Here is a 130,881-nt window from a genome sequence, read left to right on the forward strand (position 1 = left end):
TTAATCAAAGTATGGCAGAATAAAGAAGTAATGGTATAAAGGTGCAGCTTATAGGCTAGTAAGTTAAAGGTACTTGAAGTTAATCTTGTACTTGATTATATTAGGGACATCACAAGGGACTGATTCATAGAAAGTATTGTCTTATTGAGGGCTTTCATATTAAAAATTATGACATGCGCAACAGTGGAACCAAATTTGAGCAAAGCTCAAATAATTGGAGTTGTAAAGGTAGTTGCCAGGTAAAGAGGCAGTAGGATTAATTATGTTGGAAAGCAAATATGTTTGGTTGTTAATTAAGTTAGGAATTGTAGTAATAGTTGAGAGGGTCACTGAATTGGTATCTTTGAAACATGGATGTTACACGAAATGTTAAGTGAGAATAAGATTTTATGCAATTAACAGGTAGCAGTATTATTCAATAAATTCAATTGATTGTTCGATGCTACAAAGTATAGTCAAAAGGTTGCTGCAGTTTTCGACAAGGATAGGGAAAGTAATCAAAGTATTATAATCACAGAGCATGGTCTAAAACTGTAGGTCAACAGGTAGAGGGAGGACTTGCTATTTGGTAAATGTGGTTGGTATTTTAATAGGTAATAAAAAAATAGTAAAAATAATCCTATATTTGGAACAGAGGCCATTACATATCAACAATTTGTTGAGTACTGTAAAGTATACATGTAAAATTGTAGATGGACATTTTATTATTGCAGAACTTTAGATACCTAAGAGAGTGAGATACAAAGATGGAGCTTTATTCTGTTTATTTAGCAGTGTATATAGAATCGCAAATGTATCAGCAGTATGGGTAGCAGGAATGGACGAATATAAGGACAGATATAATTTTAGAAGGCTATTGTGGTAGAATGTATTAAACAATAGGTCTTATCTAAGGGAACAGTGTAGTAGGTGATGGTAGGGTTCTGCTAATATGCAGGGATATAATGATATTTGCATAGGTCACAGTATATGGAAGACAGCTATGTGCATTTGTGTATATCCCACGATAGATAAATTTTTTGGTATAGCAAGCTATTGTATGGTTGACAGCAGATAGAGACTATGCAGCAGTGTTATTAAAGAAAAGGTTCGCAAATATGCTGATAAGGTAAGTGTATAAATGTTTGGAACAAAACATAGGAGCTATATGGGTAAGAGTACAGACCTCACTATCAATCATTACGAAATCAACACGGTACACTTTGAATGGGGCAGTTTGTTCTTGGCAGTCCCATAAGCGCGCAATTCTGACTTGTACACTCCACCTGTGATGACGCTGGGTCACGTCCTTGAGAAGAGTAGGTGGCATCTGCATTGTAGTAAAAGAAAATGGTAACATGATTGAAACAGTATAATGTATGTAAGATGGAAGTGATATACATGTATAGAGAAGAGTAAGAGCTCAGCAGATATCAGGGAGAGAAGAAATACGCAGGCAGTGAATAGTGGGGTAGCACATGTAGGTATTAGTATAAAGGAAGGTGTTCATAAGGTAAAAGAATATGCAGAAATATATATATTGAGAACAGGGAGGCAAAACAGGACATGACATAGTTACAACTCCAAAAGTGAAAAATTATTTCAGCATTGAATGTGATGTAGTTGTATAATCTAGAGGCGTTTGAGATTGGAACAATACAATGTATGTAAGATGGAAGCGATATATATGTATAGAGAAGAGTAACAGTTGAGCAGATATTAGGGAGAGAACAAATACCCAGGCAGTGGACAGTGGGTTAGCACATGTAGGTGTTACTATAAAGTAAGGTGTTCATAAGGTAAAAGAATATGCAGAAATATATATATTGAGAACAGGGAGGCAAAACAGGACATGACATAGTTACAACTCCAAAAGTGAAAAACTATTTCAGCATTGAATGTGACCTAGTTGTATAGTCTAGAGGCGTTCGAGGACTTCTCTGTAAACAATATTTCGTGTTTCTTGCGCAGTCCCTACAACATCGTCATCAATAAGGATCTTGAGACCTTCTCTTGAGGTAACCCTTGATATGGCTACATAAAGTTGGCCATGTGAGAAAACAGGACATCGGAGGTAGATACCGACCTTAGAGAGGGTCTGGCCTTGGCTTTTGTTGATGGTCATAGCATATGATAGACGTACAGGATACTGGCGGCGCTGCAGTGTAAAAGGCCAGCTGGGGCTAACTGAATTCAGAACAACTCTAGGTATGCAAACTGTTTGCCCAATATTTGTACCTGTCAGTATGCGCGCTTCTAGTAGACGATCACCAAGTCTGGTTACTATGAGTCTGGTCCCATTGCAGAGGCCAATAGACTGATTAATGTTGCGAAGAAGAAGGATTGGTACATCTTTTTTTAAGCGAAGTTGATGATGCGGGAAATTGTTAATTGTTATAGAGTTCAGAAATTCTGGTGGGTAAAGGACATCAGCATGTGCGATGGGATCCCCTGTTTTAGAAATGGTGTCATAGCTGAGGTAGTCTCTGGTTTCACCTGGGACTTGATCAAAGATAGTATCATTGATTTCATCAACTATACTATTTGTGGGGCATATAATTGCACGAGCAGTAAGGTAAGATGCATCTGAATACATGGTGCAAAAGGAAGAATAAGTAGAGTCTATAATTGTCTGTATATTATTATCCGAAGGTGTTAGCAACAAATCAGAAGGTATCTGCAGCCAGCTGGGGTGTGCTTCACAATTTTTTTTTTGCCATGGAAACATCACCGTTACCAACATCAAGGACCCACTGAGCAAAAACAGTGAGCGTATCTCTTTGGGAATCATCTAAATAAGGATTTGTGAGTCTCATATTCGTGCACAGCTTGAGGACCATGACATGCTGCCAAATTGGTGACATAACAAGGGCTGCACTAACAATATCAGATCTGGTACCTCCTGTAATAACGGGAAGGACCTGCCTGAAATCACCACCTAGGACAATCAATTTTCCACCGAAAGGAACATCAGCAAGTGAAGGGTTATCAGCTGATAGGATGTCACGCATTGTGCGATCCAGTGCTTCAAAACAGCGTCTATGAGTCATAGGTGCCTCGTCCCATAATACCAATGATGCTTTACTGATGAGTCCCGCAAGCATAGTCCCACGCCTAATGCTGCACATACTACGCTCGTTTATGTCAAGAGGTATTCGGAACCTTGAATGTGCAGTTCTACCACTGGGTAATAAAAGAGAGGCAACCCCAGAAGAAGCAACAGCTAGTACTATCTCACCTTCAGCTCTAAGTTTTACTATAATGGCATTCCAGAGATAAGTCTTTCCTGTGCCACCATGGCCAGAAATAAAGAAGACGGCAGGTTCTTTTGAAATAACATAAGCAATAACTTTATCGTACACAAGCCGTTGTTCTTGATTTAGTGTAGATGCAAGGGCAATGGATTGTGCTTCTAGAAGTGGCTTGTCATATGCTAACTCCTCAGAAATAAGCCTATTGCCATATGCAAAGGATTGAGGAATTGGTGGAGAAGGGATGTTGTATGAAGATAGATTTGCACCAGCTTTGGAAAATAAAATAGTTAAGTCAGAGAGGAGCTGTGCCTGCAGGTGGCAGTCTGGAACACAATATCTAGGATTGCGTAAGCACAGACGGATTTGATAAGCGATATCATCAGCAAGATGTTTCCAGTATTTTTCAAACAACATCCTAGCATTAAGAACATCACAGAAAACCAATACAATGAGGAACAGGTGTCTTAGTTGGTGAGGAGATGCCCATATAATAGCTTCATCAAATAGCATATACCATTCGCTGTCATCACCGACTAATCCTCTAGCCTGGCATGCCTCTTTGAAGGTATCATATACAATTCCATTGTATGTTCTAAGGTTGGCAAAGTTGGTGGCACCGGTGACAACCATGAGAAGCATTCTCAGATAAAACAGTTCACCTGTGCTTGGGTGCACATTATAGATGCGACCTATCTTTGGGGATCTTTTTCTTGTAAACCAAGCCTTTTGATCAGGATCCCATCTATAATAGGTAGGGAAGTCACAGTATGTGAAAGGTCTTGCATGTGGATACATTTGGTTGGCTATAAACCATTCGGTTAATGTGGTTTTATGTCTGCTAGGATCTTCAATAACATCTGCAAGATCAGCCTCCTCATGGAATATAATATTGTTCATACCAGGCATATGAACAGCAAGGCGCTCAACTGCAGGCATACGACCATGTATTTCAAAACCTAGTAATCGCCACATGGCTTCACAGGAGGATAAGTATCTGCATCTGATATGTTCAGAAATTTCATCTCTTCCTTCAGAGTCAGTTGTAGGATCTGCAGGAGTATCAACAAAAGCAAACGTAGCTTTGTCATGTCCTTTGGTCACATATTTGAAGAGGTACTTGACCAAATTAGTTTTGTTGCACCATTCAACATTGATATGGGCCTGGTATTTCTTCAAGATGGCCATATTGTACGGTACAACCCATCTGTTATCAAGATCATACCGTCCTTTATTAACAGTTAATCCATTTTCTCTGCGGCGGTATTGAGGAAAGCCCGCTTCATCAATAGAAGTTTCAGCATTGAAAGATTTGGGGAACCTCTTAGAACAGACACCCTCTTTCATACATGAGCAATGAAGGTTCATAGGACCACATGGGCCATGCACCATGAATTCCTTAACCAGCCCATAGCCAAGGGGATCAGAGCGCGGATCTGGAAGTTCAGCAGATATTAGAGTATCAATGAAAGCCGGGGATGGATCTGAAGAATGGCCAGTTAGCCACACAAGTATGTGAACATGCGGCAACCCTCTTTTCTGGAATTCAATAGTGTACATATCTGTACATGAAGAAAGCAAGGTGAAGAATTCTGGAATAAGCAGGGAGAATGCAAATGATAAGGAGCATGTACAAAGAGAGGATAGAACATTACATGCTCGAATAGGTCCAAAGGCTGTACCATCTCGTATATCAGAAATATACTCATCTAGCTTCATATGGAATACGCGTGAAATCAAATCTGAACGATCTGTGTGTTGCTGACCTGGTTCATATTTGAGAGCCTGAGCAATCTCCGGCCATTTGGGATTGCATGTGAAAGTGGTAAAAATATCAGGAGATCCATACTGTCGGCAAATAGCCATTGCATCTTGATAGTTCATAGCTAGGTATCGTGGACTACCCACATGGCTGGACGGAAGCATCCACTTGAGGCCTATATTCTTCCCATTTGAACAGCCCTGGCCTAAAGCATCGGTAATTCCTTGATATGTTTCAGATCGCAAAAGGTCCTGATTGAAGTAAAAGAATTGCAACCTGCTAGCTTCGATACATGAATAACAATTGACAATTGCTTGGTCAGAGAGGCGCCCACAACATGTGTATGGATTAGGTTCTCCTTGACGGTAATGGACCTGATAACAGTAGAATTCCTTCATTGTAACATTTTCACGGCCACCAGGAGTTGTTCCGTCAAGATGACAATACTTGATACCTAGATGGAAGCTCCTTTCACCAAACGGGAACAAAAGCGGATATTGCAAGGACATGAGTGCTGGATTCAAAAGGTTAACTTGCTGGAGGGCGCCCGGGTGTGTGTGCACAACAACATCAAAGTCACATGCTTCTATAGTTAGATCAGCAACAATGAGAGCAGCTAGTTCCGGAACAGTTGGTATGGAATGACGATTACCATGGTCATTAGAAGTGCCAAGGAGACGGATATGTACATCTGGAGACTCCGGAGAAAATATACGATCACGTGCCATCCTGAATTTCTTGACCAAAGGATTATACTGATCAAGCATATGGATAAGGTTTTGGACAATGGATGGATCAGGTTGGTCACGAGCAGGCCCACCATATTCAGAAATATTTAAACGATTCTGTAGCTCATTAGGAGTATCATATATGTAGAGCTGAGCAAATTGAGGGCGCTGGCCTGCAGGGGGCACCAGTGAACCAATTTTATGGTGAACAACTCCATTAATTCTGAAGACATACGGGCCGTCACCAGTATTGATGGATCTGTCAATATTTACGCCAAGGGAAGTGAAAGCAAAGAGAGCATTGTATTGTCTGATCAGGCGCATGAATTTATTGGACTGTGGACCGCGATTGAATCCTATGAGTTCAGCAAGCGGCATAGGCCAACCAGTATGGCGAGGCAAGGAAATCCTACCACTGCGGCAACAAACATTGTAGATTATCCTCCGCTGCCTTAATGAACTAACACTATGGCATCTCTCTTGATACCAGAAAATAGCTCCGCATGCAGAGCACTCATAATCTGGGCCACCATAGTAAGAACGGCCTGGATATGTTTCTGCAGAAAACGATTACAATGGATGAAATCGAAAGGTGTTAAAGAAGGTAGATGCAAAGGGTATCATACATATGGAGGAAAAGGAGCCAAGGATAGACCTCTCAGCATAGCTACATATTCGGATGGTATAGTAACCATGGACAAGGCAAGTGCAGGGGAAGCAAGGGAGGCTGAGAAGGAATAGAACCAAGAGGAAGAGTCAATACGGCAGTATAGTAATAGGAAGCTATAAGAGAACATAGCATGGAAAATAAAGATTGCCAATAAGGATATTATAACTTCCTGAGGCAAACAGAATAACCTCTCTTAGCGGCAGCTTGCCGTTCCCTAGATAGCTTACGCTTGCGCCTATTCTGTGTAGTCTGATAAGAGGACAGTAGAGGACAAAACTGGTTTCCTAGTGAATAAAGAATGAATTAAGTGAACCAAAAAAAAAAGACCATACAAGTGCAAAAAAGAATAAACATATGGAACCAAATTAGGTACCAGATACACGGACATAAGGTGGTGGAGGCAGTTGAAAAGAGGCAGGATTGGTGCCTAAGAACAATAAACATATAAGAGGTGTGCTAAAAAAAAGGGAAATGGGGAGTTCATCAAGGAAGGAATGACATCAATATGTGAGAAGAAAAGAGCATTACCGGGGCCAGGAGGGAAAGAAGCAACAGAATGTGGAAGGTTAGAGACAGCTGTTTGAACAACAGTTGACGAAGTATGGGCTGATGCATATAGTACCGAGATGGAGGCATCGATAGCTGAGCATAGGTATGAAGGAATAAACACAGCTGGAAAGCGCATAAGGTACAAATGGAATCACACAACAAAAGCAGAAGTGCACATGGCCGTGACGAAATTACAGACTCATCTTCTGCAAAGGAAGCTGCAGAAACTGCAGCCATAGCAGAAGTATCACCAGCAGGGCGTTTACCATCGCGTATCTCCTGACGCCTCAGTCTGGCCTGGCGAGGGTCACTCATAGGAGGCGCGTTGCTAAATCGAAACACTGCAGAAACAGTAATAACAAGCAAGGTAAAATACAGCGACCATGATTTAATGAAGAAGCATAGGCAGATTATAAGAATAGGAACAAAATCAGTCAAGAGGAGATACACAAAGGATGGATAGGAGCACCAAAATAATCAAGAAATATAAGGAACAAACAGAGTCAGGTTCAATGACGCACAACACAGTAACCATCATTTAATGAAGAAGCATAAGCAGGTTATAACAATAGGAACAAAATGAGCCGAGAAGAAATACACAAAGCATGGATAGGAGCAAAAAAATAATCACGAAAAATCGGAGAGAATAGAGAGGCAATAAACTAAGGGTATAGGGTGGAACATCCAGAAGGGTACATATGCAGAGTTACACAGCCGAGGAACTAAGAAGCATAATTGCAAATGCAACGGTACTGTAGGTAACAGCAATTGCCGACTATAAAGAGCGCAAACGCAACGGTATTGTAGGTAACACCAATTGGGCAATATAAGGAGCAAATGTAACGGAACTGTAGGTAACAGCAATTGACGAATATAAGGAGCACCTATATTACCAATGATAATTGATGAGCAAATAATTGGAAAAATCTATGAAGTCAAAGTCACTGAAACAAAATAGGCATCAATATTTGGGAAGAGGCAGCAGAAGGCACACGAACTGTACCGTGGAGGTGAAGAACAGGTGCCGAAGTGCAGAAGAAGATAATGGCACACTGGACACGGTGGGGAGCTGTAGGCGTGGGGTCGACCAATGGAGGAATATTTGAGACGAGGTGATGCACTCTGACTGCAGTAGCAACCACAAAGGAAAGGTAAGCAGGTGCGTGAAGAGAAAAGAGAAAAGAGAGAAGCAAATGACAGAACATAGGGAAGCTAACCGTACCACTGTTTTGAAGGGGTTTGTGCTGAGGAGCAGCTCCTGGACAAGAGGGGCCTTGGATCTACCGTACAATTGAATGGAGTGTTAAATCCGGCGAAGAGACAGCGAGGTCTCACCGGAGAGAACAAATGCGACCTTGTGGCTCACCGTCAATGGGTCTGGGCTCCTGAGGAAGAGGAGAAAGAGGGGTCTTGGACCTGCCGAAGAAACCAAGTGTTAAATCCGGTCGGGAGACAGGGAGATCTCACCGGAGGAAAGGAATGCGATGTTGTGGCTCACCGTGTACGGCTGCGGGTCGGCAGATCTGGGGCCGGACTCGAAAAACAGCAGTGGATTTCGCCGTCGACGCCAATGCTCCGGTCTCACTGCAGCGCCAAACGAAAGGAAGAGATAACTACGGATGTGAGCAGGAAAGAGAGGAAGAGAGCAGAGGACACACGGCAACGCATCCATAGCACGCGCAGGCGGCGAGCAGGAAACCGGCACCAGGCAGCGAGGAGCAACGGGGCCGTAGAGAGACGACGTGGGCAAACACCCGGTCATCGCAAGCGACGGGATTTATCGGACGCTGAACGGAACGCAGTAAGGCCGGAACGGGGACACGCGCCGGCGGCACGAGCGCTCCCAGCGCGCGGGAGTGCCCCGGGAGGCCTCGCTTTCCTGGGGGGTTTAGATATTGAGATAGCTACTTGGAATCTTGATCTCAAGAGGTTCCATCACATAATATGAACATAATACTGATGTGAACTTAGAGCATACATCACAAGGAGGCTAGGTGTGCGGGAACCGAATGGGCAACCTAACACACCCTGCAGTCAGAGCGTCAATTGTGCGGATGTTCAAACGAGATCTGAACTCAGTGAAGATATAAGTAGGCAGCCATTTAGTAAAGATGTTGGCGTACTGCGATGAAGTTGAAACATGAAGTACATGGACATTGCCGAGGGTGATGCGCTCGTGAACAAAATGTAGATCGATCTTGACGTGTTTTGTGTGTTGGTGTTGCATCGAGTTGGTCGAGAGATAAACAACATTGAAGGGTGTAAAAGCAACAACAGAGAAGGGCTCGACGGCGGTTACAGTGCGCTCGATGGCAAGAGGGAGAAAGCTGGAATGGCACGCGGTGGCCGGAGCAGAAGAAGCTAGGTCGAGGAGAAAAAGAAAAAAAATGCATGTGTGCATGCAAATAAATAGATGACGACACTGAAGAGTGTAGAAGCAGCAGCAGAGAAAGGCTCGATTACGGTCGCAGTGCGCTCGACGACAGGAGGGAGAAAGCCGGAACAGCATATTATGGCTGGAGCAGACGACGGACAGCGACACTGCACAAAGAGAGGTGGCACAACGATAGCCGGAGGGTTCAATATAAACCGATATATGATCGGATAACTGAAAAGAAAAATACCGGACAAGTGATCGGCAAGAGAAAACCGATCATATAGATCGAAAAAAAACTCTACTATGCGCCGATACGAAGGATCAACGACACAACCCCTATACAAAGGGATGTGCAGCTCCTGGCGGAGATCACGGGGATTGATCTCCCCCGGGGGGTGAGGTGTGGAGCGATGGAGAGCACAACAGATGCTGCCTCGACAGAGGAGCATCAGACGATGAGGAACGCTGACACGGGGCTGTGGCAGTGGCGACGCGTGGGGGCGCGAGGTGTGTAGTGGAGAGCATAACGTACGCCACCCTGGCGAAGGAGCACCGGACGACGAGGAACTCTAGGGCGGGGTTGCGGCAAGCTGTGGCGCGTGATGGAGAGCACGGTGGATGCCACCCCAATAGAGAAGCACTGGATGACAAGAAATGCCAGTGCGGCTACACTAGGAGTTACGCAGCCCCAACGGAGATCATGAGGACTGATCTCGCCAGGGGCGGAGCGGTGGAAGTGATTTAGTGACTAGGTTGAGGAGCGAAACCCTCTAATACCATGCTAGAGAATATAATCACACATACTGCATTGATTATAAGTCACAAAATGGCTAATGCGAACACAAGACTAATATAAACATAATACTAATGTGAACTCAAAAGCTTGAGTACACATCACAAGGTGCCTAAGCGTGCAGGAACTCCCAATCTTTCCAGGGGCAAGATTTGTTGCATATCCACCCTAAATAGCAGTGAGTTGACTATCAGTGAACAGAAAAAAATGCTCAAGAAATAAAAAAATAACTGCAATAAACACAATACCTGCTGATGGGTGCGTGTCCGCTCCTCCAGGGAAGAAAACAAGTGCTTGCATGATTCTAGTTCAGGCGCGCGGCCAGAGGCCTTCAGCACCTTCAGAGATGCTTGACAGTAGCTTAACAAGGCAATTCACCGCCAACTGGCCGTTCCGACGTAAGCCATGTGAAATTTCTTCCCTGCCCTAGTTGTGAGCAGACGGGGAGGAAGACGACGGCTCTGGCATTGTATGGATACGAATGCTATCTTCTCTTTTCCCGTCGTTGGATCTGAAAGTGAACTGAGTTTTCGACATTTCGTGCCATCTACTTCTCAATGTACATACTTTGTTTAATTGAAACAAATGCTATCCTGAGTTCTCGACATATATGACTGAGTTTGTTTTGTCTCTGGTTGACAGATATAGTGATGTATTTTCTCAAGGTGGCGAGTTTAACACATGCATAGTAGTACCAAGGGGCATTACAATATATTCTAAAAAATAACAATATATGGATGATCAACTATTTACATTCCAATAATACTAGTTACATGTACATATATACGGTAAGGCTATTCTACGTCTATGCATAGCTACCATTCGCACTACGCATATCCCGCAACCGTCAGTTACAATCCGAAGAATTGCAAGTTACAACTTGTTACATAGACCAGTTACAACTCTGAGTTATAACTCGGCCTCCAACATGCACCAAACAACATGAGTCAGCCAACCAGCTTGTGCCACGTCACCCATCATCCACCCACCAAAGCGTTACATGCGGAGAATCTTTTGTTGATTTGAATAGTTAAAATGCAATATCTCTAGAACCACGTATCCGATTCTTGATATGTTTGATGTATATTGTTGAAAAAAATATGCTTAACAAAATAAGATCCATCAAGACTATATTTTGACGAAGTTTTAAAATCATAAAAGAGTTACATCCATATAGTTACAACATAGTCAACATCGCAGTTAAAATATAGTGAACATTGCAGTTACAATATGGTGAACTGCAGTGTTCTCTGGTGGTGGTAGGCACTTTAGTTACAACATGGTGAACTCTTTAGTTACAACATGTTGAACACTACAATTACAATATGGTCAAGCAGTACAATTGCAACATTAAAAAATAAAATCAAATTAATTGCATCATGCAACTAAAAACAGTTACAATATGGTGAACATTACACTTACAACATGGTAGACATATATATAGTTGTAACCGCTCTGTCTGTGGTTGCAACTAATAGTTGTAACTGCTCTATCTGTAGTTACAATCATTCTATACTACATATTGTAACTCATCTATACACCTAGTTGTAACTAGCTGCAAATCGGTGCTCACGAGGTGGGAACATGCTAGGTCATCCAGTGGGCCCGCGGGGTAGGTGGAGGGGAGTGCGCTGGGTCAGTGGGCAGTTACAATACAGTATACAGCGAGTTGCAACTCGTGAGTTACTATTCTGTGCATGTGCGCATGCTGCACATAGGCACAAAATAGCAACACAATATATATATATATATATATATATATATTAGTTTTTCTCTCCAAATATTAACAATTGTCACTAAAACAGTTTATAGACATAAATATATTTACTCCAAACAACCATAGCATTACAGACATTGCACACTTCATTCGGCTCAAAAGCCAATCAACCAAGCTATCAAAAAGAAAGGTTACCAAATGGACATAACTTTTACACAAGCAGCTTCTCCAGGGTCAATAGCCAAAAGTACCTTTTAGATCCCACTTTGCAATAGTCTTTGGTGTTTTTTCCATCTATTAATTGCATCGACATCCTAACTAAAATTAGCAAAAAATAACATGTATACAATAACTAATTCGCACCAAACACATGAGCCATTCATCTAATTGTTGCATTCCATCGATCCATCATATAACAACAGCTAATTCTACCATTTTTTTTTATCACCTAACGAGGGAGGGGGAGAGGGATGAAGAAGTACCTTTGCTGGCGGGATCCTTTGTCACTGGAGACAAGGTGACATCCTTCGGTCATTCGCGGCGCAATCGGTGGTGGTGAGGGAGCCACATAGGGTGGCGCAGTTGGTGGTGGCGAGGGAGCCACGTAGGGTCGGAGTAAGGCAACAGAGGGGAGGGTGGTGGTGCCGAGCATCGAGCCACCCCTACCCCTCGATATCGCCTTCCGACTCAAATTCGCCGCTGCCAAGCCATGGAAAGCACCACCTCAACCACTGCAACCCTCTCCCACCCCTCCCTAGCCCCCTCGCCCCCTACCGAGCTCCCTGTGAGCTCAGCAGACCGCGACCATGGCGGCTCGTAGCCACCCTACCTCCACCTCCTCCCCCGCTCAGAATCCTCGCAAATGGATTCCCCAGGTCCCCCTCTCTCTCCCCGTGCCCTTGCCGTCGAGAATGATGGCCGGAAGGCCCTTTTCGTCGAGCCTCCAGTGAGCCCGCCATTTTGCGAGGTGTTGATGTTGTCCCCCCCCCCCTATCATCTCTCTCTCTCTCTCTCTCTTAACCCAACGGGTGGGCCCAGCTGCTGACGCCTTCAAGTGCCGTCACCCCCCTAGGTCAATGCTGGGCTACCACGACCCAATAGCCAGCCTAGTCGCGGCCCGTCAACCCGAGGCCAGCCCGTTTGCACAGTACACTACCCATTTTTCCTAAAACCAGCCCAAATGAATAGTGCCAGCCCATAAACCCAGTACCATTTTCCCTTTTTCCTAGATTTAATTTTTAGAAGCCTGTTTCTCCTTTGTCCCGTTTTCCCTTTTGCGAATTGTGTGTAAAATGTGTGCTTTGTTAATATGTGGGTTATCGGGATGGCAAGATTTATCGGATAACTAGTAACATAAGAGAACCTGTTAAAGCTGGGGCAAATCAGGGTTCCGGCCAGGAATGCCTTGGAAGTTTAAGCATTGCTTGTGTGGCAGGCTTAACATGAAGATGTTTGCCTTCGCTCGATTAAGGATCGAGTTGATGTGACATCTTACCTAGTCTTCTTAGTACAACCACTCGACCCTATATGAGTTAGAGCTTAGTCTAAACTCCACTAGTTAGTCTACTAGTCGTCCGAAGGTAGGAGTGCAACGGGAGATCACAGAGTAGGTGCATGCTTATCGACCCGGTTGGAGGCCTAGTTTGTAGGTTAGGAACCCTTGATTAGCTCCCGTATGTGACTAGTGGGATGATGCTCAGGTGGGTAATGCCTTCGTTAAGTCGCGCTGCTACGATGGTGGTAGGTTACCAAACTTAGCTTGTGAGTAAAGTGTACCACTCTGTAAAGGTAAAACTATTCGAATAACCGTATCCACGATCACAGATGAACTATGATTCGATCACAATAACTAGCACAGGTTGTGTGCATTACTTGATGTGTGAGTGGGCAAGGTATGCCTATTTTTTAGAAATAGGTCCGACAGTATTTTATAGGTTACCGTGGACGAAATATTCGGCAACATTAAAACTTGAATCGGAATATTGTTGATGTATCCTATCCAAAGAGTCAGAGGTAGCGTATAAAGACCAAAAGGATTTCACAAAAAATCGACATCTCAAATTTGGATCGGACTATTGTACGGGTCAGGTGTGCATTTCGCAAATCACAAACAAACGAATACTGCATTTGGAGCACTAACGCCTGGCACTACCGAATCAAATCTGATCAAAGGTTATCAAGCTTGAGTCTCATAAACATCATCTACTCAGGATTCAGCAAATCATCTCAAGTAATTCTCGCGTCTGTGCAGCCTACCAGAGTAAAACGACAGGAAAATTTCCCAGAGAAGACATGCAACCATGTGTCAGCAAGGACAGATGGGCTTTTTTATGTTACACTAGCTTTATATTGTTCAATGCACGGAGAAGTATTTGACACAACCTGATGTACCATCCTGCATTCTCATGTACGCATTACAACAGCAATTTGTTAGCCTATACACATAGCAAGTAGCTACGTATAACCACATGTGTATATACACACAGCAAAAACTACATGCCAATGTATATTATCCATTCATCCTTGCTAGGGAAAAAGGCATCGGCGAAAACATAACATAATGCATCACCAGACTCATACTTGGTGGCAGGCTCACATATCACATATAAGTTAAAATGGGGAAAAGGGAGAAAGAATCACGAGCACATAAACTAGCTGGCCATCTACATGATGAGCGAAACTAGCCTAAGGTTAGGGCATTACTAAGAGCTATGTACACATGCAACACTACAACATGTGGCTAGCACCCAGCACACTGCCATGCTCCAGAGTGACTTCAACACCTTGGGTGCTCGCAGGAGGGAGCTTCTCTCATTTGCTTGTTATCCTGGATTAGGATCCATAAGCTTAGTGAAAGAAGCACATATTGTGAATCAGGAATGAAATTCAGAAAGAGAATGGGTAGAATTACATGAATGGAACATGAAGAGGGTGAGAAGAGCCCAAATCTTGATCTATTCTTGAATCATGTGAAGAGAGCAACCTCCTCTGCAACAGACAGGGACCTGATCAGTCAGAATCCAAGGAACATAATGCACTTTTGGGGAAGGTTTTACGGGAGTGTTAGCATATGCACTTCTTTAAATAATAGGTTATGTTATTACAGCTTCCAGCTAGGAGGCATTTTATACTTCTAGGGAAGGTTTTACAGAGTGCTAACAAACGAAAACGAAAACCAAATCCAAAGCAAACACACAGAACTGTACAGTGTGTGCAACTGTTTGAATACGCCAACACAGAACTGTACAATGTGCTCAACTGTTTGAACTGACCAGATAGGAAGGTGACACACTGTTTGAATACGCCAACACATCAAACAGATGTTCAAGTATTGCGCAGGATGGAGTGGAACATCAGAATTTACTAATGTAGTTCAGAACAGTGAGTAGTTAGAAAGCAAATGACTAAATTCCAAAATTCCACCAGACTCACTGAATTGACTATAATTATGGGAGTACTTACTGGATAGTGGGTTTAGAAATAAATTCTACAGTAGCACCAGATACTTCCTTCGTAATTTGTGTAGACAATTACGAGCCTGTTTAGCAGAGCTCCAGCTCCAATAATTATTAGAGTTGGGTAATCCTAGCTCTAGGAATTTATGGAGCTGGAGATGTGGGTACACCGAAGGTGTTTGAGTGAGCCATATTGTTTTCATTTTAGACTAAAAATAGAGACTTAAACCACTTTATTTTAGGCTACAAACTCAAGATCTGACATGGAGCTGAGAGCTGGAGCCCTGCCAAACAGGGCCTATAAACACTCTAAAAGTAAGGTTAAAAGGAAAATGAGATGAAAGGAACAGGTAGGTACTTACATGTTCCTCAAAGTTTGGGCTAGTTAGGTTGATAGACAGATTTTTCATCAGCAGAAGTACCTGGAGATCAAAATCGTCAAACACAACAAATTCCATCATAGGTGAAATGACACGATTAATAAATGCTGATGGTATGTGTCAATAGAAGAAACTAATTTACTAGGTGAAAAATGCAATACACAAAGAGAGAACAAAAATAACATGTTTAGGACAAGTCTGTGCAAGCCTGAGAAGTTATTCAGATAGCATGCCTATCAATTGAAATGCCTTACTTTCCTATAAAAAAAGGGGCAATGAGAATGAGAAATAGAATTTTTGGTCTCAGCAGGAATATACAAGAGACTGAAGCAATACAAGTGCTGGTGATGTCCAAATGATCTGCTGAACATCCTTTGTTTGCTGTATTTGGCATTGATTCTATCGAAGTCACACAGGTATACTAGTATGCATTAATTACAATGGACAAGCTGGAATAGACTAACATTACACTTGGCTGCATACCAATGTGTTAGATATACCATATGTACTACACAGTCCAATTATTTGATGACTTTGCCAAGCGAAAAGAATCATAACCTACATGCCAGAGGACAATATACTCTGTTGTATTTTCTTTTAAAAATCCACTGTTAAGTTCAAACTGCCATAATGATGGTTCTACTAGCAACTTATAAACTATATGCACTAGAATTTGTAGCCAAATCTTCATTCAACATGTAAAACTCCATGTAAAAAACTAGATATATACAGATAGCACTATTGTAACATGAGCTTCATGCCTGCAGACAACAATAAGCAAAAGGAAAGATGAATCGATTAAAAAATGGAAGCTGAGAGAAGAAAATACCGTTTCAGCATCAATAGGATCCATTTCCTTCAATTTTTGCAAATGCCCATTTGTCTCTGGATCAAATATGCTTCCCAGGAAGTTGTACACACGAGTAAAGTCTGGCATGGCTGCAAGTTTCACCAGAATGTAGAGAGAGAAAAGAAGAGAATCAGAATATGTCTGAAGAAGAAGGGGCGCAAATGACACAACTACAGTTAATAATATCAATGCCATTAAAGGGAGATATGAAAGTTAGCAGGGTAAGGGTCACGTTTGCACTGTTGTAATAAGGTCATAAGAGCCCTTACCAACCAAACATCAAAGCGTTAAGGTTACACGTAGAATTTGAAGGACCCAATTAAGGATTTGCAGACAGGAAAAAAATAACTGGAAAAGGATTTGCACTGATAACATAACTATATTGCAGTGTGTCGAAGATAACCAGAATAATCTTAGGAAGTTAGGATCAGCAAGACACTTGCTGGCATAGGATGGTAAAGTACATGCAGTTGAAAGAGAAGCTAACCACGCAGTGCTGGAAGCATGATGTCTTGCTCAGTAGCTTCAGAAGTTGGCCAGGTTCCAGATTGGCTACCTACGCTACTAGAGTAATTATTTGGTGCACCTGAACCTGTAGCATCTGCGATAAGTTAGTATCTCCTTGAAAGAAATTGATCAGAAATTGAGTTCACAACAAAAGAACATTATACACCTTCTGTATGCCTTGGACTCAAAAGTTGAACAGGACCATTCTCCCAAGAAGGAAAAGCGTCATTTGCACTTGAGTCCATAGCAACAGGAGATGTATCCATAGATGTAACACAGCCTTGTTCCATTATATGAGAAGCTTGTTGAGGTAAGACAACTTGAGGGACTGCAGCCCCGAAGTTTCTAATTAGATTTATTTGCCAGACTAAAAATTTCATGCCAATCAGGTACAAGATTAAAGAAAAAGACTTACCCTTTTTAGAGGCTTTATGTGGATATGGATGGGCAGCCTTACGCTTTGGCCTAGGTGGGGGCAAATGTTCACCTGTTCCGTTCTTTTGAACCTTCAAAAAGTACTTCTGTGCGTGGCTCCTGATCTGTTAAAAGAACTGTTTTTTTAGATAATGCACAGTTCGTCAGATACAACATAACAAAAAAGGCAGCAACCCATTTACTTATTGGAGTAGCAAGTTACGAGTGGGTGAGTTATCATATAATCTTGTTAAAAGAACAAATAGGTGAAGATTGTGCAGCAAAATGTCTAAACAAACTCCTTGGAGAAAAATATGAGGCAATGAAATGATCAATTTTCTTAGTCTCCCAATAACACAGAATTTCAGTATGACCAAGAAGTTCAGCTGCTAAAGTATATAATTTTTGCAGCCATATAAAAGTAGCACTGTGGGATAGTATAGAAAAAAACATGAAGTTTAATATTGCCTGCATGACCCTTATCCTAAGTTGGTGCTTAAAAAATGTAACTTCCCTAAAACGTTGTGTGCCAAAGCTAACCAACAATAAAGGAAAACAGTAGCACAATGTTGAGACTCCAAGAGCAGATTTTAACTATACCTGTATTACTGTCTTCGAACCAACATGTGCTTCAATCTTTTTCCAATCACGATCAAACCTGTTACACATAAAAGAAAGAAGCAAATATAACAGATGAAACAAAGCCGTTCCAGTCGTCACATGAGCCACTCTAGAAGTATGAAATGTCCTTAAAACTACTAAAGCATCTGTTTAGTCGATAAGCCATTGTCCACACAATTCAGTCATCAGAAAAATCTGATCTAATACTTATAACGCAAGTCAGATCCGCCTATGACCGTGAAACCCCGCAAAGACGCAGCTTTATCAAATTTGAGCAGTTCCCCATCCCCGAACTCGATCCCAGCCAAAAGAACAGAGCAGACGAAGCAGCACTAGAGGTAGCAGAGTGTAGAGACGAAGGACTGATAGAGCTAGAACTGCGAAGAGAGGCAGTAGCGGGCGACTCACAGCTGCAGCGCCTCGAGGAACTTGTCGTGCTCGGGCTCGGTCCAGCTCTCGCGCGACTTGGTGATGGTGTAGGGCTTCCTGACCCTCCTCTCCCCGTCCTCCTCCTCCTTCCCCTCCCCGCCGCCGCCTCCGACGCCCTGGACCGAGGAATCCAGCGGGAGCGGCGTCGTGCTCATCGACACCATCACCTACTCGACAGGCGCCTACTCCTAGGGGTTGGCTTGCTCCGTTGCTTGGGAGTTTGAGGAGATGCGCAATGAACAGTAGTGGGGAGGTGAGGTCTGCGTGCGTGGGGAAGACAAGAGGAAGAGGAAGAGGGCTCGCGGACGCGGGTTCTTCTCCTGTCCACCAGTTTCCACTCACACTGACGAGCGGGACCCACCGCTGCCCATCAGTTGTCCGACGGGAAGCCCGGGTTCTCTTTTTTCTTTCCCTTTTCTTCCATTTTTCTTCTAATATTGTGATCAATTCATTATGTATGTTTTTTTTTTTCGAATGCAATTCATTATGTATGCGGTTTTGTGCCTTTCAAAATTTTGAAATACTTGGCTCAATATTTTTTTAAATCTAACTCAACATTTTATGTGCAAAATTTTGAAATAGTACATTCAAAATGTTGGAACAGCTCAACATTTTTAAAAACTTGGCTCAACAATATTTGAAACCTAATTTAACAATTTATAAAGACTATTTCAACGTTTTATATGCGAATTGTTGAAATTGGTGAATTCGGGATGTTGAATTTTAAAAATAAAAAAAGAAAAATATTCATATTGGATATCATTTTGTCCCATCAATCCTAAATAACATCATGATTCAAACAGATTCAAAAACAGAATTATAGTTTAAGAGAAAAATACATTTAAAGTTGTAGATCCAAACTAATTAGTCACCCACATATCCCTCCAACTCTCACCTAAATCTCAGCCATCTATCTTTTGTAGCACTAATCTCAAACATTGACCTACGTGGAAGCTACATGTAGGGCGACCTATGGATAGGCCGGCCCAGATAGCCCAGAAAGGCCCATCAATATGGGTTACAGTCCATGAGAGGGGTAAGTTTTTTTTTTCTTTTCTTTTCCTGTTTTTATTTTTCTAATATGTATTACTAATTTATTGGTTTATGATTATGTGCTTTTTATATGCATCCAACGTTTCGAGAAGTTTGATTCAACATCTTGCAAAACCTAGTTCAACAATTTTGGAGCATTGGTTCAATATTTTTCAAACTTACAGCTTAGTCTTGCTTTTTTTTTTGCCTTCATATGCATTCAACATTTAAAAAAATGATTCAATAATTTTTTAACATTATATCAACATATATGTGACAAATGTTGAACTAGTACATTCAAAATGTTATTTTTTTAAAAAAATAAAAAGATATTCATATTAGATTTTATTTTGTTCCATTAATCCTAAATAAAATATTTTCTGAGTTTTTTCAAACTACACAGCTCGCTCCTCCAATTCAATATCCGCAAATATCTAGGTTGGCCACAGATGAAGCAACAAAACAACTTGTGCATGCATCATGATTTGCTTGTGCTGGCTTGGTACAACTCTTAGGGTTGGACAAGTGTCTACATTTAACCAAACACATCTAAGTTTAGGCTGAGGACGCACGTGTTTAACAAGATTCTACATTTGTCTCGTTATTCTTCACATCATCTTTCTTGCTACTTGGCATCCCACTTTTATTGTTAACCGATATCGACCCTTGTATTGGGAGATATTGGAACCATAATTTCATTGGATTGGTTTGCTTAAGCAACACATGGGAGAACCATAGTGAATTGGATGGTTTGAATCAAAGAGAACAAGATAGTTTTTTTTTAGGCTATCTCCATGAGAGTTCCTTTCCGGATGAGAATTGCCTCCTTCAGCGTTTCAATGATTTTTTTTTACAATTCTCGTTACGAAATAATTTCTAAGGCTATTTTTTTAACGAAATTCTCTCTTCTTTTACTTTACAAATAAAAAAACTATTAAAAATAAGAGAAAGAGAATAAAAACAGTGAGGAGAATCAGACGGAACACTGAGCCACCGATGCAACATTTGCAGCAAGTATTGTTCTGCCTCGGATCCAAGGGTAGATTTGGAAAAATCTTCTAAATTTCGGTTTCCTCTCCTCTCCTCTCTTTCTCACCATTTCCTTCCGTCACCACAATTTCCTCATCATCGGCGAACCTCACCGCCGGCAATCCAAGCCAACCTAGCCCTCCTCCTGTCGTCGCCATCCTCCTCTCCCCCGCCCTCCACTGGTTCTGGACTGGCGGGGAGTGTAGATCCACCCGGACTCAGGATCGATTTCTTCTTCTGCTGGTAAGAAACCCTAACCTGAACTTGCTTGGACGGATCTTTCTCTCTCTCCGTTCAGGTAGTCGCGGATTTGTTTACTGCGTGGCACCCTGATTATCTACTCGATTCATCCATGGCTCGATTAGGTTCTTCTTCCTCGTCTTCAGCGCGCAAGATTAACCCACGCGAGGTGCAGATGCGGTTTAGTTTCCAGAATTTCGGTTGAACCCCACATGCCGCTCGCTGACTGCCGCCCTTGGTTCCTCGTGTTTTGAGGGAAGCGCCCTAGCTGTCAGATTTAGCTCAGGCGCGGGCAGCTGAGGTCCTTGGCGCGGTGTCCAGATGAGCTCCGAGCCCCCAGAGCCCAAGTCAGTATGCCTTGTTCATTCCACTGTTGCTACCTGCGACTTGAAGGTCCTGTGGATCGTGATGTGTTGTACATGTGTCTGCTTATCTGTGACAGGAGGAAGATGAGGATAGTGTACTCCAGGGACTTTCTGCTGTCGTTTGGCGAGTTGGAGCATTGCAAGAAGCTTCCCCCTGGATTTGATACGGCGCTCCTTAGGTCATTTTGCCTTGTTGTATATTGGTTAGGCTTTTTGCCCAGGCGCCAGTGGGCTTTGCCTGATGATCTTTGTTTTTGCTTGTCGAACAGTGAGCTGCAGGAGCTGTCAGCTGGTGTGCTTGAGAGAAACAAGGGCTATTACAATACACCCCTGGGAAGGTCAGATGGGCCAGGGGGCTATTCTTACTCTTCTCGTGGCGGGAACTCAGGAGGGAGGTGGGACACTCGCTCGTCTGGGTCAAGCGACCGGGATGGGGAGTTACCGGATCGCGAGCCTCTAACACAGGGTAATCTTGTTTTTCTTTTCGGGCAGTGTTTTATGCAAGTCATTGCATCCTTTTTTTGTTAATGTCCGTGATGGATTAGTAAAGAATTGTTCGCCATGCCCTTTTTTTGGGTATGAACACTTTCTGCTGGTGAAATGGTATCCATTGTCTCGTTGACTTGCCATTCAGATGCTTTCTAGTCTATAATCATATATGTGTGCATTTATTAACCAATAGTAGTAACCGGTGGAAGGTGAAGATCAATTGATTGCATGATCGTATTGTTTATTAGTTAGACATATTTTACTTCCCGTTGTCTTATTTATGGGCATATTAGGAATGTCACGTTACTCAGTTCCTTCTTCTGAGGAGTTAATAGTGTTACCTTGCAGGGCGCAATGTCATCCAGTACAGACGCAATTGGCAGAACACGGAGCATGACGGCCTACTGGGAAGTGGTGGTTTCCCTAGACCATCAGGATATGCCAGTGCCGGGCAGTTGGCATCGAAGGATCATGGTACTGCGTATCAACTAAACAGGACATCTCAACGCTACCAGCCACCACGCCCTTACAAGGTTTGAGCTTGCTCACGTGTGCCTTTCCTTCCTTCCATCCTCTTATAGATTGACAGACTTTCCAACTTTAGTGAGTACGTTACACACTAATGACAGGCCTGCTCCTTTTCCGCAGAAAGATGTTGACTCAATGAATGATGAGACATTTGGATCTTCTGAATGCTCAAATGAGGATAGAGCAGAAGAAGAAAGGAAGCGGAGGGGTCAGTATCTCTTACGGCAACATGAACATCCATTTTTTTCCCACTGCAATCATGTCTCACACTGCCCTTATATGCAGCATCATTTGAAATGATGAGGAAAGAGCAACATAAAGCCATGCAAGGAAAGAACGGTCCTGATATTCTGAAAGAAAATCCTAGTGATGATATCATGTCACAGTTACAGACGTCTACCGAAAAGGCAAATGCCAATACTAAAAATGAGAAGCTAGATGGATCTGCAGTGTCCTCAATTTATCAAGAAAATACCACTAAAACATCTTCAGTTCTACCAGCTCCTGCAGCTAGGCCACTTGTGCCGCCTGGTTTTGCAAATGCATTTGTGGAGAAAAAACTTCAGTCACAGTCGTCCAAGATCTCACTTGAACCAAAGGTGCATATTCACACATTGTTTCAATAGTTAACAAATTAGTTGAATGCCAGCAATTACACACAATTAGCTCCTACCCTGCAGTTGCTGCCATCCTTTTCAGAAATTTTGTGTTAAATGAAGACTGAGCCTTCAGTTCTTCATCTTCTCTCTGATAGAATCATTTCCTTACCAAAAGAGGGGTAGCAAATCTACTATCCACCAATGTCATATCACTCCTTAATATGTTTGTACTTTGTAGGGTCACAATGCCACTACTGAGGCTAACATGGCGACTATTGCACGATTTGGTGATCAGCTAGAGGGAAACCAGTCAGCAACAGAGATTACTGCATGTGAAAGCAAAGAGAAGGGCATTTTCGATAACATTGCTAGTATGGGTCAAAACCACACTGTTCCATCTGGTGGTGTTACCACTTCAACTGAATTTGCTTCTAGCATTCTGAAAGGGAGTGAAGATTGGGAAGCTAATGTAACGGATAAGTGTTCTTTTGAAAAAGGAGACAAATCAAAAAATATTGATCCAGTTAGGAAGGACAGTTCAGTCTCAATCTTGGAACAGTTTTTTGGCAATGCATTATTGAACAGTGGCAGCAATTTACCGACTTATGTCGAGGTATGACAGCAAATCCTTCTTTGGTCCTGCTTGCTCTTAGTTTGCTATCTGTGTAGAAGCCTCTTATGAATCGTTATGATTCTGGGTATACATATTTATATAAGCTATGACCTGTAACATGAGTACATGACCAACCAAATCTTGTGAATGTAAATGTGATGTAAACTTGCACCTTTGCAATTTTATATCTGATTTTATTACACAATTCATGTTTTCTAAAATACAGTTAGATCTTAAATATAGTTCATTTTATGGTTCCAATTCGATGATTTTTGTTTATAAGAAAGGATGGCAGCTGATAATCTTATGTAAAACTTCTGTGTGTTGGTGTGCATTTATGTGACAGATTTCTACTTTCTTGGTTTACTTGCTCAGATGGCCTTGTATTCACATCTTAACCAGTTAGGCTTAAATATAGCATTTGGTGGGTTACAGTTTAGAAATGAAAACTTGTTTCTGGTCCTTGTTGTGTAGTGGCAAGGGGCTCGAGAAAGAAGAGAGCTCCAATAATGTTGGCCTGTTGGGCATTCAAATATCTGTTATTTGGGATATATGTTTATTTTGCCTTTTACGCCTTTTGCAGAGTCAGCCAGTGAAATCTGATGATGAGAATATCGCTTCTGTAACAGAATCATCCAAGTTTGCTTGCTGGTTTCTTGATGAAGGTAATCCTGTTTCATCAATTTGCTAGCTGGTTTCATTATATCAGGCATTTGGTCAAAGAGTGGTATTAGCATCTTGGTAAATCATCATGCCACGAAAAACTTTCCAAACAAAAGTAAAAGCTGAGGACATATTCCTCTTTACTCCACAGCATCCATTTACTCTGTATTTCCTGCAGACTCGAAACCTGCAGAAGACTTATCTTCAAAGAGCCTGCTTTCCATGATTGTCAAAAATGAAAATCCAGGGCCAGAAAATATAACTCATGCTCCTTTACCTGATGGCGCTGTTCAGAATTTATCACCAAGATCACCTATTGGTAAACTTGATTCTGCATCCAAGCTCCTCTCATTTACATCTCCTACACCTGCTGATGGAATCCTGGAACAATTTGACCATTCTAATATTCCAGAGACGGTTCCAGTAATGATGACATGTGAGGATCTTGAGCAGACAATGCTGGCACAGGTTAAGAGTAAAAGCAGCTTGACTCAGAAGAATGCTATACTGGAACATCAGATTGTTGTGGATGAGCCAGTTGCCATGCAGAAAGTAGCTGTAGATGATCATGCATCACATCATCTTCTTTCATTGTTACAGAAGGGAACAGATAGCAAGGGATCATCTTCTTTGGGTTTTCAGATAGGATCTGCTGATGAACTGCTGAGTGTTGACACAAATTTAATGGACAATGGTGCAATATCCGGAAGTGATCCAGTTAATAAGGCTGAAAATGTTCCTACTTCAGGGAAGAACCTGACATTGGAAGCATTATTTGGGGCTGCATTTATGAATGAGCTCCATTCCAAAGATGCACCAGTTTCGATTCGAGGATCCACAACTGGTGGTCCTAATGAGTTTGTAGAGACAGGCAAAACTCTGTTGTCATCTGGCCATGAAGTATACTACGCTGTTGAGCCGACCCTACCCTTCAATAACATTAATGCTGCTGTCCCTAAAGAAACAGGAATTGAGTACATGAATTCAGCATTACCCGGTCCAAATCAGGGAAATGCTAGCTTTGACAAGAAAGGCTTTGAAATTCAACTGCCTGAAGAAGATAATTTGTTTACAATGAACGACTCTCTGCCTGGTCAAAATTCTGATTTTTTGCCATCAGTGAAATCCAGTAGGATTGAAGGGCTATTGCCTCAGAAGGCAGTTGATGATATCAGTTATAGGCTTCAAAGTCTTGTGCCTGGTGATGCAGAACACATCCAAGTACTTGGTCCCGATGCTCTGGGATCTCATTCTCGCGAACAGCGTTATCAGGTTGAGTCTCAGAATCTTTATCATCTTCTACAGGGTAGGCCACCTATGATGGCACCTCGCCCAATGATGGATCACATTGTTAATAGGAACCAGCAAGCCCCATTCGACATGCCACAACCGATACGCCATGATATCCACCGTTCTTTCCCAACTAATGTGAATCCTATGCAACATGCTCTTCATGCTCCAGGGGTTCCTCACTTGGATCCAGCTGCCCATCATCTTATGCTACAACACATCTCCATGCCTGGAAGTTTTCCACCAGAAGGCTTGCCAAGAGGTGTTCTGCCATCCCAGCCTGTACATCACATGCCTGGTTATAGACCTGAGATGAGCAATGTAAATAATTTCCATATGCACCCTCGCCAGCCCAGCTATGGAGAATTTGGATTGATGCCAGGTTAGCCTCTACATGCTGATTTTGTATGTTGTGTTTTCTTGTAGATTTCACTTGTCACTGTTTCCTAGTTTAGATGACATAGTGGTGGGCTTGCTATAAATGTGGAGGCGCCAATTTTGAGCAAAATTGCTTACTTACCTGAATCTGATATCCCAGATCACATGACACAAAATTCTGTAGTTGAATTTAGATGGAACATAGGTTGGTTTTATGAGCAGAATACTATTCTGCTTCTTTTGGGGGTTAAGATTATCGTTTGTCTTGTTTTTGTTTGCCGTTTTCATTTGGTTTCTCTCTCTTTATTGTATGTAAAGGTTCTATTAATTTGTGCAAGCTTTGAAGGTATTACATACATGTTAGCCATATATGCCGATATTTTGTGCTCATATTTGGCTTGCATTGTTTAGGCCCATCAGGCCCAGAGGTTAGAGGCGATCATCCAGAGGCCTTTGAAAGATTTATCCAGATGGAGATGTCAGCCAGATCAAAGCAGCAGGTGCACCCAGCAATGGCCGGCCCTGTACCTGGTGGGTTGTACGGGCATGAGCTTGACATGAACTTGAGGTACAGATAGATGATCAATGCGTGGTTGCTTATGCAATCCATAGGATCCCCCCCCCCCCCCCAGAAGCGTGGTTTGTTGTATGTGTGTCAAATACTCTTCACCGAAACCGCTATGTGTCCATTAACCTGGTTTAGCGTCTGGCAGCCATTAACTTGGTTTAGCGTCTGGCATCGACAAGAGTTATTTGGTTTCTTCAAGATGGCTGATTTGGGGTATGTATGTACTTATGAAAGGGTGAATGATGGGTTTATGGTCTATTGGGAAAAGTGGTAAAAGGATATTATGGGTTGACATGCTGTCGTCGTAGCAGCCACCTCTGTAATGTGTTCGTGTGTCCTGTGTCAGACTACCGTTTTCAATTTTGTATAAACGCTAGCTGTTCCACACAAAGAGGGGGAAGAAACTAACATATTTCATATTTGGGTTTGGTTTGCCCCCGAGCTGAGTTGCAAGACAACTCAAATTGCCCATTTGAGCGCTGGCTTCTCCAGGCCATGCGAACGTGTATACTTGTGCCTCCATATCATCTATTTCTATGTCATGTGTGGTGGTTCCCAAGAGCTCTGTCCAGAAGACTCCGACACCTCCTTGCTCGACGGGAGATCGTCCAGACAAAGGAACGACCGTGAATTGAAGGCTCTCCTAGTTATCACAAACTTCTAAAAAAAGCTACAAATTTTAATTAAAAGCTTGGCAAATGTCAGACTTTTGGGGGGGGGGGGGGGGGGAGGGGAGAGTATTAATCCTCAGCACTTTAACTATGCAAAAATAAGAATGGTGATCACAATCATTCAGGGAAGACCCTATGCTTTTCCAAGGCCATATGTACACAATATTAAAATTTGATCAAGAAAGACCTACAACAACACAAAGGAGTGTAGTTATAACATGGAACATCGATATCTTGATGTAAGTCAACGCCCAGGAGGCTACTTTAGGTAAGTAATAACTTGAAACTTCAAGGATTAGAAAATCCAGTAGGTTTAATTAAAAAATGAGTCAATAATTAGGTTCAAAACACGACATTTCATACCAATGGTGAAAACTGGGGATGACATGCAAGGCTTGGTTGATAGCTGCTACTGCTCATCAATTTCTGCAGAGTAGAAATCACTTCTTTTATTTGAGCTCGTTCTTTCAAATGCTCTAGCTCCCGAATACATGAAGCAGTTCATCAGAGAAGGAAAAAAAAGACTTGTCCTTTCTTTAGATTGCCGTGCTAATTGTACTATACTGTGAGGGTGTGTGTTGCAACTGAACCTTTATTTTTTCTAAATACAATAATACATAGCTCTCCCGTATGTTTGAGGGAAAAAATAAGAAAAAAATAGCTTGTGCACAAGCTTTGAAATAAAAAAAAAATTAATATGTAACTTCGGGAGAGGATAGTGAAATATAGGGTCATTATATCAATTCGAGTTGGGATCACACGTTGCCTGATTTTATAATATCTAGAGAACATTGATCTGAATATGGCTGATAATAATTGTAATCTGTTACGTAAAGCTGTTATGAGCTCATCTCATAATGTCTAGAGAACATATACAACCAAAAAGATTCTTATGAAATATGGACCATGGGAATTGGTAAGCGACACAGGAGTAAATGACATGCTTGTTTTCAGGATGATTCTTGCTTGAATGTTCAAATATCCCTGTTATTGTGGATAAATCCTCTTGCGTGCAAACGTCGAAACCCATCACATAGAATCCTGTTTTCATGGATGTTTACTGCTCGAAAGCTGCCACGTCCAGTGATATACTGCAAACAGTTTTTTGTTATCATGACGCAAAAGCACAATCAAAATTTGCAAGCATACAAATGCAGAGGGATCACACCTCCATTTTTTGTTGGACGGTGCTATGCTGCTGATTTTAGTAGTGGTTCCATCTAAAATATTAGTCATGCTGATTTTAGTGCTATGATTTGTTTGATTATATGTCCCAAAATTGATTATATGTCTTACAATTAATCAAACTTTGATAATATATTCAAAATTAATCAACCTTTGATCATATATACCACATAGACTAGTTCAATACAAAGTTTGTCCTTTAGCTCTCATACCTAATACGAAATTTTATTACAAACTAGTCTATGTAGGATATATGGTCAAATGATGATCAATTTTAAACATATTATCAAAGTTTAATCAATTTTGGGACATATAATCAATTTTTCGTTCATATTGGAGTTGAAAAACTGAAATTGAGATTTAAAGCTTTGAAGTAATATCCAAAGGTAAAGCTAAATTGATTCTTGAGTGAAAATTTCAATTCAATTGTTACATTTTTGGGTTCATAAATAGCTAGATTTTAAATACAAAATATTAACACTTTACAATTTTTCCTGTTCCGGAACAATTATTTTTCCTGTCCCAAAAAGAAACAGACCACCCTCCTCGCACAATCACTCTACTCTACTGTAGCATCAGCCATGGTCGCCTGGGAGTGACCTCCTAAAACCCTAGCCAATCCTTGCTCGCCTCCGTCCAATGGCGTTCGCGCCGCCGCGTCTCCTCCCCCTCCACCCTCCGCCACAGGCCCCCGCCCGCCTCGCCGTCTCCGCGCGACACCACGGGGGCCGCACCGCGCCGGAGCTGTCGGGCCCCACCCCGCGCGTGGTGGTGGTGACCTCGGGCAAGGGCGGCGTGGGCAAGACCACCACCACCGCCAACCTCGCCGCCTCCCTCGCGCGCCTCTCGCTCCCCACCGTCGCCGTCGACGCCGACGTGGGGCTGCGTAACCTCGACCTGCTGCTAGGGCTCGAGAACCGCGTCCACCTCACCGCCGCCGACGTGCTCGCGGGGGACTGCCGCCTCGACCAGGCGCTCGTCCGCCACCGCGCGCTCCAAGACCTCCAGATGCTCTGCCTCTCCAAGCCCCGCTCCAAGCTGCCGCTCGCGTTCGGATCCAAGACCCTCACTTGGGTCGCAGACGCGCTCCGACGCGCCGCCAACCCGCCTGCATTCATCCTCATCGACTGCCCCGCAGGTCAGCTCCTAACCGCAATATTCTGCTTATAGTTGCGTCGGCGCCATCTAATCCAGAGCGTAACTAATTTGTTATCTCGATCTACTAGTGAATTAAGGATCCATTTTGACGAGTTTAACTGACTTTTTTCGCCTAAATTTAGATGATTGGTAACAAAGAATGCATGCACTCTAGACTCCCATTAGTTACTCGTATGAAATGAACAGAATTGGGATGTTCCAGTAGCCTTTCTAGACTCCTTTGATAATTTTGATTAATCCCATCCGAGCGTATTGGTGGGAGCTTTGATCGAGGAGCCCTAGGAGCAACTGGGATGATGATTTCAACCTCAGTTTTCACACATTCATCTGCATCGGCTATCCAAGATTAAGGATTTCAGAGCCAGGATACTCCTCATTCTTTTCATAACGCTAGTTCATTCTTATGATGCGATGTTCAGGAATTCAGATTTGTGAAATTTAACCCATTTATGTGCCAGCCCATTTATCAAGAGGTTAGTCTTAGATTGTGGTATCTTAGTCACATTTCATAGCTTCTGTTTACAGGCACTATTAGAGTCAGGTATCACTATCAGGCAGCTAATTTGTTTGTGACTTTTTTGTTCACCAATTGGCTCCATAATGGCCCGATGCAGAAGTGTAACTGCGGTCATAGTGGTGCGACCTTCAAGCCTTTCATGTTTATTCCAGTCCTATGTACTGTGCATTGTCAATTTACGAAATTATCATTTAGATAATACGATTAGCACCATGTTCATCCCCTTTGATCGAGATTGATTGCCACAGCAGGTGCTTTGATCCTGTTCCACGCAGCTGTGGCATGACGTTAGTTTTTCTTTCCAAAACGAGTATGTTAGAATTTATAACCAGAAATCTGCATCTACTCCTGTAATGTAAGGTTGCTTGACTGAGGTTTGCCTTGCAGGTGTTGATGCTGGGTTTGTCACTGCCATTGCCCCTGCAGAAGAGGCCGTGCTTGTTACCACCCCTGACATTACGGCTCTCCGTGATGCTGACCGTGTTGCAGGGCTGTTGGAGTGCGACGGCATCAAAGACATCAAGATTATTGTTAACCGGGTGCGACCTGACCTGGTGAAGGGGGAGGACATGATGTCAGCGCTTGACGTGCAAGAAATGCTCGGGTTGCCTTTGCTAGGCGTGGTGCCAGAGGATGCGGAGGTGATCCGGAGTACAAATAGGGGTGTGCCATTGGTGCTCAACGACCTACCCACACCGGCTGGCCTTGCTCTCGAGCAGGCTACTTGGCGATTGGTGGAAAGAGATGCAATGACAGCAGTCATGGTCGAGGAGCAGGAGAGGCCCAAGAAGAAAGGCGGCTTCTTTTCATTCTTTAGTAGGTGAGTCTGAGTTCAGTTGTGGAGGTTAGAGTGTAGATGGTGTATAGGCTTGCAACCTGGAGTTTCCGATTGTTTTCTGCTTTGCTTTGTTCTAGGTTAGAACGATTCATTCGTTGTGCTTGAGTAGAAGAAATATGTGATTTTGGCTTGATGCTTATATCGCTGGAGGATTTGGTTCTACTTATGTCGAGAACGAAACCGTACTTTTCTTTTCTTCTCATGGAACTGCACAATCATACGCACTTGATTGTTGCCGTGCGAGTCAATAAAATAAGCATCCAAGTTTATGTTCTTTCGAGAATTATAAGAAAATCACAGGTACGTGGATCTATAGAAATGCCCTTGACTTCACCTTCAAAATGGAATCACTGTTGCGCATTAACCACATCAGACGTCTCGTACTCTCGTCACCTCAGCTGACAATACCCCATAAGCAGACATAGCCAGCAGTTTTTTTAGCAAGGACGACCAGGGTGAATGTGGCTCGAAAAACCATATGGCTAACATCTTTGAGAATGCATTCAAACAGGATATATTTTCAGTTATACAGAGCACATTCAACTTTCTTTCAGAAAGAGGGCAAAGTATCATCGAAATAAATCAGAAGTTACAGTTATGTCATACAGATTGGTCTTCACTCATACAGAAACATCACAATCTCAGACCAGGAGGCCATGGCATTCGCAGCCAGACCACATAAAGCTTGTACACAGCAGCAGCATCACTTCATGTACCTATGCAGAAACTTGCGGTGGAAATCACTTCTGATGGTGTCATTGATGAACCGTTTGGCTGTCTTGGTCTCTCCACGTGCCTGGTTCTTGAATACGACATCATCATCCCACCTGCAGAACATGTAAAAAAAACAAGATTAGGCTCACCATTAGCCACTTGATTCTATTAGATGGTAAGATGAAAGCAAGCATCAACATCGCACCTTCTCTTAATACTGAAGGAGCCGGGATTGTTAATATTGATCAATGGGTTTCCTCTCATCAGTTCAGCCTCCTTCATCTTGGCCTCCTCTTCTGCTTGTTGACGCTCCTACAATGAAACAACTTCCATTATGTTTCCAAAATCTATATAAACATCACCTTGAAATCATGATAGAGATACAAAAATTACAAACCTTTCTAAGCTTGTCCTCAGCTCTTTCTTTCTTAATCCTCTCAAGCTCAGCCATTAGAGCTTCAGTGTCATCGTCGTCATCTTCATCGCTGAATAGAATTTGTAATTGAATGTGTAAGAGCAATAATACGTTGTGAAAGTGAACTATGTTACAAGAACATGAACCGCCATAAACAATTAGCCCTAAAAGAAAGTTGCTGAGATATTTTATCTGCCATTTGGTATGAAGACAGCCTGACCACAACCAACTAGACATGCCAGACAATGTACAACAATGAGTATAGACCACTAGCGATTAGCCTTCTGGCTAATACTAAATTTTGTTGTAGATGACACAGAAAAATTAATCTAATTATATCCTACAAAACAGTTAACATAGTTATAGGTACAGTTCATCCTACTGATGCAGTAACAATAAGAACGTCAGCAGCATTTCACAAGAGCAAGGTTTATAAATCACCGAGAAGGAGACAGATCTGACCTTTCATCATCACTTCTAGGTTCCACGTCGGAATCATCTGCATCAATTTCTCGTGGAACTATCTTATCCTCAGCCTCTCTCTTTGAACCTATGATTTACAACAAGAAAGAATAAATCATCACTAAGCCACAACATAAACAGATATTCATGCAGCATTAGTGCCACCAACCTTCTAAGAGCAGCTGACTTGAATTTTTCCGCCGGTCTCTCTCTTCTGCAAGCAAGAACATGCACTATTAGATATTGTACATACCGATTGCATGACCATCTAAAAGGGAAAAAAGAGAGGGAGAAAGTGGGTATACCAGCATAGGACTTGTCCTTGGAAGAGTAATGCTTGTGTTCACGTTCCTCAAGCTCATCCCTAAGGTTCCTCTTCTGTAGCTCATCTTGGGTCTGCTGGCCCTCTTTTCTGTACATATGGGAGCAAATAGTCAATATGCGCCATGGAGGAAGAGACCTCGGTCTGACAAATTGGCAATGAAACTACGCAGCTAATCCTATTTTGGGTTTTGATGGAGACAATCGATGAGACCATAACAAAAAAAAAAAGAGAGAATAGATCTTAGCCATATCTGAATAGGTTGATTCTGATTCCCAGATACTAACAAGGAACATATACATCTTTGTTAATTGCATGCAAATTTTCTTTGTATTGATGCAGCAAAGGCAGCAATTTAAATTTGTAAATGCATAATTTATGATATAGTTATCCCATCTCCATCAGAAAAGAAAGCATAGACAATGGACTGGCAATATAACAAAAGGCTATTTTTTTAGCCTTATTTTCCTACGACAACATAGAATCTCAAGTAACTAGCTCGACATTCAGAAAATTCAACCTTCTAAAATATACTTCGTCCCAAAGACACGAGCCGCCCCGATCTGGGAAATAATCCCAAATCAAAACTCCTCTAGTCACAAACCCTAGCCGTTTCCCCGATCCTTCGTCGAGCTACGCAAAGGGCAAAAAATTAAAAAAAATCGCTAACCAAGCAAGCGATCCCAAGCGAAGACGATCTGAATCCACGGATGCATGGATGGGCGCGGGGGTATGACGGATACCTGGGCTTGAGGGTGGTGTGGGCGGCGAGGTCGCGGGAGGAGTACTTCTGGGAGGGCCCGAAGATGCGGGTGCCCCCCTGCTCGTTCCCGCCCTTGGCCGGCGCCCACGTCGGCCGCGCCGCCGTCGTCATCTTTTCCTACTTGTCTTGTCCCTCCTCTCCTCTGCGCGAAATCGAAACCCTAGCCAAGAGCAGGAAGAAGAAGAAATTGCGGAGATGCCCCTGGCGAAGCCAGGCGGTAAAGGAAAGGAAGAAATAAATACTATTCGCGGTCAGGGGAAGAAACAAAAATATCAGAAGCAAGCGGAGAAAAAAAAATCCTAAAAATATCACCATTTTTCTTTTCTCAGAACAACTAATAAATTGGTCCACGTTAATAGCGTGGCTAACCCTGCTGTAATATTTTATCATGATATTTTTATTAAAAAATAGTCTTTTAATTTTTTTATGAGGTTAGTGTCATTTAATTACAAATTAGGAGAAGAAATAAAAATTATATTAGTGAAAAAGGAAATTATTTATCTCCAAACTTGTACCAAATCGTATACACGTATTGGTTTAATTTATATATATTTTAATCAACTGTCAAAATCGTGTATCAGGTGTAAACATTTCAATCAAAATCAAAGTATGTTTGCTTTGCGTGCATTCAATGACTTTCCTGCTGCCTGCTTGATGTGACGACCGTTAGCTACACTGTGCTTCTTAATCTATTATCTTATTAAAAATTTAAAAAAAATTATTATTGTCATTATGAATTTTAGTTATTGATTAATTGTGTTTTACATGGACTCTTTATTTAGGTATTTAATTTTTTTTATAAGACTAGATTTGATATGGATCCTTATTTTTTCTATTCCAATACCAATTTTGATTATTATTTATTTTTATTTTATTTAGCTTTTTATTTAGAATATTTTGCTTTCCAAATAATATGGAAATTGAACTGTTTAGAATATTTTGCTTTCCAAATAATTCCGAATTTAGGTATTTGTTAAACGTATTTGATATGGGTTCTTTAGTTTAATTTAGACCATTAGATGCTCATAACAATGAGTGGTCTAGATCATTTTCTTTTTTTCAATTAACGTGGTAATTTTGTGACATTAAGAGCGAACGTGGTGACTTTTTTTTCTCCTCGAATAATAATATAATAGATAGATATCTCCATTTTTCTTTCCTCTCAAAAGTAAAAGGAATAACAAAAATAAAATCACCACTGGAATTCGAATGTGTTAATAATATAAGTTTTCTATTCTATTATATTCTACTGGATGCAAATGAGCCTGGCAATGTCTTGGTCTCACTTATTAGGGGAAATTCCTTATTTGCTATAATTTTTTTTAACTCTTTCTTCTTGCCACTCCAGAAAACGAATGTAACATTCTGAGTTTTAGCATTTTAAAAAATAGTAAAATTCACTTCAAATTAAAAAAAATTCTAATTGTTAAACTAATATAAAATCAAGGAAAATATATATTTGATGTATATATACTCATATGTATATATTCAAATGTATTATTTTGGTTAGGTATTCCAAATATCACTAGGTTAATTTCTAAATTAATCGTTGCAACAAATAGAGCATATGCATTTTGGATTATTGCTTTTATGGTTTTGGTATGGCGATTAAAATTTGACTATCTCTCAAATTCAAATCTGTTTTAATTCCTTTCGGTAATTTCCCAATCTAAATCAATCCGTGAAAATAGATCTTCCAGTCCAACTCAAATATTCTTTTTGAATCAATCTCAAATCCAAATCTTAAATTCAAATACTTCTATTTGAATTTAATCCCAAATATCTCAAATCCAGTCTCAATCAAATCAACGTCAAATTCGTATCCAAATGCAATTCAAATCATTCGAGTTATATTCGAATACTTCCAATTTAATCGTTTCGAAATTTCAATTCAATTCGATTCAATTCGAATTCTCGTTCCAAAGTCATTCAATCTCTAATTCAAATCCTTGTTCTAAATCAATCCAAATCCTATATAAATCACCTTGTTTAAAACTATTTCAAAAATTTTGTTACCAGACTACCTTGTTTTAAACTATTTCAAAAATTTTGTTACCAGACTACCTTGTTTTAAACTGTTTCAAAAATTTTGTTACCAGGTTACCTTTGTTTTAAAAGGTTAACAATAGAGAATATAACTAGATACATATATAAGAACCTACTTTATGCTTAAAACTATACCGTAAAGTCTTATCATTGAAGTTTTCATTATGTATCTATTAACCCCTTTGAAATAGTACATGACTTATTGAGTATCTTCTATGCTCAATCTTGTTGTTTTCAGATTATTGAAATGGAGATCAAACTCATCCTTGATGAAGTTAAGGAGAAGAAGTCTAATGTTGCATTCGCACCCGAGTTACCTATGGCATTGGGTTGTATCATTATTCGCTCTGTTCCGCTGTAGGTTCTTCTGTCTGACTGGTCTCCTATAGATCCTTGTCCATAAGATCATCTTTTACTCTTTTTAGATAATTATTTTAATTTATTTTATTCGAAGTACGTATTTGATATCATTTATTGAATTCTGTGCGTATCAGCTATTTGATACAGGAACTGATACAAGAGGCACAGAGGAACCCGAGATCGAGGTCCTGACAACGAACTTTTTTATCTGCCATTGGTTTCAATTTTTCGTTCCTTACATACCACTCTGTTACGGTCCGGTCAGTTCTACCGTCCAAATGCACTTGTTCACCCGGTACTATTTGTAGGTGCAGCGGTCTTCTGTTTCTTAAAAAATCTTAGAATTTTTGTACGTATTTTATAATACATGTGCAACCTATTTTAATTCGATTCACCAAAAAATCTTGTATAGAATCTAAATTAAAATCCTATGTAAAATCAAATTTTCTACTAGACCGATTTTCTACTTTTGGAGGAATAGGAGACCGCTATGCCAGTAAACAGTACTGATGAACAGTGCATCTAGACGTCAGTACTGATCGAACTGTAACAGAGTGACGTGGAAGGAATGAAATATTGAAACCGATAAGAAAGTTCGTTTTCTAAGTCGCAAGAGGAAATAGTGAAAAAATTTAATGGCAAATAAGGAATTGCCCCCGCTTATTATTGGTCTGTATGAATGATTGTGCACTATCAACAGTAACAAAAAAGCTGACGACAGATTAGACATGGCCACTTCGGATGTCTGAACATTTCCGTCAGGTGTCTGTGGGTTGCTGGCGGCGGCTCGTTTTCCAGTCAAAATTTTCAGTTTCCTCTGAGATCCCTGCTCATTTGGCAACGCGCATGTACATGAATGAGTTGGGTAAAAAGGTAGGTGTTACAGTCTGACGATGAATCGAATAGGGGAGGTGCAGATATTAAGAGCAGGCAATCACTGGCAGCTGTCCGAGAGAATATCATGTTCTTCAGTTCATGGCAATCGATTCAGTTCACAGGGGAGCAACAGCATGGTAATCGATCTCTTCAAACAGTTTTGGTAATTATCTTATATACGAGAAAACTGAACAACAGCTCAGTGACAATGAGCAAGTTGCAGACAGATTGACATGTGAAAACTAAAGCATCAGATGTAGCCACCCTTGTCATCTTCATCTTCACCAAATGGATGGGATGGTTATTGGTTTCAGATTACTTGGAGGAGCATGTGTAAGCAAAGCTCTACTACTACTTAGGCTAGTGGTCTAGTCTTGTTTCTTGTATCAGCAAGGCAAAGCAAGCATGGAGCTCGAAACTTCAGTTGCTGCCGCCGGTGTTGCCGGGGACGTCGTAGGCGCACTGCTGCACGGTGACCTTGTCGATGGGCAGCGTGTCGGTCGGGAAGGGGCAGGCGCCGTTGTGCGTGCCCCGCAGCGGCTCGCACGGCGCCGGGCTCACGTTGGCCGACACGCCCTCCACGTCGGTGCACGTCCACGGGTACTTCCTGGACTTGGCCAGCGCCGCCGTCACGTTGGCGATGCAGATGCCCTTGAAAGGCGCGCCCTGGATGCCCTCCAGCCGCGCCGCAATGTTCACGCCGGTGGCCACCACGTCCTGGTAGCTGATGTTTTCCACCACGGGGATGGCGTTGGGGTCGTACTTGCCGTCGGGGTGGTCCTTGTAGTTGCCCGTCATCCGGAACATCCACTTCATGGTGTTCAGGCTCATCCCGCGCACGAACACGTCCCGCACGTACGCGCCGCGCCCCACGGCGGTCTTGATGCGCACGCCGGACTCGGAGTTGATGGCCGTGATGTCCTCCGCGCGCACGTCCTGGATGCCGCCGGACATCTCGCTGCCCAGCGCGATCACCGCGCTCGTCGGGGACACGCACGTCAGGCGCCGGATCACGATGTGCTGGCTCGGCATGCCGTACGCGATGCCGTACTCGTCCCACCCGCTCTTGATCGCCACACAGTCGTCGCCCGACACGATGTAGCAGTCCTCGATGCGAACTTGAGAGCACGAGTCTGCAATACAGAGCCAGCCATGAACCGAATCAGCATCCAGCTCTTGGAGTCTTGGTCCAGCAATCCTAATCCTTCCAGCAAGTATGTCCAGGACTCCAGGCCCTGAATGAATGGATGGACATATACATATATATACCAGGGTTGATGCCGTCGGTGTTGGGAGAATGCGTCGGCGCGAGGATGGTGATGCCTTGCACCACGATGTTGCTGCAATTTCGCAATGTTTAGCCGTCACCGTCAGATAATTAAACACAGTACAGACTTACTATTCAGAATGCAAATTTCAGGTGGTCATACATACAGAGCTAGTTACTGAACGAAGGAAAGAAAAAAAGAACAAGTTTTGATCACCCCACCTGCTATAGACCGGGTGAATGTTCCACGCCGGCGAGTTGAGCAGCGTGATGTTGGAGATGAAGATGGTGTCGGAGTGCATGAGCTCGATGAGGTACCCGCGCGTGTACTTGAGCTGGTTCTTGTGAAATTTCGACCACCATATCGCACCCTGCCCATCTATTGTCCCGTTGCTGCCTGGATGAGAGTGAAGTGTTGGTTTGCAAGATCGGAAGAAGCAATTCATTCCATGTACTCCACTGGTTGGTTAGATTAGATTATTCAGTGCTCTGTTCAGGTTCTGAACATTTCATTTCTTCAGAACAGCTGAAATTATGAACATTTATCTATCTGAAGGTTGAAGAGGGCTCAAGACTGACCAGTAATGACTACGTCGGTGAGGTTTGATCCACCGATGAGGCTAGCGTACCGTCCACCAATTTTGTCCCTCCCTCTTCCATAAGAAGGCAAAGGATCGATGATTGGCCATTCGGTTATGTTCTGCACCACCACACATACAGAGCTAGTTAGTTTCTAGTTGTTGCAGCATCTGAAACTGAAGAATCTCGATGATATGTTTATCTTAAATTCACAGCATCGCTCTGTTGTTTGATTAGAGGTCGTTTCACACATGCGGAGCAGCTCAAGAAACCACCAGCAATGAGGATGACCGGTGAAGTGACGACGAGGAGGCGTACGGACCTGTGAGCCGAGGATGACGGCGTCGCTGTGGAGGAAGAGGGTGAAGTGGCTGGTCAGGTTGAATGGCCCCGTCAGCCACTTCCCCGCCGGCACGTACAGCATGCCGCCGCCGCCGCTCTTGCCAGAGTACTGCGACAGGTGGTCCACCGCCGACCGGAACGCCGCCGTGTTGGACGTCGTGCCGTCGCCCACGCCGCCGAAGTCCGCCAGCGATGCCGTGTGCGCCCGGCAGCTCGGCGCCAGGTACATGCTATGCCCGGGCCTGGACGCCGGTGGGCTGTGGCGGCGCGCGGCGACCGTCGCCGATGCGGCGAGGAGGAGGCATAGGGAGCGCAGAAGCTGTACCGAGAAACGGGAGATTGTCCAAAATTATGCATCTTATTTTAGAAAGAATAATTCTTTACAGGAACTGATTTGATCTAGTGGATGCAGTTCAATTTCGTCAAAAATCTCTTCTTTACGGAGGAAAATTTTGCTCTTTATGCAGAAAAATGCAGAAGAAACAAGATGACATTTTTTAGTGCGATAAAATTGCATCCAGAAGGTGCGCATATGCAGTGAATCTAGGGGAAGACATTACGAAAGAGAAGAGAAACGCAGTGCAAAAATGTGCCGTGAGGAACAGATGTTAAAAATATGAAGACTAGAAGAATGGAAACGAATGAGTAGTAGCGGAGGCAGTGAGATCATTCATTCATACATGGAGAGTTGACGCGTTGAGCATTCGCGACGCCATTGCTGCTGCTCTTGCTCTGCCTCTGCCTCTGCCTCTGCAGTAGCCTAGTGTGAGTGACACACGGGAGACGAAGGAGAGATGGAGCGGAGTAGAGTGACAAGAGAGAGGCAGACCCATCCCCCATTTATAGGAGTCCTTTCTGCACTGTTGAGCACTAGCTGATGAGTAATTTATGCGATCCACAGCTAACTTTTCCGGCATCCTCTTTTTTCTCCGCACGAGTGACTCTTTTCCACTAAAAATTTACAACTTGCATTGTTGCTACGTGGAGTAGCAAAAAAATTTGCATACTTTTCAGTTGCCTGAATTCGGGTAGCTAGCTTAATTTTTTGCCGGCCTGTTCCTAATTTCTTATCCTAGTTTATCAGCTTTTTTTGGGAATACGTACAGTGAGCGTTACTTGTTTCTTGAGCATTGCCTGTGATATGCAGTGCAGTATCCTTTTAACTGACACTATGCTAGTCACGGGGGCATAGATAAGACAGCATGGATACGAATCATACGATACACCAGGAACTGTGAGCGGACATTCCTTCACGCAAAAGCAGAGAGAGAGAGAGAGAGAGAGAGAGAGAGAGAGAGAGAGAGAGAGAGAGAGAGAGAGAGAGAGAGAGATTGTTACCTTGGTTGGGTTTGTCGTTGGATGGATCAGTGCTTACATGACATTATTGTGGGCCCCAACCCCACTGATCGATGCATTACATGGTGCTTTCGGCCTTCACGTTACGCGAGCCGGATCACGAGCAACATCTAAGAGCTGCTGCATGTGTTAAGAGTTTGGCTTATCATCAGATCTCTAATTCTAAAAATTTCAAAAACAATTTTTCTCTCTATTTGTGTCCGCTATAAGTGACAATTAATGATGTTAATCGCTGTTTATTTCAGCGGTTACTACTACTAGTGTTGTTTACGCAGCGATTATTAGTGATGTTTATAGTTGTTTATTGAGGATAATTGCAAATATTACTAAGTAACTTACTGTTGTGTTATATAAGCCCTGGAGATGTCCAGGCATGAGAGTTTTTGCGTGCCGTCAAGTCTACGAACAAATCAACCCCATTCATCTTTTCTCTCCACGAAATTACTGTGTTTTTTTGGTGCTGAGCTACTGAATCTCGTCGACTCCTAATTCGAATGGATAACACAGTTGCTTTGAATCTTGCCAGGGAGATGCATCGTCTGCTATTTTTTTAGTAAAAACTCCAGTGGCTAACATATCTGGTCTGAATTGGCGCCTCCCTACCTAGTGGATACCAGTAAGATAGGACGAACTAGAGGATCGACATGAAGGAACTGGACAAACGACGATAGTCTCTGTCCCTGTATGCATACCATGCCACTAATCCATGACTATGCATATACAAAGAAAAAGAAAATTAAAAGTGGAAGAGAAACAGTAAGATATATAAAATATATAGAGAGATGTGCTGCCTGCAATGCAACAGGGATCGGAGGGAGGGGCAATTGCAACCTGCGCATGCATTGCAGTCTTGAGTGGGTCGGTGGTGGCAGCCGCAACTGTCCATATGGTAGCACAATTGATATTCTTACTAGGAATCATGTCCATGCATGCATGCATGCTTCTCTTTTAGCTAGGAATTCTGCAAGCATGCATGCTCGGCTGCCGCTTTTTGAGCCGAAAGAAAGAGAGCAGAGCTACATCGGCAGCGTATGGTATGGTAGTGCTGGCTCGATCGTTTCTTTGCCGGCCGGGCCGACCGCATGCAAAAAAAGCAATCAACAATGGAGGGGAGGGAGGTGGCGAGAAGCCAAACCAATTAGCCGGAGTAGCTTTCTATTCCATCCACGATCGAATCGGTCATATCCAACTGCGACCTCCACTCATCACAGACTCGACATGCCACGGCACAGCCAGAGTTCATTACTAGAGCTATTGTACCTGCACTGTACATCTCGTCTATGGATGGCAGCCGATGCACTTCAGAGTTGAGAGACATACAGGTGCCGGCCGGTGTTTGCAGCTTATTTGCTGAAACTGAAAAGAGCAACCAACAATGGATCGGAGGTGGCGACAAGCCAAACCAACTAATTGAACTTTCTATTCTATCCACACGAATGAATACACGATCGATCGTTGACCACAAACTGTGAGCTTCATCGCAGACTCGACATGCGATAGCAGAGCCAGAGATTTGTTTGTTTGGTTCATTACTAAAGCTGTTACTGTACCAGCTGCACTTTACTTCAGAGCTCAGAGACATACCTTCAGAGCTCAGAGACATACCTTCAGAAACGGAAACGAAAACGTAAAAGCGCCATCATAAGTGCAGACTAGCTGACATGTCACATCCAGTTTCAAAAGAACATATTCCAATTTCCACACATATATGCTATACTAAGATTAAATTTTTATACATGTGGTAACGTCATAAGTGAAATTATTACAATGTCATTACATAATGATAAGATTCAATACAAAAAGACTTATAGGTCTAAAAAAAACACTAAGATAAGCCAACGGTAGCGGCTCTTACATCAATCCACAGACGTTGTCCGGAGAAGCGCCAGCCTAGACCGTTGTCTCCAGGTTGAAGTCTTTCTCCTCTTAAAACTCGACTCCATCATCCGGGAGATCCTCAAAGTCTTCACCTCTAAGTAGCAACAAGTGATTGGGAGGAAGCAAGCATAAGTACATAGAGTACTCCGCAAGTGTGAGAAGATATGACATGAGCGTTTAAGACAAGAAAGGCTTAACTCAGGTTTACTGCATCTATGTCATTCTATCCTAGGACTCAAAAAGACTTAGCAGTCATACTTTACAAAATACAGCTCATCGGATTCTATCTAACTACCAAACTTAACAGATATTCCATATCCGGCTACCAACCCATCAGGTTACCACCACCCGACTACCAGAACCAACCATCCAAAATCTCCCACTAATCATGAAGAAGTCCAAGCCTACTCTTGACTATGAGCACGGTTGATATATTAGTTTTACACTCTGCAGAGATTGCACACTATACACATGAGTCGTGATTCTCATGTTGCTTCACACTTCTGAGGTGTAGAGCCGGGGTCTCCTTACAAGGCTTTTACAAAGCGCCTCCAAATCTATGTACACCCACTAAAGTTTCACCGTTAACAGGGATTCTATCCACTACAGAGACCTCCTCTTGTGCCACTCAACCGCCAACTAGTGCGTACAGAATAAGGAGGACATCTAATTAATTGGTCAGGCCGCACCCATATAAGCCTCGTGGTCGCGCTGTTGTGCCGGGTTACATGTCCACGAACCGATCCTTAGGATCTAAAGCAGGTACTCACACATTACTCAATGCGCACACAACAGCCATACCAATCAAACCAACCTGCCTAGATCCCTACAATCCATATTGCTACAAAAAATTACCCAAATCATTTCATGTTTCATAGACCATTTAACATATTAACATCTAAACCACCCGACTTGACAACATAACTAAGCATTTCTACCCTTGACACCCAAACTACAATATAAGTGACAAGGATTGTCATATAAGTATCTAATAAACCCTAGCAATGGGATTCATATTGACAAGCATGCAACTAAAGTAAAAGACACACTTTCCTATAATAGGGTCAATGTGATCAAGGACACTTGTCTTCAGCAGCGGGTTGCTCAAACTCTTAAAAAGAATCTGGTCCTGCAAGTTCACGAACTGCTCGTCTCCTATTGCATTCACGAACACCGAAAATAAGAATGTATAAACATCTAAGAATAGTACACCAAACAGTAACAAAGCACTATAAAAAGCCTACTGATGGAAAGTACTCGTTACTACGATCACATGAGCGCAAGAAACGCCTAAAATGAAGTTCGTATGAAAAAGCTATAAAGGTTTGAAGTTACAAGAGTCTTTCTGTAAAAGAGTAGGGACTATTTGTTAAAGCAGAAAAGTTCCAGAGACCTATTTGTAAAATTTTAGGGATCCATATGTAAATCTATAAAACTTTGGGGGCAAAATGTAAAATAACAGTACTGATATAGTCATTTTTGTGAAAACAGAAAAGCCTATGGGTTAAATTGTAATAAGATCTAATTTAAAAGAATAAAAGGATTTGTTTTTATACTAAAAATCTAAATTAATGACTTCACGAAGATGTCAGCATGCTGACTAGGCTACACAGGCTGATGTGGTCGTGCCACGTGGGATGAAGGTGCACGCGTGGTAAGCACACGTGGCGGCGCTGACTAGGATATATCTATTTAAATCTACACCATCGATCTTAAATCCGACGGTCACCATCTAATCGGGTGAAGGGGTATGTGGCTTCTAATCTTGGCTGTTCATCTACGATTGGACAACCGAGGGCGATTGGGAGGGTTTGGTGATCGGCGGCGACAGGAAAATAGCGGCGTCGCTGCGGGCATGGTTGGAGCATCGCCGGCGACATGATTTAGCTCTATGGGCTACCAAACACGACGAGAAACGATGCAATTGAAAGAGATGACGGCGGGGATTCTCATCGAGGGCTTCATGGCGGCCGGAGATGGCTCGGTGGTGGTGGTCGGTGATGGAGAAAAGCGGCAGCGGAGGTTAGAGCTCGATGGGAACTCAGCTACGACGACGGGAAGAGGAATCCGAGGGGCAGGGAGGTTTGCTGGGGGTCCTGTACTGCCGGAGAGCCGGTCAGTGGGCATCGGGGCGCAATGGGGAAGTCCGGCGACAGCGAGATGACGGTAATGCTTACCGGAGCTCGGCGGGAGACGGCTTGCGGTGATGAAACGACATCGAAGAGTAGCAGAGAAGGCTTCCCGTGCTCCTGCGATGCTAACGGCGTCCTCAAACGCGACGGGGAAGGCTTGGGTGCGGCGGACGGTGGTGCTCTGCGCGTCGGCAATGGCACTCGACGTGTTTGGGCGATGGGGTGAGGGAGAATGGGAGGGCAGCAGAGTGCTACGGAGGCCATTTTATAGCGCGGAGAGGGAGCAGGGGCCGTTGCGGAGTCGTGGGGCACGTGGCGGAGATTTCAACTGGTGGTTGTGAGTGAGGTTGTAGCACGACGACAGGAGGGGGTTGACACGCGGGGCCCACACGTCAGCAAGAGGGAGGGAGGGGGAGTGAGCTAGGCTTCAGTGCGCGAGGAGATGGGCCGGGCCGGCAAGAAAACGGGCGTCACATGATAGGTGGGGCCTGTCGTAGCCGATGAGCGACAGACATGTGGGGTTGGTGAAGGCTAGTTCTGGTGAGAGAGAGGACGCGTGCAGGCCTTGCTGTGATCTCCGTCGGCGAGGTGTCGTGGATGAGCCAGGAGGTGGTGGCGCAGACGTCGCCAACACCAACTCCGATACCACCGTGCTCCACATCAACCGCTAAAATAACACTCACTTTTAACTTTACAATACCACTCAAATAACATCTTAACCGGTTTTGAAGTATGATTTTACCTATGTAATAAGTATGTACGAATCTTTTTGCCAAATAGCATGCTGACCTAACTGATTTGATCCGATTAACCGTCTATCTCACAAATACATGGTAGCATAGATCCTAACGGCAGCTCATATTAGTTCAGCTAGACGCCATAGGCATCGACGGCATCTTCCACACCGCCATCCAGTTCGTCATTTCTCCCAATCCTCATTATCAGTCGCCTCAAGGTTGGATCTCGAGCGACTGCAAACGTCTTTCAGAGGGGGGGGGGGGGGGGGGGAAACGGTTCTTTTACATGATAATGCCGCCGCGGGGTTCCTAGGCTCTGCTTCCCTCCAGGCACGGCCGCCACGTGCTCGCCAGGGAACGACGGCACGCCGCCGCTCATGGCCACCCCGCACGACGCGCGAAACGGCAGCGCCTCGCCGCCTCCTCCTCCTGCCCGCGGTCACCGCGGGGCTCTACTACCCCTGCAACCCGTCCGTCGGGCAGACGATGGCGCTCCCCGACGGCCGCGCGGCGCTGCACCGGCTGCTCAGGGGCCTTATGCCCGTGTGTATGACGCGACGAGATCAAAAAATTGCTGGACAAGTAGGAATCAGAGGCACGACATCCCAATAAATCTCACACTGTAATGCTCAATGGGAACTTGGAGATTTCCTACTCAGCTAGTAGTGTTGAATGCAGCCCTGTGATAAAAGAGATATCAGAGTCAGGTTAACGATGATGCAAACCATTCTCCTCCTCCTGGTTTTGTAAAAAAGAAAGAAAAAAAGACTTACCTCCTGGTCCTCTAGAAAGGGAACATTGATAGTAGGCTGCCTTACTGCTCTTTTAGTGAACTTTTTTTGCTGATTCATCATTCCTAGCTACCGAGTGTTGATTAGTACATGCTTATTGTTGACACTCTTCACTTGTTCAGTCAGATGAGTCCATACTCCTAGCTAGTTATTGATTAACTCCTGAGTGTCTCAACTAGCAGGTCTACGGAGATGAAGAATGGTCATTTGGTGGGTTTTTAGCTGCCCCCATGCAAAAATCCCATGTACACTTTTCACGAGTCCATTCACGGTAAATCAGATACTGCGGGAACTGAGCTTTGAGTGGCCTGGAGACTCATATGAACTCCTGTCGAGAAACTGCAATCCCTTTTGTAATACCTTTTGCGAGAAGCTTGATGTCCGACAACTTCCAGGTACTTCCAATTGCTTACTGATTCGTTCCTAAATACATTACTTGCTTGTTCCTTTTGATAATGGTTGCTGAAAGCCAAATATCATTTATTTTGAACTGAAGTTGAATCATGAATCAGTTTCAAAGTAAACTCTCTAGATAAAGACAGTTTGTTCGAGAATCCAAATGAGACTGTTTTACAACTCCAGACTGATTCCAAGTTCTTAAGTTCATGTACAGCTGAATTATGTGCAGGTTGGGTGAATCGCTTTGCAAATGCTGGTGATGCTTCTCTAGAGGTTGCTGAAACTACAGCAGTAAAGGTATACATTCTGGGATTTTCTGCTAGTTTTATGTTTTATCTGGAAAATTTTCTCATCACTTGTAGTAGCATTGTAATTTGATATATTTCCCCTCAAATCCTGTGTACCTTCTAGATTTTTCAGCACCTCAGTGTTGACAACCTCAATAGCAAGTAAACTGTGTCAAATTAAACTGAACAAATAACTGAAGATGTTTTTTGGAACCAAAAGGATGTAAAACCATGAACAAAGACTCAGCAAAGAAAATTGTTGTGTACACTATCACATGGTGTTGTACGTTCCCAAAAAAAAACACATGGCGTTAGAAATATGTTTCTTAAGAATCTGTATGCAAAGAACTGTATGTCGGTATGAGCGACAATAGCAATAGTCTTATCCATCGACTGTACTATCCTGAATGAAATTAGTTGTGTTATTTTCTGGTGTATTGAGCTACAACAATCTTTTACTTTCCATTCAGTTGAAACAAGTTAAAAAGGAAATCATGACTGCATGCAAAGCGGCCTCAACATTTTTGACCCATCAAATGCGGAGGATACAGGTGGCTCAACAAACAATTCTCTTTTTGAGTGTACATGGATTAAAAGTATCATCGGTATCAGTATGAAGCCATCAAAGAGCCTTGTCTGCTTAGATGGTTCAGATGATGAAAAATCTAGTGATGAGAGTGAATCAGAATCAGATGACAATCATCCCAATAGTGATCACAATGCTGCCCAGCAAGATGCAACACAGGAGCAAGACATGAAAAGTGAGAATGGACCACGCCATCCTTCATGAAGCTCACACCATTATGTGCAGAGAGAGGAACAACCTCTACATACTGCCATTTTTCTGACAAACAGATTACACAGAGAACACTCTACCACGGAAACTAACTTTACAATTTGTTACATTCATTTCTGATGAAGAACTGGAAGCTGCGAGAAAGCCCTGAGAAGTGCTGAAGTGATGGAGTGCACCACGATGTGTGCTATCTTGGACTTAATTTGTCCACGTCGTGGCGGTGGGCGAACTCTCCTTCGCCTTTCAGCCCTGTAAACTGTGATGAGACGAGTGGCACTTGCTTTCTCAGCCATTTTGATGTAGTAGATATTTTTGCTGTAGATACAGATATTGAATGAAGGAGATATTAGAGAGCTTTCTTGCACTATGCTTAATCTCTGTTGCTGTGATCTATTTATAGACCTTGGGGAGTTTATCTGGAGGCAAGACATGACAACTAAATTCTTGTTTCTTTGTAGCATCAACTGAATGATGTTGAGTCCTTATTATAATCTTGCAGTGTCTGTTGGTACGAGGAACCTCTGCTGGTATGTATGTATGTATGTTTTGAGTCATGATTGACCTTTTTTCTGTGCGTATGAATCTGCAAATCTTTGACTTGTGTTGGCCCTTGTTTTCTCTCGAACAGACACGTATGCTTCTGCTGAAGAACAAATGATTGTCAGTTGTAACATTTGCCACCTGTGATGTCATATGTGTATGTATCCGAAATGCAAAGAATTGTTGCCAACCTGGTATGTCCCCAAACCTGAGTATTTGCTGTTGCTGCTGAACACGCATTTGTGAGTTGCAGCTGATTGAGACAAGGGCATTTGCCACCTGTGATGTCAGGTGTATGCATCTGAAGAGCAGAAAATGGTTGCCCACCTGTCATGTCCCCAGATTTGAGTATTTGCTGCTGATCCAGCATCTGCGATTATGCTTGTTAATTGCAGCGGTTACAAGGCTCATACGTAGCAATGTCTCAATCTTAGTGCTAATCATTTGCATTTGTTTCGCCACTGTCCCTGTGACAGACTGGTTGTTATTGGCCTTGACTGGTTGAATGTCCAGCATTCTGATGGAGAGGAAGTTTCCTGGACTTCGAGATTTCATTTCATTTCATTCTAGGGAGTAGTATCACAACGTTTCCTGATATTCGTGGACGCCATTATCCTTCGTGACCCTCTTCTCGTTGGCATCAAAGAGACCGGCAGAACCTAAGACTTCACAAGGTAACAAAACGGTCAATGCCAATGTTCTTGTGCCTCGGAATTCATCTCTGAATTTCTGATGCAGATGGCAACAAGGACGGCGAGTCTGAGGAAGGCGGTCGCCTGTCCGTGATGCACGGTGGCACGGCCATCGCGCTGCCCTTTGTCATCTGCAAGGCCGGGTCCGGCCATCGCCAATCGGCTGGGGCCTCCGGGGGGCACGCTGCCGTGCGTCACGGCGCTGGTGGTGTTCCTGGCGACGGCGTTCCCAGGGCTACTCGGCAAGCTCGCACCGGCCGGCGAGACCATGGCCCTGATCCTCAGGCAGGTGTTGTTCACGGTGGTCGGGGCAAACGGCAACGTCGTGGACGCCCTCACCAAGGCGCCGAGCGTGGCCTTCGCGCTGGTGCAGGTGACCGTCCACCTCGCCCTGGTGCTCGTGGTCGGCAAGCTCATGGGGCTGGAGAGGAAGCCCCTGCTCATCGCCTCCAACGCACCCACGGCGGCTGCCATGTCGACGGCCAAAGGGTGGAGCTCCCTGATCGTGCCGGGCATCCTCGGGATCTCCATTGCCACGTTTCTTGGTATCGGCTTTGGCATGTTCGTGCTGAGAAGAACGTGCAGCTAGCCATTGCTTGTACTAGCTGTCGTTTATGTGCCCGTGATGTCATGAGATTTCATAAACAGGATACGAGCCAAGAACAGCTTGACCTGGAATTTGAGGCAATCAAATGCATAACCAAATTCTGATGATAAAGCTCCTGGATATTCATCTTCGTTTCAACCACGAATGCTTGCAGTCAACTATCTTTAGGGGAAGAGAAACATGGTTCAGACTCTCAAACAGCAAGAATATGTAGGATACGAGCATCCTCCATTACACATCCTAACCCAGTACAAAAATCAGTCCCAGAAAATTGCAATCCAAAGGATGATAGAAACACAGCAGGCAGAAACGGCACTTCTGGACAGTCTCCGGGCATTTTCGCTACCGGCTAAGCGGGGAATGAAGCTTACTGCTCCTGGTTGATAGCACCCTTGTCGCTCACGTAGATGCCATCCAAAAACTTTCTGATATCCTTGTTCTTCACATGGCATTTCTGCAGAGAATGAAATTTTGGCTTCAGTAATATGAATCTCAGCACAATAGAAAACAAAACCAGCCAAGTCATTATGGGCATCCTGTCCTGGTTCTTCAGTGCACATACTTCAAATGTCACGAAACAGAATCTATATGAAAAATAGAATCACAGGCAGGGGACAAGTAATTACACTTGTTACTAAAACATTCATTTTGCATTGCACTATCACGAAACAAGCAACCAATCTCCCATGCCACAACAACAATATTTGCTGCCTTACTGAATTCATCACATAGATCATCTTCAGCAAATCCATTTTCACCCCAAGTTTGCACTAGGAGCAGCCATGGAAATGAGGGCATTATGTGTGCACTGCTATAAAACACTACAATTATTCAGAACAGTGCTTTGTACATACACTTGTTCAACACATGGATGATGGATATGCATACATCTCGATGTGGGACTGCAGATCCCCTAGTTTCTACTTCACAGCACTAGTGTCACATGAACTTAAAATGTGAGTTGCCTACACGTTTCACACCAGAACAACCTCAAGTAGAACGCTGAAAATGGTGAGATTGGCAAAGCCAATGTGATGAAACTCATTGTGAATCCTTTAGGACCATTCAACTGTAAATGTGCATCAACAAACATATGCATCACTATGGACATATATAGAAATAAGCAACATTTGATTCCTAAAACTTTGGCCATTACATCTACCATACTAGTTTCAGCACAAAGCATTAGCAGGCATGAACAGAAATATCATGGTATATTCCATCACATCACATCTAGCTAACCAAGTAAGCACATGGTGCGTAAGATAGAGAGAAAGGACAGGATCCATCATTCACCTGGTTGATGAGCGCGGCGGAGCGAGAGACGAGCTCGATGTCGTTGCCGTCGAGGATGAGCTCATCCTTCACCTTCTCCGACCGCAGGATGGTCACACCGTCGAGCATGTCCACCTTCCTCACCTGACACACAAGGGATCACAGCGCCAAGACGTTAGAGACGACAACACAACGCCCCATCACACCAAGATCTGCTCCCTACCGCGCAAATGGTAAAACCAACACAGGGACCGGAACAGGTGTCCCTACCTTCTTCTCGCCGAGGAAGTTCCTGATCTCGATGGCGGTGTTGCCGCTGGTGATGGATGCGTTGATGGGAAAGTGGGCGTAGACGAAGCGCATCTTGTAGCGGTACCCCTTGGTAACGCCGGTGATGAGGTTCTGAACGTGGGAGATGGCGGTGCGGATGGCGGCCATGGTGCGGCGGGTGCCGAACCAGGCGTCCACCTTGAGCTTCCGGCCGTTCTCCTGCAGCTGGAAGTCGAGGTTGAGGTGCTTGAAGTTGCGGGTGAGCTTCCCGCGGGGGCCCTCCACCGTCACCACCTTCGCGTCCACCTTCACCGTCACCTCTTCCGGGATGTCCATCGACTCCGACGCCAGGATGGTCTTCATCGTGGCCGGCCGGCTTCTCTTGTCCTTCTTCCTCGGCGGCGGCGGAGGTAGGGTTTGTGTGAGTGCGTTTGCGTCAAGGAGCGGCGGCGGCGCGGAGAGGGCTAGCCTTTTATATAGGGCGACGGTGAAGGGGTAGGGTTTTGAGAGTTTGATCGCAGCCGTTGGATCCTGGGGTTAGGGTTTGCCTGAATACTCGGCTGGGCCGCTGGGTTGAGGCCTCAGGACAAGTCTTTCTTCTTCTTTCACTTCTCTTCTTGATAATTTTTTCAGGGAAATCTTTATGAAGGAAATCTTCCACATCCCTTTCCTTTGTTTTGATTTTGAGAGCAACATACATAATAAATCAAGTTAACATTGTGAACGTTTTTGGTGTAATTCGAGTACGGAAAGTTTATAACGCGATGGGTCGCTCGGGATAGCGAGCACACAACCACGCAGGATTATAGCATCCTACACACCATAAATGTTTTTCATAAATTTTCACGACTATTTTGAAAGTGTTTTGAATTTGAGAGCATTGGAACACAATATTTTTTTATTTTTAAATCTGTCGCTTGTTTGATGGGTTGCTCATCCAACGGACAACACGCGTATAAATCTACAAATTTTCAAAATGGGCGCACATATTGTTTTCGGAATAAAAAAATATATAAATAAAAAAGTTTGAAAAGCTAGTTGGACTGTTCTACTATTCCGTTTGAGAACTTAAAAATGATGATAATCTTATCATCTTGAAAGTGCATCTAGGCATTCTATGTGGGTTTTGGATAATTGATGATAAGAGATTAAGAAACTAATAAAGTTTAATGAGTTTATGAACATGTATTAGTCCTATGGAGAACTTAAGGCATGTTTGGAACCATTGTTGCAGCTTGCTTTGCCAGGCTGGACAAGTTTTGGTGCATTTGGATCACCTTGGCGATGTCTCATTGCCTACGCTCGCCTTGCCAACGTGGGAGAGCAAAATCGCTCTCCGGCGCTGGCAAGGATCGCCTTGCCGAGAGAGCTGAGATGAGGCGAGTGGGCAAAGGATCCAAACGGCCCCTTAGTGGACGCTAGGCACCATCAAAAAGGAAAAGAGAAGTGACATGTGGCTACTCAATATATTTAAATTTCTTTGATTTTGAATTTGAGTATAGGTATACCATACTATCAAGAGGGATGCATATATATAGTCTTGAGGATGTCTCAATGCTCAAAGTACTCATTTGACCTAAAAATGAGAGACACAAAACACCCCACAAACACTGGGAAGTTACATGTTGTTTTCTGTATCTGGATGTTCTAAGCTGACTCGGAAGTTTCGGGCTCACCCAAAATTTTTGGGCTTCCGGATGGGAGTCCGGGCAGGGGTGCTCGGTTATGGGTTGAAGCCTCAACCCGGAAGTTTTAGATGGGTTCGGAACTTTCAGATTCTGTGATCTTTTAGTCGGACCTTCCAGATGAAGTTCTGAGTTGGGGTCCTCAGTTATCTTAGTCTTGGAGCTTAGAGTTTCTAGACAGCTAGGCATCGCTTGTGAACACCCAAGGTTGTGGTGTGTCGTAAGAACGTTTGTGAAGATTCATCCCCACCTCTGCAAGGGAAGAGGACGTTGAGTAAGCCCAAGCTTGATTTTCGTAGTCGCTTGGTGAGGAAAAGGATTGAAAGAGAATCGACTCTATGTGAGCATCTCAACGAAGACGTAGGATCCTTGGATCTGAACTTCGAGAAACAAATCACTTATCTCATTTATTTACATGTGTTCATTTTTATTCTAGTTGACTTGTGGGCGATTTGTCCTGATCTACGTGATTGTAAGTTTGTGGTTGCAAGTGAACGGTTAAAAGGTCTCTAGACATCATTTGAAACCTACGGTAACATTTAGAATCACTAGATTTGCTTATGCCTACTTGTATTTCAATTTCATTATCTGTATCTGGAAAGTCCGGGTTGAACTCGGAACTTCCGGTACCTAGAAGTTCCGGATTCTGTTAATCCGCTGCAAAGTTTTAATTTTTAGGAACACATATTCACCTCCCCTCTAGACGACATCTCAAACATTCATATTTGATGTCTGTTTGCGATTCTGTTTTCACCATTATGCTCTTTAGGACAAGCCTAACAAGATGATATCTGTATTACATATGTTTTGAAGACATATTATGTTCACTAGCAAGGTACATGCAACGTAAGTAGCGACTTACGTATATATAAAATTAGTAATGATTTCTTCATATATGTTGTTACAAATATATTTTAATCAAAGTCGCTATACAATTTTCACATAAATTGCTACAAAATATTCCTTAAGTTGTTACCTTACCGGAAGTAGCTACTCAGCCAACACATAAGTCGCTACCTTATGTTCACTGAAATGCAATCTTATCCGAAGGTTTTTTAGTGAACCTCTCACCTGAAGTTGCGGCCAAATATTCATTGAAATTCTTACCAAATAAGCACTAAAATTGTGACTTAATCTCAACATAAGTTTCTACCAAAATCTTAATTGATGTTGCTGCCAAACATGTATTGAAGTTGCCAGCGACACTCACTAAAATAGCCTTGAGGACGTTAGCGATATGTTATAGGGACGTCTCACGATCTTGCTAATTGCTATACAATATCGACAAAGTTACTAGTAACTATTAATTGGATCGGAGCTGCCACTAAATATTTACTAAAGTGTCTACATAGTCTCATTTCACCCAAATATTAATTCAAAAGTTGCTACCTCATCTTAAAGTTGATACACTGAGGTTGATGCACATGTCCAATAAAGTTATTTTCTCATCCGAAGTTGCTACACAATTTTTATACATGACTATTTAATATCAATTTTTTAGATAATGGAATAGATTATTCCGGCCTCTGCAAAGAGTTTTGCACACAACCGTTCATTATTACAATCTTCACCAAGGCAATCCGTGATGGAACTTAAAAAACTTCTCACACTGAAACATAGGAAAACAGAGACTAAACACAAAGTCTATTATTAAACTGCCATCCATGTCGGGCGTAGATCTCCATCACTGTGGTCTCCAAACGTCGACATGCATCTGTGAAACGAGGTCTCTCCTCCACCTTCTGTAGCATGGACCAGAAACGTATCCAGTACGTACCTCTGAAAAGAACCTGCATAGAAGATTGGGCTTTTACCTTATTAAAGACCATATCATTACGATTTAACCATAAAGTCCAGCAAAAAGCACTAGCCCCAACCAAAGAGTGGTATTTAAGTTGTTGATTTAACCCTTAAAACCATGTCCCAAACATGTTGGAGACACTAGTTGGTGGATTAATACCAAAAGTAACAAGAACCACCCGTCATATCAATTTAGCAACATAACAGTCGAAAAATAGATATTGTATTATTTCTTCCTTGCTATAATAGTAACATTTAGTACTACCATTCCACCTCCTCTTTGCCAAATTATCTTTGGTTAGAATTTTTTTCATTAAAAAGCAACCACAAAAACACTTTGATCTTTAAGGGTAACTTCAACTTTCAAATTGGAGTGTTAGAAGGGATAACATGTTCACTAATCAACGCTCTATACATAGACTGGACTGAGAAACGTCCATGCTGATATAGAGATCATTAAAAAAGATCACAATTATCACTGAAACGAATGAAAGTTAGCTTAAAAATTAACTCATTCCATGCTATGAGATTATCTCCTACTAGTGCTCTTCGAAAAGAGATATTTAGGGGTCGTGTTCTAAAACCTTGCTCTACTGTAACATTCCTTCTAGTTGCAATGCAAAATAACGAAGGATATTGCTGCTTTAGACTATCTTGACCTAACCATACATTTTCCCAAAATCTTATCTGAGACCCATCTTGTAAAATAAAAGAGCCCAGCTTTAAGAAGTCTTATTTAACTGTCATTAGGCCAGTCCAAAACTGCGAATCCCCCGGCATATGTTATACCTCTGCGATAGTTTTATTTCTCAGATATTTCTTTCTTAAGAGATTTTGCCAAACCCTGTCTTCGTTTATCAATTTAAACAACCACTTGCTAAGCAAACACTTATTTTGCAACTCTAAGTTGAGGATACTCATACCTCTTTGGTCCTTAGTTGTGCAGAGAATGCTCCATTTCGCAAGTCTATATTCTTGTGCCCATCACATTGCTAAAAGAAACGAGACCGATAATAATCTAATTTCTTTAGGGTTCCTTTAGGCACTTGAAAGAAGGAAAGCATGAACATGGCGAGACTGCTTAACACCGAATTTATAAGAACTAACCGACCCCCTTAAGAAAGGTGCTTCCCTTTTCAACAGCTCAATTTTCTCTGAAATCTCTCCTCAATTTCCTTCCAATCTCTATTCAATTTTTTTTTTGTGGTGCATAGGAATACCTAAGTATCTTAACGGAAAAGATCCGGACTCGCAGCCAAAGATTTGTGAATAAATGGCCGAACAATCTTTAGCTTTACCATAACAAAACATCTCGCTCTTATGGAAATTAATTTTCAATCCTGATAACTGCTCAAAAGTACAAAGCAACAGTTTCATGTTCTTTGCTTGCTCTAGATTATGATCCATAAAGATAATTGTATCATCGGTGTATTGCAAGATAGATAACCCATTTTCAACAAGGTTCAGAATAACTCCCGTGACTTGCTCGTCCTCTTTAGCTCGTTCAATGATAATGGCCAACATGTCCACAACCACATTAAATAAGATTGGAGAAAGGGGATCCCCTTGTCGAAGACCTTTGTGAGTTTGGAAGTAGTGTCCTATGTCATCGTTAACTTTGATACCTACACTACCACCGCGTACAACTTTATCTATCCACTCTCTCCATTTTGGAGAGAATCCTTTCATACGTAGAGTTTGTTGCAGAAAAGACCATTTTACCTTGTCATAAGCTTTCTCAAAATCCAATTTGAGAATAACTCCATCTAATTTCTTCCTATGCATCTCGTGAATGGTTTCATGTAAAACAACAACACCTTCTATAATATATCATCCTTGTAAAAAGGCCGTCTAGGATGGTCTAATTATTTTCTGTGCCACCAGAGAAATTCTATCTGTCAAGACTTTGGTGAAAATCTTAAAACTAACATTCAAAAGATAAATGGGTCTGTACTGCTGAATTTGAATGGACTCCTTTCGTTTGGGAAGAAGAGTAATAATTCCAAAGTTTAAGCTAAAAAGAGGCAAATCACCCGAATGAAACTCACTGAATAAAGCCATCAAGTCTCCCTTAAGGATTTCCCAGAAAGTTTGATAAAACTCTACAAGGAATCCGTCTGGGCCCGGTGATTTGTTATGCTCCATCCGAAAGATTGCTTCTTTAACTTCCTTTTCGGAGAAAGGTGCAGATAACATATTGTTTTTCACATCAGAAACCAGAGGTATATCATCTCGGCGTGTTTCATCCATGGAGAAATGATTCTCCTCAGATGGACCAAACAAACCTTGATAATATTTAGTAATGTATTTCTTCAAGTTTTTTTGCCCTCTATAATCCCCTTCTCTTGTTCTAATTTAAAAATTTTAGTTTTCCTATGTCGTCCATTCGCTACCAAATGGAAAAACTTAGTATTATCGTTCCCTTCTAGCAACTTATCAAATTTAGAACGTTGAAGCCATTTAGTATTAATATCAATTATAGTTGCTATCTCATCTAAAGTTGCTACCAAACGTGCACTAAAATTTTCACATAGTCTCCACATAAATTTGCATCCTTCTGTTTCACACTCTTCTCGCTCCAGTTTAGTAGTAACTTGCTCATTCAGGTGTAGCAACTCCGTTAAAAAAAATTAGTGTCAAGTTTTAGGACTATTATTCATAAGTTGCTAGTACAACTATATTTCTTCGAAACATATGTAATATGAGTCTCATTTTGTAGATCTCATCGTAAGGGACACAGTGCTACAAACGAAATTGAAAACATAAACTCGAGGAAAGAATTATGAACATTTATAGTAGATACGATGAACTAGTATAGCAATGTGATAAAATCCTGAAAACGGCTTCTCTCTTTTTTTTTCTGTCTTGTTGTGATTAAGGAAAAGCACTTATCTTGCATCTAGCATTGCCGGAGTGCACTGGTCGAGAGACGATGGGCCGTTAGCAAAGACGCTTTGCTAACGGGGTCCATTCGAGTAGTAGAAAGCAACAGGGGAGAGGGAGACTATAGACGACTTTTTTTCTTACTGGACAGAGGACTATGTGTGTATATGATGACTTTATATATACTTATATAGCAAAACAAAGCATGGGGAAGAAAAAAGAAGAAGAGGAGACAGAAAAAAGAGGTGGCCCTGGACATGGATCGATTGGAGTAGGCAAAGCAATGCTTCTCTTCTCCTATATGTTTGAGAGCGATGCTGTGTGCCTTGTCTTATCAGTATCAGATGATGGAACGATGAGATGATGGTGGGGGCAAAGCAAAGCAAAGAAAATTCAGAGCAACGGATCTAGCTGGGCAACAACAGTAGGTACCTCATCTGAAGCAAGGCAAATTCAGAGCAAAAGATCATGGATTGCCTAACTGAAGCACTAATGTTGATCATGCTCGAAATGATTCATCTGGACTCTCGTGGATCTCATCTCACTGATGCAGATGCATCATTTGTGCATGACTTTAATATGAACAAGTACGAGCCTGTTAATATGTTTCATGTCTGAATTTGTCAGGCTGGCTGTTGTTTCAGACCTTCATTTTGGTATAGCACACGAATGCATTCCGGTTGTTCATAAGCTTGATAGTGCACTGACATAAGTATAGACCAAAGACGTCGTTTCGGTGAGAGCGTACTTGAAGTCTGACTCCTCTTTCTTTTCTTTTTCTCGCAGTTGCAGCCAAAGAGTAGCATCAGATCCATGCTGTCTATGTCTGTCGTACTCTTTTTTCATGGCAAAACAACAGGTGCATTACATGTGCATAGGCTTATTGCTTCTCTCTAGTTGTTGCCACTGGGAGGAAAGAAGCGACTGATTCTTTCATGCACTAGCAGAGCAGACTAGCTAGGGAAGAAAGTGCAATGCCCCATGCCCTGAGGGTTTTCATTTCAAGTCATCTCAGACACAAAGTGATACGCTTTTCCTCCTGCCCTACCATTCCTTTCTCACCTCTGATCTGAATCCACAGTAGTCGAGGAGGAAAATTCCCCCTTCCCTTGCAAAATTTTTTAATCTAACATTTTATCGACATCGTGACGCTGGAAGGGATCGAATAAAGCTTAGATTTTTCTGGTAAATGCTACTAGTTTTAAAAAAATCCCCGATTATTCCTGCTCCTGAGTGCAAGAGAAGAAAAATGCTACTCCTATATTCCCTCTGACTTTAACTGCTACATATATGCCTACTGCCTCAAGTACAGATGCTTCTGCATTTCTGCACTGAGGAGGATTGGAGGAATAACATGGATATATATATATATATACCGAAGTCCAGAGTCCAAACTGTCTGTTATACATCATTGCATGGCCATCTCACACAGTTAAAAAGGACTTCTTTTCGCCTTTGAGAAAGATATATAGGTGGCCACACTTCTCGCTGTCCCGAATGGAATGGCGACTGCATCATTGTCCACACAAAAGAAAGAAAAGGGATCACAAACGTGCTACAGTTCTTGTGCACTAGCTAAGTTTCTGTAGAGGACTTTTACAGTACACCTAAATGAGTGCATGCCGTCTATTTTCTTCATCCGGTGGTTTAGATTAGTCCAATAATACTCTATCGTCCATCAGTATCATGGGTATCATTAAAGAGTATCATGGGTATCATAAGGGTAGGATTGGAAAAAAAACTATGATAAACTTGTAAATTATATGTTTAATTAGGGAAGATCAAAATAGTAGTTTATTCTTCGGATAAACTTTCACTTATTCTGTTCATTTCATTTATTAGGGTTTCCAGCTTCCGTCGGTCGGTCGATGATGGGTGGCGAAGGTCCGAAGTCCGGTCAGTCAATGACGTAATTACCCCTAAGGGTATCAAGATAATTACAATAATACCTACTAAAATGGACGGTTGGATCACAACAATGATACTCTTTATCATCTAGTATCATGGTGTACTGTAAAAGTTCTCTTTCTGTAACTATATTGAGCCATCTTTTTCGTCAGAATTGAAAAAAGGAGTACCTGAAACGATTCTTTCCTCGGTTAGGATTCTATTTCACGTCCTCATCGCCATATCTTAAGCACATTCTTCTTCGCCTAGAGTCCCGTATCGTCTGGTCGGATTCGTTCGTACGCTCCTCAGAGAGAGAGAGAGAGAGAGAGAGAGCACTGGCTATAAATTCCGCGATCTGCAACTGCAATTGTTGTCAGAATTAAGAGGACGCAGCGAGTTGTGTGGAGCATGGGGTCGTGGCTTGGTGATGGCTTGCCGGTGGCTGTGATGCTTTGCCTCAACGTGGTGGCGGCCGTCATGGTGTCGCTGGTGAAGGTGGCCATGGACGGCGGCATGAACCCGCTTGTGCTTGTCACCCTGCAGCAGCTCACGGCGTCCGTCTTCCTCACCCCCATAGCCTACTTCAAAGAGAGGTGACTGACTTGACCACGGCAAGAACGAAAATTGAAAAACGAGGAAGAAGAAGAAGAAGAGAGGATTATACATTGCAAAGGCTTTGGTTCCTTTTGTTTTCAGTTCAAGTTCAGCATGTCTTTTGCTGCAAATTTCAGGAAGTCGAGACCAAAGCTGACACTGGAGATCTTCGGCTACCTCTTCGTCAGTGCCGCACTCGGGTACTAGTCAACACAATTGCACAGCTGTTTCGGCCATGAACAGCGAGCATGAACTTGCACTTGTGCTTGCAGGGCAGCTCTGAGGCAGTACATGATCTTCGTCGGCCTGCGGTACACCACGGCAACCTTCGTCACCGCCTTCTCCAACATCGCCCCAGTCCTCACCTTCCTCCTCGCCGTCGCAACACGGTAACAAAATACCTCCAAGATTCTTGCATGCACAGAAGAGAAGGAGAAGGAGAAGAAATCTTTAATTTGTTTTGTTAATTGTTCTCCATCAAACAAACGTGCTACAGTTCAGAATCACTGAACCTGAAGCGCAAGACGGGCATGGCGAAGCTCCTGGGCACGCTGGTCTCCCTGGGCGGCGCCATGGTGCTCACCCTCTACAAGGGCGCCGCCCTCACCCACGCCGCGCCGCCCCAGCACCTCCATTCCCTGCAGCATGGGGGAGGTGCGGACTCGGTGAGCCACGGGAAGTGGACGCTGGGCACGGTGGCGATCCTGGGGAACTGCGTGTGCCTCTCCTGCTGGTTCCTGCTCCACGGCCGGCTCGCCAAGAAGTACCCGCATGTGTACTCGTGCAACGCGTTCATGTCCATGTTCAGCTTCCTCCAGGTCGCCGTCGTCGGCCTCTGCACCCAGAGGAGCATCTCCCCGTGGATCGTCAAGACCAAGTTCCAGATCCTCACCGTCCTATACGCCGTAACTACACAACCTGGAGTTTCAGTCTGGTTGTGTCTTTTCTGATTACTCTCAACTTGATCATGTACGTGCTTGTGATCTCCTCAGGGCATCGTCGGATGCGGCGTGTCGTTCGTGCTGCTGACATGGTGCATCGAGAAGAGGGGGCCCGTCTTCGTGGCCGCCTTCATACCGATCGTGCAGATCATTGTCTCGGTCATCGACTTCTCCATCCTGCACGAACAGCTCTACCTTGGAAGGTGCAACTACTGAATTACAGTAGCATGTATTGCCACCATGCTCAGAATTTAGGTCCTGTAGTTTCCAAAAAAAATAAAAATAGGAGCTGAAATCATCTCGACCTTGTGCCGTGCAGCGTGCTGGGATCTGTTCTTGTGATCGGCGGACTGTATCTTCTACTGTGGGGCAAGAGGCAGGAGGCCTTGCACTGCACTCCAAAATCTACTCAAGATGACGATAAAGAGCAGCAGGAGCAGCAAGTGCAGAACTGAAGAGTGAAGACGGCGCATCTTCAGACAGTTGAGTTGTAACAGTTGCAGAAATAAGTCCTCCCGCTTTTTTTGGGTCTGCTGCCAAGAAAGTGTTTAGATTCTAATCCAAACAGTAGACTAATCTAAAATCAGCTTTCTGCAATCCTTTGGAGAAATAATTAGTACGCGCAATATTGAAGAGCAGATTTTCTGCACATATGGGAAGATGCTCACCTTTAAGTGTACTACATTAGCACATTTACTACACAAAATGAAACCAATAAATGTGGAAAAAAAGTCTTATGGATATGCTATTGTAAGTTTATTGAGTAAAGTTTCGTTCTTGAAAAGAGAGTTTATTGCGTAACTACCAAATTTCAATCTAAAAATTATCCCGGATTTTACATAAACCAAAATGAAAACAAATACAGGAGTTCAGAAGTGTACTGTATTGTAAAATTTTCTTGGCGAATTTGTACTGTATGGTATTCCTCTTGAATAAAAATTGAGTATACATAACAGAAGAGTATATATGGAACTCAAAATAAACAACCATAGTGAAACAGCGAACATACTCACTATCTACATTATATACGTACAGCTTGATCACATGCACAGGTGTGCACAGCAAAGAAAAGAAGAGATGTAAAATGCAAGAGTTAATAGACTTCCACATTCCATTGCTCTCCCTTCTTCAGTTGCTTCTTGTAATCCAACCAGTCAATGCCTAACATTGTAAACCATGCAAAATTCAGCACAAAAATTGCGTCACAAAACCTGCTCAAACAACAAAAGATTCAGAAGATTATATACCGTCTTTTGCAGCCAATGACACCATAATGTCATCAATACCCTTCTCCATGCCTTTGAGCCCACACATGTAGACGTAGGTGTTATCCTTCTTCAGAAGCTCCCACAGCTCTTCCTTGTACTCGGCCATCCGAGTCTGGATGTACATCTTCTCTCCCTGGGCGTTGGTCTGCTCTCTGCTGACAGCGTAGTCCACCCGGAAGTTCTCCGGCGCTTTCGCCTTCATCTTCTCAAACTCCTGAATAAATATAAATGCAGTACAACTAGGGAGGATAAGTATCACATGAAAATAAGTACTACTCATGGAAACAACAGACATGTACTGACATCCTTGTAGAGCAATGAACTACTCGTTGGAACACCCAAGAAGAGCCATGCTAGACCATTGAACTGCACAAGAGTTTATACATTGTTGGTTCAGTTTTTTCAGTAAAGTTTACTTGGAGACATGAAATGTGAAACTACAGGATAACAAAACAGTTGTACCTCGTAATCGTCATACTTCTCGAAGAACATTTTCCACAAGAATGAGCGGAATGGAGCAATACCGGTACCCGTCGCAAGCTGCAAGTAACCGACAAGACAGTAAACATTTCTGGTTCTCATCGGTACGTAGTTGACGAATTTTACTTTGGTACTTAAGCTTACCATTATAATTGTAGCATTGGGGTCTTTGGGCATGAGCATTTCTTTACCAACTGGTCCAGTTATCTGGACGTCAGCACCTGGCTTCAGGTCGCCTGCATTAGCACAGGGAAACAAACTGTATCAGATATTCAGATATCAACCTGTAAAGTGAGAACTTGGATGGCACAATGTGCTGATAGTAATACTTCTTAAGGCTTTCAATTGCTACACTGTCAGGCCAATCCAGTCAGGATTAGTGAACTAAAGTATACAGTGATGTCTGAAGGATATCATTAGTACAGGCTACAGCTAGTTAATGGAACGTTATACACAACATGGAAGTAAAGTACTATGGCGGCAGCCGAGCCGAGTGGCTCCTGGAGGCTGCCGTCGGGGGAGTGACCCGGGTTCAAGCCCTGACGCTGCCCCCCCGGGGCGCTCGTACAGTCCCTGTGCGACTGTGTGAGTGTGGGTCCTGATTCTGAAAAAAAAAAGGAAGTAAAGTACTAAATTGTGATCCACATTCTACAAAGACTGTGTCTTCAGACGTCCAAATTTGAATTGTCACAAGTCTTAACTAGTGATAATAGCAAAATGCGGTGCTCGTGTTGAGAGAAGAGAAAAAAGGAGATAAATGCGTGCATGAGCTGACATAAGAAGTTTGAGCAGACTCCTTTGACAATCTCTCCCTGATCGTTGGTGTAAACAAGCCTCTTGACGCAGAGTGAAACCTACAGATGAAGCATAAAAGCACAAGTCAAACTCCATCCATTTGACCATTTCTGTCTCTCCGTGGTCAGTGACCCTCTCTAGTGTGCGTACCTACGAATTTCTAAATACATACTCCCTCCGATCATAAATACTTACGCCTTGATCAAGATCCGGCCAAATATTTAAAACTTTGGTCACCAAATAATTTCTAAAATATTTAGTTTGAAAATATAAAATACATTCGTGGAGATTTATCATGAAAAATATTTTTATAATATTATACATACGTGAGAAAGAGAGAGAGAGCTCACTGTCTTGGAGTCGCCAAAGTCTCCGAGAGCACTGCTGGCGATGGAGTAGAGCCTGAGTTTGTGCGGTTTGCCGTTCTTGTCGACGCCGTCGGCGATGACACCGATGGACTGGCCCTCTCTGTACGGGATCTCGCCTGCAAGAAGAGTTCACAGAAAATGTGCTGCAGTTCAGTCCTCTGTGCTGAAGCATGGGATGCAGTACCAACCAGTAGAGGAGGGGAATCAAACCAACCTTCGGTGCTGAAGACCATGTGCCATGTCTCCCCTGGCGCGTCGTCTCCGGTGATCTTGGTGTTGAGGAGGCACTTGCCGACGTATGGCTCCTTGGGCCTGTACTTGTTGGTGACGACGCCCTCGTCCTGCTTCTTGGAGATCTTCTTCGCCTTGGCGGGCGCCGCGACGTCGGTGGCGGACGCCTGCGCCCGGATGACGACCCGCGCGGTCCTCGGGCGGTAGGAGGAGAGGAAGTGGACGGTACAAGGGGACGGCGAGGCCTTGGCAGAGGGTGAACAGGACGGGAGGGAGACGGCCGCGGCCGTGACAGCGGCCATGGCGCCTTGTGCGACCGCAGCTAGCTAGCTACTGAGGTGCAGCGAGACAGTTTGCGCGAGTTGAGTGGGCAGGACGAGCAAGGAAGACAGTCCAAAGTGAAGGAGGGATAGATACATGATGATGAGTGGAAGGTGGAGGAGATGACGAGCAAGTGGTTCTGGACGTTCTGATGCTTTTGGTTTAGTTTTGGGCTTCATGTTTTTAATTAAGTTGAACTTGTGATGGAAACCAGTTAAATTCAAAATTTCTTAAAATTATCTCAAGTTTAATACTTTTAGTTAAATGTGAGTCAAACCTTCTCAAACTTTCGTTAAATTCAAGATTTTATAAAGGAGAAGTTGTATTGACTTGAGTATTTGCATTTTTCGGCTTTACTTTCAATTTAGTGGATTTTTAATGAAGTTTGAATTTGAACTCAGTTCATAATTCAAACATACAAATACTTTAGAAAAAAGAAAATGAATTACGGTTCACTTATCCCCTCATGTCAAAACTTACGTTAAGATTCGTGTTGGAGAGGTAGATGAAAAAAAATTATAAAATAAGTAAGAAAATCAACGAATAGATAAGTATCTTGTAAGATATGTACGACCGAGATATGTCGTACATGCATAAGAAAATGCAAAGTTGTATTGTCCTTAGATGACTTAGACTGGATACAACTATCCAACTACTATATACGATTTTCCATTGGCAGATCAGCCTCACTTTTTTTTTTGCTTAAGACACATCGTGCATGCTCTTTTGTGGTAGAAATATTGAATATTCTATGAGATCTGATCTTATAGGAAGACTCTCTATTATATATATTATATGTCTCTCTTATTTCTTTTAATTAAACATTCATCCTCATTAAACGTACTAACCGTTAAATAAGAAATAATGGTATATATTAAAATCTTGTAAGGATCTCGTAGAATTATTTTAAAGCCCATGCAAAGGAGGGTCGGTCGAGAGAGAGGGAGAGGAGAGAATGGTGGAAGAATGTCCCTCCCGCATCCAACGCCCGGCCTCCCATTTGATTTGTTTCCCCTCCCGACGGACGCGACGCCTCGTTCCGCCTGCGCACGCGCTAGGGTTCGGCTCCGCCTCAGGCTCCACCCGCCTCCGCCCTCCTCCGGCCGCGCCTCTTGCCGCCGGAATCCCACCGCCCCGACGCCCCCAAGCCGCCGTAACTTCTCTTCCTCTTATCTTGTACCTGCCTCACATCAGATTTGCACGGTTTTGGACAAGACAAGTGATGGACCGGGGTTGTTTCCAGTTAGAGGGTATTGAGAGGAGAAGCTCCCTTTCTTTGCGATGATTGCCTTAAGTCATCATTGCTGCGATTTCAGTGCTAATTGCAATAAACCGTCCCTAATCTCTTGTGCAATGGTTGGTTTTAGTGATAATACTGCAGTGAATTGTTTATTGCCCTGCTGTTTTGAAGCAAAAAATTAATGACATATTCCTTCTACAGATCTCCTTCAGTGGGGGTGTATTGCCAAATCAATGATGGAATCAGCCAAGGCTTGGGCGATTAAATGTGGATGGGGGCCGTTTACGGCGCCCTCGTTGGAGGACCTGCTGCCGGAGCTGTCCTGTGAGGAGCAGGTACGATTGCAGAGCCGCTTGCGCATCCGCAAGCGATGGAAGCATCCTCCATTACCTTCGGAGTACTCAGAAGTGTACGTCCCCTCTCCCTCCCTCCCCAACAGGCTTAGATCCCTGCTCCTCCTGCTCCTGCTGTAGAGGTTTCGACAATTGGAAACGCTTACCATCAATTGGAAGGGATCGAGACAGTTAAATGTTGTATACATAATAACATGCTCATGTGACCAAGTGAGTCACAGCCAATTGCTCTTATGATTCTTGCACACCGTCACGACATCCCCAAGCGTGCAGTTAAAAAAAACTACTTTTATTGTGGCTAGAGAATTGCATTATGGAAAGGTGTGTGTGAGATTACCCATCAGCTCCAATTTTGTTGATGATGTGGCTTAATGACAAGACGTGTTCACACTCAATATATAACAGGGAGGGCAGAGTGATTCTGTTTATCTATGTACCTACGTATGTTGAACAACTAACATGTCAAATGAATTACTCCAATTGCATTTGATTTGATTCAGAGACCGTGACACCACCATCATCCCCTACGTCCGCCACGCTCTCCGTCACTACAATGACAAACACCCAGTACGTGCAGTTCATTTCATTTCATTCGAGTAGTAATTAAATTTAGTTGGTCCTGATCAATTTCATCGCAATTAATTCCTGCTGCGTGCTGCATGATGTGGCATATATATATATATATATATATATATATATATATATATATATATATATATATATATATATATATATATAGGAAAACTAGTATGTACTCCTGGGTGTATGTACTCCCACCTCTCATATACCACTTTTAAAAGAGTATAAAATGTTTGTTTAGATGGTATATTGCATGTGGGAGTACATACTCCTAGGAGTATAGAATAGGTGTCCTATTATATATATAGGAAAACTAGTATGTACTCCTGGGTGTATGTACTCCCACCTCTCATATACCACTTTTACACGTGTGTTATACTTCTTTATCACTTTAAATATACTTCATTAGTAATTATAAGATACTACAATACAAATCCCACGAAATTTTTTATGAAATTCCATGATTTTTATCATAATTTGCGTATATACTTCTTTTATGTATAAAAAAGAGTATATAGCAAAAATGAAAGGCTAACATTGAATTTTTTTTTCATACAACTCATATTGGAGTATCTTAGAATTAGTATTAGAGTATACTAAAAATGATAAAAGAGTATAAAATGTTTGTTTAGATGGTATATTGCATGTGGGAGTACATACTCCTAGGAGTATAGAATAGGTGTCCTATATATATATATATATATCTGCATGCAGGGTGGCGAGTTCGATGCTGTGAAGCCTCTGATGGAAGAGAGCGTGCGTTTCAGGGGCAAGGTGTGGTACCACGTCAATTTCTGGGCTCGCAGCCGCAGCAGCAATAAGATGAAGCGCTTCTTTGCTGAGGTGCACTACAAGAAGCCATCCACCAGCAGCTCCGTCTGCTCGGACCTGCAATTTCCAGTCCCAATTCCCATCGTTGAAGTATGCACCATCATCGGTATGTAATGTTTCTATCTTGTTAACTGGTTCGATCATTAGTTTTGATTGATTAATGCTGCTAACACGCATATGCATGCAGAAGAGCCGCTTGCCCGGTACAGGAGGAGCTGCGCATTCTGTCGCGGCAACTTGGACATTTTGCACCCCCTGGGTTCCCGGAAGTTTGTTTGTGGGAACGACAAGGACCGGATGGAACAACAACTCAAGCCGTGCCTGCGCCTTCCATGGGTTGGGATGCCATTCACTTGCCCCCCGGGTCCAGCCTCCCCCAACTGTCCAGAGGAATTGGACCTTTAATTTCTGACCATGTCAATACAGGCCAGGTCAGGTGATATATTATAGCAGATATCGAAAAAATATTCATTCATAGATCTTGGGATATTATTTTTAATTTCTGACCTTGATGGGTATTTGTGTATGTTATTTTTTTTTCGCGAATACATAGGAGAGCTGCGTATCATTGTATTAAGTAGGATAATAAAGGACAATTTGGATACAGACACGACGCGCGGAAAAGAAAACCCCCCGCTCGGCAGCAAGAAAATGCCGCCAACCTAAGCCGACTACTCTTGAAACAAACAACCTAAATGGCGAGCACCCGCCGAGTACCAAAGCTTTGCGTCCTCCACGATTCGACGTAAGAGATCCGACACCGTCGTGGATCGATGCTCAAAGAGCCTTGCATTCCGCTCCTTCCAGAGATGCCAGGCGACCAACATGAAGAGAGAACTAGTTCCTTTTCGCAAGGCAGGAGCTTGCAGCGCAACAATGTGTGCCCACCAATCTTGAAGGGAAACATCAGCGATGAAGGAGCAATTGCGACGAGCCCAGGTAAATGTCTCCCACCAGACGGATTTAGAAAAAGAGCAGGTGACCAAGATATGATCAGCCGTTTCGCTCTCTTGGTCGCAAAGCCAACACTTTGGGCGCGCGTCCAGGCCATGCCTAAGACGCCTATCTGTCGTCCAAATGCGTCATCTCGACGCAAGCCAGATGAAGATCTTGATTTTCAGTGGAGCCCAAGTTCTCCAAATCCGCTCCGCGCCCTGAAAACCCACTGCTCCGCAATGGAGAATGTCATACGCTGAGCACGCCGAATAGACACCGTCAGGCGACCAGCGGCAAACGAACTCATCGACCGCGTTCTCCTCCAGGTGAATGTCCGAGAGACGAGACCAAAGCTGGAGGTACTCGACGAGAACCTGCACAGAGAGGGCCCCGTTGATGTCATCAATCCAATGCCGATCTTGTAGGGCCTGCGCCATCGTCCGAGAGTGAACTGTCCGCCAGTTGACCATAGCCCAGAGAGTAGGCGCCACTGCTTGGATCGATTTCCGGTCGAGCCAAGCATCTTTCCAGAAAAGTGTCCGCTCGCCATTGCCTACACGTACGAACACAGATGCATCAAACAAGGCCTGCACCTCAGGTTCTGTTTGAAGGTTCAGGGCAGACCAAGCCCGATCGCGATCCACTCTTTGCAGCCACAGCCATCGAAAGCGCAGCGCATATCCGGCAAGCTTAAGGTTCGGCACGCCAAGGCCGCTGTATTTCAACGGCCTACAGATAGTGCCCCACGCCACGGAACACATGCCTCGGACAGACGCATCAGACCCCGACCAAAGAAACCTGCGTCGAATTGCGTCGATTTCCGAGATCAACCAAGCTGGCAGCTTGTTGGCCATAAGAGTATAAGTGGGGATGGAGGAGAGGACAGACTTCACCAAAATAAGGCGGCCACTTTTTTCCAGCATTGGCCCTTTCCAAGACGGAAGCTTCACAGCAAGGCGATCCACGAGCGGTCGAAGCTGAGATTTGGGCAGTTTCCTGGTCGAAAGAGGAAGACCAAGATACTTGATTGGAAAATGGGTAACTTGGCATTGGAAGATGGCTTGTATATCCTCGACTGCATCTTCGCATGCAAATATAGGAGTGATTGAGCACTTGCTTAGATTTGTCCTCAAACCCGAGGCCGCCCCGAAGATCTCCAATACACGAGTGATGACATTGGCTTCAAAGCACGTAGGCGCAACAAATAGAATCACGTCATCTGCATACATGCTGCACTGATGTTTAACAGCTGGGTGGCCAATCGGTTGGAGAAGGCCGTCGGCGCTCGCTTTGATGAAGAGACGATTCAGAACGTCCATGACTAGAATGAAGAGCATGGGTGATAATGGATCCCCTTGGCGAAGGCCCCGTCGATGGCAGATGGGCAGCCCTGGCTGACCGTTGAGCAAAACACGGGTTGACGAAGAAGATAACAAAATTGCAATCCAATTTCTCCATCGCCGCCCAAAGCCCCATGCTTGCAACACCTCCAATACCAGAGGCTAGGAAACTGTATCAAAAGCTTTAGAGATGTCCAATTTCAGCAGGAACTTTGGAATTTTCCGCTTCATTAACAGCTTAGCAGATCTTTGGATGTACTTGAAGTTGTCCTGAATGGATCTCCCCGTGATGAAAGCACTTTGGTTAAATAGGATGATGTCGTCAAGTTGGTGGGCCAGCCGTTTTGCCAACAACTTGGAGACCAATTTAGGGAAGCTGTGAAGCAAGCTAATTGGACGATAATCGTTAGGTGCAGCGGCATCCGGCCTTTTAGGCAGAAGAGAAAGAAGAGCACCATTCAAACAATGAAATTGGCGCCCATTCTGCGCGTAGAAAGCATCCAACGCCCTGAGAACATCAAACTTAATCACTGACCATGCCGATTGGTAGAAAGCCCCGATGAAGCCGTCCGGTCCTGGGGCCTTGTCCGGAGGCAGCTCCCGGATCACCCTCCAAACCTCCTCCTCGGAGAAGGGCATCTCAAGGCAGGAGAGGTCCTTCGGGGAAATTCCCAACGCCGGCAGATTGATAGAGGAGGACCTGGCCACCTCAACGCCCAGCAGATGCTCGAAGTAGTTGTGAAGGGCATTGGATTTTTCTTCGTGACTGAAAACCAACCGATCCTCAACGCGTAGGCTGGTAATGTGGTTCTTCCTTCTCCGGTAGGAGGCGTGCGTATGAAAGAACCGAGTATTTGCATCCCCTTCCCTTAGCTGTGAAATCCTTGAGCGTTGCCGTGCTATGGTCCGCTCCAGTGAAGAGAGGCCAAGGTAGAGGCACTTCAAATGCTTCCTGAGATCAGATTCAGCAACCGACAGTAATCGGACCTCCTGGGCACGATCAAGCCTCAGAATGATCTCTTTGGCCAGCAAGAGCTGCAACTTGACGTTCCCCACTTTTTTCGCCGCCCAGCTCTGGAGTTCACGGGCCGTGTTACGGAAAAGACAGTCAAGACGCCGAAAAGGGTCCAAGACATCATCTGGGCAACGCCAACCCCGTTCCACGGCTTCGCTAAAGTCGTCAAACTTGAGCCAAAATGCTTCGCAGTGGAACCTAGGCTTGGTCTTGATCGGAGCATTGCATTGGAGCAGAAGGGGGCAATGGTCTGAGATCTCTGAAGATAGCCCCTGAAGAAAGGAGAAGGGAAAGAGCTCCTCCCAATCTAGGTTGGCCAATGCACGGTCAAGCTTGATAAGGGTCGGGTTGGCCCGATCGTTGCTCCAAGTACATGCACGACCATTAAGATGCAGATCCTTTAATTCCAAATCATCTACAGCCTGCCGAAATTGCAGCATGTTACGGCGGTTGACACGCGAATTATTCTTGTCAGAAGCCTCCAAGATAATGTTGAAGTCCCCCACAACAAGCCAAGGACCGGTGCAAACGTCCCGGATGGCCTGTAGCTCTTCCAAAAATAACGTTTTCTCATGGTCTTCTTGCGGACCGTAGACAGAGGTAAGCCACCACGACGGCTCACCGTGTATGTTATTACTTCACTTTGATACGTATTACCTTGTGTTGTGTTAGCTAAACAATGTAATGTAATGGTTATTTGTTCATGCGTGGACCATGTTAAGTACCCCTGTTCTTCCCTACTGAGTCCTCTCTCATGCAAATGTAGCAAGCAGTATGTCTCGTGCCGCACAAATTTCACAACATTGGAGCGAGTTAACTAGGCAAAATCCAAGCAGTAGAAAGACTGTTTGTCAATGATATGTAAACAGCTGATTTTACAAACTTGTAGATGCAGTAGGGGTGTTCTTTGTAGACGAATCACACAGCGTACATTAAGGTTTTATATAAATTCAGATCTCTCTTAAAATAATAACTATATTTTATATAAATTCAGATCTCTTTTAGAATAATAGCTGTACGTTAGGTTTGCCTTTATTTACAAGGGGTTCTCAGCTATTCTATATGAATATAACTTTTTGGGTGCAGTGTATCTAAAGTCCAGAATATGAACCAAGTTATACAAGTCCAAGTGAACTTACAATTCAAAGTACGTTCAATCACTCGGTGCACGCGTCTGCTGTTAAGAAAATGAGTGTAACACATAAACTTGCCTGCACCAAGTTCCTTGGTCTGGAGCATTAGGATTCGGTCCCGTCAAGCCAGGAAGGAACAAAGTCGCATATCACTAGAGCGAGAAGACAGCAGTAATTTTTTTTTGAAATATGTATCTTTATTACTCTGCAAGGGAAATATACACCGACGTGTACAAATACAGGTACTCAAAAGGATACAGAGAAGAGTGGAATTTTTATTTTTTGGCCCTTTTTAAAAATAGTTATTATAAATGGATCATTCGGGGAAAGATGTCCTGAGATAAATCATTACCTGTGGCACCGTAGCTTCATTTTATGGCGGCACTAATCTTAGCATTGTAGTAGCTGCCACGTATGATCTTTCAAAATCAAAATCGAAAGTCGTTGCAGCCTGCGAAGCAATTAGCAATACTTTAGATGGCTTGCTGCAAGAAAGTGGACAGAATTGATGATCTTGAGATGGTAGAAGCTACTGCACTTCGTTATGTTGTGATCTTTGCCAATGAGGGGGCCTTTAACGCGAGTGATAATAGCTTCGGATTGTTTATCTCTTGTTAAGAAAATTCAATTGTCAGCGAGGGATCGATCTCATGTTGCAGCTGTTGTTCAAGATATTAAATATAGTGTTTCTAGGACTTGTTCTTTCTCTTTCATCCATGTTCGTAGAAGGTGTAATGAGTTAGCTCATGTGATGGCCAAACTAGCCGATCATTCACAATCCCAAATAATTCGTTTAGGAGTCAGTACATAAAGATTTAATTTCATTTCTTCAATTTGCTCTCCTCTTCTAAGTTTATAGCTTTCGTGCTAACTTCATCAATGTTCCCCACCAAATAAAAAGCCTGTTCGGATAGACCATCTAATTCTCCAGAAAAGATTAGTTGAAATCCCCTAATTGTTTCTGCAAGACCAACATACTTTCCTGGAGAACCATGAAACGATATGGTGCAATGAGGATCCGGATTTGCTTCAGGCCATTCTTTGTAGCGATCGGTTTAATTAATAGCATTCTGCCTTCCTAAAAAAAAGACCTTTGCATGTTCATCACGCAAACGTACGTACATACACGTCGGATGAGCAACCAAATGAAGACCTACACGCATGCATGCATGATCGAGACTGAGTACCCAAAAATCTTTGATACAAACTAGCAAATAGATGCAAATGTACAAACATTAAATGTCGTCTATCCGATCCACATTCAAAGGCTAGGATTGATCTCACTGTCCCACTAGTGGAGGGTTGATTTGAAAAAAAAAATTATACGGCTATGAAATATTGCAAAATAATTTCTCTATTGGTGGGATGGTGGGATCAGTCGCAACCTTCGGATGTGACATTTATTATTTGCACGTTTGCACACATTTACTAATTTGCGTCGAAAATTTCCCCAATGCATGTTCTGATTCCATCTAATAATATAAAGTTGTTCTATATTAACTGTCATATATAATTTCTTTTCAGAAAATTCAAGAGGGCTGCATATACAGGATTGACCTTAGCCTTCCCGTAGTGCTACAGTAATATACCGTCGAGTAGATTGAGCCAATCGAAGCCTAGTGGTGGCAGCTGCACTTTGGGAACAACGGACGTAGACGATCGGTTGGTTATTGTGTGCTGGCTTGGTTGGAGTTTCGAATTATCGATGTGTTCCCTACACTGGGTCCAACGGAATCAATTCCGCAATTGGGCCAAACCCAGGTAGGATCGTCTTCGATGTGAGTGACCCAACCTCCTCGCACACGGGCATTCCAAATGGCAACCGCGCTCTGGGCATTGCACCTCGAACATGACAGAATCGAGGATCCCAGGTAGAAAGTTTTCTAAAAAAACTTTTTCAAACAAGTTGTGAGAGAAGAGTTATCGAGAAAAGTTACCGAGAAAGTTGAGGAAAAGTTATCGAGAAAAGGTTTTTGAGGAAAAGTTATCGAGAAAAAATTTTGAGAATGAGAAAAAGTTTCGACAAAACATTATTGAGGTAAATTTACCAAGAAAAAGTTTTGAAAAAAATTACTGAGAAAAAATATCGACAAATTTTTCAGCACAAACTTCTCAACAAAATTTTTCAACCCAAACTTTCTCAACAAAATTTCAGCCAAAAAAACTTAAAATCGGCCTGGACCAATACGGCCCAACCGGCCCCACACACGCGCGCTAGCGCGTGGCCCACCCCCGAAAGCCCACAGGCCGTGTGCCCCACTCCAAAACAGACGACAGGAAGTGGGCCGTGACTTCCCCACGTGGCGCGCACGCTCCAAACAGCATTCTTGGCGTGACGCAGCTAAGCCACCTTGTGCCGCCGTCTCTTCCGGCAACTGGGGAAAGCGGGCTAGTCGTGCCGCTCGGCCCGACTGGACCTTGTAGTGGCACAGTTAACAGCTGAGATCCTTTGCTTCCTTTTTTTTTTCCTTTCCAATTTTCATTTTCATTTTTCTTCCAAATCTGCCTTTTTAACATTGATGAAAAAAATCGGCGGATCAGCCGATTAATCGGTGATCGGCAGAGCAACGAGTGGATTGTTATTTATTTTGCAGATTTATCACCTTCCAATCAAACATTTATTATCAAAACTATAATATCAGACCATCAAGGTAACACCTTGCTGTCCTAGTTAGTTTTTAGCATATTATACATGTTTACATAAGAACTTTATACCAACCGATTAATTCAGTTAATCCCTAATTAACCGATTAATCCATACTCCCTGGCTGGCTGAGCAGCTACCGATCACCGATTTTTTGAATAATGCTTTTTAATATCTCGCAACTTTGAAATATAAAGGGAAAAGAAATCCCAAATTGGACGACAATGATGGCAGAACTGTATATACCTTTATTTTCAGTGCTTTTCTTTATTACTCATGTTTTCTTTTGTTCCTGTAATTCTTCATGATACTAGTAGCATGTTAAAGAACACCTGGAAATTGTTGACAACAATGATGCTAGATTGATATACCTTTATTTTCAGTGCTTTTCTTTGTTACTCATATTTTCCTTTGTTCCTGTAATTCTTCATGATACTAGTAGCATGTTAAAGAACACCTGAAAATTGTTGACAACAATGATGGTAGATTGATATATACCTTTGTTTTCAGTGCTTTTCTTTGTTACTCATGTTTTCTTTTGTTCCTGTAATTCTTCATGATACTAGTAACATGTTAAAGAACACCTGGAAATTGTTGTCCACACAATGTTATTCCATGCGAAACATGGTGCTGATATTACATCATTGGTTTTTTTTAATCAAAGTATATATCCTGTCATCTTTAAGTTCTGATTCATAATTTCTTGCCATCTTTGTATGATGCAGGGAAATGTGGAAAAAACTGAACTTGGTTGTGTGGGGCTGGATTTTCCTAAATGCTACATTCGGGTGAGCACTGGCGATCAGCCTCGGGATTTAGTCGTCATACTTTTTTCTTTTGAAGCGAATGTTAGATTTGTGGATAAAAATAAGAATACCTGTGAGTAACTAGGCATCTTTGCACTAAAAAGAAGAAAGGCACCCAGATTTGAGCTGAAAGAAGTTCAATCGTCATAGTCTGAACTAAAATTTGGACTCTATTATCATAGAATGTACATTCTTCAATGAAATTCCTTCGACTGTCAAAATGTGAACTGTTTCCCCTCTTACGACCAAAAATTAAACTGGGAACTGAATGCAGATTTTGAAGTTTTCTTAAATCTGAAAACCATCTCCACTTCTAGATTATGGCTACCTTTTTCTTCTTAAAAAATTAAGTTCATAACCACCTGATTGCAGATTTCAATTAGTACAGTACAAGGATTTAGTGCCTCCTTAGTTTCATGCATAATCACTTTGACTGTCAGTTACCTTACTGTGCAAACTCTACCGTTTCCTATACATTGTTATGCTAATTTTTTACTTCATTTATACATACCCTCTATCTGTTTCAAAAGTAAAATTTCCTCATGTATTGTAGAGTCGTCCTGGCAATGGGGTTGTACTACTACAGGCTGCAGGCCACCAGCGCCGCGTACTCTGTGAACTTCCTGAACCTGATCCCCATTGTCACCTTCGTCATCGCCATCGTGCTCCGGTAGGTATATTTGAACTAATCATGCATGAAACTTTACATAATGTTATATACATGTAGCCATTAACGATATATCTGCATTCACACAATGTTGTTCAATTCAGGGCGGAGAATCTGGCGCTGGGAATGTGGCCTGGCAAGATGAAGCTCCTGGGCGCGCTGTTGTGCGTGGGCGGGATGATGGTGGTGAGCTTGTTCAAAGGCCGGCTGCTGCACCTGTGGCCTACCCACCTGCTCAAATACTCACACGACCAGCCACCGGTGAGCTGCACCGGCGTTCACGGCATGGTCGCCGGCACACTCTTCTTGTGCGGCAGCTGCCTGAGCTACGCCTTGTGGTTCATCGTGCAGGTACTGCCGATATCGATTCTTCAGTACGTTTTGGAATCTCTCTCTGTGATTAACATATTATTCAGTCTTGGCTGGATTCTCACTTGTGACTGCAAATTGATGCAAAACAAAACAGGCTAGGCTTGTGAAGGTGTTTCCATCAAGGTACTGGGCGACGACGCTGACGTGCTTGCTGGGAAGCCTGCAATCCTTTGTGATTGGCATCTTGCTGAATCACGACAGGGCTGATTGGAAGCTCAAGTGGGACCTGCAGCTTCTGCCAAGGGACCAGGATCAGATGCAGTTCTAATTGCTACTGTAATTTAAGAAGTAGGTCCTGATCCAACCCTCCAGCAAGGAGACAATGGACCAGATCAAACCGAGTGCACCTCTACTTACTTTAAGCTACTTGTTGAGTAAAGCTACTGCATGAGAGCATATACTAACAAAATAAAAATACCCACATCTCTTCATTTGATCAATAATTAGTATTCTGCAAACATTTTACATTCACCGTGACACAAAGAGCTTATACTAAGTAACACAAAAGAGTATATTCTAAACTGAGAGTCATTGATGTATTCTATTAATAATCTCATGTACAAAAGCTTTGCATTACCCAAAAGTTGACTTTATGGGACCTTCCATCCATGATTCTGCAAACAGAATCATTTGAAGCTAAGAATTTCTCTATTGAATGGAATTATAGCTGAAAAATTCACCTATACTTGCATCGAAGTTTTGCTAAAGGTGCTACCCATCTAACCCTTCAAAGGAGTGAGGATTACTGACATATTGAACAACATTTAAACTTAAAAAAACAGAGAGGTTATAAAGAAGATAACAACATAGTCAAATTAAACTTCAACACCTTGGTTAAAAAAAAAAATTCAACAAATGTGTCAGCATACCATAAGAAGCTTGGTATAGCTACTAAGTGATTCATATTCTTGATATCCTTCTGCAGCAGCACCCATGTTTATGTCATATGCTTGTGACTCAGTCATCTTACTCCCCTTTTTTCTTGTTGCACAGGTTTGCTTAATTTGTTCTTCTTTGCTTTTTGAAATTTGTCAACCCAACTTTTCTTTCGTTTTTTATCCACCTTTTCGGCTTTGTTTTTTCTTTAGACTAACCACATGTGCAAATTGCCCAAGTAAATTGAATGATGCTCTGGCATTAGACTTTTCAGCATCAACATTTGGAGTTTCTCTGATTTTTTCTTCTACCTGCTTACTAATTCTATGAAGTGCTTCTTCCACTAGCATGTAGGATTCTTCAAAATCAGCATGTCGTGAAGCCAATGGAAGGAATTTTTGGTAGAGATATATGTACCGAAGTGCATCATCTACCTTAGGATTTTCAACTATATACCTCTCATACATGTCTTGGATAATTCCTGACCTTGCACATTGAGTCCATCGCTTCAAAATGTATCTTTCAAGCAATACCTTAATATTGATCAAATCGAGAGCTTTCAGGGCATGTCTACACAACAGACCAATTCTCTCAAAAAGTCGACAACTACACGAGACTAACTGATCAGCAGCATTGGCATTAACCTTGCACTCTTCTTCAAGTGTAAATATCTCTTCAAGAGCTCCAATTGCAATGACAAATTCATCCATTCCATCTGAATCTTTTGTGTAGACCGCCATGGATTTTTCATATTCACCTTGGAAGACTTCAAATAATACAGGTGTGTAAAGCTTACCTGCTTGTATCAACATAGGGGTCATCATCATAATCATTGCCTCCTTTTTTGGGATTCAAATTCAGCTTGTAAAATCATAATCATTGCCTCCTTTTTTGGGATTCAAATTCAGCTTGTAACGCATTCTCTCTCTTATCTTCAACAACATGCTCCACACGTTTGAGGAATCTAATGATGTCAAGATCTGATTTCAAATGGCCTTTCAATGCATTATTTAAGCTCTCACTTAATTGAGTACTTCACATCCCTATTGTAAAAGTGTTCAACATGTTGCACTCATCACAGTTCTCTTTCAACATGAAGATGCTATCCAACCAAGTCACTTTATTGACTTTTCTTTTCATGGCATCAAATTTTTCTTCAAATTCTACCTTTTGCTCATACTCATACATGCAAGAACTGAAATATGATAGGATACTTGAATCTTTTTCCTTCAGAGAACTCAAGTGCTTTACTGCATTTTGTGATATATGCCAAGTACATAAACCATGACATGCACTTGTAAAGACATCACACTGCTTTCCCCATTGTAATATCTTGAGATGTGAAAATTGTTTGAGGTTGCTCTTGATTATGTGTTGGCAAAAATGTATTGAACAACCACTTGAATGACTCAAATGTCTCATCGTACATCAATGCAGCACCAAAAATCACGATCTCTCTAAACTGATTGAAACCCACAAACATACCAAATGGTCCATATTCTTTGTTGGTTCCAAATGTGGTGTCAAATGTGACCACATCACCAAAGTGAGTACAATCAACAATCATCTTTAGATCAGGCCAAAATATATTTGCTATTTGTTCTTCAAAATCCATTTGTATTGCATACTGAAACGAGGGATTCTCCGCAACTTGATCCTAGAAATATTTTAGAAACTACCAGCCTCACCATACAACATATCCCTTTGGCGCTTAGTTCACAAATAATTCTTATGATCACGATGGGTGTACCCAAGGTTAGCTGACCTACCAACATGTCGACTAAGAAACTCATGTGTGGCTTTAGGTCCAATACCAAAATCGTCAGCTACCTCAATTTCAACAGCTTGATGTTTGGAAATGTTCCTTTGTGATGACATCAGATGGCTTGTTTGTGGAGTTTGAAGCATGTGGTTGTGCTCAACAAATAAGCCGTGTACCTTATAAGTCATATTTTCTCTATCCAATGTAATGCCCATATGAACTTTACGAGCTCGATTACACTTGGCAACACAAAATTTCTTATCTTTTGCTCGAGAACCCTGATTTGAACAAATAAATTTGCTAGAAGTTGCTAATCCATCAGGATCACCCATGTTTGTGTAACACTTTCGGACATCAAGACCCACTCAACCACCATATGTGACTCAAAATTCCTAAGCTTTCTCGAAACTGCTAAATGTCATGTCAATTTGAGACATCCAATAAGGAGTTGTACCCATCTTGCTATAAGATAGATGATACCTAAAATTCAAGAATGGCAACAACAAAGAAAATGCTACGACAAACAAATGTCAAACGAGAAATCCAAGAAAGAGTTTTGCAGAGAGTTACCTGCCCAGATTTTCCTCCACCGTCATTACAGTCATTGCATTGAACTCCAATAATAATTGCATATGGTCAATTATGGTATGCCTTTTCTATGCTTTAGTTGGGAGGGAGAAAGAGCTCATGAATTGCCATAGAATGGGTTTCTGGTGTTGCAGTCTCGCCTAGGAAGAAAATGGCGCCAAAGTATACTCTTTTCTTTGGCTTTTCCCTCCAAAAGTAGCTGCTGGTAGCAAAAGTAAAGACTAAAGGAGGGAAGAGATGTGATCTCATCCTAGACATTGCTTGCACCTTGAAGGGCTCAGATGTACCTACTGCTTAAGTTGCATTAGTAGTTAGGACTGCACCTGATCCTGGTCCCATGCCAAGCCCTGTGTATGACAATATTTTGTCGTAAATACACATAATACAAATACATATACATAGCAATATAAAAAAGAGAGAGAAAGAAAATGAAAGATGAAACATGGTCTCTTGTTTGCTGCTCGGCCCAGGAGCATCTGCCATTCTATTATATGTGTTTCAAGTATTATATATCTTTTTTTCTGAAACATATTAAGGGTATTAGATGTCACCAAGTATAATTTACTACCCACTGTTACTGTAAATACATGTAACAAAGCATTTTTTACAAACTTTACCAAGTTTAAAGGGTTTGTCCTTAATGATCATGATTCATATTTTATTATTCTACTCTTTATTGACATAAACTCTAGTTATTTTCAATTATAGAGATTTTTTTAGCAACTTCTACGGTAGGTCCATATCAAACTAGCAAATGCAATATCAGGACGTTGAATGGATATATATCATCATCCATTATATGAAAGGTCATACATTTGCCACTATGGACGAATTTGTGTATGAATAAGAAAAAAGATGTTTTAAGCTGATTATGGAACATGGATTCATGACAACACCTGCATTTTATTCTTCTGAAGAATAAAAAATAGATTAACCCAATATTAAGAGAAAATTATACTTTTTACAAGGATGATTCAATAGCTTTTATAACCGATTCAAATTTGTATCTGATCTCAATGTCCAGGAAGAAATCACATTAATTGTATTTAGACATCCCCTTTAGCAAACTGTAGCTGGTAAGTGTCTGTGTTCCTTCATTGTTTGATTTACTCTTGGTTCGTGTGTACTATTCTAGCGTAGTGTGTAGAGACGCATCACCGTTGGGTGTACGAGACGACGTATGGCAATCAGATGTTCCCGTGCATGCTGTCGCTGTGGTATATGGAGTTCCAAGGAGCATATGTGGGAGAAATTTATCATCTCCAACCATATTTCTTTTATTTTATTTCCTTTCCGATTTTTCTTTCTGTTCTCATTCTCTTTATTTTCTCTCACCTCTAATAACTTTTTTTCGAAGGTATTCGTAAAGAGAAAGGAGAGAGAATCCCGTTTTGAAAGGAATGATCTTGAGAATCTTTTCGTGACAAGAACCGTGAAGAGAAATCGTTAGAGTGCTAAAGAAAACAAAAATTTCTTCGTAAAAAGATTTTAGTCTCTAACGGAAATTCTTTAGAGATGTTCTAAGTAAGATACGAAGGCGCCAACTCCAGCGCCTGTCTTTCCTGTTGCTGCGCTCGTGGCAGAAGCACATGTACGTGGGGACTGACCGTGGAGCACGTTGCTGATCTGCTCACGCGCGAGGTCCCTTCACTGGGACGAACCTGTTATGCTGGGAGTGTCTACATGCTTCACCAAGGATTCTGATGAGAAAAGAGAAAAGAAACCAACAAAAAAATGTATATCGCTTTAAAAAATTATGGCTACTAGCTAAGCTCAGTTCCTATGTGGATGCTCATTTTGTGGCCGTCTTTAATTTCTGAGTTCTGACCATGTCAATCAGGTCAGGTGATATATGGCATGGATGGATTTCCTGTTTATTCAAATTCTCATAAACAAATCCTCGATCACTCCAATATGGAATGGAATGGAATGGAAGATTGGACAGGTGTCTGAAACAAGTCCATACCATACATACACGACAAGGAAAAAGCGCTTGACCCATGTCCAGACACACCCACACGCAGGGGCGAAGCTAGGTGAGCCCACCCGAGTGCATCGGTATCAGAGTCCTAATGATTTTTTAGTTATTAGTATCTCGTTTTTACCTCTTGCGACCGGAGCAGTTGCTCTGGCCTCCAAATCTCAGGCCTCCTCATCATACATGTACATGTGTATTGTATAATAGTACATTTTAGTTTTTAGTCTAAAACTCTAGTTTTCGGTCACACGTGAATGTTTTATGGGCCGATCCAAAAGTGGAGCACCAGAGTAGTAATCCGCAGTCCATCATCCGCTCTCTACAAAGGTCCCCTAACTTGATTGTTGCCTCTCCCGGATGCCTGGTTTGTTTAGTCGCACTCGCACATCGTGCGTTCGAGTCCAGAGACGCAGAGGAAAAGGTCAATCGGATTGCTTTCCTCCTCCCAGCGTCGCCTTCTTCATTTGGCCTTCAGCGAGACGCGATCAACAATAGCAACTTCATAAATGAAGGTACGCCCTAACGCAGAAACGTCTCACCTGACACATGATGATTTATTAATGCTCCGGTTCTCCCCACCCCAAGTCCTATGGTTGCATGCTCATTGCAATTTGCTTATTTGCAGCATGCCATCAAAGATACAAATTATTGCGATTTGCGAATTCTACATGATAAGTAGTAAGATTTACTTTAGTCGATTGAGTGCTTTTATAGATTTGCACTAGTTTTCAACCGCTAATGTGTTACTTTTTTCAATTTTTAGCATATTCTTATGTTATGTCATCTAGAAAGTATGTATCTGATAGCGTAAAAAGAAAAAAAAAAGAAAAGGAGCAGAAGAGTTGATAGAATAACAGAAGAAGCCATTGACAAATTTTTGAAGGGTAAGATGGGCACTTCATGTAATCTAGATGAGTTGACGATAGTTGCTATGGAGCAGCAAGCTAACGAGAATATGAAATATCATAGCCCTAAAGATCATATTGATGATGTAAATAGCCATGATCTCTAGAAAGTCATTGAGGTGAACGTTATTTTTATATACTTTAAGTATTTATCAAAAATAACTTTTTTAATGCATATAATTTTATTTTAAAATTAATATTTATTAATTTTTTGATGTTCTAATGTAATGGACTCAATTTTTAATTTCACCTTAGATAATCAAAATCTCAGGACCGGCCCTACATCCAAATCTAGCTATATGCAGCAAAAAACTATCAGCACAGGCTAGCGTGCACTATCATAGCGTTGGTTCTAGCTTCGCTTCTGTCCACACGCCGTCAAACTTATTAACTTTACATGTAGTCTGTGAGTATGAAAATGGCTCACAGACAGGGAGGTACAGCAAGCTTGTCTCGTGTTGTAGTGGGTGATGAGATCAAACCCTGTACTAGGTTTTGCGAAATGTTGAAGACATGCATACAAAAGACACAAAATCATAAATCAATAAAAATTTCTCATGAAAGTTTTTGGTGAAATCTTTGTCCCAAAAGTTTTTGATGAAAATTTCTCCTAAATTTTTTCTTCAGAAGTGTTTTCTTTAGTTCTTATCAGTGATTTTTTTTCCACGTACAGAGTTTGAGCTAAAACTCTTTCCTAATTGTTTAAGCTAAGTAATTGTATTTCTTAAGTATTTGTTTTTCTCATTCAAAACCTCACTTGCATGCATAATGTGATAATGATCACAAGGATAAGACTGCCATTATTATTGATTGTGCTTAGTAATTTTGTAAACCTGATTATGAATGATATCAGCTTGCTAACATGCCATACGCTGCTACAGTAATACGTATATACACACACAAACACAAGTACCATTCATCTGGGCTACTTGAGCTACTTTACTCCAAAATTTAATGATCCAGATAGAGTACATGAATGATTCCTGTATATATGATCAAAATAAGTATCAATGAATGGATATGTACAAAATCCAATGCGAGCGACCTCACAACCATGACTGCATGTTGACCATGCAGTCGTTAGTCAAACACTCTCCGAGAGACTTGAGAGAGAGAGTGAGTGAGAGTGAGTGAGAGTGAGAGAGAGCACTGAAAAAAATCCAGGCCTCCTCCATCCTCCACCTCGATTCGCGACCAAACCTTACTTTGCCGTGCATTGCCTCGTCTTCTTTCGCGGCGGCGCGGCGCCAATATGGCGGACGAATCGTGGAAGGGAGAGGAAGATGCGGCGTCGCAGGAGGAGGCCGTGGTGATCAAGCCCGCAGGGGCGGGGGCGGGGGCGGGGGCGTTGGAGACGGCGGCGCTGCCGCTGGGCATGGTGCTGGTGCAGGTGTTCACGGTGGCGATGCTGCTCCTCTCCAAGCTGGCCCTCAACACCGGCATGCGACCCTTCGTCCTCATCGTCTACCGCAACCTCATCGCCGCCGCCGCCGTCGCGCCCCTCGCGCTCATCTTCGAGAGGTACTACTTGAACATTTCCTAGCTCCTTTTCCTCCAAGAAAAGAAAGAAAATTCTTCCGCGTTCCTGGTGTTTTGTTTAATCTGGACATGTCATTTTAATTCGTATGGGCGATCGGTGATTACGAACGTGATTAACCTAACACTAGCTAGAATGATTAATACAACTGAATGCACATGCTTATGTACATGCATGTATAAGCCAAAATTGATATCTATAGCCGAACCTTCATAATCTGTTTTCTGCGTGCATGCATATCTAAGCCAACGGCCTCTTCTATCCTCTGATGATCATGCACAGGCCATTCATTCTATTTATCTCAAAAAGAGAACTTGCAGTAGTACCTAGTACGAGTTTACTATCTAGTGATGAAGGAGAAGTTCAGGTTCCTGAACTTTTTTTTTCCTCCTAGGCCTCTCGTTCAAGAACTAAGAGAGCCGATGCCCTTTTTTCCCCCCATTCTAGCTACCAGCGTCTGTTCTTCCTGCGTACGCACGTCAGTACTTTCTTTCTTCTTCTCTGCTGTTTTTTTTTTCTTTGAGCAAGAAACCATGCAACAACTGGTACCACTGACGGCTCAATAACAAGAATCAATAGTAGATACAGTAGTGGCGTGCTTGTATCGGGGGTCAGAGTGTATCACTACTGCAGAAAGTTTCAGTTAAAGTTCTGAATTACTACTGAAGTACAGACACCAAGTAGATTGTGTTCATGGATGAACATTGATTGATAAAAGGGTCGTTTGGATGATCCAATGTATGCATCCGCAATCCAAGGCGCAACAGGAAGTAGCTGTTGACTACCAACTGTACTCACAGCCAAAGGACAACCAGTCCAAACTTCAATTGACTGCTGCTGCGTTCAGATTCGACCAAACGGGAAAATTTTCAAAGCGATTTGATCTGTGTCTTTGTCTTTTTGAGTGTAATACAGTAGTTGATTCCCTGATGACGAAATACGGTACCAGCAGACGTGACTGATTACCAAGCAGGAACTGCCTCTAATTGCAGTGGTAATCCAACTGATCATGATCTGGCTCACAGACGGATAAAGTAACCCATACGATAAAGCAACACTGACGGATAATGTCTGTCACCATCTCATCTCGTCTCATGGCTCACAGACGGATAAAGCAACCCTCTTGTCGCGTTTTTTTTATCAGAGATTACCTCGGCTTATATTAAAAACTAATTAAACAAAGTTCACAACCATCCATTTATTTATGCCAAGCCATATCCGGATACAGTAACTCATGCAGAATTACTCATATTAGTAGCACTAAAACAGACAAGTGCTTGTTACTGCACTGTCAGCACCTACTGATTGTGTATGTTGTGCCTACCTGCATGCTAATGCAAAAGAGGAAAATTAAAGGTGAATCAACCTCTCCTCTGCTCAACCAATCAGAGTATGATTGTTGGATGTAGGAAGATAGATATTAGCGGCCTACTTCTAATATTATTTAAATATTTAATTCTAAATATAACGACATTTGCAAAATGAAATCGCCTTGGCCCAGTTAGCACCTGAGCTCCTTTGCACGCCTTTGTTTTCCTTTCCAATTTTCATTTTCACTACGGTAAATATATTATAATAAAATAAAGGTAATTGTACAGAAAAAGAAGAGAAAACCAAACTATACAAAGGCAAGGAAGCCCAAACCAGAAGGGCAAAAAGAAGAAAATAGGAAAGCAAGCAAGAATCCTCTAAGTAAAAGACAAAATCCAGTCAAGAACCACATGTCTAATGTCGTACTTGAATCTGTGAGCTTGAAACAAGATATCTTCCTTGAAATTCTTCTTCCAAAGTGTAAAGTTCGGATGTTTGTGCTCAAAGATGAAGGCATTTCGTTGTTTTCAAATATTCCAAGCTCCAATAATGAAGATTTCCATGAAGAAAGAGGATCCGAAGACATTTTTTGCTTTGATCATCATTTGAAAGAAAGGTTTGGAGAAATCCCATTCAATCCCAATGGAATTACAACACATCATGCTGAAGTTACAACCAAAAAAGAGATGGAATACCGTTTCTTCAATTTGGAGTCTGCAAAGAACACAGTTGTAATTTTCATTTTCCAATTTGAAGTTTTTCCTTTTAAAACTGTTCCTTGTATTGAGTCTGTCCATCAAGAGTAGCCAAGAGAAAACTCTAAGTTTGTTACAACATTTAGAATCCCATATCCATTTGAAAGGTTGTGGGGAGAGATGTGTTTATAAGGCAGATTGTAACATTTCTTAAAAGAATACATCTGTGATCCCCATAAATAATACCAAGTATCCTTGGCATTCTCCTGAATCTATAAATCTTGAATGAGCTCTTGAAATTTAATATATTCTTCATATGCTTGAGCAGATAAAGGGGGTGTGAAACTGCCTTTCTATACTGTTATTCATCAAAAATTCTGCTATTGAGATGTTTTTGTTTTTTTAATGGAAAAAAGTATTGAGAACTTTTCTTCTAACAGGTGATTGTTCCAAATGTCAGACCAGACCAAAACTGTTTTCCCACATCCAAAAGAGCAGACAACAATTCCCTTGAACAAAACATTAAGCATTAAGACATCTTTCCACAAGAAGTATCCTTTTTCACTGGAGGTATGAGACACTTGACCATTTTTATAGTAAGAACCCCAAATCAGTTTAACTCAGGGTAAGTCCTTTTGATTATAGAATTTGTCCAAATGTTTGAGCATAAGAGCATTGTTCTAATTTCTGAAATTGACAACACCTAACCCTCCTTTGGATTTGGGTTTGCACACCTTTTTCCATACAACTAAAGAATTATTTTTTGCATTAATATCAGACCTTCTCTATAGGCAGTGTCTTCTTGCTCTATCTATGTAATCAATCATTGCAATTGGAACTTCTAAAGTACACATTGTATAAGTTAGAAGAGAAGAGATGACATAGTTAGTTGCAGTCTGCCAGCATGAGAAAGAAGTGATGATGTGGAGTTTAGTCTTCTGTTAAAGAACACCTGGAAATTGTTGTCCACACAATGTTTTTCCATGCGAAAGATGGTGCTGATATTGCATCATTAGTTTTTTTTTAATCAAAGTATATATCCTGTCATCTTTAAGATCTAATTCATAATTTCTTGCCATCTTTGTATGATGCAGGGAAATGTGGAAAAAACTGAACTTGGTTGTGGGGGGCTGGATTCTCCTAAATGCTACATTCGGGTGAGCACTGGCGATCAGCCTCGGGATTTAGTAGTCATACTTTTTTTCTTTTGATGCGAATGTTAGATTTGTGGATAAAAATAAGAATACCTGTGAGTAACTAGGCATCTTTGCAATAAAAAGAAGAAAGGCACCCAGATTTGAGCCGAAAGAAGTTCAATTGTCATAGTCTGAACTAAAATTTGGACTCTATCATCATAATATCTACATTCTTCAATGAAATTCCTTCAAAATGAACTCTACTCTCAGTCCTCTGTTCTTAGCTTGGCTACATTTTTCTTTCTTCCTTGTTTATTCTTCTGTTTTGTGGCTTTTAGCCTCTTTGGCTTTAATAAAATTCACACTGAGGGCCTCCCTCGCTGTTTTCCTTTTAAAAAAAATCCTTCAACTTTAAAATTGTGAACTGTCTCCCCTCTAAGACAAAAATAAAACTGGGACCTGAATGCAGATTTTGAAGTTTGCTTAAACTTGAAAACCATCTACAGTTCTAGATTATGGCTACCTTTAATTTTTGTAAAAAATTAAGTTCATAACCACCTGATTGCAGATTTCAATTAGTACAGTACAAGGATGTATAGTAGTGCCTCATTAGTTTCATGCATAAACACTTTGACTGTCAGTTATCTTCCTGTGCAAACTCTACCTTTTCCTATACATTGTTATGCCAATTTTTACTTCATTTCTACATATGTACTTAGGGATGCAAGTTTTGTATTTTCTAGGTCATTGGATCAACCCAAAAAAAAAAAAAAGAACTAAAGATTCACCCTCGCCCAATTAAATTAAGAAAAAAATGAACTAAGTGTTGACCTAAAACTAACCATTGGGCACCTACTTACATCCCTATATATATCCTCTAGCTGTTTTGAAATTAAAATTTCCTCATGTATTGTATTGTATTGTATTGTATTGGATTGTAGAGTCGTCCTGGCAATGGGGTTGTACTACTACGGGCTGCAGGCCACCAGCGCCACGTACTCTGCAAACTTCCTGAACCTGATCCCCATTGTCACCTTCGTCATCGCTGTCGTGCTCCGGTAGGTATATTTGAACTAATCATGCACGAAACTTTACATAATGTTATATACATGTGGCCATTAACGGCATATCTGCATTCGCACAACGTTGTTCAATTCAGGTCAGAGAAGCTAGCGCTGGGAAAGTGGCCTGGCAAGATGAAGCTCCTGGGCGCGCTGCTGTGTGTGGGCGGGACGATGGTTGTGAGCCTCATTAAAGGCCGGCTGCTGCACCTGTGGCCTGCCCACCTGCTGAAATACTCGCATACCCAGCCACCGGTGAGCGCCACCGGCGTTCACCGCATGGTCGCCGGCACACTCTTCTTGTGCGGCAGCTGCCTCAGCTACGCCCTGTGGTTCATCGTGCAGGTACTGCCGATTCTTCGATATGTTTTTGAATCTCTCTCTGTGATTAACATATTATTCAGTCTTGGCCGGATTCTCACTTGTGTCTGCAAATTGATGCAAAACAAAACAAAACAGGTTAGGCTTGCGAAGGTGTTTCCATCAAGGTACTGGGCGACGATGCTGACGTGCCTGCTGGGAAGCCTACAATCCTTTGTGATTGGCATCTTGCTGAGCCACGACAGGGATGAGTGGAAGCTCAACTGGGACCTGCAGCTTCTGACAGTCGTCTACTCGGTACACCACCCATGTCAAGCACTGCCGACTAAATAATAATGGCTAGTGTAGTGTGATCAATATATATATATATAATTGGCTCTAATCGATCATCTGCTGTTCCGATCAGGGGGTGTTCAACACGGGCATCACCTTCGTTCTCATCTCGTGGGTGATAAGTCGCCGGGGGCCGATCTACCCTCCGATGTTCAACTCGCTGTCGCTGATCATCACCACGATCATGGACTCTGTGCTGCTCGGCACCAACATCTACTTGGGGAGCGTGCTGGGGACGCTGCTCGTCATCGTGGGGCTGTACGCGTTCCTGTGGGGCAAAGGCAAGGAGCTGCAGCTCGCCGCAGCGGCGAAGAAGCAGGAGGCGCAGCAGCGACGACAGGGTGGAGACGAGATGGCCTAGCAATGTAGCCTGATCTGATACAAGAGATTAGTTGCAGGCGAGCTAGCTATATATTTGTAGGATCGATCGCTGGATGAGGATCCAAGAGACGGACATCTTCGGATGTAACGTGATTGCCCGGTTTAAACTGAAGTGCACATTATGTAGAGTAGATATCGTTTTGGATGTAGAGGTTATTTTTTCGAAGAGTACGGCAAGATCTACCGATTTTATTAGACTAGAGAGTAGATTAAGAAGTAAGGTACAAAAGCGTGTACATTACTAGTCTATAAAAGCCAAAAAGACGCACACGGCATCAGAGAAACACTAGGAGCAAGTAGTTAAGAAGATAGGGGAAACTACCGCCGTCAGGTTAGCATGTGGGCTACTAGGTGTTTATAAATTTGCTCCATAGTCGCACAAACCACCTCCATCGTGCTCTGGCTTGAGTGTTGGATCCTGGCGTTACGTCCTTCCAAATATTCTACCAAAAGAAAAGCACCACGCCTTGGAAGTCAACACGGAGCTGGTTGTGCACTCTTCTCGCTGCGACCTTGAACCATCCCTTTAGCGTACTATACTGATCAAAACCCGGTAGGTCTTGTAATTGGAGCCACTGTGATAGGATCGTCCACAATTCACATAGATATAGAGGTTGTGATATGATTATTTTATGGACTTGACTAAAGAATGCACGTGTATGCTACAGTAGTTTAGCATGCACATCCCATATTTAGTATAAATTGATCCGAACGTTACCTCCTTTTTATTTTTAGGATATTTAACATCCATTTTTTCAACATTTGTTTTTTTTATAGGACCATGCTAACTCCATCAACTTATCCATCGGTGCTGAAAAATACAGAAAAATCTAAATGAAATTTAGTCTCAATACTCCAATTTGCATCAAGAAATGATAGGCAAATCATCGAAATATCATGAGCAATTTTGAATAAATTTAAAACAAGTTACAACACATATAAAAGCAAATCATCAGCGATGCTTTCTTAGACCACTTTGTTCAATATTTTCTAGTAAAACTAATACATTTAGAGGAAGCAAAATTGTGCAAAAATCAAATCTGAGAAAAGAAATTGTTTGAAAAGTTGGAGAGCAAATTGTTGTCCATCTGCAAGCAAATCAACATAATTTGGAAAAGCAAGTTGTTGTATACGTATGAGCATTTTTGTATAATTTGTGAGCAAAATGGCTAAAAACTAGAAGCATTCTGTTGCATTTCCCCAAGCACATCTACACAATTCGGTAGGCAATTTGAAAACTCACTCCTTCACACCCTGTCAATCAAGCCCCACCAACAAACGTCATACCTAGCTTGGCTGCACCATCGGGCTTGTGTGCTCTCCTCAGTTTGGAGAGAAAAGCAAAAATTATATCACACTCAGCCCATCCCAGATTCATGTTGAACAAATGAAGAGAAAAACAAAATTCTGGTCACTTCCTGTGAGCACTGCCTCCTTCCACTAATGAAATCACCCCAAAAATCCATCATGGTTTCTCTCGAAAAGTTATCTAAATCCCTAACCGTATTGTGTGTAAGTAAGCGCATACCGGTGGCGTGGAGGCAATGGATGAGTCAATGAGTGCGAGGATCTAGGGCCTGTTGCCGTGCGCATCGCTGTAATTCCCTGAGATGATGAACCCATCGAATGTTGCCACTACGGCCAACGAGGGGAGATCCACTCCTACCACGGACTGGAAGCCTCCACCGCCGCCGCAGACTACCGTATCGCTATAGTGGCCACGCCGAACGAATGATTGCCTCCGCTACCACCGCAGACTCTACGACCGCCACTGCGTTCTCAAGCAGCCCCTTCCCGCGGCTGTGGCGGCATGCAAGAGGGAGCTTCCGGGGTCTCATGCCTGGGAATGGGAGTTGATGTGGCGGAGGAAAGATGGGGATGGTCTGCTACTCATCTCAATTTGAGATTTGGGAGGAGAAAGAGAATGAGGGGAGGGGAAAGCGAATAGCAAATTTTCTCCGTCTCTAACAAATTGCATGATGCCGTGAGAGCACAGATGCGGGATGCACACTACCGCCTGGACCTCCGATGCGGAACGGGTGACCGATTCAAGCGTGTATGCCATGCAACAAGGTATGCACACTCAGAATTTAGTCTTTACATTATTTTATTATATAAAAAAGAGTAGTTCTGATATATTCGGATCTTGAAAGAGGTATATATACCTTTTTTTTTGGGGATTTCTATACAATAGGTTTCGGGATTTCTATACAATAGGTAGCTAATTTATTTGCTTATTGCAGTTAAATTTTGGGCTGCCTGATGCAGCCAAGATTCGTGCTTGTTGGGAGCGTAGTGGTCCTTTTACGCTTTTGTGGACCTGATTTCTGTGGTTGGGCCTATTTGTTTTGTAAAGCTCGTCGGTGCTTTTTTCTTTTTCGTTTTGATGCTTTGAGTTAGGCTTCAACACTCGCTAAGGGAGGGGAAGAGGCTCCGTGATGTTTTGAATTGCCGTGTTGGAAACTAATATGTCTTTTTTTTAAGTCGAACGTAGCTCGGCTGGTTACGACTCATGAGAAGTTGGACTCGTCTGGGTTCAAACCCGGGCGTGCGTATACTAGGGTGCGGCCCTGGCGCATCCTAGGCCGCTAAGGTGGCATCGGTGGGGCTCCTTTGTGGCCCCACTACTCTAAAAAAAAGAGTCTTTTTTAGTATTTTTTTAAATCTTAGATTCATAGTTACATTTCATCTATACAAAAATTATAATCAATTTTACAATGTAATTTTTATTTATCAAACTATAGCTTTTCCATAATTTGGTATTAGTGACTTAGAGCTGCATATATACTTAGTTCGATAATGCTATATATTTGTTGACTAAACAAAACTACCTTGTCTTGGGCTGTTCAGTTGTTAGACCACCCAATCGATTCCGTCAGGCCTAGAATCACTTCACGAAGAAATTTTCGTTTCCTTCAGCGCTCTAACGGTTTTATTTCACGGTTACCGTCACGAAGGGATTCTTAAGATCATTCCCTTCAGAACGGGATTCTCTCTTATTTCACTTCATGAATCCATTCGAAGAGAAGCTATTGAAGATGAGAAAAAATAAAATGAATATGAACGAGAAGAAAAATCGAAAAGGAACAAAATAAAAAGAATATGGTGGGGATGGTCTTAGGACAGTGTGGGCTGCTTCCTCCCCTAACCAGGCTTGCTTCGTGGGTCCATATTTTTTTATTTTTCCTTTATCTTTTTTTTTTTTTTGAGTTGGTGGGTTAGAGATCCGTTAAGGGAGGCAAAGTAGCTCCTGTTGCTTTCAGTTGGCATATTAAAAATCAATATAAATAATTTTAGTAATTTGAAATCTCAGTTTCATAAATTACATTTCATCTATATTTAAATCATAGTTAGTTTTATAATATAATTCTTTGTAAAAGCAGCTTTGTGTTACTTTCAGATGGCATATTGGAAACCAAAATGATTTTTTTGTAATTTGTAATTTCAGTTTCATAAATTACATTTCATCTATACTAAATTTATAATTAATTTTAAAATATAATTTTTCTTCATTAAATTGCAACTGTTTGGTATTTTGATAAAAGTATTCGTATTTGATAAAAGTAACTTGGAACTATGTATACAGATACGCTGTGTCCATACATGTTATGTGCACATGCAATTGACTTCACAATACATACATTTGCGTTCGTTAGTTGGTACCAATACGACGAGCATGCCACAAGCAGTGAAAAAGCTTTAATGCCTACCTACATGTATGCATGCATGTTATCATTTCCTCCTCAATGTACGTATAGATGCTAGATTCCAGTGTTCATTGTTTCTGCAGCTGGCAAGAAGAATTGACTGTGATTGGAAAAAAAATTCAGTCAGTTTGTTTGGTCACCAAAAAGTGTTTGATTATGTGTCTAACTGCAATCCAACAAAAACGCAGTTGATATTTTGCTTGTTGTTTGATATGAAAAAAACCTACTGTAATGCATATATAGCAAAGTCGGTCGATTTTGCGGATTGCAGAAAAATGTGTTGAAAAAACTGACTGCAATTTAAAAGAAGATTAGCTGATTGTGAGGTAGTCTGGCCTTGTTTTTTAGGGAATCAAATGAGCGATAGTTTGGTGATCGGAATAAGAGCGGTGGCCTGGCTTTCGATACCGTTGTTGATTCTTCATTGGCATAGATAGATAGGTCTTGCAAACCGGTGCTGGAAAGCTTACTTTACTATCACTACTAAAAAAAAATATCATCATTACCGTTTTAAAAATCATCACTCATACGACAACGTGTAAAACCCTAAACCGCATACGTAAAAACCCTAAACGCGCGCATCTAACTACCCATGGCCGAGATGAAACTCGATCCACGACCGGAAGTCATCATCCTCGTCACCATCATCGCCGTCACCGTCGCCGGCACGGTGCATCATGGCCGTCACCGATGTCGTCCGCGACCTCCTCCTTGTCCTCCTCATCCTCCTCATCCTCATCCTCCTCCGACGAGCTCATCTAAGCCTTCTTCCCCTTCGTCTCGCCGAGAAAAAAATTCCACACCTCATCGTCCCACGAGGGGGACCCCGGCGAGTTGCCAGAGTCCGAGGTCAGGGGCGCCTCATTGGACACCGGCGCCGGCGGGGCCTCCTCCTTACTACTACAGAATAGGTCTTATATGCTGGCCCATCATTACCGGTTTTTATCAATGACCGACACTAAAAGTTCATTCTAAAAGAAACAACAATGATAATTGACTATCACTGTCGATTCTAGCTACGAACTGACAGTGATACTATCACTGTCGGTCCTTCTTAGGAACTAGCAATGAAACTTGACTATCACCGCCGGTCCTAGCCATGAACCGGTAGTGATAGTTCATCAAGTATCACTATCGGTTTATGTTATGAATCGGCAGTGATAATAGATGATAAATTATTTTAAAAAATTCATAATATTTTCATACGAAATTGGATGGGGATAAACTTTATATGAAAATTATAACCTCGACGAGATCTACAACTTTGTAGCTATTTTTTTTTTAATTTGAGGTCATTTTAATACCCACATAATCATAACAATATTTCAGAAAATAAGGATCGAAAGAAAAACATATCCTCTTGTTATCACTATTACTTATGTGGTAGGATGATATGGATGTATCGCGCGAACTAAGAGGTCCTGGGTTCGAGTGCCCCGAACCGCACAAACGCGTATTTCGCGTGAAAAATCGTGTGACTTATGACTTGCACGTATGTCTCCCAGCCCTCAGATAGCTCAGTTATGGTCATGTATATATATTCCATGAAAAGCCCTCAGATAGCTCAGTTATGGTCATGTGTATATATTCCATGAAAGAAGAAGAGGACTAGGAGGAGGAGGAAAAAAAAAAAAGAGGGGAATAAGAAACATGAAGAGGGAGAGCCCTTACTTCTCAACTTTAGATCAGCCACTGCCTATAGCTACGTGCACAAGACGAAAACAATTCCTACAACAATATATATATATTCCATGGACATATGATATATTTCAGCTAGCCAATAAATTAAAGATCTTCTAGACCGTCATAATTTCTATTAAGAAATTTCAAGAGGGCTGCATTGTACGATATGAATGGGTGAACAAATCCAATGCGAACGACCTCACAACCATGGATGCACATTGACCATGCAGTCGTCAGTCAAACACTCTCTGAGAGATTGAGAGTGTGTGTGAGTGAGAGAGAGAGCAGAGAGAGAGAGAGAGAGTTTCTATGTGGGGCCGAAAAAACGCAGGCAAGGATGATCAACAAAACCAGATATATATCTTATCGTGTGGCGCGTGTTCGTTTCTTTCTTTCCCAAAAAAGTTCATATTTCATCCTTCAACTCTTGTCACGGTTTAATTAAAACCTCCAACTCTTGTTCGGCTTGATTTATATCCTTTTTCTCACAATACCATTCAAATGTGCTCCTTCGATCAAAGAAACAGGCCGGTTTGGTCGAGAGAACAAATTTGATTGGTATTGTGAGACGAGGTACGAGTCGAACAAGAGTTGGAGTCTAAATTAAACCGCGATATAAATTGAGGAATGAAATATGGACATTTTCCTTCTTTCCCTTTGCCCTTTGCCTGCGACTACTGTTGAAAATAACTTGTTGCTCCTAATTTTCTTTCTTTTCGTTTTATGTTTGAGTCAAAGTGCGTGTTTCTACATATGTATGGGGCGTGCGCGTAGTTGTAGGACTGAGACGTGGGATAAGACGTGCGTCGTGTCAGTGTGACTTTCTTGTCTCACGTTGGCTGCGACGTGCGATGCAGCGCAAGTTAAGAAGTATGGAGTGCCTTTTGGAGTCTATGTGCAGGAGTCCGAGTCTATGAATAAGAGAAGAAGAAAACCCGAAAAGTCACGGTGGTTGAGCTGCACAAATACCCCTCTCTCTTGCTTATGTGTGCTTCCTGTGTTCCAGCGACTAGTGCTTGCTTGTGCTCGTGAGTGGTCATTAGTTCCCGTTAGAGTATTCCTTCGGTTCAATAGAATATGGAATTATATACGTCAGATAGTTTGGTGATTGAAGTTATGAATGTCGGATATTTCGCTGGAACATTTTACAGAACCGTTCCTTCGATTCAATGAGAGAAATGGAGTTATACATACTGGATGTTCTAGTGCTTGTACTACTGCTAACACCAGAATATTCGGTATCCACGATTTTTTTGATGAGCTTTTGGTAGAGAATTTTGATTATGACTAACTAGAGATGGAGAGAAATGAAACTAGAGAAACTTGTGTGCTTGTCTTATGATGTATAGGTAATAGATGCAATTTGATGATCGACGACGAGATGATCAAGGCTAAACAGAGTGCTTGGTGCCAGACGATCAAGGAGGGCCGGACGAAGTCAAGGGTGATCCTAGCTGTATATGTGGAGAGCAAGCAAAACGTGAGAAGATGGATGCCAGTTCAAGTGACAAGACGGTCCGAGGGATCGGTAGCGGGAGGGACTTGCCGGTGATCGAGATCGCAAGATGGAATACACGTGTCATCATCAGAAAAATTACTTAGGAAGCAAGAAAGTTAGGTTACTTGGAGAGAAGAAATCTAGATTATTTGGAGGGCAAGAAATTTAGAAAACTTAGTATCCAAGGAAGCTCCTAAGACCTATAAATATAGGGGATGGCTGTGAGAGCCTCTCTGAGCCAGCCATTTTGAGAGTGGTATGCTAGGGTTCTAGAAGAGAGAGGGGAGCTTAGCCTATAATTTAGGTGAGAGCTATGTATCAAAAATATTTTATAATCCATTGAAAATAGAGTGTTTCTCTGCAAGTAATGAATATTGTATTTCCTCTTACGCTTGTTTTCATCTCCTTCTAGTTTACCTCTTGCCTCCCTCGTATGATTGTAAGTTTTTTAGTTTTGTTGTGATTTTCGTTTTTGTTGGAGAGCTGAATTTTTATATCATGTTAAAGTTATTTTTTTTTGTTGCTAGAGGGATAAGAATAATCTATAAATTAGTCTTGAACCATCTCTTACCTCTAGATCCATCATCTTAAAGAATTTTTTCACCTGGTGTCTAGTTTTTTAATCTAAGTGTTTCTTCTTCCGGTTGCAAGTTTGTTAGAGCTATGACATTTGAAATGATTTTCTATGGAACCTAGGTTTAGGTCTATCTATTTAAGCTATATTTTTTATGAAGATTTTTAGTGTGATTTATTTTTGTTTTGGTTTCTAGCTTTCGCATTTTGACTTGAGACGTGTTGGATAAAAGATTAAAATAGATTATCCAAAAATTTAGTAAGACCTTTATTCAACCCTCCCTAGTTAGGTTCCTCGGTCCTACAGAAAGTCTAGCCAGCCAACGTGATCCGATCGAAACGGGAGCTCTGGAATGAAACCTCTGGAAAGCTACTAGCCTCCTTGAAACCTTTCTGAAACCCTGCCATGGATCATATAGAACCTCTCTGAAACTCGCAGCTTTTGGATGATACCTCCTTGAAATCTATGTCGATAACTACCCATGCCTACCAATGGGATCCCGTTGGCTCACAGCGCGCGTTCATGAACTCTTTCCAGGTATATATTAATCAGCATAATTGAAGCAACAAAAATAAACCATTTTAATGAAAGATAATCGCAATTTGGGTATGTGCCTTGTGGTGGGGGGCTTGTCAGCCTCCAATAACAGCCATTGTTGGCCCTAATTGGGAGTAAACAATCTTGAGTCTCAGAAAAATGAGGAGTAAACTAACAAATAACAATGGGACACAGTTGCAGTATTAGAAAGCAGGCCTTATTGTGATGTCACCCTTGAAAAGCTGGTCTATGTCACCCCAAGCTAGCAATTTGTTCCTGGTCAAACACAGTACAAGGATTCCAATTAGCTCCAGGTTGCTCCTTAATCAAGCAGCTAGCGCATTGTTTAAGGAAAATGTAGTCGTTAAGTTCCTTGACCAGGAGATATATTGTTTAGGAGGAAAGCCTTGCCTTTGGTGACTAAAACATAACCACTTGCACGGTTGTTGGTAAACATCCAAACACTACCCAATTGATCATTCCAGTCATCTCCCCAACTACTTATTGCATTAGTTAATTTGTTTTTTAGACAATATAGCTTATTGCATTAGTTAATTTGTTTTTTTAGACAATGGAACTTATTGCATTAGTTAATTTGTTTAGAATACCACTGTAGGCTCAACTTTCGAAGGCCAAATCGCCAAGTTTTTGTAATGGCATCCATTTGATCTACTATACTTGGTAAGGGTGTTAGTATAGGTTCATATATAGTGCATTGCATTTGCATTCATGTATTAGTATTTCCCCAGTATTCAGGTCCCCTGGCCCAAAACCGCTGTTCATCAGGTGCAGATGCAGTTCCCTTCCTTGTTCAGAAGATGCTGCTGCTATCAGTATTAGTACTTGTGAAGAAGATATCAAAATGCAGCAAATTAAGATTCTAATTAACAAAACAACCCTTGGTTTTGCTCGAAAGTTGACCTGGCCCTACCTGAACCTGAGTGGCTGGCTGGCTGAGTGTCATACATAAGCCATTGAAATTAAGAAACATCTTTCGCTGCTGTCCTTGAAAGAGATAAATTATAATAACAAAACACAAGGATTGGAAAAAAAAAACAACTTGTAAGCTAGTATGTTACGACTAATGCAAAATGGAAACGGAAGAATGGAGCCTAGCTTAGGTGTCCGCATCACGCACAGGCCAAGCCAGCCAACCATTCGCAACCTTGAGCTTCCATACACCTATTTATTAAATATCCGACTACCAAAAGCCTTTGGACACGCATAGTAGGGATGGTTGCTTCTACCTTCTTCGCACCCAACCTCATGGATCAACACGGACTCCATCGAAGCTTGGTGGGAAGATCAAGCCTCCCAACCACGATCTCTAAAGAAAGGTGTCAAGACTTTGATCATTTTGATCCTTTAGGTGGAGTGGAAAGAACGTAATCATCGGATTTTTTAAGGTAACCAACTCACAGAAGATGCGCTTTTGCACATGATATTAGAGGAGTCTGGTCTGTGCCCATGCACTAACAACTCTCATAGACAGTCAGGAAGATTCTTATACTGACTATGTAATTTTCCGTTTGTGTATCGTTTTTCTCTTTTTCGGCTTGGGCCCGGCCTATTGACCTGTAAGATTAATTGTTGGTATCTTTGACGCCGCTCTTTTTCTCTGCTTCTAATATAATCGCCTATACGGTGCCTTTCAACAACAAAAAAGGCCAGCCAACACAACACAAAAGATTGCTGCGAAGAAACGAATACAGTCTTAGCTAACGCGGCGAGGAAACCAATCACACCCGTAGTATGGCCGACGAATCGACCAAGTGGGACGAAGAGGCGGTGGCACAGGAAGAGGCCGCAGCGGCGGGCGCGTTGCACACGGCGGCGGTGCTGCTGAGCATGGTGCTGCAGGTGTTTATGGTGTCGGCGCTGCTCTCCAAGCTGGCCCTCAACGCCGGCATGCGACCCTTCGTCCTCGTCTTCTACCACAACTTCATCGCTGTCGCGCCCCTCGAAGATGAGCGCGACAGTGATGAGGTTGCGGTAGAAGACGAGGACGAAGGATCGTCAGTCGCATGCCGGCGTTGAGGGCCAGCTTAGAGAGCAGCGCCGACACCATGAACAGTTGCACCAGCACCATGCTCAGCCGAGCAGCGGTGCCGCCGTCTCCAACGCGCCCGCCCCTGCGGCCTCCTCCTGCGGCGCCGCCTCTAAAGCCCACTTGCTTGATTCGTCGGCCATATTCGGCGCCGCGGCGAGAAGACGAGGAGGCAATGCACGGCAAAGTATGGCTGGGTTGGGTGGAGTTGTGAATCGAGAATTCGAGATGGAGGATGAAGGTGGCATGTAGTAGTGTGTATATATATAGGATGGATATCTGCATGATCCCAATTCTCCACGAGCCGGTATAGGGCCCCTTTGGATGATTCTACGACAAACTGATTCTCAACCGATTCTTTCGCAGGCCTTCTTCGTGCCGAGCTCCGTGCCTCCGGTTACAATTCTCAACCATTTGGACGTGTTTCTTTCTTTCTCGAGTAATATATATAATTCTGGTTACAATTACAATTGAAATCATGCGACATCTACCAAATTTCCAGCATATTTAAATGATGAAATCATGCATCCGATGGCACCGACAGATTAGTGATCGATGCAACTCAAATTAAAGCTGAAAATCAAGCAGCACGACCGGCTCGGCACGGAGCTGCAGGTTGACGCCGAACAGCCGGAGGCACCGCCCGCCCGGCTCCTCTACGCGCGGCGCCATGTGCTGCACCTGGGGGACGAAGAAGGCCTGTGGCAGAAGGGCCGGCACGGCGGGTGGCGTGGCCCCGCGGCTCCTGCGGCGGCAGTCGATGAAGAGCCGCGTGCCGTCGCGGCAGAAGGCGACAGTGTCGCCGGCGGCGAGGCGCTTGTCGCGGACGTAGCGGCTCCAGCCCTTGGTCATGACGTAGCTCTGGCTGCTGCTCCAGTAGGAGTAGCGGAAGCGCCACGCGGCGTGCCCCCGCGCGTCGTGGAAGCAGAGCACGGTGCCGCCGGCCCTCGCCACGGCGCCCGGCAGCGGGAGATGCTTCTCGGCGAAGTGCTTTGGCACCACCAGCCGGTTCAGCTTCCCCACGTCGCTCGGCGTCACCACCTTCTCGAACATGCGCTCACGGCCTCCGGCTCGCGCCTGATTGCCTTCTGCTAGGCCTCCGGCGTCCTCTCGGCCATCTCCAGTCTCCAGTGCAAGCATCAAGGCCATCTGCAGAGCACTTCAATTGTCACGGACGTCTCATCTTGCCATGCCTTCGTCTGAATATGTAGGTCAAAGCACCCATAGCCTGCCGCTGCCCTGGGATCTCGATCTCGATCTCTTAAGGGCACGGACGTCTGATCGAAGATGGACGGCCGAGATAAGCACCAGGAGATGAAGCTCTGACTTTTCCATTTCACATGGACAAGCACGCTGTAAATCGTGTCCGTTGTTTGTTCGACGGACGGTGTGCACTGCGTTGACCGAATGGCCTTTCGCTAGTTCGATTATCCACGGCGGGTTGGGTCAAAGGGTACCGCTTGGTCTTTTTATTGGAAGCACAAGTTTAGATTTGTGCTGCTACACATAATTAATTAAGCTTATACCACTACTCTATTGTTTTAGTTACTTACTTGTTCAATTCCGTTCACTCGTTAATCAGGAACGCTTCTTCACCGCGGTTACAAATATTATATGTTTGGAACACTTAGAAATTAATTTAAGATATACGTACGAGGCATTATATTCTACGATCGATGCCTCTACATTCTAGTCCTAAAAACATTTCACATCAGTTCATGTATGGTAGCTAGAAACAAATGTGAAACCACGATGCAATTGCTGGTCACTGACTGACTGCTTAATTCGTCGTTCCAGGTGACTCGATCAGCTAGCTCGTAATTTCGTTCAGTAATCAGCGTAGAGAGTCGCTGGTTGGCAGTGGGAAAATTGACATGGCATGCAATATTAATTTTATTTTTACCTCACAGACAGAGGCAGGTGAAAATATTAATCAACGCCCTCGGTAGATCAATCATATCTGATATAGATAACTTGAGAGGAGGAACATGTCATATATATTTAGGCTTCCAATGTAGAGATCAAGCTGCTTCCTGAACTAATTAATCGCCTCACTGGAGTAATAATAATGCGATAGATGATGCGACGCGTAGAGTTCGTCGATATAATTTCCACTTGCAAGCATAAGCCAATCATACTGTACGTGCCCAGCTATACATGTTTAGTAAACTCTTGAGAGATGTTGCAGAAGATAGGCAAATTGATTAGCAAGGTCTACTCCTAAACTTGTCGCATTTGAGGAAAAGTCTTTGATCAAATTTACTACTTTCGAGTACAAAATGCTCACATATATGTACCTAGCTAGTAGCTTAAGTTAGAGAGAGCGTGACAAGATCGAGATGCCAGGTATTTTTTCTCTTTAAAAGAAAGACAAGATGGCAGATATTCAATCTATGGATATTTTTAGCAGGAAATGATGAATAGATTAGCTAGGGTTAGATGAGTTGCATCAAGCTGGATTTGTAGCCAAATAGTCCTGCTAGTCTTAGACTATCAGGAGTACAACTTACTGCAAATTGTTAGGGGCAAATTTAACGTAAGGGGTTATCGACAAAGCGCGTATTTAGCAAGCAAGCTATGATTTATCCATCCTAAACAAATTGGTAGCGCTACGTTCATTTAATCGAGGCATGTCGACTGCACATAATGTTGAAATGTGATATATGTAAAGCCTATTCATGAGAATGCAAAATAAGAAGATTTAATCCTATATTGCTAAGGTATGAAAATATAGATTAACTTAAATAATAGAGTTCTCTCCCTTTTTTGAAATAGAGAAAATGAGAAAGAGAGAGTATACTTTGCTATATTCACACGCACGTATTCGTATATTTTTTGCTTGAATATCCGCGTGACTTGTGACGTGCGACCGTGGCGTAGCAGCACAAAATAGCAAGTCTTTTTTGCTACTCTCTCTTTTAATTATGATCAATGTCATAATCAGCCATTTTAATCGTGATCGATACCTTAATCTTGAGAGTAATTGGTCAGTTATGGAGGCAGCCAATTAGTAGGTAATTTATGAGAGGAAATGGCTCTAAGAGGGCAGCCAATTCCATATAAATTCTAGACACGTCCAGGCTTTCAGGAACACAACTCTCTGCTCCATATTTTCTTCTCCATCCATCCAGATCACTGTTTTGTGTGCTGTGCTGCCGGATCTCGCCGGCCCTTCTCCTTGGCGTGCACAAGGGTGGAGGGTGAGCGGTATCTCCGAGCCTCTGCCGTCGTGAAGCCCTCACGAGGGACGGCAATAAGGTTTCTGGGCAGCGCACCTGCGCGACCGTTCTGCAGTACTTCATCTACGATCTGCATGGTAGCGAATCGACACATCGTCAATTTCATCCCTTCATCAACCCGACTGTGAGTTCTTGATGAACCTAATGGATTTTTGATACTGTTGCTTACTGGTAGGGTTAGAAGTTTATTTATCCGTTATAGTTTGTGAAATATGCCATTATATAGAATCTGAAATTAGAATTTTGCACATATTACCAACACATAAACTATATATATAGATGAGAAAGTCTAGCCAACCAACGGTTCCGGTCGAAACGGGATCTCTGAAAGGAAACCTCGGCAAAGCTACTAGCCTCCTTGAAACCTTTCTGAACCCTCCCACGGACCATATAGAACCTCTCTGAAACTTGCAGATTTTTGGATGATACCTCTTTGAAATTAAATCTATGTTGATAACTACTCATTCCAATGAACTCTTTCCAGGTGAGCAAGTTTCACAGCAAACGGTATATATTAATCAGCATAATTGAAGCAACAAAACAAACCGATTTAATGAAAGATAATCGCAATTTGGGTTTGTGCCTTGTGGTGGGGGGCTTGTCAGCCTCCTATAACAGCCATTGTTAGCCCTAATTGGGAGTAAACAATCTTGAGTCTCAGAAAAATGAGGAGTAAACTAACAAATAACAATGGGACACAGTTGCAGTATTAGAAAGCTGGCCTTATTGTGATGTCACCCTTGAAAAGCTGGTCTATGTCACCCCAAGCATGCATGCACCCTAGTTAGCAATTTCTTCCTGGTCAAAAACAGTTCAAGGATTCCAATTAGCTCCAGGTTGCTCCTCAAGGACGCAAGCCTTGCCTGAGGTGACTAAAACATCTCCACTTGGTTGTTGGTAAACATCCAAACACTACCCAATTGGTCATTCCAGTCATCTCCCCAAGAACTTATTGCGTTAGTTAATTAGTGTTTTAGATTATTGGTGAAAGAAACTGTCTTCCACAAACAAAGTGCGGCAAGAGTCAAGTCATACGAATGGCTCAAACTTGAAGGAGAGACGGAGAATAAAGAGACATCAAAGTTGCTGAACAATCTTTTTCTTCCCCGTTGGCTTGATGGCCAAGGATCTATATATATTTATACTGATATTCAGAGTGTGAATATACAAACATGCCCCTAGGAGGTACATGTCTTATACTGTACAACTAGAGAACGGGCTAACCCAGTAAATATCTATACGGCTGGTAAGACGGTTGTCCTAGCGACAGGTCATTTATTTCGGTGTCGCACCTTTGATTAATTTTGTAACAATAACCTTTGATTAAAAATTAGTCTCTTTAGCTTTTTTTATAAGGTTAGTGTCGTTTAGTTACAAAACACATAACATTAGAATAAGAGACAAAAGTTATGTTAAAGGAAGGGAAAATTATTTATGCTCCAAACTTGTACTCGAATCGTATACATGTAATCGCTCAATTTATATACGTTTTGATCAACCGTTAAAATCACACGTCAGGTGTAGGCAACCCAACCAAAATAAGAATAAGCTTGCCTTGCTTGCTTGATACGATGACTTTGAGCTACACGATATTTCTTAATCTATTATCTTAGTAAGAATTTTGATTTTTATTTTATTTTTTATTATGAATTTTAGCTATTGATTAATTTTATTTTACATGGGCTCTTTATTTATGTATTTGATTTTTATAATAATTTGATTTTTTTTCTAAGACTATATTTTATATGCATCCTTCTTTTTTCTATTCCCCTAATTTCAATTATTATTTATTTTATTTTACTTGGACTCTTTTTTTTAGATATTTTGCTTCCCAAACCGTATGGAAATTGAACTGTTAACTTTTCATATATCTTAATTCAGAATTTAGCTATTTATTAATCGTATTTGATATGGACTCTTTGATTTAATCTAGGTCATTAGATGTTTATAACAATGAGTAGTGTATATCTTTTTTTTTCGATTAACGTGATAATTTTGTGATCTTAAGAGCGAACGTGATGGTTCTTTTTAACCTCAAATAATAATATAATAGATTAGGGTGTTAGTATAGGTTCATAGTGCATTGCATTTGCATTGATGTATTAGTATTACCCCAGTATTCAGGCCCAAAACCGCTGTTCATCAGGTGCAGATGCAGTTCCCTGCCTTGTTGAGAAGATGCAGCTGCTATCAGTATTAGTATAGTACTTCTGAAGAACATATCAAAATGCAGCACGAGTGGTAGCAAAGATTCTAATTAACAAAAGAACCCTTGGTTTTGCTCAAAAGTTGGCCTGGCCCTACCAGAACCTGAGTGGCTGGCTGAGATTCATAGATAAGCCATTGAAATTAAGAAATATATTTCACTGCTTTCCTTGAAAGAGAAAAATTACAATAACAAAACGCAAGACTTGAAAAAAATTAACAAGTTGTAAGCTATGTTACCTAGGTTGTGTTTGGTTAGTTGGCTAAGGCCCAACCAATCTTGCCAGATACAGCCTACCAGTGTTTGGTTAGGTGGCCAGGCCTCTTAGCTAGTGACCGACTCAGACGCAAATTGTAGAGACTCACTCTCTTCTTCCTCCATCTCCTCTTCCTCTTTCTTCTTCTCTTTCACCCCATCTATCTAATGGAGAGCTAGCAGCAGCCAGTAGGGGGCTTGAGGCCACCCCCACCCCTCGCTGGATCCACCGCTGCTCTTAGCCAAGTGGCTAATGCTTCGCGGGTGCAGGGCAAGGCTTTGGTGAGTCCACATCACACATCCAAACCACAAAGCTAGGGTTAACTCCACCTCTTCCACTGCACCTCTGTCTAGCCAACCACTCGAAGAAACGAATACAGGCTTAGCTAACGCAGGCAAATCAAACACCAGGTAAAAGCATTACTGAAGCCTGTCTTGGCCTGGTCTGGGTTAACATCTAGCTAGCTTGGCTAAGCTAGGGGTAAGCGAGGAAACTAATATAATCACACCCCTAAGTATATATCTATCCATCTTGAGCTAGCCAGCTCGTTGACTTGGCTCCGGACTCAAGTTCGGCTGGATTGGCTCTTCACATAACAATTTTTTTCCATTTTGATCTGCACAAATTAGATGTTTACTCAACCTCTGGCAACTTTACACGGATAACTTCCCAATTATATTCTGCAATTAGAAAGGAAAAGGCGTATAATTGTACACGCGTGAACTACACGCATAGAAGCATACCCGCATAGAAGCATGAACTCGAACCTTATAGAAAACATTATTGTGACACAGAAGGTTTTCACCCATGTCTAGCGAAGATTTCTATCACGATGGTCTTCAGTAAGCGGCATGCCACATTTATGTAGCGTCTAGAGATGAATTCAGTCGGTGCCTCTAAAAAGTACCAGCATAGAAGAATGAACTCGCACCTCGTCAAAAACAATATCATTACGACATAGTCACAATGCCCAACAAAGAGCACTTGCTCCAACCAAAATCTGGAGCAAAATTGCAAGCAAAGTAATTGGAGCCATATATATAGCCGCGTCTTGTAGATACAACCTAACATATACAATGTAGTTTTTTTTTATTTACTACTCACTCCGTTCAATAATAGTAGGCGCATTTTTTTGCTCGGTCTTCGAAATTGAATTCTGACTAAGGTTTTCTCACAAAATATATCATTTATAGCTATAAAACCTATATATTGTGAAATTATTTTGAATTATGAACCTAGTTGTATAATTAATTATACACTAGACATTATTATAATTTGATTAAATATTAGTTAAAGTATACAAAATTTAACTTTTTCAAAAAAAAATGCACCTACTATTTCTGAACGGAAGGAATAATTGAAATATAAACAAAAATTATCTCGCCTCATAGATCGATACAGGAGGCTAGACAATTTAACGAATTAATTAGTACGTATATATTCTGTTTGACCAGCAGACATGCTCTGCAGTTCGGATATAGTTATTAGTCGTGCAACGAAGATATAATCAAATGGAATATACATATTTGGTGAGATTTTTTTAATTACATGTTTTCTGTTCAGAGCTAATTGTTAGCACGAACTCCACCAACGACTGAATTTCCGGACATGGTGCGCCTGATGAGACTGATTAATTCTTATATACTATAATTTACAGTTTTACACAGATCAAGATACAGCACTTGCATGCAGGAGCAACGATATAAAACACCAAGCACATTTAAGGGATATATACGGAGTGTACTTAAATCATAAATAGCAACTACCACATAATACAAGATCGATCGATACATTCAACAAAGAATATTTGAAGGAAAAAATTAAACACACGACAGAAGTTGAATTAGCACCATCCTATGAAACCAACAAAGGAAGCATGGGGCAAAAGTTGATAACAAAACGAAGATCGAGATGATGGATATCCAAACTCCAGCTCCGATTGACCAATATGTCATCAATTAATAGAAGTTGTTTGATCCCTGGTAGCAGAGCCCTGCGCTCCAGCCGGCGGGGATGGCGTCGTCGACGACGATGGTCTGCTGCGGCGAGCTGTAGCTGGTCATCTTGACGACGAGCCCCTTGGCATTGCCCAGCGCAGCGAACACCTGGTACGTGATCCCCCAGTTGTGGCTCGCGGGCACGTAGGCGCCGTCCGACTCCCCGGGCCTCTTCACCGCCAGGTCGTAGACGTCGCCGGCAGCGGCGACGTTCATGACGTACACCAGCAGCCAGTAGTAGTTGCCCTGCAGGCAGAACCTCACCCCGCCGGACCTCTGGCACGGCACCCGGCGGAACTGGACGGGCACGATGCCGGCTACTCTCTGGGCAAGCTTGAGGAAGCTGGGCGGGGCCATGTCGAAGTGCTGGCGCGGCGGGTTGCACCAGCCACCATTGTCGTTGGGGAGGTACCAGTTGGGCGGGCAGAGGTTGGTGCCGGTTACGATGACCGACGGCGAGCCCGGGTTGCACCAGGGGGACTTGACGCATCGCAGCTCGTAGCACTGCCCGCACCCGTTGCCGTCGTCAAACAGCGGCGTGCTCAGCGCCGCCGTGTTCGTGGAGTAGAGCGACACGATATCGTTGGCGCAGTAGCCGCACGCGCCGCCTGCACGGTGCATATATAAGTTCATCGTGCTCGTGCACAACATGCATATGCATGCATCACAGTGTGGTGCATGTGTACGTATATACTTACTTTTTATACGCACACGGTGTATATAAATTAGAATGTACGTACGTACGTACCGAAGTCTGCTCCGAGGCCGGAGGAGTCGCCGTAGAATGTGGCGCTGCCGTCGTGCCAGTCGGACGTCTTGAAAGGCGCAGCCGGCTGCTGGCCGTAGTAGCTCGCAGTCGCCAGCTGTGCCGCCGCCATGATCACCACCGCGACGATCACCGGAGTTCTAGTTCTCTCCATGGCCATGTATGACCGATGGATATGATGGATCTGTGTGGCACTGCACCGTCATATTACTACCGGATGCATATATGTTTATAAAGCAACCGGATCGTACGTGTTGGGCAGCACGTTGGGATCGACCGACCTGACTCGACAGCCATGAATATATATAATGAAATATTAGCCGTCTCGTCTTTGAGAGTTGGGCGCACGATTTTAATTTGTTAGTTTCTTTTCTCTGCTATGTTCTGACCAAAATGACATGCCATCCATTCCAAATCGATCTCCAATGGAACATGCTAGGCACGCATGGACCAAATAAATTGCAAGGCATTTGAAACCTTTATTACTTCTATCGTCGGCTTTCATATATTATACCTGACAATGTTGTTTAAGCATATTACGCCATTTCGGAGAAGCGTGGTTTTGTTGTCACACACAGAATTTGCATTTGGTATGTAAAATACCAATTATCACATTTTTTCCATTTTCTAAAAAATACCAATTATCACTGGAGAACAGAAGGCCTAGAATCCGGAAATTCATCTGATATTTTACCCTCTAAATTCTCGTCTCTTATCTTCTTCCTCGCCGCTCAGCGAGAGGGAGAACCTACCTGAGCACAGCACAAGGCAGTGAAAGGATCTTGCTGCAATAGCTCCCAATTGATGCTTTGTCCGTCGGCCTGCCTGCTTACAAGTCCCAGCATGTTCATCTCCATCGAATTCAAGTAAGAAGAACCAATTTATGATTAATTGGGTTACTTGGACGGGTGCATACCCCAAAAGCCGATGCACATGGATGGTATGCGACTTTGCTCCCAAAGTAAGAGGATTCGCGTCCTAAAACTTACTCTGCTCTGTTTCCTGAGTCTGATGAATATTTTGTGGATGCGGCTAATGCATGTACGTGCATGCTAAAAGCCTTGCACCTGCACACTCTGATTAGGAAATATACTCATTGATGCCTTTCCTAATCTGGCCACCTATCCGATTAGGAAATATACTCATTGAAGTCTGCGCACAAGCAAACGATTCACTAGTAAAACATATTATCTCCTTTTTGCTCATTTGCCTAACAAAAAAATTAGTAAGTATTTTTGAGAAATCTAGATCTAAACATAAAATTTCTCAAAAAAAATACCATCTAAACCGAAAGTTGTCTATACATATGACCATGATTTATCATCTGTATTATTCTAGAAATAGCAAAATATTAGAAGATTTCATCTCAAGTGCAATGCATCACAGATGAACATTGAGAATATGTTTTCCTTGAACACATCACATGAAGTTCTGCTCACTACGTCAAAATCACTTTTTAATGACGGGTGACAACCCTCATTAGTAAAATCCTTGTTACTTCGAACGTGTCACTAATGTGGACCCAACTATACATCAGTGATGATTCTAGACCCGACTATACATCAGTGATGAGTCGGTCTAGACCTATCACTGATGTGTTTTTAAAAAAACAAAAAATATAAACTAGGTTCCCCTATACGTAAACAAATCAACACAACAAATAAATCTATCCCCACCCTAAATTCCAAGCAAGCAGATTTCAGAGAAGATCTACGAATCAATGCGGGAACAAGTATTATGATCATTTTCTCAGTCCATAGATGGGTTGGGGTGAGACATGCACATGCAGTAGTTAGCATTTGGTATTGGTACCAGATGAAATTCACTTCATGTCTATCTCAGCAAGATAGTTGAATGAATTATACTGAAATTAAAGAAAAGTGAAAGATGGGTACAAATTCAGCTCGTGTCCATAGTAGTAGACAAATATCTACACAGGGATTTGCATTAGCAAGTATACACTAACATTGTATAACACAACTATATCACTCGTTGTTTCTGGATTTCCTAGGAGAGCACCACATCACTTGCATTCTCTGTTGAGTGAGGAACTCGATAAATCCATTCAGTGACCATAGATTTTCTATGCAGAGAAGAGGAGGAATGGAAGGAGCTTGTGCTCACTTGGGATAGCAATCACGGGAGAGAGCACTATGGGCTGGCGGAAGAAGGGAGCTCCTGTGATGCCCGAGCACTGTGCTACGGTGGTCGATGATGCGTGTTCAGGCGAACGCGGGTCCCTGGCGGTGGGACCCAGTGAGGAGGCCAACCGCCACATCATCACACTCCGTGCCACCTTTGAGGACACCGACGCCATCCACCTCGTGCTCGAGGTGGCCGTCTCTACATGCGCCTCGCTCCCGTACCTCGAGGCAGCCGATCTCATGGCCTAGCTCGCTGACACACTCACGGGCAGCGGGATCAGGTGGTCTTTGTCGATGGTGGCAACCACTGCGCAGCTACCCAGTAGTGCCTCCTTTGCTGCCACCCGCGGCTCATCAACGGAGGTCACCGGCGCCAAGCTCCTCCATGTGCTCACTGTTGGCCGAATCCCCTACATGTAGATCAACAAATCAAAAAATATTCCACACAGGCTCAGGCTCTAGAGCCTCAACTACCACTAATGGCCTCCCCACATCCTGCCACCATTGCTACCCTCCAACCGCCACCACAACGTGAACCCCTCTGCCACCGCCTAGATCCGGTCGCCATCTCCTAGATCCCGCCGCCACCGCCTGGATCCCACCATCGCAGCTTGCTGTCTATGAGCTCATTGAGCTGCACATCATGCCGCGCTCCTCAATCTCCACACGTCGCCGTCACAAAGAGAGAGAAGGCGGTGATGGCAGTGGCTGTGAAGAGGGCGGTGAGGGCGGCAATCGTGAGCTTAGGAGGATGGATGAGAGGTGGGCAGTGCTCAGGAAGGATGGAAGGTGCGCAACTCTTGCTGGAGAAGGGGAGAGGAGAGAATAAGAGAGAAGAGACAGAGAGAGGGCAGGGGGTGTCCGGAATTTAGATTTTTTAGGGTAGGGGATATGAGAGGACGTGAGATAAAAGTGGAGTGAACGAAAATTTCGGATTCCATATTCACATTAGTGACAGGTGTTTTTAGGACCTGTCACTATTAGCTTTGATTTTAGTAATAGGTGTTGTTATGACACGTCACTAATGACTATGTCATTAGTAACAAGTTGTGAAGTGGTCACTGCTATCATTAGTGACAGATGATTTTCTCACCCATCACTAATGAGCTGTCATTAGTGATGGGTCTGAGATGGGTCCTAGCCCAAGGTCATATTAGTGATGCGTCCTCATAGGACCTATCACTAATACGATATTAGTGACGTATAATGAGCAGTTGTCACTAATGAGTTGTCACCTTTGTTGGTTTCTTACGTAGTGGTTACCAGATAGGTGCTCATATCACATGGAATTTGAAGTAAAAAAACATATGATCTTATTTTGTGCACGGATCATATAGAGATGAGCACATATTATGACTACAGTCCGCGTAGCTGATAGAATTTTGCATATTTTCTTCATCCCACATGAGTTGTCTCTTGTTTCTCCCAGAATATATGGATATTAAGCATTGAACTGACCATTTTGATTCCCTAGAGTGAAAAAAATATAAAAAAGAAAAGAGTATAAGTAGTTAAATTTTGCAATCTATAGATAATCTTGCATTCTACATACTAATTTTGCAGAAAATTGTGCTTATCAGTTTACAAATATTTGCTTGTCTGAAACAGAGGATGTGCATGTTTGAAACACTAATGATAAATATAATAGAAAAAAGGGTTTCCACACTGAAATCACCTTACAGTTGGATGTTACCTTGCATGGAAGTACAAGCTTGGACCTGCAAAATATAAAAGTAGCATGCATGATTAAGCATTTTGTAGCATATGAATTTACAGAGTTCAGATGTCTTTCATCTATAAATTTGTTTCATGTTTTTTTTTTTGTAGGGACAAAATATTATGGATCTAAATCAACTACCCCAGATGTTGACTTTGATTTCATGTTTGGAGTTAATGAAGATACAATGCAAACAATCCAAATTTTTCTAATACATAAGAAGTTGGCCATAAGCTCCATGATTCCAATGCATACTTTTCACATAGCCTCAGATAGATTCCTCTTTTTATGAATTAAACAAAGAAAAAAGGTTCAACGAGTTGCATAAATAAGTAGAAAAAAGACAAACTGTATAATTGATAAGCAAGATATGATTATGAAATTCATATAAAAGTCTTGTCATATATAAATAAATTGCTTTTGAAACTGCATAATTGATAAGCAAGATATGTCTATGAAATTCATATAAAAGGCTTGTCGTGTATAAATGAATTGCTTCTGAACAATCATACAATATGCTTATTAAATTTCTAGGTGTTGAGCTTATTCATTGTAGAAGATAACTTAGTCAAATGCGCACGTAATTTACAACTAAAGCATGCTAAAAAAAAAGAAAAAAATTCCATTGGAAAATAAGGTACGAATCTGGATTGACCTTTAGATGAAACAAATCTTTCAATGTGATCAATTTGTTGGAGTAACGATTCCTAAACAATTAAATGAGCTCCTTGTTTAAGCTGAAAAAAAATAAACAGAAAAATTAGTGCCCCATGTTGAAATAAAAAGCCTCCCATTATTGTGAAACTTGATGTGTAAAAAGATGGGAATGCATAAAAAAGGTCACATACTATTAGTTTTCTGAAGGTGCCATTTAGCTTAGTTTCAAGATTGATGACCTTATCAACTATTGCCTTCTGCAAAGCTCCAACTCTTGGTAGAACATATTGTACACCGTAACATCTTCATTGGTGATGTACAAAATATTATACACAGGGCCAAGCAATACATCAAGTTATAGATCAATTGAAGCTGCCATGTCAACTTCATTGTCCACATACTTTTTCAACAAACTAAATGTTATCTTAACAAAAAAATTCCTCCCAAATATAAGATCACCAAAGAAAAAATAATCCTATATATTGGCACCAGTAGCCATCTTCATGTCTCTCATATGCCTATATGTGCTACAGTTACCTATACAATAGTGTATATGTGCCTACAACATTCTATTTCGCAATCAAAACTTGTGATCTATGTTTTGATTCTCTCTTACAAAAATTGGAACCAGCAAAGCACATCCAATATGAATAAAAAAAATTAAAGCTTTAAAGCTGCATAGAGAAAGGGCAGAGATTTGAGATGGGGCCTGACAGAAGGATGACGAATCTGCCAGGAAGCACACAACCATAGACAAGGTGCAAGTCAAAGGAGTTGATGTCGCACCTCGCCATCCCACGTGGAGGAGCTCGATCCCGACGCAGAGATGCTCGTATACTAAAGCCACTTTATTGTTAACACATTGATATCTTATAAGAAAATCCTCAACTAGCAAAAACATTAAAAGTTAGAGTCGGCCTCATTTAACCAAACAAAACAATCATTAGTATTACTTAATCTCTCAAATAAATTTCTTCTACATAAAAGTTTTGATGAAACATAAATATGACTTGACAAGAACATATTGAACCAAAAAAATGACAACATTTAAAGACCTAACAACACTTAAGAAGATAGATACATACATACATACCGATGATGGTGCATACTTCAACGATGGGAATTGGGACTGGAAATTGCAGGTCCGAGCAGACGGAGCTGCTGGTGGATGGCTTCTTGTAGTGCACCTCAGCAAAGAAGCGCTTCATCTTATTGCTGCTGCGGCTGCGAGCCCAGAAATTGAACACCTGGCCCCTGAAACATCATGCAGCACGCAACAGGAATGAAATTGATCAGGGCCAACTAAATTTGATTACTACTCGAATGAAATGAAATGAAGTGCACGTACCGGATGTTTGTCATTGTAGTGACGGAGAGCGTGGCGGACGTGGGGGATGATGGTGGCGTCGCGGTCTCTGCATCAAATCAGATGCAATTGGAGTAATTCATTTGATATGTTACTTGTTCAACATACGTACGTAGTACATAGATAAACAGAATCACTCTGCCCTCCCTGTTATATTTTGATCAGTGCGGACAAGTCTTGTCATTAAGCCACATAATCAACAAAATTGGAGCCAATGGATGATCTCACACGCACCTTTCCATAATGCAATTCTCTAGCCACAATAAAAAGTAGTTGGTTTTTTGTAACTGCACGCTTGGAGATGTCGTGACGGTGCGCAAGAATCATAAGAGCAATTGGATTGGCTGTGACTCACTTGGTCACATGAGCATGTTATTATGTATACAACATTTAACTGTCTCGATCCCTTCCAATTGATGGTAAGCGTTTCCAATTGTCGAAACCTCTACAGCAGGAGCAGGGACGTACACTTCTGATACTCCGAAGGTAATAGAGGATGCCTCCATCGCTTGCGGATGCGCTCGCGCTCGCGCAAGCGGCTCTGCAATCGTACCTGCTCCTCACAGGACAGCTCCGGCAGCAGGTCCTCCAATGGCTGATCCTTCCATCATTGATTTGGCAATGCACTACACCCCCACTGAAGGTGATCTGTACAAGGAATATATGTCATTGATTTTTTGCAAAGGATCTTCAAGAACAGCAGGGCAACAAACAATTGACTGCAGTATTATTACTAAAAGCAACCATTGCACAACAGATTAGGAACGGTTTATTGCAATTAGCACTGAAATCGCAGCAGTTATCACCTTTCTCTCCTGCCCCTCCCCTCTGTCCTCTCCTTTCGCGTGGGGAGGGGAAACAAATGAAATGGGAGGCCGGGCGTTGGATGCGGAAGGGACATTCTTCCACCATTCTCTCAACCGATCCTCCTTTACATGGGTCTTGAAGGGGATTTTCTTTTATTTAGCGACACAAACAAAACATTCTTAGCTTCGCCGTGCCCGTGCAGTGTGTGTACATTCAACCAAACATGGATGATCATATTCAATTCAACTTTATCCTCTAACTAGCATTGGAGCCAGTTAAACCTGCATTCACATCAAGCCCTACGTACGTACTCTTGTTCGGCGGCCTTCGCAACAACAAAAAAAGATCCTCTCTGGCTTCTACCTTATTGCAGCCAAATAATCGAGCTGATTGGAAGCACACTAATGGTGGGGATTTGCCCCGTACGTACTCATGGCTGCTCTGCTTGGGGCCTTGCCTTCACACAAAAAAAAATCCTCTCTGACTTCTCCTACCTTATTGTAGCCAAATAATCGAGCAACGTTATCTACTTATTTATTTATTATGTTCGTTAATTATATACATCTTTGCTGACTGCAAACAAACTAATGGTGGGGATTAGCTCCAGGCTGGGATCAAACGTGGCCGGATTTAGGCCTTTCGTACCCTCTCTCATCCATCAATTAATAATGAATTAGCTAAGTGGCCCATACTAATAGTATGAGTAGCCTCACTGTAATATGATTAAAAATTAGTCTTTTTAGTTTTTAGAGGTTTGTGTAATTTAGTTACAAAACATGTAAAATTATAAGAAGAAATAAAAATTATGTTAGTGAAAAAAAATTATTTATGCTCAAACATGTATCTAAATCATATATATGCATTGATTCAATTTATATATATTTTGATCAACTGTCAAAATCGTGCATCAGGTATAAACAGTTTAACAAAAATCAGAATATATTTGTCTTACATACGTACAGTGCCTTGCCTACTGTCTGCTTAATGTGACGACATTAGCTACAATGTGCTTCTTAATCTATTATCTTATTAACAATTTTTGAATTTTTTCATTATTTTTATTATAAATTTTAGCTATTGATTAATTGTATTTTACATGGACTCTTTATTTAAGTATTTGATTTTTACAACAATTTGATTTTTTATAAGACTATATTTGATATGCATCTTTATTTTTTCTTTTCTAATCCTAATTTTAATTATTATTTATTTTATTTTATTTGTACTCTTTATTTAAATATTTTGCTTTCCAAACTATATGGAAATCGAACTGCTAATTTTTCATAATTATTAATTCCAAAATTTATGTATTTATTATTCGTATTTTATATGGACCCTTTAGTTTTCAAATTTAGCTATTTATTAATCATATTTGATATAGGCTATTTGGTTTAATCTAGACCGTTATATGTTTATAACAATGAGTAAAAATGTAGATTTTTTTCTTTTTTTGATTAATCTGATAATTTTATGATATTAAGAGCAAATATAGTAGCTTATTTTTCATTTCAAATAATAATATAATAGATTGCTTGCTCCCACAAATTAGGGGAATCTTCCAGCTTTTGGATGCACAACGATGGTACTCGCTCTAGTCATACATTATGTTGTTTTAGTACTCCCTATAGTCATAAAAAATATCGTTTTAGGTTGATATAGCTAGATTTATCTTGAACATTAGCTTCAACATATTACAACTTTTCCGTCGATCATATTTGTAAGTACATTTGACTCATGCTCTCAACGTCCCGGCAACCCGCCAAGCTCTCTTTATCTCTAGTGACACATAAAAAGAGAATGCAAACCTTAGGCTTGTGCTGTTGGATGTATTTACTAATTAGATAGGACTTTTCGAGTAGAACTCTATTCGGTTGGAGACCATTGTAGAAAAAAAAAAGGTATCAAATTTCTACATAATTTGACATGTAACCAATGTCATGTTACCATAAAACTAAACTAATTGTTGATATTAGTTACGAATAATCTCGCATTGAACTTATATGGGGGGATTTGAGATCCTTCATGCGGAGCGTGAGGAGTATGTTCCACGTAACATAGAATCTGCAGACGTTACCCGGTAGTGGTTGGTGGTACTACTGAACAGAAAATTTAGTGTTAGATCAAAAGAAGAAGAAAAAATAGTAACATAGAGTATTTGATGATTTGTTAGGTAGCACTTATTGTAATTCCTGGAATTTAGCAAACTCACAATTGTTATACTCGTCATATCGCTCGACATTCTACACCATCCGGTCCATATTCTTTGCAAAATTCTCGAGATCATTATCATTGAAACCTAATATGTCCTCGTCCCTGAGATCATGATCTATTTCACCGAGTGTAAGTCCTTGAACTACATTGTGAGCATGGAGGCCCCGATCCATCTCTCTCTTGTTAAAGCTTTCATCGCCATATTTGTTCCAATATGTATAAATCTCTTTAAATCCATACATGATTAAGTGTGCATGGACATTGTCTGGTTTCAAAAATTTCTTATCATTCTTGCAATCGTGACATGAATAATACATTGTCGTTTTACCATGATCTATCATATCCGTCAAAGCAGCACCCATTAAATATTTCACCCCGCCCAGGTACTCCGTACAAGTTCGGGTCTCAAGATACATCCAACTTCTATCCATCATCTACAATTAATATAAAAATATTCATTCTTCATTAACAATTACCTTAATTTTGTGATTAAGCATGCAATTAAAAATTCCATACAATTACACTATATCTATGGCATCTCACGGTAGATTAGGCAAATCTAGTATCAAATCTAACATAAATATAACTCACTTGTACTAAGATTTTGGATAAAGATGCAAAACGGTCAATTACAGCTCAAAGCACAAAAAATCTACCAATTAGGGTTTAGAGGGGGAGAGAAAAGGGGAAGATGCAAACCTTCAACATATTACGACCCATAACTTATGACTGGTGCAAGGAGATCCATCACTTATGATCATGTTATAGGTAACAGGTTTAGTCATTACCTGTCACTTATGTCATAAATGACGAGTAATATTATGATATGTCACCTATTACCTGTTAACTATGACGGATTTATACCCAGTCCCGACCTGAGGCCACATAAGCGACGAGTTGTATAATGAACCGTTCCTAAATTATGTCTCATTTGTCCATTTTTCAAGAAGTGAGTTTATCCCTAAGCTTGAGCCTCCTCGTTGGAAGAGGTTCTCACTGTACTCTGTCGGGGCACGTTTTTGTGCTCCAATAAAACCCTCCAAATTATCCGGGAAGGTTATGCTCGAGACTCTGAATACAATAGACCTCCCAAATCCGAATACATAAGATGAGGTAAAGGAAGAGGTAAATGAGGAGGAAGTGGTACACATGCAATGCAAAAGTCAGATAAGAGCATAAACAACCCATTAAGATCCATAACAGATTCAAATCATAATTAGATTGAGACAACATGAGCTTCATGATCTAGAGCACAAGAGAACTCACTTAGATTTATAGGAGTAGATCTAAACACACCTCCATTAATTGTAATTATCAATATGAAATTAATCAAAGTAGCGCATGACGTAGAACTATTTATCTTAGGAGGGACTAAAATTGTATAAAATCTTGTATTTTTCTCTTCGATGTGTATAATTGGTGAATATAGATTCCTATTTTAAACAAGTATTTATATATAATCGATTTTACTGATTGTCGATAGGAAAATTAAATGCACAACGGCGCCACTCTCATTTACATCTATGTTCGTTAATCTTGCATTTTTTTAATCACAGGGAGGGCAGAAATATATACTTATGCATCACACAACATAATGATTAGTTGCGTTCTATCACTTGGGACCTAGATAGGAAGGTTGGCCTATATATGTGACGTCTGGTGTATAAAAATTGTCTCATCAAATTAAGACAGACCAAACTGTGACAGCCATTATACTCGTGATGTGTCCAATGTTGTAGTTTAAATAGCTAGATCATATATATATATATATATATATATATAGTTTATTTATACAAAATTAACTATAAATCGAATTGAAAGTATGTATATATAGTCTAGAGGTGCACCGTACATATATAGTGTACAATACATTAATTAACCAACGCAGGGCTAGCAGCTGTGTAATGTGACCCTTGAATTTAACCACATGCGAAACCCTATTGGAAGGCAGGTCATTTCATGCGTAACCATCATCGTACAGCCCTGTAGGGCCGCTGATGCGTCTCAACTCCAACCAACTTGTGGTCGGGGATGTGATCGATCGATATGATGGAATGCACGTGGATGAATTCATCCAGCAACAAATTATCGCCTACAAAAATGAGAGACCAAATTAAGGATATCAGTTAATATCAAAAAAATATTTTTCTTGGTTGAGATTATTAATTAATAAAGCTGGAGGTTTCTTTTTGATAAACAAGAAAAAAATTGTCTTCTCGTATATTAACCTGATACTTCATGCACACATAATCTTGCCTCCCAAAGAATCGGTCTTGCTGTTCAATGAACTTTGCACAAGACGATCGAGAGGCAGCAGTAATTATTTGCGGGATGTGGTCTCAGTGGATGACAAGATACAAGCGACGGCATGGATCGAAAAGCTACGCTGTCTATGAGACAGCAAAAAAAAAAAAAAAAAAAAATCTGAAGTTCCGTCAATTCTCTCGGAAATCAAGGAGCTTAGCGGGAGTTGTGATGTCTTTAATTCGCAGCTTTATTACAATTAAGTTTTAACTAATAATTAGTTAAATTATATACGTGTTTAGTGTACAAATTAAAGGTTCTATCATAGATTTATATTTCATAGATCTTTTAATACGATATTGATTTTGTAACAATTAATAATATATTATAAGAAAAATTATGATCACCGTATACTTTTAAATATTTTTAAATCTTAATACATTTTGTAAAAATAAAAATAAACAGAGGGAGTAACTGGTTTCGCCGTACTCCTATATCCTTTTGGACACTCATCATGCATGCTGACATCTTTAATATTCCAATCCTCTGCACAGAGAATTTGATGATTTTTTCCATCTTTCCTATAAGTGAGGTATAAATGCATAAAAAACATTCACGAATAGCTCATGCTGAGGACCTATTTCATAAGAAATTCAGTTAACCCATCAGGCACATGCTGTACTCGATCTTGCTGTAGAACAAGATTTTCGATCAATCCGGATTGATCGCTTGCTCATGATGACCTATTTCATCATAAATTCAGTTCACCCATCAGGAAATGAGCACCACATAAGTTTTCATTTAACTATTATTAGTTACTTCCTCCGATTTTATATTATATTTATTTTAAACAGAATTTAGGATACCAAAGCAATTTAAATAAGATTATTTCTTTATCATTTTACACATCATAATTTAAGTACATGAGAGTTATTCCATACAACAATAAAAATAAAATAAAGTTAATGATACATTTAAGACTAAAGTAATTACAAAAATAAAACAGACTAAATAACCACTAAAATATTTAAACGACAGCTTTTCAAATATCCTACCCAAATCTCTCCCACCGCATGCTTTCATGGAGTAGTACATCTCCATTGCAGCTAGCTAGGATGGCCGGCACGAGCTTCAGAAAACTTAGACATTGATTCATTAGTTGGCGTTGAAAGTTCTTCCTTAATTTGTGGTCCACTGATATCCACCGGAAATCACAAACAAAACCAAGAGAAATTGAAATGGCGTCACAATCCGAGCTTGGACCACGAGAGGCAAGTAGCTGGTGAGGAACAGGTCCACCGAGGGATCGATGTAGAAGGCGAATAAATTCAGTGGAATATATGTGCAATACAGTATGGATCTGATTAGTTGTCCGTACAGGGACAACCTAATTCTACCTATACATATAATCTTATACATAAGCATATTTAATTGTCCGCATGCACGTTTCAGTCTGGCCTGGTATGATAGATGCAAATGTACGTCTGTAGCTTAGCCTGACAGATATAGACTTATGCATTCATTCATACAGTCAAGTCCATTTATTTGCGTTATAAAATTATTTTGATACGAGTAACTAATAACAGTCTCAACTCTTATATCCGCTCATGTAGCCTCAAATTCGATCAACCAAATAAAAACTCTACTCAGTCTGTTCAGATAGATACAATCAATAAAACACTCTTCTTTTTAACAAATATAACTCAACTCAACCTGTTCTCACTCAGTCTACATATACAAAATCTACATATACGATCTATACTAGCAAAACCCACACCAACAATCAATCACCCCTTATAGAACCACAACCAACTATATATTATTTCGATTTAATGCAACCGGAGGAGATGCATCTTAGTTTTTTTTTAAAGGACAATAAGAGAGATGTCCAAATATATTATAGGAGAGGGAAAAAAAATAAAAGACAAGGAGTTCGACTCATCCATACAAAGGAGCACGCAAACAGGAGCTAAGACGATAGGAGCTTCAAACACTACTGGAAGGCCAAAATCTTCAAAAACAGAGAAACTAAACAAACTATAAAATACCTACACCGCAAGCAAAAGCCGTGTCTCCCTCCACAACCTACCGGACACCCAAAAAAGAAACTAAACCGGCTAAGACAAAAGCCACATCCAATTCCTTTGATCAATATTCTTTTTTATTTTTCTTGTAATTATGTCTTCATCCTGACTTTGGCCTTGAAAATGCATCTTAGTATACGGTAAGGATTGAGGATAGCCAGGAATATTTTATCATCTACTAAAGCAAACCACAAATCTCTGTCTCTCTGTCGCTTGCTCGCTCGCCAACTGAATTGTTGCGCGCGCGCTGATCGACGATGGCCGTCCATCAGCCCCACCTCCTCGACTTCTCGCCACCTCCCAACGCGGTGCCGCTGGAGGCGCCCCCATCCTCCTTCGACCACGGCCAGCTCGTCGCCCTCCACGTCGACGGCACCGACATGCCTGCAGGAGGAGGAGGTGTGCTCCACCGTGTCATCCTCACCGACGACACGGCGCCATGGCCGCAAGACGTCTCCCTTTCCTTGTACAACTACAACACGACGGGAGGGTCGTCGTTGTTCAGCCATCAGCAACCGTTCGTGGCAACTCCGGTGGCGCCAAACCAGCTCCAGCTGCCAGCGTCGACCATGCAGCCGTTCCAGCTTAGGATCTCCAGGTACCTGGGCCCTGCGAAGGAGTTACTCGGTGAGTTCTGTAGCCTTGAAGGGGACTTGCACGCCATGAACAGCGCCAACAAGAGAGCTCCGAAAGCCGGCAAGTGGGACGACGTACAGGCGGCGTCTGGCCTACAGGGAAGCCCATCTCTGCGCTCCATGGATCTGCTGGAGCTTGAGAAGAGGGAGGCCAGGCTCTTGTCCATGGTTGAAGAGGTAGGTACTAATTAACTACATGCATGCCTGCATGCTGTTTTTTTTTTTTACCATAACTAGAGTAGTAGTTACCATGCATGCATGCTGGCTTTTCACTTGCAACGTACTTTTTGAGCTAGTCGCTTGCTAATCACTATCGCCCTTTTCAGTTCTTGGTTACAGCTCTTGTTACGTTCCTTGAAAGGAATATAATTCACATACATGTCGACACTGGCAATAGTGGAGGGCCACTATGTACTTCCCGAAGCTTTTCTTCTCACTCCTGTCCTCACCTTCCATTTTCACCATAGGCATCTTGCTATCTAGATTAGACAAGACTAATAGCTACTTTTTTGGCCTCCTCTTCATTACTTTGTCTAGCTTGATTTTTTACTCTGTCACCAACTAAGAATCTATTATCTTAATATTTGAGAGAAAAAAAGCTACCACGTTCATTTTTAAGCTTACAAAATTATCAAATTAATTTGAAAAAAATAATATCTAAACCACTCATTGTTATGAATATCTAATGGTATAGATTTAACCAAAGAATCCATATCAAATACAATTAATAATTAGGTAAATTCGGAATTAAAAGATATGAAAAATTAGCAATTCGATTTCTATATGGTTTGGGAAGCAAAATATCTAAATAAAGAGTACAAATAAAATGATAAATAATAATTAAAATTGGGGTTAGAATAGAAAAAAGAAGGATCCATATCAAATATTGTCTTAGAATTTTTTTTATAAAAATCAAATACCTAAATAAAGAGTCTATGTAAAATACAATTAATCAATTGCTAAAATTCATAATAAAAATAATGAAAAAAATTCAAAATTCTTACTAAAATAATAGATTAAGAAGCAATGTGTAGCTCAAGATCATCGCATCAAACATACAAGGTATAACACGCAGGGCAAACCTACTCTGATTTTGGTTCAGCTGCCTATACCTGACGTACAATTTTGACAATTGATCAAATCGTATATGAATCGAACCAATATATGTATATGTTTCGGTACAAGTTGGAACATAAATAATTTTAACATAAATAATTTTCTCTTCCAATAAAATAAATTTTATTTCTTCTAATTTTAACGTTTTGTAACTAAATGACATTAACCTCGTTAAAAAATTAAATATACTAATTTTTAATCAAAGATTATCATAATAAAATATTACAGAAAGACTAACCATGCTACTAGTCTGAGCCACCTTGCTAGTTAACCCAAATTTGCAGTTTTTATCTTTGTCTCTTGTTGCCAAACACATCTTTTACTTTCTAGCAAAAAGGAAAGAGTCATTTTTTTTCTCAGTGTCGTGAGGTGTTATTTATGCATCTACTGATCTAGAGCCTAGTGTTATCTCAAATTAGCACTTTGATATTCAATTTAATGTGAACTTTGATGCACCGATCAATCAGGTGGACAGGCGGTACCGGCGATACCGCGAGCAGGTGAGGGCGGTGGAGGTGTCGTTCGAGGCGGTGGCCGGGGCCGGAGCGGCGCAGGTGTACACAAGGCTGGCGCTGCGGGCCATGTCGCGGCACTTCCGGTGTCTGCGGGACGCGCTCGTGGCGCAGGTGCGCGCGCTGAGGAAGGCCATGGGCGAGAAGGGCGGCGGCGCGGGGGCGGCAGCACCGGCAGGCGCGACCAAGGGGGACACGCCGAGGCTCAAGGTGCTGGACCAGTGCCTAAGGCAGCAGCGGTCGTTCCAGCAGCCCGGCGCCGTGGAGTACAACCCGTGGCGGCCGCAGCGCGGCCTGCCGGAGCGCGCCGTCGCCGTGCTCCGGGCCTGGCTCTTCGAACACTTCCTCCACCCGTACGGCGTCACTCCACTCTCGATCGATCGATCACCGTATTTGCAATTTTGCATATCATGCATGCATGCACCAATTTGCTTCTGCTAACGGCCTGCAGATTAATTCTTTTGATCACGTGCATGTTCTAGCTAGAACTTTTTTATTAGGATTCGATGAACAGCAACTACTTGTGGCAAATCTGTGGCCGGAGAAATAACTAACCTGCAGATATATGCAACTTGACGAACAGGTATCCAAATGATGTGGACAAGCACATTCTGGCGCGCCAGACAGGGTTATCAAGAAGCCAGGTACTTTCAATACCCAAATCCATTCGTGTGCTTCCAATTCCATCAGCATGCATACACACACACACATACAGAGTTACTGATCAACTCAATAATTTTGCATATATGTAACAGTTCATAAAAGTACGAAAATGAGGCTAACCAAACATGTTTTTCACACACAGTTGTTATATATATATATATATATATTCAACCACTGCCTGTATCTGTCGACTCTTTTATCAACGTAGACTAACTAGCCATTTCGATCTCTTTAATACTTGATAGAGAATTAGTCATCTACTTTTGTTTCCAAAGAAAATGACATATAATATTTCTCTAAATTTAATTTCTAGGTTTCCAATTGGTTCATTAATGCGAGGGTGAGGCTGTGGAAGCCAATGATAGAGGACATGTACACGGAAGAAGTGAAGCAGCAATCGCAATCAGAGGCGACGCAAAACCCTAGCGGCACCAGAGTCAAACCTGAGAATAACACAATGGCATCAGCAACAACTCAAGGAGGAGAAAGTCACCTTCGCACTGTTGGAAACCCTAGCTCGATTACTTCATCCTCCATTGTGACTGACGGCGACCATCTTTTCCATAGTTATCCAAACATGCATGGGAGTCACAGCCTAGTGTCGCTTACTCTAGGGCTCCAACAGCAGCCGTTTGCATCGCCGATGACGCAGCAACGATCACCCGTTGTCTTACAAGGAGAAGAGGAATACCCGGTGCTACCATATAGGGAACTGATGGGGTCTCAAATGCTTCATGATTTGGCAGGGTAGCTAGCTTAGGAGAGTGCATAAGGAGAGGTGAAAATTATTATTTTCATGAGTAAAACTAAGGTACACAAATTAATTAGTTCCTAGCTACGTACCCTGGAGAATCATGTTGTTTCTCTCGAGCAAGCTGTCCTTCAGCTCCTTATTTTAGAGCTAGTTTCAGTAAAAGTACAGCTGCTGCTTCGTTCATTCAAGTGATCTGATGAACTCCAAGTTAAAACACTAAATGACTGTTGCAATTTGTCATATATATAAATCATTTTTAGATTTGGTATCACTTTAATTACCTGTGAAAGATTTTATTTGATCAGCAATAGGTATAATGAGAAATTTGAACCGACTTATGGATGAGAAAGTATGGTCGTAGTCAAAGAATTGTTAAATTTGGCTATGTGTTTTGACAAGATTATATTTATTTTGGTGTGTTCTAGCACATTATATATGTTCATTTAGATCATTTATGATTTTTAATCTTTTTTTTTTTGCGATTGTTTGAGCTGTGCAAATATGGTGAACATGATGCGATTTAGTCGTATGACTTCTTCTAGTGAGTTATGAAGAATGACACATTTGATTGCGCTATATATAGAAATTTGCTCATATGTTCAGGTCACTCAGATATTTCGCAGTTGTGAATTGTGATGGCCATTTCTCTCCATTCTTTAATAGATGCTATATCATCTCTCCGTACTTTGAGCAAATATATATATAGTATTTTTAACAAGTCAGAGCATCTCTAAAAGATTCTCTAATAGGGAGTCTTTCTAATAATATTTCCTCCATAAATCTTCCCCCTCTTCAACAGACTCACAATATCCCATTTCCAATATTACTTCTTCTGTGTCACCGACGGGTGAACCCCACCCATCATATCTACCTTTCCTCTTTCTCTCTCCACTTTCCTCTTTACGAGCAAACAGAGCAACACTCGGCGGGGGCGGAGGCCGAGCTCCCGGCGGGCGGAGGCCGTATGTGAGTCTGAGCAAGAGGTAGCCCACATCAGCTGCTGAGACATCGCCATCGTGCTATGTGGCACGGCCACCTGCCTCGAGTGGGCTGAGAACCTTCGCACCTCGCTGGTGCCCCTCGACGGTGAGAGTAATGATGGTCCGAACAGGGGAGCGGATGAGCCTAAAGACGTCCAAATGGGCCGTGCCTACTAGGCCGGCCCGAGGCACGGCACTGTAGGCACGGCCCAGGCACGGACGGGCTGGGCCGGCACGGCACGAGGCCACGGGCCGTGCCTGGGCCGAGCGCGCGGCACGACGGGCCGGCACGGCACGGCCTCGCCGAGTCCGGCCGGCACGGGCACGGCCCAGCCCAGGACGGCACGGCTCGGCACGATCCGGCCCGGCACGCAAATACCAGATTATTTTCTATTTTTTATATATATTTTTAATTTTGTAGCTATTTTATCTATTTTTTATATTTTTATCTATTTTCTATATATTTTTTATTATATATATATATTTTTATTTTCTATATATTTTTTTTTATCTATTTCGGCCCGTTGGGCTGACCGGGCCACCGGGCCGAAATCGTGCCCGGGCCGGCCCGGCACGGCACGGTCACCGACGGGCCGTGCCGTGGGCCGAGGGAAAGGCACGCGGGCTGACACGGCACGGTCCGCTACAGTAGATGGGCCGTTCGGGCCGTGCCAAGCCGGGCCCGTGCCGGGCTGGCCCGAATGGCCCATTTGGCCATGTTTGGATGAGCCTAAGGTGGTGCGGGGGTTCTTGAGCCTGTACAAGACAGAAGGGGAGAAGGGGAAGAGCCTCTCGGTCGAGGTGATGGACAAGGTCCGGCGCATCATGGATAAGTACAAGGGCGAGGAGCTCAGCATCACCATCGTTTGGCACAGCCTCGGCTCCACCCTGGCGCTCCTCGTGGCTGACAAGGTCGCTTCGTCCATCCCTGACGCACCCCCCTGTTGCCGTGGTCTCCTTCAACGGGCGAAGGCCGAACGAACAGATGACGAACGGACGAGTAGGAACAACGATCGGTGACGAACGAACGAACGACGATCGATGACAAATGAACGGAGCAGCAGCCGAGGCATGGGCGAGTGGGCCCAGGTGAGTGGGTCTAGTGGGATTGAGAGTGTGGCTGGTTCCCTACTTTAGGGAGGATGGAGGAGGATATTGAAAGTCTCTAAATATTAAGAACCATATGAGACATCTGTTGAAGATAGTTTTTAAGATAAAATCCCTAAATTTAACTATTGGAAGTGAGATCGAAGGACTCTTGGAGATACTCTTACATAAATGAGTACTCAGGTAGATGATCAAGTTATATAGGGGTGGTGCTAGCTTCTTGGTGACCAAGGTGGGTCGTGGCCCCCTGGCCTAACAACTTTTTTGCAATTTGTAGTTTATTTTAAGCCTAATCTATCAATTTCCTTGAGAATTTCCTAGCTTCAACGGACCCTGCTGATTGAGGCCCAGTGGATAAGGCCCAGCTATTCCCTTTTTAAAAGGGAGAAAAATTGGTTTGAGGAGCACCTTGCATTTGCATTTGCATTTGCATTTAGCATCCCTCCTCTTTAAGGGACTTTCTTTCACATATACAAATAGTCTTGTAATTTAGGTAAATCGATCATTTCCTATTGATCCATCGCAACAGATAACACCAGGGATCAAAACTCAAAAGAAAGAGAGAGAAAAGAAAAGAAAATGTTTTGACCACATAGGGCTTGGCTCTACCCCAGGGGCGTCCGGCAGAGCGGGCTGCCCGTGCGCGGCCCACCGGTCGCATGCAGGCGCGGTGGAAGACGTGGCGGCAGCCCCGCGCACCTCGGCGGCGCCGTGGAAGTCGCATAGGCAGACGGCGCAGCCCTCGGGCAGCGGCTCCCCGGACCCGGATCCTCCGGTGGCCGCGGAGAGAGAGTCGAAGCGCACCGCGGGGGAGTGCTCCTCGAGGCAGATGGTCAGCGGCACCGTAGTGGTGGTTGTGCAGGTGGTCGATCGGCGTCATCAGTGCAGTCGTTGTCTGCGGCGCCGCCGGTGAGGCGGAGCAGCCAGGAGGAGAGGCGGCGGAGGTGGGTGATGAAGAAGAGAGGAGAAGCAGCACCAGCTTGGGCATCTCCTCTCTTCCTGGCTGCAGAAGAAACAAATGCAAGATCAAGATGGAGCAATGGAGCTTGCTGCAGAAGAAACAAATTGAGTACAAGCTGAGCAGCAAACAGCTCATTAATAAACTGACGACGACGACGATGATGGCGCAGGACGATGCTGACACACATCTACTCTGCATTTTTATACTACTGTAATATTACAGTATAGGTCAGAAAAATACATTGTATATGAAGTAGTAATATTACATTCGCATGCGGCCAAGATCTACTGCAGTGACTTTGATGTGAAGCTAAATATAGTTCTGAATTTTTTTTTCAAAACTGTTTCTTTTAATCGCAAAAGATGCTGAACTGAGGTCTCGTCCTTGGGCTTTTCTTATTGTGAAATACGTGCATTATGCACGTTGTCGAAAGAATAAGAAGAAGATTTTTTTTGTCGACAAGTCATAAGTTGTGGATCATAGTCTAGGAGCGTTTGCATGATTGGGATGGGATGGGAATATGAGGGGAGTGGGCAGCAGCTCTCGCAGTCTGGTCGTCAGTGCTGTGCCGGGCAAGGGCATGGCAGGGCAGGTGGTCTTGTCGGACGGGATCAGCACAGAGTCCGGTTGCTTTCCAAGCCTTCTGACGAGACTCCCTCTAGTTTGTGCTGAGAATGAGAAATACTACACTGCCGTATATGAGCATTATTCTCTTAATTGCGTACTACTGTAGTAATATTAGTTGTCTACGCTAACTTTCTAATATCCTTTTTTTGGGGCTACCAAAATATATACCTACGGGTGTCAATTTGCAATGGGATCGAAAGAGAGCCGTTGGGTGCTCAATGCAACTATTCAACTTATGTGCTCCTCCCGTCGTGGAGGCTACCCGTCCGGACTCGAGCCTGTGGTGTCGTACCGGGGCTTGCTCCTATGAGTTGATTTATTCTAGGTAGCCTCAGGCGTATATGAAGCATAATGGAATCACGATGTGCCCTAAAGTCGAAGGCTTCATAATTTGTTTCAGTAGGTATATGTATATAGGTTATAGATCTAGAGTATGTATAGAGTGTTGGTGTGTAGAATATAGTGTAAGTTTAAACACTATAACTTGTATTCAGTGTTGAGACTCTCAATCTGACTTTAGGAGACTGTATTTATAATTTTCCCCCCAATATTTACCTATGTTGGTTCGGTCCATCGTCGACAGGCACATACACATCTCTGTATATATATAGCATCGGTGCGAGGTCGATTGATCAGATGCATTGGATGGCCACCGACCCAGCATACCATGTGCATGCACTCATCAATCAACTACCTTAATAAGGTGGATTATACTTATTATATATCGAACAATATATATAATTAATAGAGGCAATATGCATTATCGCCAGCAAAAGAAGACAAATGAGCCGTCCTTCCGGCTGAATCTCGATATATATGTCTTATTTATCAGAGCTATACCTTTAAGATCTATATATTATTTAAATTTTATAGAATAAAATGAAATAGTTTAAATATTTATTTTCAATCTAAAATAAAAATAAGATGTCTAAACTAAAGACCATCTATCTATCAACAGCTTTAGCTCTAGAAATTCTATAGCCAAGGATGATCGGCTCTAAAATTTTTTGAAGATGAGGCTTTGCCAAACAAGCCCATACTAATGTACATATAGATGTCTATATAACAAAGACAAATCTGTTATAAGTGTGTATTATTTCTTGAGGTATATACCTGTAAATCAAAGCTGCATGCACAGAGACAGAAGATAACAACGAGGACTACACAATGGAAGGATGCAATCCAAAAAGAATTATGCTTACTCTCCAAAAAAGAGGTATTCATATCAATAATACATACTTCTTGTAACATCTTTCATGTGGGATACAAGTGGATTTTCGTTCGTAAATGGAACAAAAACAACAAGGTGGTGATATATAAAGTGAGGCTTGTAGCACAAGGGTTCACACAGAGACCTATCATTGGTTTAAATGAGACTTATTCTCCAGTAATGAATAGAATCATGTTCTGATATCTAATTTTGTTGGCAGTTCAAATCATCTATCTATGCAATTGATAGTAGTAACTGTATACCTATACGGGTCACTTGATTCGGACATATATATGAAAGTCCCTGAAGGACTAGACATTTCGAATCCAAACACAAACCGCAACATATATTGTGTAAAGCTTAAAAAGTCACTATATGGTTTAAAGTAGTCGAAAAGAATGTGGTACAACCGACTAAAAGAGTTCCTTCTACATAAAGGGTACTCCAACAATGAGGTTTGTTTATGTGTCTTCATAAAGAAGTCATCAATAGGATTTTGTATGATCTATGTGTTATGTCGATGATCTGAATATCACTAGAAATATAGAAGATATAGATGAAACACGCAATCATCTAAAGATGGAATTTAAAATGAAGGATTTTGGCAAAACCAAATTTTTCTTGGGTATATAACTCGAGCATCTTCCTTCAGGTATTCTAGTACACCAAGCTACATATACCCAGAAAATGTTAGAGAAATTTAATGTGGACAAATCATATCCACCCAAGGCTCCTATGATTGTTCGATCTCTTGATATGGAGAAAGATCCATTTAGACCACGGGAGGAAGGATAAGAGATACTAGGACCCAAATTTCCTTATTTCAGTGTCATTGGAACACTTATATATCTTGTAAATTGCACCATATCTGATATCATATTTGCAGTAAACTTACTACCTAGGCATAGCACTGCTCCAACTAAATATCATTGGATGAGAGTCAAGAATATCTTTCGATATCTCCAAGACATCATAGATCTTGATCTTTTTTAAAAAAAAAAACAAGATATGAATATGATTGACACTGACGTTCGCTACTTATCAGATCCCCATAATACCAGATCACAAACAGATTTCATGTTCTTACACGGTGGAACAGTCATTTCTTAGAAGTCTTCAAAACAGACTCTTGTGGCTACATCCACAAATTATTCTAAAATAATTGTATTATATGAAGCATCACGTAAATGTGTATAGCTTCATAGAATGATAAACTGCATACAACAATTTTGCGGTATTAGTTCTATTGAATCACCAACTATTATTTATGAAGATAATTCTACATGCATTACTCAAATACAAACAAGTTACATAAAGAGCAATATAACCAGACATGTTGCCCCTAAAATATTATATCCTCACGAATTCCAAAATAATGGAAAAATAGAAATCTTGCAAACTAAATCATACGATAATCTCATTGATTTATTCACTAAGTCCTTATCAACTTATATATTTCAAAAATATATTTGTGAAATTAGTATACGGTGACTTCGAGATTTGCAAGGTTCAAGGGAGTTGATGCATGAATAATAACATGATCATATTATATTGTACTTTTTTATGAGTTTTTTCTATATGATTTCACATGTAAGGTTTTTAATGAGACAATATCTATCTTATTTCTTTTATTTTTCCAAATGATTTTTAAAGGTTTTAATATGATCTATAGATCATAGTTATTGTTCTCTGAGCTTATCAATGAGTTTTTCTTATTTAGGTTTCTCATATGAGTTCAATGAAGCAATAACCAATATATATTATATTATTTTCTCTTTATATTTTTCATTAGATTTTAAAAAAGTGTTAATGGCATATCAACATATTATTTTCTCCTTATATTTTTTCCTCATGGTTTTAAAGGAGTTTTCACATTACGAATAATTGATTAAGTAGGAGTATTACAAACTGGCATCATTTGCTTCATGAGTATGTGATCTATTAGTCATATAATTGTCATTAACAATTA

General features: G+C 42.0%; 14 protein-coding genes and 2 pseudogenes across 20 annotated transcripts; 8 read left to right on the plus strand and 8 right to left on the minus strand.

Annotated features, from left to right (window-relative positions):
* Positions 1-14,197: 14,197 nt before the first annotated feature.
* LOC133926088 (protein REVEILLE 6-like) lies at positions 14,198-18,777 on the minus strand. 3 transcript variants are annotated; one of them, XM_062371843.1, is made up of 9 exons: positions 18,462-18,776; positions 18,033-18,090; positions 17,434-17,557; positions 17,185-17,346; positions 16,999-17,103; positions 16,491-16,600; positions 15,644-15,703; positions 14,738-14,814; positions 14,198-14,653 (listed from the first exon to the last, which is right to left on the minus strand). In XM_062371843.1, the coding sequence occupies exons 1-9, from the start codon at positions 18,644-18,646 to the stop codon at positions 14,638-14,640; spliced, it is 897 nt and encodes a 298-aa protein (XP_062227827.1). In that variant the 5' UTR covers positions 18,647-18,776; the 3' UTR covers positions 14,198-14,637. The 3 variants fall into 3 exon arrangements, with proteins under 3 accessions (XP_062227827.1, XP_062227826.1, XP_062227828.1); XM_062371842.1 differs by having other exon boundaries at positions 16,999-17,112; XM_062371844.1 differs by lacking the exon at positions 17,185-17,346 and having other exon boundaries at positions 18,462-18,777.
* A 1,726-nt stretch (positions 18,778-20,503) lies between these two features.
* LOC133926089 (uncharacterized) lies at positions 20,504-26,695 on the plus strand. 5 transcript variants are annotated; one of them, XM_062371850.1, is made up of 12 exons: positions 20,504-20,786; positions 20,909-21,130; positions 21,226-21,327; positions 21,418-21,614; positions 21,986-22,170; positions 22,286-22,373; positions 22,451-22,764; positions 23,003-23,377; positions 23,961-24,042; positions 24,219-24,359; positions 24,453-25,712; positions 26,120-26,695. In XM_062371850.1, the coding sequence occupies exons 2-12, from the start codon at positions 21,105-21,107 to the stop codon at positions 26,284-26,286; spliced, it is 2,937 nt and encodes a 978-aa protein (XP_062227834.1). In that variant the 5' UTR covers positions 20,504-20,786; positions 20,909-21,104; the 3' UTR covers positions 26,287-26,695. The 5 variants fall into 5 exon arrangements, with proteins under 5 accessions (XP_062227834.1, XP_062227831.1, XP_062227833.1 ...); XM_062371847.1 differs by having other exon boundaries at positions 20,909-20,952; positions 21,044-21,130; positions 24,219-25,712; XM_062371849.1 differs by having other exon boundaries at positions 20,909-20,952; positions 21,044-21,130; positions 21,229-21,327; positions 24,219-25,712.
* A 1,999-nt stretch (positions 26,696-28,694) lies between these two features.
* Positions 28,695-30,919, plus strand: LOC133926090 (septum site-determining protein minD homolog, chloroplastic-like). Its single transcript, XM_062371851.1, has 2 exons — positions 28,695-29,270; positions 30,195-30,919. The coding sequence occupies exons 1-2, from the start codon at positions 28,772-28,774 to the stop codon at positions 30,629-30,631; spliced, it is 936 nt and encodes a 311-aa protein (XP_062227835.1). The 5' UTR covers positions 28,695-28,771; the 3' UTR covers positions 30,632-30,919.
* A 205-nt stretch (positions 30,920-31,124) lies between these two features.
* Positions 31,125-33,536, minus strand: LOC133926093 (uncharacterized). The gene is made up of 7 exons (XM_062371852.1): positions 33,302-33,536; positions 32,542-32,648; positions 32,406-32,450; positions 32,237-32,324; positions 31,757-31,844; positions 31,565-31,671; positions 31,125-31,472 (listed from the first exon to the last, which is right to left on the minus strand). Exons 1-7 carry the CDS (start codon positions 33,430-33,432, stop codon positions 31,349-31,351), a joined length of 690 nt encoding a protein of 229 aa, XP_062227836.1. The 5' UTR covers positions 33,433-33,536; the 3' UTR covers positions 31,125-31,348.
* A 3,214-nt stretch (positions 33,537-36,750) lies between these two features.
* On the minus strand, positions 36,751-39,614 carry LOC133926094 (probable polygalacturonase). Its single transcript, XM_062371853.1, has 6 exons — positions 39,472-39,614; positions 38,772-39,110; positions 38,450-38,570; positions 38,093-38,267; positions 37,873-37,943; positions 36,751-37,736 (listed from the first exon to the last, which is right to left on the minus strand). The coding sequence occupies exons 1-6, from the start codon at positions 39,505-39,507 to the stop codon at positions 37,024-37,026; spliced, it is 1,455 nt and encodes a 484-aa protein (XP_062227837.1). The 5' UTR covers positions 39,508-39,614; the 3' UTR covers positions 36,751-37,023.
* Positions 39,615-44,161: 4,547 nt separating this feature from the next.
* LOC133927486 (uncharacterized) lies at positions 44,162-47,161 on the plus strand (annotated as a pseudogene).
* A 1,931-nt stretch (positions 47,162-49,092) lies between these two features.
* LOC133926095 (large ribosomal subunit protein uL6-like) lies at positions 49,093-51,008 on the minus strand. The gene is made up of 3 exons (XM_062371854.1): positions 50,552-51,008; positions 50,303-50,425; positions 49,093-49,460 (listed from the first exon to the last, which is right to left on the minus strand). The coding sequence occupies exons 1-3, from the start codon at positions 50,912-50,914 to the stop codon at positions 49,374-49,376; spliced, it is 573 nt and encodes a 190-aa protein (XP_062227838.1). The 5' UTR covers positions 50,915-51,008; the 3' UTR covers positions 49,093-49,373.
* Positions 51,009-58,950: 7,942 nt separating this feature from the next.
* Positions 58,951-61,192, plus strand: LOC133926097 (WAT1-related protein At3g30340-like). Its single transcript, XM_062371857.1, has 6 exons — positions 58,951-59,402; positions 59,541-59,603; positions 59,676-59,792; positions 59,900-60,308; positions 60,396-60,547; positions 60,664-61,192. Exons 1-6 carry the CDS (start codon positions 59,218-59,220, stop codon positions 60,797-60,799), a joined length of 1,062 nt encoding a protein of 353 aa, XP_062227841.1. The 5' UTR covers positions 58,951-59,217; the 3' UTR covers positions 60,800-61,192.
* Positions 61,193-61,225: 33 nt separating this feature from the next.
* On the minus strand, positions 61,226-63,888 carry LOC133926096 (ferredoxin--NADP reductase, leaf isozyme 1, chloroplastic). The gene is made up of 8 exons (XM_062371856.1): positions 63,470-63,888; positions 63,238-63,371; positions 62,868-62,946; positions 62,237-62,328; positions 62,075-62,152; positions 61,916-61,978; positions 61,592-61,826; positions 61,226-61,505 (listed from the first exon to the last, which is right to left on the minus strand). Exons 1-8 carry the CDS (start codon positions 63,786-63,788, stop codon positions 61,438-61,440), a joined length of 1,068 nt encoding a protein of 355 aa, XP_062227840.1. The 5' UTR covers positions 63,789-63,888; the 3' UTR covers positions 61,226-61,437.
* Positions 63,889-64,730: 842 nt separating this feature from the next.
* Positions 64,731-67,337, plus strand: LOC133926098 (uncharacterized). Its single transcript, XM_062371858.1, has 5 exons — positions 64,731-64,960; positions 65,249-65,456; positions 65,901-65,967; positions 66,694-66,916; positions 66,998-67,337. Exons 1-5 carry the CDS (start codon positions 64,774-64,776, stop codon positions 67,213-67,215), a joined length of 903 nt encoding a protein of 300 aa, XP_062227842.1. The 5' UTR covers positions 64,731-64,773; the 3' UTR covers positions 67,216-67,337.
* Positions 67,338-73,049: 5,712 nt separating this feature from the next.
* LOC133927487 (WAT1-related protein At5g64700-like) lies at positions 73,050-75,991 on the plus strand. Its single transcript, XM_062373979.1, has 5 exons — positions 73,050-73,105; positions 74,604-74,666; positions 75,238-75,354; positions 75,456-75,702; positions 75,818-75,991. The coding sequence occupies exons 1-5, from the start codon at positions 73,050-73,052 to the stop codon at positions 75,989-75,991; spliced, it is 657 nt and encodes a 218-aa protein (XP_062229963.1).
* Positions 75,992-83,188: 7,197 nt separating this feature from the next.
* LOC133927826 (WAT1-related protein At5g64700-like) lies at positions 83,189-88,700 on the plus strand. Its single transcript, XM_062374209.1, has 6 exons — positions 83,189-83,353; positions 86,470-86,532; positions 87,453-87,569; positions 87,671-87,917; positions 88,032-88,190; positions 88,300-88,700. The coding sequence occupies exons 1-6, from the start codon at positions 83,208-83,210 to the stop codon at positions 88,585-88,587; spliced, it is 1,020 nt and encodes a 339-aa protein (XP_062230193.1). The 5' UTR covers positions 83,189-83,207; the 3' UTR covers positions 88,588-88,700.
* Positions 88,701-98,918: 10,218 nt separating this feature from the next.
* Positions 98,919-100,035, minus strand: LOC133927827 (B3 domain-containing protein Os06g0107800-like). The gene has a single exon (XM_062374210.1). The coding sequence runs from the start codon at positions 99,800-99,802 to the stop codon at positions 99,221-99,223; it is 582 nt and encodes a 193-aa protein (XP_062230194.1). The 5' UTR covers positions 99,803-100,035; the 3' UTR covers positions 98,919-99,220.
* A 6,011-nt stretch (positions 100,036-106,046) lies between these two features.
* LOC133927828 (expansin-A17-like) lies at positions 106,047-107,310 on the minus strand. The gene is made up of 2 exons (XM_062374212.1): positions 107,100-107,310; positions 106,047-106,959 (listed from the first exon to the last, which is right to left on the minus strand). The coding sequence occupies exons 1-2, from the start codon at positions 107,275-107,277 to the stop codon at positions 106,313-106,315; spliced, it is 825 nt and encodes a 274-aa protein (XP_062230196.1). The 5' UTR covers positions 107,278-107,310; the 3' UTR covers positions 106,047-106,312.
* A 13,073-nt stretch (positions 107,311-120,383) lies between these two features.
* On the plus strand, positions 120,384-124,298 carry LOC133926099 (homeobox protein BEL1 homolog). The gene is made up of 4 exons (XM_062371859.1): positions 120,384-121,159; positions 122,566-122,963; positions 123,194-123,254; positions 123,587-124,298. The coding sequence occupies exons 1-4, from the start codon at positions 120,605-120,607 to the stop codon at positions 124,022-124,024; spliced, it is 1,452 nt and encodes a 483-aa protein (XP_062227843.1). The 5' UTR covers positions 120,384-120,604; the 3' UTR covers positions 124,025-124,298.
* Positions 124,299-126,578: 2,280 nt separating this feature from the next.
* On the minus strand, positions 126,579-127,102 carry LOC133927488 (E3 ubiquitin-protein ligase RHA2A-like; annotated as a pseudogene).
* Between the last annotated feature and the right edge of the window lie 3,779 nt (positions 127,103-130,881).

This window comes from Phragmites australis, chromosome 8 (genome assembly GCF_958298935.1).
Source record: "Phragmites australis chromosome 8, lpPhrAust1.1, whole genome shotgun sequence".
Lineage (NCBI taxonomy): Eukaryota > Viridiplantae > Streptophyta > Magnoliopsida > Poales > Poaceae > Phragmites > Phragmites australis.

Coding starts and splice junctions, on each gene's coding strand:
- LOC133926088 (XM_062371842.1), bottom strand. CDS start 18,646: ATGGTGTCGATGAGCACGACGCCGCTCCCGCTGGATTCCTCGGTCCAG. Junction 17,558..18,032: donor GTTCGAAGACAGTAATACAG/GTATAGTTAAAA, acceptor TTCTTTTAACAG/ATCAGGAGCCACGCACAGAA. Junction 16,601..16,998: donor CATGCTTCCAGCACTGCGTG/GTTAGCTTCTCT, acceptor TGAAACTTGCAG/CCATGCCAGACTTTACTCGT.
- LOC133926089 (XM_062371845.1), top strand. CDS start 21,105: ATGAGCTCCGAGCCCCCAGAGCCCAA. Junction 22,765..23,002: donor AGATCTCACTTGAACCAAAG/GTGCATATTCAC, acceptor TGTACTTTGTAG/GGTCACAATGCCACTACTGA. Junction 24,043..24,218: donor TTGCTGGTTTCTTGATGAAG/GTAATCCTGTTT, acceptor TATTTCCTGCAG/ACTCGAAACCTGCAGAAGAC.
- LOC133926090 (XM_062371851.1), top strand. CDS start 28,772: ATGGCGTTCGCGCCGCCGCGTCTCCTCCCCCTCCACCCTCCGCCACAG. Junction 29,271..30,194: donor CCTCATCGACTGCCCCGCAG/GTCAGCTCCTAA, acceptor TTTGCCTTGCAG/GTGTTGATGCTGGGTTTGTC.
- LOC133926093 (XM_062371852.1), bottom strand. CDS start 33,432: ATGACGACGGCGGCGCGGCCGACGTGGGCGCCGGCCAAGGGCGGGAAC. Junction 32,325..32,405: donor AAGTCAGCTGCTCTTAGAAG/GTTGGTGGCACT, acceptor TGTAAATCATAG/GTTCAAAGAGAGAGGCTGAG. Junction 31,845..32,236: donor CCTAGAAGTGATGATGAAAG/GTCAGATCTGTC, acceptor AATTCTATTCAG/CGATGAAGATGACGACGATG.
- LOC133926094 (XM_062371853.1), bottom strand. CDS start 39,507: ATGGCGTCGCGAATGCTCAACGCGTCAACTCTCCAT. Junction 38,571..38,771: donor CCGTCATCCTCGGCTCACAG/GTCCGTACGCCT, acceptor GTGGTGGTGCAG/AACATAACCGAATGGCCAAT. Junction 37,944..38,092: donor ATTCACCCGGTCTATAGCAG/GTGGGGTGATCA, acceptor GCGAAATTGCAG/CAACATCGTGGTGCAAGGCA.
- LOC133926095 (XM_062371854.1), bottom strand. CDS start 50,914: ATGAAGACCATCCTGGCGTCGGAGTCGATGGACATCCCGGAAGAGGTG. Junction 50,426..50,551: donor ACTTCCTCGGCGAGAAGAAG/GTAGGGACACCT, acceptor CTTGTGTGTCAG/GTGAGGAAGGTGGACATGCT. Junction 49,461..50,302: donor CCGCCGCGCTCATCAACCAG/GTGAATGATGGA, acceptor CATTCTCTGCAG/AAATGCCATGTGAAGAACAA.
- LOC133926097 (XM_062371857.1), top strand. CDS start 59,218: ATGGGGTCGTGGCTTGGTGATGGCTTGCCGGTGGCTGTGATGCTTTGC. Junction 59,604..59,675: donor TTCGTCAGTGCCGCACTCGG/GTACTAGTCAAC, acceptor TTGTGCTTGCAG/GGCAGCTCTGAGGCAGTACA. Junction 60,548..60,663: donor GAACAGCTCTACCTTGGAAG/GTGCAACTACTG, acceptor TGTGCCGTGCAG/CGTGCTGGGATCTGTTCTTG.
- LOC133926096 (XM_062371856.1), bottom strand. CDS start 63,788: ATGGCCGCTGTCACGGCCGCGGCCGTCTCCCTCCCGTCCTGTTCACCC. Junction 61,979..62,074: donor AGAAGTATGACGATTACGAG/GTACAACTGTTT, acceptor ACTCTTGTGCAG/TTCAATGGTCTAGCATGGCT. Junction 61,827..61,915: donor GTTCATTGCTCTACAAGGAT/GTCAGTACATGT, acceptor ATATTTATTCAG/GAGTTTGAGAAGATGAAGGC.
- LOC133926098 (XM_062371858.1), top strand. CDS start 64,774: ATGTCCCTCCCGCATCCAACGCCCGGCCTCCCATTTGATTTGTTTCCC. Junction 65,968..66,693: donor ACTACAATGACAAACACCCA/GTACGTGCAGTT, acceptor ATCTGCATGCAG/GGTGGCGAGTTCGATGCTGT. Junction 66,917..66,997: donor TGAAGTATGCACCATCATCG/GTATGTAATGTT, acceptor ATATGCATGCAG/AAGAGCCGCTTGCCCGGTAC.
- LOC133927487 (XM_062373979.1), top strand. CDS start 73,050: ATGGCAACCGCGCTCTGGGCATTGCACCTCGAACATGACAGAATCGAG. Junction 74,667..75,237: donor TTCCTAAATGCTACATTCGG/GTGAGCACTGGC, acceptor CATGTATTGTAG/AGTCGTCCTGGCAATGGGGT. Junction 75,355..75,455: donor GTCATCGCCATCGTGCTCCG/GTAGGTATATTT, acceptor TGTTCAATTCAG/GGCGGAGAATCTGGCGCTGG.
- LOC133927826 (XM_062374209.1), top strand. CDS start 83,208: ATGGTGCTGGTGCAGGTGTTCACGGTGGCGATGCTGCTCCTCTCCAAG. Junction 86,533..87,452: donor CTCCTAAATGCTACATTCGG/GTGAGCACTGGC, acceptor ATTGGATTGTAG/AGTCGTCCTGGCAATGGGGT. Junction 88,191..88,299: donor TTCTGACAGTCGTCTACTCG/GTACACCACCCA, acceptor TGTTCCGATCAG/GGGGTGTTCAACACGGGCAT.
- LOC133927827 (XM_062374210.1), bottom strand. CDS start 99,802: ATGGCCTTGATGCTTGCACTGGAGACTGGAGATGGCCGAGAGGACGCC.
- LOC133927828 (XM_062374212.1), bottom strand. CDS start 107,277: ATGGCCATGGAGAGAACTAGAACTCCGGTGATCGTCGCGGTGGTGATC. Junction 106,960..107,099: donor CGGCCTCGGAGCAGACTTCG/GTACGTACGTAC, acceptor TGCACCGTGCAG/GCGGCGCGTGCGGCTACTGC.
- LOC133926099 (XM_062371859.1), top strand. CDS start 120,605: ATGGCCGTCCATCAGCCCCACCTCCTCGACTTCTCGCCACCTCCCAAC. Junction 121,160..122,565: donor TCTTGTCCATGGTTGAAGAG/GTAGGTACTAAT, acceptor CCGATCAATCAG/GTGGACAGGCGGTACCGGCG. Junction 122,964..123,193: donor TTCGAACACTTCCTCCACCC/GTACGGCGTCAC, acceptor CTTGACGAACAG/GTATCCAAATGATGTGGACA.